This window comes from Seriola lalandi, unplaced genomic scaffold (assembly GCF_002814215.2).
Source record: "Seriola lalandi dorsalis isolate HSWRI2012SDOR001 ecotype SW California unplaced genomic scaffold, Sedor1 jcf7180002054333, whole genome shotgun sequence".
In the NCBI taxonomy this organism is placed as follows: domain Eukaryota; kingdom Metazoa; phylum Chordata; class Actinopteri; order Carangiformes; family Carangidae; genus Seriola; species Seriola lalandi.
The window spans coordinates 81,611-188,031 of NW_019524886.1; the positions used below are offsets into that span (position 1 = coordinate 81,611).

General features: G+C 39.7%; 10 protein-coding genes across 15 annotated transcripts; 7 read left to right on the forward strand and 3 right to left on the reverse strand.

The window, feature by feature from the left end:
• Positions 1-1,580: 1,580 nt before the first annotated feature.
• Positions 1,581-25,823, reverse strand: slc16a2 (solute carrier family 16 member 2). Its single transcript, XM_023407352.2, has 7 exons — positions 24,806-25,823; positions 14,897-15,041; positions 13,564-14,062; positions 11,269-11,412; positions 9,638-9,866; positions 7,234-7,506; positions 1,581-7,122 (listed from the first exon to the last, which is right to left on the reverse strand). Exons 1-6 carry the CDS (start codon positions 25,221-25,223, stop codon positions 7,250-7,252), a joined length of 1,692 nt encoding a protein of 563 aa, XP_023263120.1. The 5' UTR covers positions 25,224-25,823; the 3' UTR covers positions 1,581-7,122; positions 7,234-7,249.
• Positions 25,824-33,366: 7,543 nt separating this feature from the next.
• On the forward strand, positions 33,367-35,576 carry LOC111655802 (leucine-rich repeat neuronal protein 4). The gene is made up of 2 exons (XM_023407320.2): positions 33,367-33,664; positions 34,397-35,576. Exon 2 carries the CDS (start codon positions 34,399-34,401, stop codon positions 35,188-35,190), a length of 792 nt encoding a protein of 263 aa, XP_023263088.1. The 5' UTR covers positions 33,367-33,664; positions 34,397-34,398; the 3' UTR covers positions 35,191-35,576.
• A 641-nt stretch (positions 35,577-36,217) lies between these two features.
• On the forward strand, positions 36,218-39,862 carry tstd1 (thiosulfate sulfurtransferase like domain containing 1). The gene is made up of 4 exons (XM_023407326.2): positions 36,218-36,319; positions 38,360-38,488; positions 38,800-38,962; positions 39,130-39,862. Exons 1-4 carry the CDS (start codon positions 36,307-36,309, stop codon positions 39,182-39,184), a joined length of 360 nt encoding a protein of 119 aa, XP_023263094.1. The 5' UTR covers positions 36,218-36,306; the 3' UTR covers positions 39,185-39,862.
• Positions 39,863-41,267: 1,405 nt separating this feature from the next.
• Positions 41,268-48,730, forward strand: top6bl (TOP6B like initiator of meiotic double strand breaks). The gene is made up of 13 exons (XM_087174254.1): positions 41,268-41,389; positions 42,306-42,359; positions 42,433-42,554; positions 42,692-42,775; positions 42,855-42,910; positions 43,348-43,419; positions 43,627-43,831; positions 44,575-44,734; positions 46,654-46,803; positions 46,946-47,067; positions 47,486-47,596; positions 47,804-47,902; positions 48,014-48,730. The coding sequence occupies exons 1-13, from the start codon at positions 41,281-41,283 to the stop codon at positions 48,059-48,061; spliced, it is 1,392 nt and encodes a 463-aa protein (XP_087030380.1). The 5' UTR covers positions 41,268-41,280; the 3' UTR covers positions 48,062-48,730.
• Positions 48,731-48,965: 235 nt separating this feature from the next.
• On the forward strand, positions 48,966-55,351 carry pola2 (polymerase (DNA directed), alpha 2). The gene is made up of 18 exons (XM_023407307.2): positions 48,966-49,316; positions 49,855-49,979; positions 50,140-50,222; positions 50,364-50,421; positions 50,589-50,698; positions 51,199-51,398; positions 51,612-51,700; positions 52,079-52,231; positions 52,706-52,768; positions 52,911-52,962; positions 53,130-53,248; positions 53,429-53,467; positions 53,678-53,751; positions 53,892-53,994; positions 54,130-54,236; positions 54,482-54,538; positions 54,627-54,753; positions 54,909-55,351. Exons 1-18 carry the CDS (start codon positions 49,232-49,234, stop codon positions 55,059-55,061), a joined length of 1,797 nt encoding a protein of 598 aa, XP_023263075.1. The 5' UTR covers positions 48,966-49,231; the 3' UTR covers positions 55,062-55,351.
• Positions 55,352-55,524: 173 nt separating this feature from the next.
• LOC147819068 (uncharacterized) lies at positions 55,525-60,203 on the reverse strand. The gene is made up of 11 exons (XM_087174255.1): positions 60,106-60,203; positions 59,726-59,785; positions 59,337-59,490; positions 59,036-59,119; positions 58,854-58,932; positions 58,191-58,730; positions 57,932-58,073; positions 56,344-57,180; positions 56,106-56,261; positions 55,991-56,025; positions 55,525-55,893 (listed from the first exon to the last, which is right to left on the reverse strand). The coding sequence occupies exons 1-11, from the start codon at positions 60,201-60,203 to the stop codon at positions 55,793-55,795; spliced, it is 2,286 nt and encodes a 761-aa protein (XP_087030381.1). The 3' UTR covers positions 55,525-55,792.
• Positions 60,204-61,419: 1,216 nt separating this feature from the next.
• Positions 61,420-65,581, forward strand: zdhhc24 (zDHHC palmitoyltransferase 24). Its single transcript, XM_023407318.2, has 3 exons — positions 61,420-62,024; positions 62,738-63,015; positions 63,827-65,581. Exons 1-3 carry the CDS (start codon positions 61,720-61,722, stop codon positions 64,117-64,119), a joined length of 876 nt encoding a protein of 291 aa, XP_023263086.1. The 5' UTR covers positions 61,420-61,719; the 3' UTR covers positions 64,120-65,581.
• Positions 65,582-66,930: 1,349 nt separating this feature from the next.
• On the forward strand, positions 66,931-70,210 carry LOC147819069 (uncharacterized). 3 transcript variants are annotated; one of them, XM_087174258.1, is made up of 11 exons: positions 66,931-66,968; positions 67,090-67,248; positions 67,638-67,749; positions 68,348-68,398; positions 68,530-68,607; positions 68,727-68,783; positions 68,952-69,011; positions 69,289-69,353; positions 69,460-69,586; positions 69,793-69,865; positions 70,014-70,210. In XM_087174258.1, the coding sequence occupies exons 1-11, from the start codon at positions 66,946-66,948 to the stop codon at positions 70,208-70,210; spliced, it is 1,002 nt and encodes a 333-aa protein (XP_087030384.1). In that variant the 5' UTR covers positions 66,931-66,945. The 3 variants fall into 3 exon arrangements, with proteins under 3 accessions (XP_087030384.1, XP_087030382.1, XP_087030383.1); XM_087174256.1 differs by having other exon boundaries at positions 66,946-66,968; positions 69,793-69,864; positions 70,004-70,210; XM_087174257.1 differs by having other exon boundaries at positions 66,946-66,968; positions 69,793-69,857; positions 70,006-70,210.
• A 1,125-nt stretch (positions 70,211-71,335) lies between these two features.
• slc24a6a (solute carrier family 24 member 6a) lies at positions 71,336-84,665 on the forward strand. Of its 2 annotated transcripts, none has more exons than XM_023407382.2 (17): positions 71,336-71,920; positions 72,226-72,324; positions 74,506-74,582; positions 74,703-74,777; positions 75,723-75,807; positions 76,751-76,854; positions 77,068-77,142; positions 77,360-77,385; positions 77,513-77,566; positions 77,679-77,833; positions 78,157-78,326; positions 79,475-79,739; positions 81,317-81,483; positions 81,622-81,736; positions 82,525-82,637; positions 83,396-83,461; positions 83,760-84,665. In XM_023407382.2, exons 1-17 carry the CDS (start codon positions 71,812-71,814, stop codon positions 83,868-83,870), a joined length of 1,866 nt encoding a protein of 621 aa, XP_023263150.1. In that variant the 5' UTR covers positions 71,336-71,811; the 3' UTR covers positions 83,871-84,665. The 2 variants fall into 2 exon arrangements, with proteins under 2 accessions (XP_023263150.1, XP_023263151.1); XM_023407383.1 differs by having other exon boundaries at positions 77,679-77,815.
• A 2,709-nt stretch (positions 84,666-87,374) lies between these two features.
• LOC111655842 (zinc finger protein ubi-d4-like) lies at positions 87,375-97,252 on the reverse strand. 3 transcript variants are annotated; one of them, XM_023407380.2, is made up of 11 exons: positions 97,201-97,252; positions 95,285-95,445; positions 94,813-94,920; positions 94,373-94,566; positions 93,825-93,917; positions 93,261-93,345; positions 92,630-92,764; positions 91,852-91,983; positions 91,466-91,578; positions 90,585-90,666; positions 87,375-89,136 (listed from the first exon to the last, which is right to left on the reverse strand). In XM_023407380.2, the coding sequence occupies exons 1-11, from the start codon at positions 97,230-97,232 to the stop codon at positions 89,051-89,053; spliced, it is 1,221 nt and encodes a 406-aa protein (XP_023263148.1). In that variant the 5' UTR covers positions 97,233-97,252; the 3' UTR covers positions 87,375-89,050. The 3 variants fall into 3 exon arrangements, with proteins under 3 accessions (XP_023263148.1, XP_023263147.1, XP_023263149.1); XM_023407379.2 differs by having other exon boundaries at positions 94,373-94,569; XM_023407381.2 differs by lacking the exon at positions 92,630-92,764 and having other exon boundaries at positions 94,373-94,569.
• Positions 97,253-106,421: the final 9,169 nt, after the last annotated feature.

Consider the following 106,421-nt stretch of genomic DNA (forward strand, 5'->3'; position numbering starts at 1 on the left):
ATATATATATATGTATACATATGTATATGTATATATATATATGTCTGTGTCTGTGTGTGTGTGTGTGTGTGTGTGTGTGTGTGTGTGTGTGTGAGTACAAATGTTATTTTATCTAAGGTCTTAATAAATAACATGCATTTAAAATATATTAAATATATTCATATTTTATTCCTGAAATGTCCCTATATGCTACGCTATATAAATCTCTATGAGCAAGACATATAGACATTAAGTATATTCTAAATTGACACATAACTTATCATTGTCTGAACTCAATTATTCAAGTTATTGGTCTCAGAGCCTTGAGCACCTTGTTGAAGACCAGATCCTTTATGTGAGGTCAATAAAAATGGTTCACTCAAAGAAATAAGTGAGGGAGGACCCCTACTGGACAATCCACAGTGTTACATTAGTTATTGCACTGAATGGTGGCATGCAGACACCTATCGGCCAGCATGTACATTCACAAATATACAGTTATATGGCTATAGCCTGCATTTGTACAATCTGTACCCACCCAACTCAGTGCATTCATCCTAAAATAATTATACAGCAGCTGTATGGTAGCCTGAGCTGTGATCCTCTGCATTATTAACTCAGCTTCACTCACTGCTCTCTGGTTATTTTACTCTATGCACGTACAACTCAGGCTGAATTTCAAGTATAATGAGAGGGCTTCTAAAATTAGCTTATCTTAAAGGTCTGATTATACTGAATTATATCAGAATAAAATAAAAGTGAGCCAAAAATATCCATCTTAAGAAGTTGAGAATGTCAGAATTATATTATATAGTTTTAAAAATAGACTCTGGGGGACTGACCTAAATTCTCTTGTTTCCAAAGCAACATGCTCTTGATCTGTTGTACCCTGTCTTACTTCAATACAAAGACACAGTTTCTGAATTCTGATCATGCAATTGAACATTTGTTGTAAATGAGCATTATGCCAGATCAGTAGAACGGCTCTCCTGTGGTTTAATAAAAAACTGTCAGTTCCATTTAAGACCACATTGCTTAATAACATTATTTTTCATGTATTTCCCCCAGAAGACCATTCTTTCATTCAAGTATTAATGCATATTAATCAAAAAGAAAGAAGACGGCCTAAGGCTTGGGAGCCATGCTCAACAAGTGATTTATTCTTCGCCTTGTGACATGTACACAATAGTTCCCTTTATGTACATAAAGAGCTCTGCTGCTTGGAAGTGATTCAGGGAAGCGTGATATTTATGATTCTGGCATGATTGGCTGCCTGGCTGTGAGATACTGAGGTTAAATAGGGGAATGGGGAGTCAAGGGAGGGCTTAATGCCTGAATAAACATGGCCATGTTGCTGTGGTGATAATGAGTCGGTCACACGTTTGAAGACACATTCAGTGTGTCACTAAACAGCAGCAGTGCATTACGTCTCTTTTTTGAATGGCCATGTCATTATACATTTAATAGAGTCTGGGGTTAATCTCCAACATGAGTGTGTGTCTAAAAAACCTGAGTGCCTGCAGCGTCTCATGTGGAAGTGGAACAGTTGAGGACTCAAAGCACACGGCTAACAAAAGAGGTACTGGCGATGACAGCAAGGATTGTTTTCATATTACATCTTTATTGTTGGTTTAATAGAAAAAATGTGCCTCTTTTGATACAGATTCAAAATAACGTCGACAAAAACACAAAAATTACATAAATTTTTCTAGCAGCATGAATTAATTTCAGATCTTGTGACGTCACTGACCTTGTTAGAACGTTTTTGTAAAATGACTAAAACAGAAATACATATTTATATAAAAAGGTATAGCTTGTAGAGGGAGAACAGAAGCTCATAGCTTTAAGAAGTGAAGAGAGGCATTAGAGGTTTAACTGCAGCAACCTTACTGGAGGTTAGAGAAGGAAAGTTTAGCAGAGCCCTGCACTGAAATATTACTCATACACAAACATAGATGAGAATATATCACCTGCAAAGGTTTGAATATTTATGGCTGTGAAGACACGATGCCTACAGTCAGGACAATGAAAAATATGCATGAATATTACAAGGTTTCTAGAACATATACAGGTCTATACATTATTCACGTGTGACCGAATGCAATATAAAAGTTACACCCAGTGATTAAAGGTACTGGCAACAGCACTGAAAACATATTCTGGCTGGAAGCGGTTCACAGCATTCTTTGAGGTGTTGACTTTTTGCAAATCATGTCTCAGCTTCATAATATATAGACCTTCAGCTATCCTGTTTCACGTATTGTTTGACTGGTTCCAGGCTGAGGGAAAGTACAGCAGTTAAACCGTTAAGTGGAGATTGAGGTCAAAGGAGTGGCAAAATGGCACATATAGGAGAGCAGAAGAACAAGTAGTAAGAAGTCCAATTTTTTTTTGTCTGCCAGAGGAAAGTCTAATGAGGTGAGAATGAGAGGCCAGGTTGTGTTTTCTGGTAACTGAACAAAAGATATCAGCAGGAAATTTAAGTGAATGCTAAATGAAAGCTGTATTCTTTTCCTGTTTTGGTTGCGCAATGGCAGACGTACCTCCCTTCTGGGAGATTTCAAACCCTGTGGCTAAGCTATACAGGCTTATACAGAATCAACCTACACAGAGATGGTGTCATTATTTCATAGCCATTACATTGTGCAATCAACATTTGCATCAAAATGATACGTTACAGCAAAAACATTGTCTTGTCCATTGCCACTTTCTAAGCCTGTCCTGCTGCCTAGTGTGCCAAATGTGCCTCTCTGTAGCTCTGACCCGCATCGTGTATGCCCCAGACAGGCACCAAGAGATGAAAAAAAGCAAACATAGAAGAAGAAAAGATGAAGTTTTCATGATTTTGACTGCCAGGGAAAACAACAGCTCAAAAACTTTTTAATTATAAAAAAAAAACAAAGTCTTAAAAACAATAAGTAAAACAAATGTAATGTTAGTAGTATATAGTTTAGGTAACATACAAGGGGGCTCTACTGTAAGTTTAACTGTTCCTCAAACTACTGCAGGCTACAGCTCTGAGCGCTACAGGAGACAAATGCCATCTCAGAGTCCAAGTAAACATTCATCATTTACAGTTTGACATGTTCAGACTTCAGAAAGTGAAGCGGTCACAGGAAGTGGACCGTGAGCCCAGGAATGCTGCATAGACGAGAAGACTTTGGCAAGCCAAACACTGGTTGAGCAGACACCATGCACACCATTCAGATGTATTGTATCATTCTTCATGCATTCAACTCCTTCACTTTTATATATTATTTTAAATCTGAAGTAACTTAACAGTTCTTCTTTTTCCAGTAGTCATTGAATCACTAAAACAAACCAATAATTAAAGAAAAAATAAAACAGTTTATGGTTAATTAGAAACCATTACAAAGTAATGCAAAGTATATAAAGTACATATGCTGATACATGTCATTTTACTGTTTGAATCTGCAGTAGGCTAATAAAAAGGCGCACTCAGCTGGTTCTGACCAGAATCTGGGTGAGATTGACTAAGGTGAAATTGTGTAAGGATGCTGTTTAGAAACATCCAGGACCGATAATGACTATACTGAAAGCAAAAAATGAAAATAATGAGTAAAAAGTCACATTAAGATCTGAAAAATTCACTGTATAGACGTTGCATTTGTGTCTCAAATCTGGCAACAAGTTGTGGTTCTGGTCTATCTGTTCAGTAACTGTAAGGCAGATTTGTTTACTTTTCTATATTGAGGTTACTGCTGTGACTCAAATGCCTTGCTATTTAGTCTTTCTTCAAAAATGTGTTGTAGAAAACAACAGTAAGCTGCTAGCTAACAAGCTGACGACATATTCAACACAAAAATATAGAAAGAAAATATCAGTTCACAGTCAAAAAAAATTAAACAATTCTAGTCAATTTTGTTGAGACCAACACGTTTCGTGCATAGAAACACAATCAGCCTTTTGGAGCTGTTGTTAACCAAAAGGCTGAAGTCCTCCAATATGGCTGCCAGAGGGAAAATCCTCTGTGGACTTTTCATTCACTCATTCATTTGCAAGATTCTGAGACTTTAATGACATAGGCCTCTAGTTTAGCAGCAGCAAACTAGTGCAACTTGTCAGTAACACCCAACACTGCACTTTCACTGGGGCAGTAACAGAATTTTATATTAGTGCTGTGCAAACCAGCAGAATATCAACTTACATATCAAATGTTACCTATTAATCTATTATCATCTTTCGATTGAAGGTGGATGCAGTCATCAGCTTAAAAAAATTCAGCCATTAGGGCGATGGGTTACTGATGTTTCATGTAGTTCTGCAGTTTTATAAAAGAATCTCCTGCAACCTCCATAATACAAAAATAAAATCTACAACAAATTTCACAGCTACCCATTATTTACTAGGCAAGAAGACAATGATTGTTAAATAAAGCAAATTGAAAACTGTAAATGAGTTATTCATAAGTGATGAAGATTTTGAAGATTTAATTGGACTGTTTTTAATCATATTACTGTGCTGGAGCTTTATGTTCAGGTTGATGTGATCTGTTATGTTTTGTGATGACAATTGTGATGGTATTGGTTAGCTTATATAGCTGGTACATGGACAGCTCACACTGCCCATAATTTTTAATTACCCCGACCTTTTTTTGTCTTTTAATAGCAGCTGCAACAACTGCCAATAGAATTCAACACTGCCTCAGTCAAATTAGAGGCCTATGTTTTTGCTTTCAAACATACTTTACATTTTTAACCATCATATATATCTCCACTCCATGGTTATGTGACTCCTATAACTTTAGTTAAGAGTATTAGACATTTAAATATCTGTATTTTTCATTCACAGACATGGAAAACAGGCTGTGATGAGGAGAAGCTACAGTAACGACCACTCGCACTTTTGTAGGAAGAAGTAACGGAGGGCAGGAATGATGAGGATCAAACACAACAGAGCGAATGGATATAAAGGCAAAAAAAAGGAGGAAGAATAAATTTCTAAATATACTATGCACCAGCTGATCATGGGGAATGGAAGTGTGAAATGTCCACTGTTTTGTGGTACTTAAACAGACAATAATGAGTTTTGAGAGGAAGCAGGGTTCATTGAAAACTGGTGTTTGGCAACTTTGTGGTGTGAGATTCAGACTGCAACAACAAACCACTACACAGGGCAGTGAAATTACAAAGTTAATGAAGAATGTCAACGTGTTCAACTAAACTGCTGAGGATTGATTGATTACTGAGGTATAGGTGTATGTTTCCTATTCAGAACTGTTTTTTCCTGTAGCATTAACCCCCTAAAAAACTACACTCAGCAGTGAGGTTTGTGTAGCTTTTAGTCCCTAAAGTGTTGTAACAAAGAAGCCGACTGAGTAATGGCAGTGAAAGCAACGAGGGGAATTGTTAGAAAGGCATACCACCTTAACACCAGGGCATTTCCTTTTCCCAGTTCCCCCCGATGCTATTCTGTTATGTACTGTATATAACCATAGAGTGTAACTCAAACTCTATTATTGCAGCTCTTCACATCTGTTCATTAAAGTTCATTGTTCAGGAGAACCTGTAATCTAAGAGTGCAGAGGTAAGTGGTCCAAATGTTTATGAAATCTAACAGTCACTGTCCTCTTGAGGGAATATCTCAACGAGGCTGCGATGTTTTGCTTCATTAATGCTAACACAGTGAGTGAGGCCCTCATGACGAGACTGAACTAAAGCAGCAAACTGATTTATCTGTGAGATGGCCTGACGAGGGCTCTGGCCATTTGGCAGTTTTACTTTCAGTAGTCCCCTATTATCAACAGATTGCAAGATAATAGTTTCATATTACATAACTGCCTCTACTATCCAAATGCAGTTGCGCAGGTGCTGCACACACACACACACACACACACACACACACATCCACACAGAGGAAAACTTAACTTTTGATAATATGAGAAAAATCTATGCTCCCAATAGCCGTGAATCTCTCTCTCTCTTTCTCTTTCCACTTAAACAGGTATACGGTGTGCACACCACAAAACTATTGGTGAATTATTTCTCAAAGTCATAACATAATAGTTTATGCAGATTTGTTCAGCACCCTGCTAAAACTTTAAAAGGACAATAAAAACTATAGAATTCAATTCTTGGAAAAAAAAAACAAAAAGCTGAAAGTTAAGGCTGACTCATGTGAGGACCTTGCATCAACTGTAGAGATTAGTTTCGGTGATTCGGGCAGGAGATGCACAGCTCTCTCTGCTCACCTCTTTAAACTTTGACTGCATAAGTTAATGATGCAAAGTCACTGACCTATATTAAAACTGTGAAGAGAAAAACGAACACTCTCGGGTTCACGGCATTGTTAATCAGTGGAATCAACAGCTGCCACAATCACACATCTGTCTCCCATGCAGGCAGGCTGGTAGAGTAGCTGAAGTCATTTCGCTAAGTTTTTAGACCCTGGCTGTGAGTGCAGTGTGGTACAGTGTGCGGTTGAGTTGAGGTGATTGCGTCTGGTGGCTGATCTCTCTCCAGTGACATTTACAACAGATCCGTATGTTTCTCTTGTAGCTGTCACAGCAGAAAACTGTAGAATAGATTAAAGCAAACCTGCAAATCTCTCAAAATGAGCTTGTGTTTCCGCTACACAAACTAAGTAAAATGCTTGAAAAAAATTAGATGCATGAGGTACTACATAAAGAAATCTATGAATTCATCCCTTAACTAGTTCTTATTTTATATGCCACTTTATCTTAACAATGTGTTTATATGGAATCTATAAACAAAGCATAGTCATTTTTAGTCATAGATATGACTATATTTATGACTATGAGCATAAATATGAATATATATCTATAGTCATAAGTGCTGTGAAATCAGAAAATCCCATTAAAATCTCTTAATTTCTTCTCTCTCGGAGGTATGTGTTACTACAGAGTCCCCACTGATGAAAACAATCGTAGTTGAGACTGTGTTGTGCTTATCCTCCTTAAACATTTCCATCATCCTATCCCGATGTGCCTGCTTTTTGTCCTCTCTGCGGCTTGCAGCCAGAGTGCCCTATTCGAATTCTCTCCACAAGAAAATAACAAACAGCCAATGAGGGCCAGGAGGGGCTAAAGGTCAGCCAACAAGAGAGCTCTGGTTGGGAGGAGGGCAATCTAAGGATGAGAAAAGGTGCTGGTGGGCTGAATCCCTGGAAAAAAAAAAACACAAAGCAAAAGGAAAGTAAACATAAGGAGAAGCGTGTGTGTTTACATATTTCCAGGTAAATAACATGTGCTGGGCATGTGTAAATGTATGTAACCTTTGTACGGTGCGACTCAGATGTGTGTCTCTACGTCAGTGTAGCCAGGGAGGATGTCTCCATTGGAGCAGCTCTTGGGCTCCTCCGCTAGTGGCGCAGAGGGCAACATGTGAGCAGTCGTGGATGTGTCATCTGGTGAAGCTGCTGCCTGGCCTCGCTGGAGCCGGGAGTGTATCAGGGGCACAAAGAAGAGCACCACGCCCCCCACGATAGGAGGCACCCCAGCCAGGGAGAAGGCCACTGTGTAGTTCCCAAAGTAATCATGTAGGAGACCTGGGAAGTGGTGGCAGGGGGGATACATACATTGTTATCCTGTCTTCACTCAAGGAATCCCACTGAAACACAGTATCTATTTCACTAGGAGTCCCTGATGTCATCAGTGACAGATAGGCATCAAATTTACTTTTTTCCCCAAAGTGTAATGAGAAGATCAAAAACACTGTTATGTCCATAAGTTTAAGGACAAGTGTGTTGGATTCAGAAGCATCTACCGGCGAGGCTGTCAGCTGCAACCAACTGAACACCCCTCCCCTCACCCTTTCCTTTCCAAGTGTGTAGGAGAACCTATGGTGGGCTTCAGGTGACGTAAAAGCACATTAGCCTGTTCCCTATCGTACCATGTGCCATGCATACGTGCACATATATGCACAACAGCATGTGGGCAGAACGATTCACATCCTGCCGTTGGCTTCCACGCTATCCCGATGATTGGCAGTTGGTTCTGTACAACATCATATAGTCAGCACTGAATGCAGTGAAATTTCCTTAGACTTTGCCGGTTATTGTTTTGTCTGATCAATGCACTTTAAAAAGGTCAATTCAAGAAAGTAAGCTAAGCTCTATTATGATCTACTAACAGATGTAGCAATGCAAGTTATGGCCACAATAACTCTGTCATACATTATACATTATATATTTATAGTAATGAAGGCCTATACTCATTCCCCACCCCTGTGCACCCTGCAGTGTTGTGATACAATACAGCAGTAAAACCTCACCCTGTCTGTACTGTGTATATGCGCAGCCTATATTTATCCACATGAGCTAAATCAAACAAACTCTACCTACAGCACAGACCAGTGGGAGGGATGTGCACTTACAGTACATTGTTGCCTGTTACATATATGTTCTTGCTCATGAACTGTACAGAATGTACAGAACAATATATTTTCCTACAGCGAAAATTCCCCTGTGCAGTGTATTGTAAGTTTACACATAATAATAATCTGCCTCATGTCAAGTACGCATGTCTAACTACAGATGATAGGCTGGCACTATATTTAGTTGGAAGGAAAACCGTAAGCCAATTGAAACCACTATCCTGTCCTCGATGTCTGAATACAGTTCTTTGTGTGGACACAAACAGTGCATTCATTTGGCCGGTTAGTCTCTTATAGTTACTTCCCATATGCACTGGATCCCTAAAATTCTATGATTTGATCGTAGTTACTGAAAAAGATAAGACACCTTTCAGACATAAAATGAGCAGGGACGATAGGGTTGAGGGATAGATAATTGATAAGATAATTGATAAGTTTTTTCTCTAAACTACTCTCCTTCTGGCCTGCTCCCCCTTCCAGTTTCTGCTGCCTAACTGCACAACACATTCTCTATAAAAATATCAACTATTCTGCTAAAATCAATAAACTAATCACACATGAAGCCAGGATATTTTCAGTATTAAAAAAAAATCTGCAAAAGATTATAATCTGATTGAATGACTGAATTATTTTCTCAATTCATCAATTTAATGTTTTGTGTAGAAAATGTCAGAAAACAGTAAAAGTGCACACAGAAAGTTTTCAGAACCTAGTTTTTTTGTTTTTTTTATCAACAGTTTTACATAGTTGCATATTCATTTTCTGTTAATCAACTATTGTACTATTTCAGCTCTAGTATAGAGTATAGTAGATGTAGTTTAAAACAGAAATCAGAGTTTGTTTTTTGTAGTAAATGCAGTCCCGGTATGTGTAAGAGCTAAAAGTGGTTGGAAACACAAAGCACAAGGATGCCTGAGTCATCAAATTAACCGTCTGCCAGCAGTGGTCTTCTATATACTCCTGTTAATAGAGAGCTCAGGAGAGAGAAGGGGGAGGCAGAGCAGACAAATTAAGTTGAATTCTGAGATCCTACCCTGTATGTACTTTGTTTTCCCAAGACAAAACCCTGGAGGCAGCCTGCAGTTGGCTAAACAATCCAGTACAATCCATCCTGCCATGCCTTCGTCTTACCTGGTCCCTACATCTTTTCTATCCCCTTTTTCTCTGCTATTATCAATCAACTTGTTGTGCACTGTTATTGCCAACATCTTGACGTCAGTGAAAGGAGCCAGATCAAAGTGTTCCCTTTGGTATATAATATATAAATGAGTGCTTTGTTGTGAAAAAAGAAGCGTGCCTCTCACCAGCGATGGGGGGACCTGCTGTCATGGGAAGAGCCATGAGGCCTAGAAGGTAGCCTATGGCCTGCGAGGCTTGCATGGGCCCAACTAGCTCGAACGCTATGGGAGCCATTATGGTGAGGAAGCAGCCGTCACACAGCCCCAGGAACACACACACAACCACCAGCCCCTCGAACACCGAGCACTGAGGAATCATGATGGACATCAGGCCCAGAGCCATGAAGGACACCACCTGAAACACACGGCGAGAACACAAGCTTTCAATGTATTTATAGTCACCGTTCATTATATTGAACTTAAAACTGTAAGTTAGCTCATTTAGAGTACAACCTCCAGCTCGAAAACTGGAAAAAAAAAAGTGATACAATATCAAGTGTGATGTGCTGAAACCTGCTGAAAACAGTTTCTTTGCCATGAAAATGACTTTCATATTATTATTATATTTTTTAGATTACAGTAGTTGCTGTTTACTACCAACAATTCAGTTCATGTAGTATGAGTAATGTGGGCAGGAACATACAACTGAGGAACTTTTATACATCTCAGTCACGTCATCTGTTCTATCGGCTGAGAAAGATATTTATATCTGTCCTTTGAGCTTTTGTTTACTTCTGCAGAAGTCTGCCTGCCTGTTCGCACAAATCTGAGCAGTCACATTATACTGAGCTCCGACTTCATGATTAATACTGTGAACTGTGAGGGAGGGCTCTGTTCCTTGACAATGAGCCGAAGTGTTACCTTAAAACCCTTCATAATTACCATATTGTGGGAGAAATCAACTCTTAAAAATACAGTGAGTGTTCAACTCTGGATAAAAGAAAGAAAAGAACAAGCCTTTCCATCTGTAAAAGACTCCAGTCAGCCAGTGTGTTTCTTTATTTATGACAGCAGGAGAGAACCTATTGAGCAGCACACAGTAAACACATTATCCTGTTCAACAGAAAAGATGATCTCTGCACAATCTAAATGGCCAATAGGGCCAAAGGGGCATTATAAACATGTATCTTTGCATGTTCATATCACATAGAGTTGCACATTTTAAAAATGTATGTTATGCAATTTCAAGGTTTTTAATTAACCTAAGATTCATTATGCCTCTGCTGAATCACTGTACATGTTTATCAACAACATGCAGCGTGAGTGTGCTGGTTCTGGCCAACTCAGTCAGTGGATTATGTGTACATTTGCGTTCTGCAGATATTGCGTACATATACAGCAAGAAATGACAAATCCTGTTTGTATTTTCCTCTAAAATTGCTGTGAATACATTTCCCCCTTCTATCTACACTGAACTGAATCTTCCCTATCATTATCTAGGCCAGTCATTTTTCTTGCAACAACAACACGAAGTGTGTGCAAATTAGTATCTGAGTTATGTTTATCTGCAATCTAATAAGACATTAATGACAATGAATCACTCTAATTGCAAATAAAATTCCAATGTTCAACCACTAGTAAACACTAAATTAGCCTTTAAATAGAATAACATTAAACAGATATGGATCCAGTGTGATAATATGAGTACCAGCGTACTCAGTGTTGAAAAAAAGAGACTTAAAGCACAAATGTTAATGGTTAACTTCAAGTCTTCTATTTCAGGTCAAATGTTATATGCAGATGTTTAATTTCCTCACCTGCATGTAGACCTTTTGTAGACCAGGAATGAGGTCACCAATCTTGCCGAAAGCAAGGCGTCCCACCCCGGATGAAGCTCCGATGCACACCAAGAGCACCCATTCCTTCTGGGTGTCCTTGAACTTTGTCTTCACAAAGTTTATCTGAGAAACGAAAAGAAAGACAGGCCATGGTGCTGTGTGAGATTTGGCAGTGCGTATCAGTGGATAATGGGATTGTGCTGCATGAGAAACACTCTAGAAGCTGCCAATAATGGATGAGTGAGCAAAGATACCACACAACTTGCTGTTGAACTCCTTCAGATGTTTTTTTGCTCTTTGCCTAAGAAGTCAATGACCTCATAAAATGGGTGTGCATTTTGGAGTGGCAGAATTGTCCATCCTTAACCCCAAAGCCACGGTCTTACAATAACAAAATGTCTTCATCCACAGACTTTTGGAACAGCAGGACAGGAAGACCCAACGCATATAGGTCAGACCCTCCCACTCCCCTCAGCCCTGACCCCCCAATTCAGATCCAAAACATGAAACCGCCCTCTGAAGTCTTTCCTGAGCATGCTGGTCCTTGTGAAATATTTGCTCTGCTTTGAAGGGCTCTACATTCATCAATGGCCATAGGATAGGCATGTTTAGGGATACAGAGAGGCCATACAGGAGAGGTTTCCTGAGGTGGTTGAGCCAATACAAAGGCCGGGGCTGTGTTTACATCTGGGCCTGGGCCTGAAACAACAGACCTGACAGAGGGAGGCCGGAGCTGGAACATCCGACATCTGGATAGAGGGAGATCAACTTCACAGCTTCCACGCTGCAGCTTTACACTTCACCCTCATCCTTTACTATCTCACTATTTCACACCAGAGTTGGTCATAGTTCTTGTACAGATTTTGCAAATATACTCTGGCTGACTTTTGGACTCTAACCGTTATAGAATGCAAAATGATTGTACTTTGGGAGTGATTTGATTTCGTCATACCCTTTAGCATTAAAAAAAAATAACGTCAGTGTTATTTTAAATGTATTGTTAAAAGAAAGGAAAACAATGTCTTTTGAGAAATACTCCTTTTCCTCTCAGCCCCTGGAGGGGTTTGTCTTTGTTTGATTGACATCAGCTGAAAGGCTGCGCCCCAGCAGGAGTATAAGAGACAAAGTAACAAACCTGTCTGTAGTTTACAAGCCATAGACAGTGTGTTGTCAGGAGTCATGCTGACTCGTGTGAAGTGATATCTGCATATAAGCTGAGCAGCTAATTAAGTATTTAGCCTGCAAACTCATGTTAGCAGTGCACTTTTTCCCAGTTGACGTTTGCTTGTTTGGTGGTTTTTTCAACCAGTTACAGGATGTGACTCGTGTTCATGTCATGAAAGCTAATGTGAGTTGTTGTTGTTCGAAGTCTGTGGCTTGTGTTGTGTAACAGGCTGCTGCCTGGCTGACAAAATGATGACGTTGCCGATTTATGCATGGCTTAATATGAAGCGCTTACATGGACGTAACAGAGAGCTAATGGTATAAATGCAAAAATAGGGGGCACCATCATGAAACTATAAAATGGTAAGTATGATTTTCTCCCTTTTGGTTTCAGATATTTACTAGAAAACACAGGAAAAGTGATTTATAGAGCAGATGTGAATGCTGTAGCAAACACAACCATGAAATGAACCATGAAAGGACACTTAGCTCTGTCATCAGAAACCTGGCAGCTGATGGTCAGTCACAGCCATTATTCTGACAAAACCCTATTATCATGTCGATAGGAACAAGTCAGATCTTCAGCTTTCACCGCTCATATACCATGCTGACATGCATTCGACTGCCCTTCAACTGAGCCCTACAGAAAATGAATGGCGCCAGACCAACCACGGTACAACAGGACAGCTCTTACATCAATCTCCCTCCCTCTCCCCGTCTCTCCATTCCCCAGGTAGGGACATCATTTTTTATGTCAGACACATAATTATACAACTCGGACTAATCAAAACCATAAACCTTGTAATACCAATGAAAAGGTCACAGTCATGTTCCAAAAATACCTACGGATGTTATAGCATGTACTCTATATTAGGTCACGTTTTAGCGCAGCTGAGATGGATGGAAGAGTGTAAAGTACACAAAGCTTAGTATCTACATGCGATCTTCCATTAACATCTATCAAATATAAACAAAATATGACAGGCTGATTTTACTCTATTGCTATTCGAGACAGAAGACTTGAACTGCCTTGGGTTTAGTTAAGCTAATTTAAGCCAGGAACACACAACATGTAACTCTTCTGTAAGCATGCCCATGAGATGTTCTTACCAGATGGATATATGGCACAAAGTAGCCCAATACAGCTGTAGCTACTCCAAACGCCCACACCCGGTATGTCACATTGTGAAACACACGCAGGTTGAAGTATTTCCTGAGCCCAACCAGAACTCTACTCCACCTGGTCCCACCCTGATCGGTAGCTCCCGACTGGGTTTGAGGTCCAGTAGGGTCAGGACCCATACCCGGTGGTCCCATGCCTCCTCCAGCAGGCAGTAAAGGTTTGAACGTCAACGCCAGCAGGGCCTGGACCAGCATGAAGAGGCTTAGGATCTGAAAGGTCCTGCTGAGGCCCAGAGGTTTCACCACCTTGTCGAGCAAAACCGGGAGGCCCATAGAGAATAGGCTGGCACCGGCTGTGACCAAGCCATTGGCCAGGCCAAGGCGCTGGCGGAAGTAGTGGCCGAGGATGACCAATGAGGGCTGGAAGGCGAAGGAAGAGCCACAGCCGAACAATATGCCATATGTGAAATAACGAAGGCCTAGGGAGCTGCAATAAAAGAGAGGAAGGAAAAGGAGGAGTAAAGTAACAAAAGAGAACGAGAAAAGAAGAGAGGATAAGATGATAGTGACGATAAGATGTTGAATATGTGCAGAAAATCATTATGAAATAACTGAATTATTATATGTCCAGTTGTTTTTCTGTAACATTAATTATTGTATAAATTAAATAGGACAACAATCGATGAAAGGATTATTAGATATCATCATTTAGTGGAAGGCATGCCACTAGGCAGTGTAACAAAATTATCAAATGGCATGTCATAGTTTTTCTGGGAAAAAAATACCTGATGACATTTGAAAAAACCCAGAAGGTCATCAAACAATCTGAGGGAAAACAAAATTACCTATTTCCCAAAGTGTGGCTCTGTTTCCTAATCCACTATCTATGTTTATGTCTTGGTTGAATTTTTAATGATAATTGTCTCCTTTTTTTTTTTTTTCCATATTTTCATACAAAATATTTGGGTGATACTTTTCTTGTATTGTGTACAATATAGCAACGACATACTCTATTTCATTTCCAGTACCTGGATCAGGAAATAAAGCTGTAATTTCAGAAACAGGTTGAAAATCTTTAGTGGTGTGCAGCAGATGGATTACTTTTTCATCCAAATGGTTAGACACTTTGACTTTGAAAATTCTGGAAATTTCATCAGGACTCCAGGCAGTGTTATAAACAATTTTCTCAGTTTTATCCAACAATACTAGGTATTTATTTTGAATGCTAACAGTAGGTCTGTGACTAAAATGTGATAAAACACCAGTGGCACAGACCGGCGCGGAAACAAGTGATGTCTTTAATAAATGTACACTAACTTACTTTGCAAAGGATGTACTGAGCAACCCTATAAAAGCCAGCAACGCCCCGCTGACAGCCGTCTTCCTACAGCCAAAACGGTCGGTGAACATGCTGACCACAGGTGAGCAAAGGAAGATCATGCCCATGGCCAGGGCCCCGACCCAGGCTGCAGAGGAAGAGGAGAGGGGAGATAATTCATCATCAGTAATATGTAGAAATGTTGCATGTTGTAGCTACAATCAGAAATAAATATAAGACAATCTTATGCCTGTTTGACTGAGGCTAAAAGCACATGCAACATGAAATGTGTGTGCTGTAAATCAACACATGAAAGATATACAGGATACAATTCTGTGCAATACAACTGACATGAGGACAATGAGGAGAAATGGACTCTCTTTCTTGCATTGAAACAACACACTATATCATTTGCATTATGTAATCTTTCACCAGTTGCTACAGTTCTTGAAACTACCCTTACCAAATATATGCAGTTGGAGGATTTGCCTTTACTACTATATAATGTTATACAGTCAAACAAATGTAGTGTATATACAGCCCCACTTGAAACTGAAAGTATGGAACAAAATTGTTGTAGAAGAAAGATGAGAAAACAACACTTTTTAAAGCAATTTTATAAAAAAAAAAAAAAATAATAAAATAATAAAATTTCCATATGGAAGATATTGTATGAAAATTAAAAAGGCATCTGCTGCTGCACTTGTGTGCAAGTCTTCGTGATTGGCTTCATTTCTTTGACGGTTTGAACATGTGCCTCCTGTGATCTCAATGGAGGGCACAGTATAAAGTAAATGTGTGCTTCATGTTGAATCTTGCACCTACGCCTACATTTCATAACTCAGACAGCATGAATACCTTGATACCTCTCTGTGACACTCCACCATCTGATGTAATTTGCTATATAGACATATGTAACTCTGCTCTTTATTGTGTCTTTGCTTGCATCATGTACATCAGACACACTCTGTGAGATTTTTCTCGTGGGGTATAAGCAGATCAACAAGTGGATCAAAGTGGATAGTTCTGGCCTGTGGTGTAACATCCATCCAGTGTTAAAATATAACGCACCAGAATGATCCAGCAGAGACACTGCGTACCCTGAAGTGAAAACAAACAAATGTCTGGGTCCAGTCTCCTGGGGAGCAAAGGTAGCTTTAATGTCTACCGTAGTGTCTGGGCTGTGAGTCACACTGATCTAACAGCTCAATGGGAATGAGACCAGAGAGACCGATAAACAGACGGGTGGACTGATTTACCTATTTACACACACGTACAACAGTCTTTGTTGTGTGCCTCTACATGTTGTATGCATACATAGTGTACAATACAAAGTTACATTTTTTGTAGTTTAAGGGTGGGACTGCACCTCAGTCCTCCTATAGTTTATTTATCCAAATGAAACAAGAGAGAATTCTGCTATTCAACCTTACTCTCGAACTCCCACCATCTAGCAACTTTCTCTACAAAATGTTCAGAGTTTCATCGTGAGGAGCAACAGAAAACACTTCATCGATCAAGGTAAAAGCATATGGTTGTTAACACATGTTGGCGTAACCAACATACATTAAAAACACATATACCAGGTATACCACTGAGAGAGAAATCAGTGGCAATGTTGCATGAGATCAGATTAACCCACTTTACTTCATAAGCCAGAGAGTTTGGGTTTGGCTTCCCATAAGCACCTTAACATTACAATTGCACCACATTGCACCACTGATCTAGAAAACTAAGAACCACTCTCTTAAGGGACTTAGTATCCTTTAAACTTAGTGTATGTCAGATTATCTAACATTGTCTGTAACACTCAACCTCAGGTCTTTCTGAGGTTGCAATCTGTTTCGGTATCCACCAAATCCTGAAGGAAATAGTTGGCTCCTCAGCTGTTAAATAGCTCACTTTGTTCACCAGATAATCGCTAACTTTACCTTCCTGCTATTTGGTGCTGGGCAAGTGATGTACGGGCAGACTTTTTTTCACAAAAAAAAAACATCAACATGCTGTGGCTGAAAATGACAGTGATGAGATCTTTGAGAGTGTATCAAAACTGTAAAGTTGGGTTACAATTCTCTGTTGGTTCATCACTACAAATGAAACCTTTAAAAGCCGATATAAAAACAGTAGATTATAGCAGCTTTAAATATGCGGAACCCTTAACACTCTCACAACTGATTATGGAGCAACAATGCTGAGGAAAAAAATCATGTTATGCTGTGCAACACATTTAATCTGTTTCTTTTCTCCATATTTGCCCTGAGGGCTTAACATATGTCTTTTGGCAGGGTGGAAATAACAAGCTGAAACAGCACCACAATGGAAAGCATTAGACTGCTCTGTGTATGTTTTGTAAAAGAGTGCAAACGTTGCCCAATAATATCTCCAGTTAGAGCTACTGTTTAGATGACAAAACATATGCATACATACAGGAAGGTAAAGTTGATGGTGGCATCAAGGGAAAGGCCAAAAATGACCCCCATGATTACAGTGGCATCCACATTCAGTGGCAGGGTCCTTCAAAGGACGTGTTCCACAAGAATAGCCTGCAGCTTTCGCAAATGTGTGCAAAGACAAATGGCATACAGTCAGAAATAAAACATACTGCCCTAGAATTGAATGACATACGGTACGTGCATAGCTCTAAAAAGTTAATCACTCTAAAACCTCAGCTCAGCTCAAAACTCCTGACAGAATTGGGTTGATTTTAGTTTGGGATGCAGCCCTCTGGTGCCTGGAATCTCAGAAATGAATGGCCACAGTCTTGTGTGCTTCTGGGATCACTTTTGCCTTCACTGGTATTTGTCCAGCTTCTCATATTCTTTCTTAAAGGAATATATGTCTCAGCGATGGAGTAAATGTGAAACTGACAGCACTAATGCTTATCACCAAAGAGGGAGATAAAATAAACATCACAGATTACAACTTTAAACCAAGGCTGTTAGTTCATGTTTGTGGTCTCTCCCTGGCTGAATATAATGTTACAGGGAGATGGGACCGCAGGGAGATATTATAGAGTAATGTGGAATACTGAATAGAAAGGAACGAAGAGCAGCATATTATTGAAGACTAGGCACACTTAAATAAGGGCAAGGCTTAATTTCCAGAAGCTTTTTCTTCAACCCTTTACCCAGCTTCAATAGAGCCCTCTGCCTCTTTGAGAACTGGTGGCGCCAACAATCTAGCACTGAGGACAGCAGTACAGCAATCCTAATTGCTGGTTGTTGTCATGTTATGATAAATTATGCAATCACTTTGTCTCAAGCCTGCATCCACAGGTTCATGGCTGGACCAATGTGGAGAGGATGGTTACAGTTACATTTCCTGGGGTAAACTCTACAACGTGCAACGTACAAAAGCTAACAGAACTGCAGACCCATGTCTCTTTCCTCCACTCTCTTTTCTCTTTTTCTTGCCAACCCAGTCACCGAACCCCCATTTCCCTCTGGCCTGGCACAAGCAAAGGTCTGTGAATAGACTGAGAGGAGCGTACTCATTAGAGACAATTAGGTCTGAACGCTTTCAAACAAAAGAAAAAGAACACAGCGAGGGACACTGAGGAAAAATGAAAAGATGTGTGTGTGTGTGTGTGTGTGTGTGTGTGTGTGTGTGTGTGTGTGTGTGTGTGTGTGTGTGTGTGTGTGCGTGCAGTGAGGGGGGTTTAAAAACAATCCCTCTCGTTAAATGATGGATGCAGTTTGACAGCAATAGAGAGACAGAGAGACTATAAGTCCCATCTGTACATTGGTGGAACAAACGTCTTCCAGCGGAGACACGCTGTTCTATTTTAAAGACGTAGTGTCATTTAATGCACTAAGAGGTTAACCAAGGTTACTTAGTATAGCTGGTGTAGGACGTACAGGCTTGTAATTTGTGGATATCTTTGTTTTGTGTACTACATATATTTTTGTAAGTATGTCAAGTTGTTTTATGGCAAAACAAAACCTAACCAAACCATGGAAGTTTGAGTAATGCCAAAACTATAGTGTATACATGCTTGAACATGTGGCTATTAAGACTGGTCTGCATCATGAGTACATAACTGAATCTGGTGCCAGATGGGTCTTATATCTTAACAAATATCTTGCATGCCAAACGAACCAGCTTTTCTATTGCTGTGAGAGCACTAACACTGAGTCATTCATGTTATTCAGGTCTTCTCACTGTGTTCCAGACTGACATATGTGATGGAACAATTACCTCACTACTGCAGTTGCAATATAGAGACAAAGATTAAGATCACAAAGAACTGCAGCTGTTTACGACAGTAGCAGCCACAGCGCAGTAACAAAGGTCTGTGATAGTGTGTTGGCCCTATACTCCGGGACATTGGATTTCAAATGAAACAATGAGGCTAAAGTGCCAAATTTCAGCTTTCATTTGAGGGTGTTAACGTTCACATGAGATGATCGTGTTGGATTTCTAGCTATTTAGCCCCTCAGACAGCAAGTAAAGCAGGAAGTACTTTCAAAGAAAACTGTTTACAGCATGCTCTGTGGATTATTCATTGTTCCTGGAAAGAAGTGTCGCTGTTGACTTTTTCAAATGTTTTCAACACTTGGAGCAGAACCAACAAAATGTTATTCACCTCCAATTTATTTGGCGGCAGCAGAGACACATATCTCTAAACTTGGGCAAATAAAACAAAAACTATCTGAATAGATAGATACCACTGCAGTAAGTAGGAAACAATATTTTTTTGGAATTGGATTGAATCAACCCTCTAAAGTTGAAAGAAATCCACATAATCATTGTTTTATTTCAAATCCAATGTGCCAAAACAATCAAAAACAAATGACTATCCAAATGCTTTCTGACCGCAGTGTTTGTGTCTAAAACAATTTCCCATAGACACACAGAGGAAATATTCTATCTGCTAAACAATGCAACATATTGTGTTCGAAACTGTCTTGGGTACTCACAGTTATAGCAACAATGGCCGTACGTACTTTGGCAACATTAAAGGAAACACGAAGGTACAAGACTATAGACTTGGTACGGAAGCCCATTCCCTCAAGGCCACATGAAATGCCCTTAGCAGGTGGTAGGGGTGGACAATGTGTTGTTGTTCGACATACATGATAATTTCAACTGAAAAACACACACACTACTCAGTGGTATCACACTGTAGGAATCTACCAAAATAGACTTTTATAGCGCCTTTGTTATGGTTAAGAGTGTACACTACCCAAAGACCATAACTACGGTTAGCTTTAAAATTATTAACAAGCAGGTAGTGTAGTGTAGTGCAGTAAGTGTAGCTATAGTTCTCTGAGGGATATTTGATACTTTGCGGACTGTAAGCCTCTTTTACCAGAGAAGAAGCCTGCAAATGTTTCAGGTAAATCCTCACTTTTAGCTTATCTTAGCTGTTTCCTCACAGGTCACCACTATCAAGCCAAAAACAACCTTCCTATAGGCCTATGTATATTGCTGGATACACCCTCTATGAGTACACAGTGAGAGCAGATTCTTCATTTTGAGACATATCAACAAAACAGTGCAGCATAAGCTACCACTGTGTGAGGGTATTACGTTCATAAACTCTCATCTTAGCTTCAGTTACCTAAATGGCTACCACACAGTGCCTCAGGTCAGTTTGTGGAGTATAGATGTAAGACAAGTCATTTGGGGGACCAGCTGCCACAGTTATGTTCAAACAACGCGGACTCAGTCCACGAATGTGTCTAACAGCACGAATCTCCAAATTCACCCCTGATACACTTTCTATTTGCATTTGCACCTGCTGGAGAACTGCCTATAAATAAATGCATAAACTTTATTAATGAACCCAAAAAACAGTTTACCCCTATGTTTGATTACCTGCTTGTGTGTGGTGCCTTTAAAGACTATGATCTGACCTGAACCCATTCCCCTGCCCTCTGGAATGTCAAAAATGCCACAGTACTCCCTGATCTGCCAACCTAGGATTTCCAGCTACCCTGGATATACTGAAGAAATCTGGGGCAGCAGAGCTACAATGTAGCAGCTCCACAGAAGAAAGACGTCTGTGAATGAGAGGTTTGCTTGAGACAGCACAGACACCTGTTAGAATATTCTATTCACTGAGTTGATATTTGGCTTTTGAGAAATATCAGCCACTGAATGTTTACCACATCTGATATGATGAGAGATTACATAATGACAACAGCTAAAGAAACACAGTGTTGAACACTGCAATTATGCCTAGTTTAACTGTTCATTTAAAGGCTGCAGGGATCCTTGAGTTTCCCCCACCACTGGAAGGGTAGGACCTTTAAAGAACAGCTAATTCTATATGATTTTTTGTAGCCTGTGTTTCAGTTCAGTTTTAGTGTCCCATAATGTTCTAAACGCTGTTTCCCAAAACCCAGGCCTGACACTAATTCCCCTAATGTTTTGAGTTCATAAATACCTGCTACATATTAATAATCAACAGCTTCAATACATAAATGTTTAAAAGTAATATTGATTTTACCCTAATACTGATGATTGCCAAGCCAAATAACACAGAGACAAGGTTACACAAAGAGGACAGCAGAGAGATCAAACACAAAACTGGACATTTGAACACACTTTAGCGATTTTGGAAAATTTCATGAACACATAGTAATCTCTGCCTAGTTTTACTTGTATGTTGCCACTGTTATTGCACTCACTATGAGCTATTCTTAAGTAGTTTATATAATTTAATGTGTGTCGGCACAGAGGCACAGAGGTGCTTGTAGCCTTCAGAAATCTTTCCACTTTGTAACATATAGTGGTAAAAGGCCGGTTTCCTGTGTGTAAGCCTAGGGCTAAGAGCTTGTTTGTGGTATGTGCATGTCATTTATATATTATCAGTGACTTTCAACTTTTAATGGGAAACTCTCTCACTGCCCAAACGCTGCTGTCAGTATGATTTATTGTCTGTCCACTTAAGACTGAAGTTAGAGTGGAAAATTACTTTTACTGATGGAGCAGTGTTACTAATGGAGCCTCAGTTACATCACTCTCGCCTTGATGTCTTTGAGCAAGACACCAAATTTCTTGGAGAAAATAAAAAGAATAGAGGTGATGTTGCTCAGTAACTTAAGTAACTAAGCTGTATAGACACAAATAGGACACACTGTGTTTGGATGAGCCTCTGTTTCTTTGGGGGTTTTTTTTGTCTCATTAAAGCTCCCTACTGTTTAACACTAGCGACATATGATGGAAATCATTTCTGGGATCGATGAAAAATTAATCACTCGCTCACTCAGTCCCTTTCTTCTGCCCCTTCACACGCGTTCCCAGTTTTGCAAACTCTGCCGCAGCAGAGACAGTGCTGCAGTCTGAACTTCTCTCCCACACTCGCCGCGCCCATGTTCAGTCACACATCACCTCACAAGGGGCTTACTCCCCACTGATTGTAAAAGCACCACAGTTTTTGTTTTTGATTTGACAAGAATGTTGTGTTGGATACTTGAACTCAGTACACACCTTGACATACCAGCATTTTCGGACCACAACAGGGATGAAACTTGACCGTGCCATGCTGTGATCAAGCAAAACAACAACATCTGCAACTCATAATCCACTCACCTCTCCTTCATTATTTTCTTTTGTTAAAAAAAAAAAAAAAGGCTGTTCTTATCCCCCACCTTGTTACTCCTGAGCTATTTTGAAAATCTCTTGTTTACCCCTTAAGGCTTAATAAATACTCAGCATAATCAAGCTTGGTATAAAGACCTGATGGTAATCTCTGATCAAGATTTAATTACAACTCAGTGTTTTCTTGTCACCTCCTCACCTCATGGTCCCACGGGTTTTTTGCTTGTGAATCAGAAGTCCTGTTTCAGGATGTTCTACACACGTCAATTTAACTTTCACTGACTGCACCCTCTCAGACTGGCTAGTTCAAAAGGAGCCTTTACAACTGTGACTATTATAGCTAAGCTGTTCCCCTCTGTTTTCTTCTGTTGCTGAGAGGAAAAGGTCAGGACTCAGCCGACTCGCTTAATCCTTTCACATATGAGAAAAACCAAGAATTAAAGCCAAAGAACGGCTGGAGATGAAAATCCTCAACAAGCCAAAAGAAAAGGGGGAAAAAAACAACATAAATACCTTGATAGCAACTGCCCTCTGTTGCAACATATACAGATTACCTCTGGTTTCACATGACTCTTGAAAAGCAACTACCAGTCCTAGTGTTTCTGCTCTCAGGCCCAACATGTTCACAGTTCTCAAGCTTTCTATCACACAAAACCTGAACGTAATGTGATGCCTTGTCACGCTGCCCACAGACACAGCAATTTCCTCAAAATTAATTAGAGATGACAAGGTGCAAGATACCATTAAAGATGTTCAACTTACATAAAGAACTCTTTGGTTTATTTTCTCTCCCCCTGTAACTGTCTTTACACTGACAATAATAAAGGGTTGAATTTGTTCCAGGGAACAGTCTTAGAACTGTAATCCCTTCCCACATCCTGACCTTAACCTTTGCTGGTGATTGTGGGACTTGACAGGAGGTTCAGAAAAATACCCACTCCTGTTACATGCTACTCCCCATCCTCAAAAATATTTCTTTCCACTAAAATCTGGACAGATGGGCGTACAGCTTTACACCAGCTCCCGTTTGATCAGAACCAGCAGCTTGCCCAAGGAGAGGGTCTGTCTCATTCCTCAGATAATTATTTATTTAGTGAGTACTTCAGGCCAAAACAAGAGGCCAGTGCTCCAATATGTAACGCCATGAAGTGACCAAACCTCTGGACACCCAGACTTCAGAAGTGCTCCAGAGACAAAAGCAAGAAAATGTCAGTTCCCTATCAACTATTGATGGATCATCAGTCGTTGCTCCATGATTTTCAAACTTTATCTAGAGACTAATTTATTTGAATAAAACAAGATTGGGCTGTCTCATTCCCTAACAGTGACATCAGTTTTCCATATTTCTACATTATGGATTTCTTTGTCTGCTTTCCATCCTGCCTCCCCCATTACTCTAAATAACACTCAAGTCTGAAGTATCCAGGAAATAAAGAGAAATTATTTGAATATACATCAGTGAAAGCCTGTGATATAATCCTCAGCAAAATGATTTAAACTGAACCATGAAGGGAAACAGAGGGGTGAACACTGGCCTTATTCTGGTCATGTACATCAGAGTCAGTGGTAAACAGCATCTTTTTTTGTTAACTAAAATTAAAATATCACAGTCTTTTAGCTCTTTTATATTATATGTGGCAGAAATACTTTTTGTCACACTTAATAAGGGCAGTATGATCACAGGTTTACAGAATGTTAAAATGTCTGCAGTACATTCACATTTTTATGACTTTCTATGTGACAAATTTCAAGCCTGTCAGGGAAAGACTTTATCAAAGGGCCATTTGTAACAAACTGAAATGGATTTGCAGCAGCTGGTTAATAGATTTAGAAAAACAATGGTGTTAGTGAATAGATGACAAGTACACTGTTAGTCAGTTGAAAGCCGGTTAATCATTTAACATCAGAGATGGTGCTCTCCAAAACATGCAACCCAAAGGAGGGTTAAGGGGCATTTTCAGAAGGCATGACGAAAAAATAATGCAGACATTTGTATTGCAGAGGCACATATGTCATTTGACACTATGGTTAGTGTGCCACTTTAAGTGCATGGTAAACTCACTTGAACTCAGAGCTGACCCACATCTTTTTTAGACTCATGAATGTATGTGTGTGACACAGTATAGCAGCCTATACATGATCAATTGCTGGTGTTACTTAGATAAAGATGTCATTTGTTTTTGTCATGCTGATGGTTTTTCCTATGATAATCACCCAGTGGTGATACAAGTTTCCCATATTTTAATTTTTCATCGATTGTAAACAAGCGTGCACCCAGGACAAAATGTACTTGTGTCCACCAGTTGCTGTGTTGCTTCATCTCACTGTCCAGTTCACCTCAGCAGACAGTATGGTACTACTCACCCACTTTGAACTGAGTCGTCTTGTCTCTTGGATCTGCATGCTCCTGTGCAAGCATCAAATGCAGGATGCCGAAAGAGTTTTGAATCCCGAAGATCGACCCATTGCACCAGGTTGCAGCGAGAACCACCAGCCAGCCGAAACCTCCTTCGGGTGGGACGAATCCGGCACCGTCGCCGTGCTGCTTCACCTGAACCCTCGCCTCGGAATCAGAGGGCGGCTTGCACCCGGCCTCGATCAGCTGCACGGTGCTGTCCTCCTGCACGATTTTGCTCTCGCTGCCCGCTGCCTGATCATCCTTGCTCCTGTCTGCTTCATGGGGAGCATCTCTCTGCTCCATCTGGGGATCTGCAGCCGGCTGCTCCGTCCGGCAGGCTCCGCTGGACGGCTGTGGTTGATTATCTACCCCGTTGATCCCCATGCAGTCTGGTCCGGTGGTGAGGTTACTGTGGGCTCTTGGCGCACATGCATGAGATATAGGTCACTGACATAAGAGCACCGATTTGAGAAACAAATTTGATTGGCTATCTGTCAAAATGTGTAAGACAGACGGTCCTTTACTGACAGACAAGCCTTACACGCTGCATGTAGCCCAGGTCTGAGCGTCAACTTCAGCGGTTAAACTCCAACCTGCAGATGTTAAATGTGTCATTCTGGCCGGAGATATGTCTTTTTCCAGGAATTAGCAGGCACCGCCTATTTCTCCTTTTTAATGTGAGCCTGTGTTTTCTAGGAACAGCCTATAAAGACTGACACTATGTATTTACTTTTGTTGGCTCCCCTGCTCGGTGCCAAATGCAGATCATCAACCTGTGAAAACGTCCGCTCAACCTCGACACCGTATCCTCCCGTCACGCAGTCCGCATACGGTCCGCAACATCCCGCGGTCGCATAAGAAATGATCAGGCGCTCCTCCTCTTTAATTCGGTGTCTTTACACAACGTAAATGTGAAAAAGGTAGGCCCGTGTGGGTCCCGGAGGCTGTCTCGGCTCCAAAGTGTCAACACAAGTACGGCCGTCATTCAACCGCTCCCCCCCCCCCCGCCTCCTCTCCCTGGCGGATGGTCGATGGGAACCAATAGTGGAGCTTCACAACTGTTACGGTGTAGCAGGGGGACGAGTTTATACTTCGTGTCTTCTCGGATTATAACGTAAAGAGCCGAGTATTTTTTTGGACTACTGGGATGGTAACTACACCCTGTAGTTAATCACCGTCAGCGACGTCCCTTAAAAGCGTATCTTCGGTTGTAAAGGTTTTAAAGGATACGCCAGCACGTAGCTACACTCACTGTTTTCATCATGGAGGGGGGTGGTGTTACTGTCGTTTTACTTCCATCCAGCCATTAATGGTGTCTCTCTACACTTGACATTGTAAATCTTGGTCTTCCATCAGTGCTGAGAGTCTACTTTGGTTTAGACACAACGTCATTGTCTGTGATTGTAACGGCGGAGTATTTAGATATTAACAGCTACAAACAATCAAGTTACTTAAGTCGTTGCTCCTTTAATAACTTAAAACTGTGGTGCTGTTGTGCCTGCTTTAATCGTTTCCTGCCCCATGTACAGTACCTGATATTTCCTGTACATACTGTACCGGGAGTAAAAGGCTACTTCCAGGTTCCCGCCCATTTCTGGTCTAACGCTAGCTAAAAAACAGATGGAAAGTAACTAAACAGGCTATATTTTCACAAATACTTGTACTTTACTTGAGTGTTTCCAATTTGTGCGACTTTCACTTCTACTTCACTCCATTTCAAAGGAGAGTGTGGTTCTTCTTACTCCAGTGCAATTATTTGACATCTGTGGAAGTGAAAGAAGTATTTAGATTTTTACTAAAGTAAAAGCAACACAACTGTAAATATTCTTAATGACAAGTTAAAGTCCTGTATTCAATGTCTTCCTAGAGTGATCTATAGTTACTAGTTACTCATGCAGATTAAGATTGTAAAAAGCAAAACATATTCATCACATTTATACAATGTCATGTACTGTTATAGTATTAAACTACCCAAAAGTATATAAAAGAATAATAAATAAACCAAACAATAAGCGATAATAATTATATACTTTTAAGTAGAGTTCTAAATGGAAAAGTTTCACTTGTAATTGATTACTGGTGGAAGAAAATTGTAAAACTAAAATACTATAGCACAGAAGTGTTAGAAGTAAAATGTGCTTGAATATCAAAAGTAGCTACCCATGATACAGAAATCTCTATAATAATGCATTATATTTTATAAACCAATGATATGTGTGTAAAATCTCAATGTCCAAATATCTAACACATATCTATAGTTGTAATACAAAGGTAGTTGAGTAAAGAGTAAGATATAACCCTCTGAAATGTAGTGGAATGGAAGTATAAAGAAGTGTAAAATATAAATACTAAAGCAAATTATTAAGTATGAAGTACCTAAATTAAGTACCTCAAAACTGTACTTAAATGTACTGTTTGAGTAAATGAACTTCCTCTCTTTCCATCACTGTAACTGAGTATTTTATCACTGTGGTATTGCAACTTTCATTCAAATAAAATTTTCTTCCTTCACCACTGACAAAAGCACAACATTTTATAGGCTAAAATCAGGCTAGAATGATTATTTTGTTTCTGAACATGTAGGTCAACCGTAGAGTTTCCAAACAAAAGCTGCTCTTCCTCTACTGATTCATCCTTATGAGATTAGAGGGGTGGGGGCAGAGCGAGTCTCCAGGCAGAGATAATTAAAGGGAAAGAATTTCACACTTGAGCAGTGTTCTCAAGTGAGTGAGCAACAAAAACCTCTGCTAGAGGAAAAACTACATCACAATCCTCTTAGTATGGCCTATGTATACCATGTTAGGGTTACAACATGACAAGAAATTTTAACCGCAACATTTCAATCTAAATTATTATTTTTTTAATCTCATGTGTGTTTGGACACTATTTCTGCCTATTAACCAGTCCATTACATTCAATAAATAACCTCAAATAGGCAAGAACCCATGTTTTCCCAGAGATCTACAATGGATTTTTAAAAATTCATCTGGCCACAGGAAAGAAAGTAACAGTAACAAGCGTTTACCACTAAGAGGAGCTACAGCCCTGTGTAAGGTATTGTTCAGGATTGCGAGCACAAGCGCAAGGTTGGAGGTCACCCAGTAGCTACATTCACTATAGTTAATCCTACAAAAGCTTTCCTAATATGTTCAAGGTTCAATTTATTCATGAATAAAATCATGAAAATCTCACCACCCCCATCCATATCAATCAGTGCTGACAAAACTATAAATAAACAATAGATAACATAACTATACTGAACAATAATTATATTCTATATTAATTTTTTAACTGTCAGTTAAAGAACCACTTCAAACCCCAGCATGAAAAACTAGAATTGGTACAATTAGTAAGTACAGAAGACCTCTGGGCAGGTGGCCTAACCCTTCTGTTTAATATAGTTTAAAAAGGCCTTGACCTAGCTGATTTCTGCTGCTTATAATTCAAGAGTTGTTTTGTGACTTTTTGCTGTCGGTGATCAGTCAGTGCCCCTGTTCTCTTATAATGGTGCCTAGGGTGTAGGCCAGCTGTTATTTCATTGTCATTATTTCAGTGATGTGTCCAACATTGACACCATTGAAACTCAAATGACTGAACTAAGGGGACCAATTTAAACTCATTCAATGTACATCTTCATATAAAGGAAAGTAGATTTATTGTGACTGAGTGATATTAACAACCAAAAACATGCTGGAGTATATACTGTAAATGCTGATTATGATCTAGTGTAGTCCTGCAGTCACACTGGAAGGTAAGCAACACTTATAGTATGGCATTTACATTTTCCAGTCACACCTTAGGGTTGTGTAATCTATGTGCGATGTGACACATTTTGTTGCTCATCATAAAACATTTGAGACATCTCAACATGTGATGTCTGTGTTTGTTGCCATAGTATCGCTATTTGATCCAGTCAAAAGAAATCCACTCTGTATTATTTTGTTAAATTAATCGTATACGTGAAAGAGCATTTAGCAACCCTTCCAAAAAAAAAGGTTAATATTACCATTTCCCATTTCACCTGGGTGGAATTCAACTAGATTCAACTGAATTCCACTTGTATGTTTATTTTCTGACAACCAGCCTACTCTTCCAACATTACATTATGATACTGCTCTGAAGTGGTGGAATGTGACACCTCATCATGAGATGGAGCTGCTTCATCATCACATGCCTATTTCCAATTAGCCCCTTGAGGAACAGCCTACATAAGATTGCATGGCCCATTCTGGCTCCGGGGGCAAAAATAGCAGTTCACACAACTTCACAGAGTCTGGTTACAAGACTACCAAAGGATTCCTTTTGAATGAAATGGGGGACAAAAGTGGGACACAGCCAATGGTAGTGCTTCCTGTTTAAATTGGAATACTTTAAATCCTCAGAGAGGTGTGGGTAGCAGAGGGAATAAGCATCTGAGAGAGGCCCACACATGTCTGAGTCTGAGAAATGAAGGCTGACTTAGTTGGTGAACATGAAAGTAGAGGACTAAACAGATGGAGGGGAATTCCTGCCTTATATGACTCTAATTTTATTGAGCAAACAAAAGTATCAGGTTTCAGTGAGAATTTGCAATGCTCTGGTGAAATTGTGTCGCCGTCTACAATCAAAAGGTTGATGGTGGTGAGATGTGCAGATTCCTTTTTCAGTAGCATGCTCAAACATGCTGCGATGGTGGGAGCGGGAATGCGCACTGGCAGCATAGTCATTATCTCGAGTAGTATGACTCACACCTCATTCAGCTTCCTTTATTCCTCTGGGGCCTAGGAATCACATTTTTTTGGAAAACTTCAGCACACAGGGCCTCTCATTGACAGGAGAAAATAATACAGAATGAACACTTTCTCCACAGTGATGTCGCCCACTTTTAAGTAAACTATTTAAAAGTTCAAATGTGAGCACTGTGGCATCATCAGTTAATGACGGCATGTTTGAAACTGAAGGCAAGCCTGTGAACTGAATCAGCGAACTGTATGTGCCTGCCTCCTTTGCTGTGCTTGGTTTCATGTGAGACGTGAGTTTAGACATTCATCCTGGAATGACCCAACTAGAGTGTTACTGAACAAACCGCTGCCCATTAGTCACTAACTGCCTCTACTATTGTCTATTACACACAAATTGTATGTATCACATAAGCTCTACCTTTTGTCCTTTTGTTTTTCTTTGTGCTACGTGATAAGGACATGGATCCTCAGAGCTAAAGTACCAGAGCGGAGGAACTATAAAGTCAATCTGAAAAAGAGGCTAGAGATAAGCTGAGCATTTCACACATTTGTCTGTTCGCCTCAGCCTTGTCCTCTTCCCTTATTTGAACAAGCGAGGAGTTCTTTTATACTCTGGTGAAATCCTCCTACACACAAGTATGTGCACTTCAAGTGGACATACATACAATTAAATACTTTTATATTATATTATTAATATGAAACTTTGCTCATTCAGAAAAGCAAGGTCAGATGTTTCAGCACTCAAGCATTATTACTGTCACAAATCCAAGAGTATAATAATATTGTACACTTACAGTTGGAGGTTAAAACGCCTCGTGGGAGAAACGGCCACATAAAGCTGTGTGATGAAATACCAAATAACTGCTACTGTGCTGGAAATGTTTGAAAAAAAAAGTTGTACTCAGAGTACCTGGAGACGGATTGTCTCGTTCAAGGAATGAATGAAGGTATGAATCTCATAAATCTGTGATAAGTCACAGCAACCTGTACCACCCAGTTGCAGATGGGTTGCTGAAACTTATCAGCTCCTGATGTTGTGGACAGGGGGAAAGACAGGGTGGAAGAGATGGTTGTCTCATGCAGCCAAAACAACCCAAAGCTTAAAGCTGAAAAAACAGTAGGGATGAGGGTAGACGTCATGAAAAAATCCCCTCTCTGTCACCCATTTATAGCCTTGGCTACAGAATATACACATTTCTGAATCTTCCGCTGGAATGTGTTACATTATAAATACATGGTTTTAATATATACATACTATTATCAGGCTTTTTATTGCCCACCAACCCAAAGTAAACAAGTCTGCAGTCATGCCAGTGGCTCTATGAGGCTATACACAACAGTGCTTTGAGCTAAATGCTAACATGCTCACAGTGACAATGTTAATCTGCTGATGTTTAGCAGGTATAATGTTCACTACATTCTCCATCTTATTTATCATATTTTGCGGGTGTCATAAACCAAAGTTTTGGACAAGTTGAAGTTTTGACTTGATATCATGGATGAATGTCTGTGTCAAATTTTCCAGTAGTTGTTGAGATATTATTCTAGAGGGAAAAAAAATCAGTGGATCACCAAAATGATTATTCAGTCATTCTTTTAGCATTGTGCTATTGTCTTCCAGCCTGGTCCCTCAGCACAAAGGAACTCACTGAACCAATAGCAAGACTAACAGAGCTTATAAAATCCATGTCACTCTTCCCCCTTGGCCGCACAACTGTACTGCATTTTCCCATTCTGATGCCTTAACTTGTCAGAACTACACAAATAACAGTCATTAGATTTTACTTTCTCTGGGCAACACTTACTGCTCCACTTCACACAACACAAGACAGCAGTGCATGTAGGTAAATTTCACATGCATATATCCCTGTGCTGGATTATAAAAACAATTATGTCCGGTTTTAACTCTTGTGTTGATTTTGTTGATTGTTTTCAGTTTTAATTGTAACATGATGGCCACCTCATGGTGGCACTATAAGAAAAGTCAGTGACTTGCTTTATCCTCTGGGGACCATGAATGTCTGTGCCAAATTCTGTGGTCTGGATACTTTGGTCTGTAAAGAGGTCCAAAGGGGTGGATTGACCAACCAACAGTGACACATAGTCCCACGACGAACAATTAAAAAAATTCCTGGGAAATGTAATGATCAGGGGCCAACTTGCTCTAACATCTGTGCTCCCTTCAGTTTCATGTAGACATATGATCAGTTAAATAGACCAATCTGCCGCGAGAGGAGTAATTGTACTACTCCACTTTAGTTCATCTTCTCGATGTCTGGCTCAAAGCAGCCCACCCAGCGTAGTAGATCACGGCTCTGTGTGTCATGTAGCCCCGAGGAAAAGATCGTTTGGATGTAACATGCCCTCCATGTGTATGACATGACATGAGTCAAGAACTTCAGCGTCGTGACTGATGTTTCTCACCCAAGGCACCACCTTTTTCTGAGCATTGCCACATGGTAAATGTCAGAGAACTTCAGCTTCTCCCTCAGAGGCAGTGAGCAACAAATTTAACAAAGAAGTTGTTGCAAAGAGCTTGTCTCTTCTTCTCAAATATCTCCCTGATGTTCCCTTTAAGCAGGCACATATGTTACAGATTTAGGCATGGGAGGGAATCTAAATTGTGACACGTTTACCAGAAAGCAAAATTCAGCTTTAGAGCTGTCATTTTATTTCAGCATGTTTGCAAAGTTGTAAATAGGCAAACAATGTGTTTTGAGATGCATATTACATGTGTAAAGCTGCATAGGCTACCCCTCAGCTATCCACTAAAATTAAGTGGGTCTAGAACTCAGTTTTTGTGTGTGACACTTTTTCTCATTTTGGATTCAGTCACGTTCAGTCTTAATCTGTACATCTGTACAAACCATGCATGTACTGGACACACAATCTATAAATCTGCACACTGCATTTTCTCCCAATTACTGTAAGTACATAAAATCCAAATAAAACAGTACATAAATCTGCTCTGTATTTCCTGCTGTACTGTTTAAATGGCGATACATTTAAGTCTCCCTTCAGTGTTTATTCTTCTCTCAATAATTTATTGTTTCTTTCCACTCAGCCCTTATCTTGTGAACATATTATTACATTATTTGCCTTTATATGAAGTTGATTTATATATGCAAGTGCAACTTCTCACAACCTCACTTTGCTTTATGTTGCTGGTTTTTCTCATGTACATGTACTCAACAATAAACAGATTCTATGTCAGCTCAACTGAAATTTAAAGAATGGCATTTATTCTAAGAAAAAAAAGAAAAAGTCCCTGGGATTTTGTTTCTCTAATCCTTTGGGTTCTGTAACTGGAAAACAAGGAGGCTCCAGCCCTGGTACTTTGACTCTCATCTGTTCAACGCAGGCACTTGGAATAAGAAAGAACTCGCCCACTTTGCCAGCTTCACCCCATAAAAGGACGAGAAAAAAGAAAGCTTTTATCGTCCCCCTCCAGCTCTTCACAATGGTGGCTGCAAGAGGTGGAGGGGGTCTATGATAAACACACATGCATGCATTCTTCATCCCCCACTCTCAAAGGGACACATAAACACACACTGAAGTGACCTTGTGACCCTGTTCATTTCGCAAGAACACCTGCAGAGTATGCGGGGTGTTTATCTCTTAAAAAAGTTATCCAAAACAGACAGCTATACCTAGAGATTACACACACACATACTGCAACAAGCACAAGCCTGCCTCCTGCTGCTGCTCAGCAAATTAATATGCCGAGAAGCACACAGGCATGGGGTGACACAAACACACACACACACACACACACACACACACACACACACACAAAGTTTCTTGACACAATATTCGCAAGAATTCCGCAAAAAGAGAACTATAAAGGCGCAGCGATGGCTGGTTGGAAACCCTGTTGAGACAGAGGAGGAGGCGAGAAGGGAAAAAAGACAGAGTATGAAAGAGTGAAGAGGGGAGGGAGAGGCACTGAGCGGAGAAAATGAGGGGGTGTTGAGGAGGAGGAGGAGAGAGACTGAGGGAAACAACTTAAGACAGTGAAATCTGAAGAGTAAGTAAGCACACGGTGTGAGCAGAGAGACTGGGAACACGAGAAAAAGACTTGAAATATCCATCAACATCCAACAGGTACAGTAAAACATTTTGAGCACTTTTCTTTGCTTTACTTTAGTTTCCATTCACTTTATCTCTACGGTAATATGTGTGTTGTGTGTGCTGACCAGACTGAAACCACAGGAGTGGTTACATGTTTATTCTTAGAGAATCAGTTATCCGTTTCAGCATTTCAAGGCATGAGAAAAAATATTCTCACTGATTCGAGTTATTTTAAAATCAACCAGAGAGTAAACTGAAATCTTTCTACTTTTCTGATTCAGCCCTGGGTTCCCACAGAACTCAACGGGCTTGCTGCCAGGAGAAAATGATGGACGTGCTGATTGGGTCACCCACAATAGTTGTATTTTTTTCTTCCAGCACTCAGCATTTATTTATCTGAAGCTGTTTATGGATGGAAACCAAAACATTGAAAATGTTTTATTATAAGCAAAGACATTTCCTAGCCGTAAACTATGGGGAAATAGCATCCTAGGGATTTCAATCTGGCGAAATAGCTTTCTTCTATTTTGACTCTCAACATTTTTGTTTGTTTTTCTCCTCTTTGACATATCCAAATAACAAAAGGGGGGAAATCTTGAAACTTCATATACTCTATCTCTTATCTTTCGGACCACTTCAGATACTTCTTGCCTTATACGTATTTGTTTGGACCTTCTGTTAACAGTGTTAATGATTTGTTTATCGCTGTATTAGTTTTTAAATGACCAATATTTTTGTAAGTAATAGTTATTTGTTACTCCGTAGAGATGGCGTCACCGGGCAAGAACCTGGCTGCACTTCTTCTTTTTCTGAATGCATCATCACTCCTCCACTACAACCTCCTCATTCATGCTGCCTCTACTTCCCGTCCTGTCACTCTTCCACGAATCCTAATTATGACTGACTTGGGCTCAGATGATGACTATAAAGATGACTATTTTGACAACCACAGCTCTCCTCCTGAAGTGCTGTCCTCTGTGAATATTCCCCAGCTCCACCAGGAACCCAAACTCTGCCAGCACAACCCCTGCCTGGAGAATCAGGAGCCCTGCGCCAAGCTTTTAAAGCAGACTGGGTGCCTCTGTCCTGGTATCAGTGGGGCTGATGAGCCTCCTCATTCACCACGCATTCAAGCACTGCTGCCAATCACTAAAGGGGATAACAGGGGGATGGTAGAGGTGCAGTGGTGTGCTCCATCCTCTGTGGTGACTGGGTACAGAGTGGTGTTTGAGGGAAGCCACGGTAATGCCTTGGAGTTTGGAGGTGCTCGGCGGCGAGGTTTGGTGGGATCTTTGGAAAGTGGGACCAAGGTGTGTGTGGATGCGGTGAACAGTGTAGGACACAGCACCCGCTCAGAGTCCGCGTGTAAGCGGTATGACCCTCCTGAATCTTCTGATCATAACCTGTTTGCCTGGGTCATAGGTGGAGGAGTCGCCCTCCTGCTGATCATCATCATAACATCTGTGATCCTATGGAAACATAAAGTATGTCAAAAGGGAAAGGAAGACTCCACTGATGGACTAGGGAACCCTTCTTACAGTACAGAGGGAACTCTGTAATACAGACTAGTGCAACATGGATGATCCAACCCAGTTACAGGCCCCTTGAGATGGAGGGGGGCACAGCGGTGTGATCACGAACGAAAGTCAAACAATTCTGGGATGGTCTTGTGATTCATTAGAGAATCAAAGTTGTTTACATTCCTGTTTCAGGAATCGATATGTGATCAGATTGGGAGAGTGCAGCAGTGTTCATGGAAAACCACTAACAAATAGTTAATTGTGTTATATTTGGGTTAAAACTACAGGTTTATTTGCTGGCAAATTAACCTCGGTAGGTTTATTGTAGTGAATTAAATTGTAAATAATGTTTTGAGAATAGTTACTGACTGAAAGTTTTGTAATAAACTAACATTTATTTTAATAAAAAAAAAACTGTGTATAGACTCTTGTGGTTGAATTTTTTGTTTTCATTCAAAAGGTTTTGAATAGGCCTAGATTTTATAACATACAGATGGGTGACAAAGGAAAGGAAAAACCATGATAATGTAAGCTGAGTTGTTGGGCCACAGTGAGAACCACAACAGCTTAAATGAGCCTTGGCATCAGATGGTATGCTGTTTACTCTGGACTGTGTTCTCTGAAACAGAAGACACTGAGACAGCCCAGACAACCAACTGCCAATTAACTTGGAGAGCTGGACCTGTTTTAAAGGCAAAGTGTAGAAAAAACCAAATATGGATTTGATTTAGTTTTTCTCTGTTTACTTCACTTTGTATGACGTTAAGTGATAATTAAAAACAATTGACGGCATTAGTTTTGGAGGCATGTGCCATTTTTTTATAGGGAGTAGTTTTACTTCTAATACTTTCAAGTGCTACTGTTATACTTTTGCTCACGATTTTGTATGCAAGACTTCTTGAACGTTTTGCTATTGTTACTTTTAGTTAAGCGACGCACCTAAATATAACTTCCACAACTGTTTATTTAACACCAAGTTCTTAACTTTTATTTTGAAAGTCTTGAAACAATACCGCAAGAAGTTAATCTAATTGGCTAACATCTGGAGTCATTCAAGCTAAGTCCCGCCTTTCCCCGGTGTCTAAGCCAATGATTTGCCGTCAAACAATATGAGGAAGAAGGTACCGTTCATGTCCACAGCTTTACAGACGCAGGATGGCGAGCATAGGTGAGTCCTTCTTTCACCTGACTCACTGAGATACCCATAATTTAACTAAAACTAGTTTATCTGAATTGGCTGAACAACTTTAAAGATCCGTAATTTTGGTTTAGAAACCTGCGTTGAGTTAAGTAGTTATCTAACACTTGTTCAGTTAATGAATAAACAATCGTATCTTAAGTGGCATTAATGGTATTTTCATTGTCAGATCGTGTTAACAATTGTGGGTCTTTTGCAACTATCTAGGCAGCGATTTGATAAATAATGAGAGAGGAAACAATATCAGGTTGTAAGAACATGACTGATTCAGAATGACTCAGCAGCCATTAAAGTCTTGTGGGAATGCAGTCTGGTTACCCAAGCAACAATAAACCATTTCCAGTATTTGACCCTTAAATGAAGCTGATAAATCTGATAAGCATACCAAAGGCAATTAGGGCATCAAAGGCAATTGTAGGGCATTGTAGCTTTACTCCTAATATTTTGACACACACACACACACACACACACAGGTACACTGATAAGAAAAAGCACTAGCGCCAATATGAGGGAGCCGTCTTCAGGGGATGAATGCAACCTGATAGTGGAGATGATGATGATTTTTTTTTTCTTATCGTGATCACCATCTTGTATCGTGTCCTGGTTCCAGACCTCTTCAGTTATCACCTATGTCTATGATTTTTATCAGTGATTCAAATACAGTCAAATATGAGTGAATGATGAAAGTGAAACCAAATGGGCATTCAGTCTGATTTGCTCTCCAGATAGTGATTGAGATACCTGGAGGTATATGCAAAAGTTTGGGCACCCCCAGGCTAACTCCATATTTTGTTGATTTTTGAGAAAAGAAGTAAATTCAACCCCAGGAGCAAATAGATTAGAAAAAATTTGCCTTTCTACAAATGTTAATCAAGTGTCACTTTTTATTTCATGAACTTAAAAAAAGAATGATCACTTAATTGTGGCATGCATCAAAAGTTTGTTCAAATTATTAAGTACTTAGTATTTTTGACAACTTTGCATGGGGATGGAAAGATTATTCTTTGGAGTTGTGTGGCAGCCAGTGCCACAGGAAACATTGCACCGACAGAGTGAAGAATGGATTCCACTAAATAGCAGCAATTTCTGGATGCAAATGTCCTGCGGTCGGTCAGGAAACTGACACTGCAAAGAGGCTGATTTTAAAAACAGGACAATGATCCAAAGCAGACATTAAAATCCACTGTGAACTACTGTGAACGGCCCTCACGGTCCTCTGACCTGAACGTCACTGAAAATCTGTGGGTAGATTGCAAACATGCTGCGTGTGCAGAACAGTGTAAAAACATCTTTGAGTGTGAAGTGATCTGCAGGAAGAGAGGGGGAAAATTCCTGATTCAAGAATAGAAAGACTCTCAGCTGCTACAAAAAGTGTTGACAAGCTGTGCTATCCGTCAAAGGGGGAGTTAATAAATACTGACATAGTGGGGTGCTCAAACTTTTCCACATGCCACAATTACTGTTTAATTTTTTTCCTGTTTTTTAAGTTAAGTTAAAATGAAAAGTAAAGCCCCATAAGCATTCAAAGAAAAGCAAATACATGCAACTGTAATTCAAACTCTCTGCACCTCAGTGTGTATCTCATTTTATTCATTATTATTGCTGTGCCACTAAAAACACAGTCAGTAATAATAATCATAATAATAATAATCATAATAAACACATTTTATTTATGTAGCACTTTTCTTAACTGTTAGCACAGTAGCCCTTTGTGACTGAAAATGGATTTAACTGGAAATACTGCATTTTATAATAACATTGACAAACAAAGGGTATTAAATGTGTATCAGTCACATCATGGGTGAGACCCAGTGCCCTTACTGTTGGGTACATTCTTAATTATCGTATTAAAAAAAGTTTTTACTACTAACTTTTTTTTTTTTTTTAAAGTGCGTAGTAAAATCTTGAGTCAGGCTTATTTAAAGTGAATTCTGCAATCTTATAGAAGTTTTCAAGAATGACCTCTCAGACTTTACAAAGCCTTTGATGTCCTTCGTCTGTCATTGCCAGTTACCAAGGAGATCTCTTATGAGGAACTGAAAGCGCTTCTGGGGAAGAGCCAGAATCTCCTCCTGGTTGATGTACGCAGTAAAGAGGAAGTGGATAAAGGACATATTCCAGGATCTATTCACATCCCAGGTGAGCGTCTTTTTAAATTCATTAAATCTCCAAGGTTAAAAGGCATACAGTGTTAACCATTGTCTCATCCTGAGCATGAAATTTCCCTTTTTTTCCCCCATTGTTTCCACTCCCATACAAACCCAGCCCAAAGTTATTCCGCATGTGTTGTTGTGTATACTTAATATGCCAAAGTGTGCTGTGTTGAAAAAGCATCAGTCTACTGTAGTCTGGTTCTGTATATTTGTTAATGCTGATAGATGTTAATGCTATATGTCCATCATCTGTTCAATCTCAAAATGCTTCTTCCTTTCCTCCCATTATTCATTCAGTTGATAAAGTAGAAGATGCTTTTGCAAAGGGGCCTGAAGAATTCAAGGCTGCGTACGGAGTAACGAAGCCAGCGTTGGACGCCCCAGAGCTGGTGTTTCACTGCCAGATGGGAAGGCGAGGGGGAGTGGCCACAGGCAAGGCCCATGAGCTTGGATACGCAAAGTAAATAAATTATTGTTTACTATTCATAATACCCACACACACACACACACAGCCCATCTTGCTTTTAAACAGGCAGTGTTTTACATTAATAGCCCTAACTATTATGTAATAAGTAATTATGTAATGATGACAACTCTTCTATTGTGTTCCTCTGTCTTGTGTTTCAGTGCATGCAATTATACTGGAGGATACAAGGAGTGGTCTGAGAAAGAGGGGAAGTGATTTGTGTGGAAGGAAAGCCTCGTGTACAGATGGGTGACAAAACAATGGATAAATCCAGTAAGGTGTTGCTCCACCTTGAGCCTCCAAAACAGCTTCATTGCTTCCTTGTCATATATTCTCCAACTCTACTGGAGGGATGAACAACATTCGACCAAATGATATTCTCTCATGTGGTGGTTTGGTGGTCTCTCATATGTTTTCCGCTGGGTTGAAATATGGAGACTGTGAAGACCATTAGTGACGGGGTGGACAAAGTTTCGTTGAAGCATCAAAGCTTTCAGTCCAACTGTGTTCAAAGTGTTCACTAGGGACACATAGAAATACTACTGTCTCCACAAGCTCCTCCGTAATATGAGCTGTGAACATTTCAAATCCAAATATTTACATACTGGAAACAAAGCTAACATATAACTCATTTTTATACACCTTAAACTTTTCAGTGAGCCCTCGTTCCCTGTATGGAGGCATCTGCATTTGTTATGATTGCACTCATTTATTCAGGTTTTTCCTTTAATTTCTCATCAATCTGTATATTTATACAAAATGGCAATTGTGAAACCTCGACACACAAACTAGAGAAACATTTCGGTGTCTTATTTTTTTTATCTTTTGATACTGTTTTGTTTTCATAGAGTGCACCATGTATGAATGAATATAAATAAAATTATGTTATTTACATGTATTTGTGTGGATCATTTATGAGAGCTCAACATCTAGACATGCAAAACTAGGAAAAGCACTCCCTGCAAGGTAAAACAGCAATTGCATCGTACAATCTTGAAGCCCTTTACATTTACTGAGTTTGGCTGTTTGCTTTTTTTTTTTTTTTTTTTTTTTTTGCAGACTCATGACTTCAGTATTTACAAAACCCTACTTTATTACAATTATCAAGTCATGGTCATTTCCTCCTAATTTATAGACTACCGATTTAAACTTCTTACCCAGCGCTGCAATGTAACTAAGTATATTTACTCAAGTATTGTACTTAAGTGCAGTTTTGAGGTACTTGTAGTTTACGTCAGTATTTTCTTGTCATACGACTTTATACTTGTACTCCTACATTTCAGAGGGAAATATAGTACTTTTTGACAGCACTGTATTTATATGGCAGCTTAAGTTACTTTACAAATGAAGATTTTTGCATACAAAACATATTAAGAGCTTATAAAATATGATACTTTGTTATAAATGAAACTTGTAGTGGAGCTGAAATTATTAGTTTACTGACAGAAAATGAATTGCCAACTATTTTGATAAGGGTTAGGTAATTTTACAGGTAAAAAAACTTTGTGGTATAGTTCCAGATTTGTAAAATGTGAGGATTAACTGTTTATTCCTTTTAATAATTTTACTATTGTTGACAAAAGCATTTCCCGCTACTTCCTGAATTGTTACAAACCAAACAAACAATTAACTGATCATATATAAATAATTTAAAAACTAGCTCCAACTCAATTACCACAGTAAAATGCTGCTTAGGCTACACATGAATGAATAATAATGATAAAACCCTCACAGGGACCATTTTGTGGATTGAGTAGGCTACAGTACTTTTACTTTTAATTTATTAAGTACGTTCTCCTGATTTTTTTTACATACTTTTACTTAATGTAACACTTTAACACTTTCAATGCAAAGTACTTGTAATCGAGTATTTTTTACAATGTGGTATTGGTATTTTTACTATTTACCAAAGGTATTTACTTCCTTTGTAGGAATATTTACAGCGACTTCAAAGGTGTAGTAACTTTACTAGCTGTGATATTGGGTGCAGAGGGACTTCAAGTGTCGATAACTCTGCTTTAGCAAAGTAAACCAGTGGGAAACTGCATCTGAAATTCATTATCGAGTGCTGTTGTGTCAGTACACAAAAATGCTCAGAGAAATACAGCAGGTAATTGTTTAAATTAGCTGTTCCAGTTAGAAACACATGTAAGAATGTTGTTTAGTGTCGCCAGCCCCAGTTTGTAAATGTTTAGAAAGTACAGACTGGTCCTCTCCGGTTGAAGCTAACTAGCATAACATATGTAGCGTTAGCTTGCTAAGCTATATGTTTGTGTTTTATGTAATTACCTCTGCAGGTGTTGAGGCTGGTCATGCTAATGGGAAAGCAAAGGCAGCAGCATGGTTTTAAGAGGGCAGGAGGGCTTTTGGTTCTTCTGTGGACTGAAACCAGAACTTCTGTTCAAAGTTTATACTGCACCGGTAAGTTTTAACTCTTCTCACAATGTGAACTGCTCCATCAGGTTAAACTAGCAGGAGGATGACATGAAGTGTCCCTTGTTGTGTGGTAGAAATATCTGTTAAATGTACACGAACAAAGGAACAGGGTAGAAGCTATGCATTTGATCACTCTTATTTTAAATATATGTAAAACAAAACAAAGAAATCTTAGTAAACACCTCCAAACACTGAAACATTGAGTTGCAAGCACTTTAACACTACTACCAGTATGAGTACTCATTTGACAAAAAGTGACTAATTTTGGCAGCTTTATGCTTTGTGTTGTGCTTGAAGACCTGAAAGTCAAATGGATGAAGTTATGACACATTAAACTGTGGTCTGCCTCGTTTGTGGTGAATGAAAGTACTGTTGTGCTTACTATTTATGCTTGGTTTGACACACAAATCTCTGATCATTATTAGATGTTACAAGGTCATATTTATTTACATTAGCCTTGGATATACACTATTACCCACAGTATCAATATGAAAGATTAAGTTTTGTTTTGGACCAAATATTTTTTGTTGGGGGGGGGGGATGTTTGGCTGAGGGGTCTCTGTTTGCCTACCACTGGTGCAGAGAATTGAGTCAGAGGAAATTTTCAACATCCTTAGACATGAATTATAAAATAACATGGGTATTAAGTAACCATAAATAAAAATAACACTTGAGCTAAAAATGTGCCAGACATGGTGAAAACACATGGATATCAGATGTTTAACTCCAGAGAGATTTGACCAAACAGTGCAAGTCATCCAGTCCATATGTAGTGGCACTGATTCAAGCCTGTACTGAAGAAAAAGAGCTGTCAGGACGAGGTGCAACAACAAAGAATATAAGTCTGGCGTACAGTAACAAACTGCCAGGTGTTGTAACAGCAGTCCCCTTTGTTGTGCAGTTGCAGCTGCTGGTCCCTGGTGCACAGGGATTAAAATGAAAGCACTCCAACCTGGTATGTACACACATACAACATATGCACTCATCTTCAGCTTCTGTATCCCATATGACTCTTTTTGCCGCATAAGTCCTCACAGATTTGAAGGAGAGCATGTTTCCCTGTGCATGGCTGTGTCCTGAGCCCGACCCTGAGGAGCTGTGTTCCTTTACTGATCTGTACGGTTCCCTCAGATTACTCCTCTCCTTTCAGGTACAGATAATAGTGACCCTTTACTAATGTTAAATCTTGAAGTGAAATTTTTTCATGTATTTCCTTTTCAAATGTCATTAATGATTGATGATCACAGTGAGGCTGTGAGTGACACGTTATCTCATTGCACTATACAGATGAAAGATGCAAGACTTTTCAGTCCAGAGTGTCAAGCTCATATAGAGGCATTCCTACGCATATTCAGTTTGGCTAATGCAGGGGTATGAAAGGATCTGTTTCCTTATTTACAGTTATATGATAAGGTAGTTAGCAAAAACATAACTTTTTTATTTTTCACAGATTAAAATCCACCTCAAATTCAAATTCAACCAGGAGACCCTCCAACAAGAATTCAGGTTTGACAGCAACAACAAAGGCAAAAGTTAAAACTTTCTTTCGGGTAATTGTAGGGAGCCTACCTTACGTTAAATAAGACCACAATAAAGCAGGTTACTACAAAAACTGTGTCTTTTATATGACATTTATTTTAAAATGTGACCTATGCAGTCACGGTGCATTACACAGTATTTAGATAGTTTGTTTAATAAAGTAATTTATTGAAGTAAAATTTAGCCTCACACACAAGGATTGCATTTCAGAAGGAAAGATTTTAATAGTGGCTTGCAACATTTTTGGCTTTTGGAGTTACAATATAATAACAGCCACAAAGATAAAAGCTCACCACTTCAGTTAATTTCCCATGGGTGGAAGGAAGTTCATAATTTTAAATGATCAATGGGAATGTCAGCCTCAGTTTTCATGAAGTACTAACATTGTGTTCCTATTCATGCAGAGTGAAAATCAAAAGTAAAGTTGCACAGGCAGATGACCCATCACTGATCTTGGATGTCACTTGTAATACACAGTCAGTAATTCAAATTTTTAATATTATTTAATGTGTGGTTGTTTGTTTGGATCAATGTTGCCTTACTTTTAGGAGGGAAATTACAGATGTGTAATGAATACAAGTTTTATCCTCATATATCAATGCTGCAACAATATAAATACTTCTGTACATACTGTATACCTGCTTTTAACTGCAAAAAGTGATTCTCTCTCCTCGGGTTCAAAGGCCTCCAGAGTGTGTGAAGAAAGGATGCTGGTGTCAGGGAGGACACCCTGTCCTTGGAGGCAGGTTACCACTCAGTATCCCACCACAAGCCATGGAACAGGGCCTGTACGGGGAACTCAGCATTCAGCCTGTAACACTTCTCAGGCCCTGTGTGCTGCAATACCCCAATCTGGCAACCCAGCTAACTCACATACAAATATCCTTTGCTGATCATTGTCATTTTGGTGGTGATTGTCAGGAACAGAATCTCTAGGCAGAGTTGTAGACAGTGTTCAATACAGCTTTTTGCAGATTACGTGGTTCAGCTTGCCTCTTAAGACTGTGACCTCCAGTCCGCACTGGGACCATTTGCAGCTGAGTGTGCAAGCAGGGATGAGGGCCAGCCCCTCGAAATCTGGGGCCATGGTACTCTGCCTGAAAAACAGGCTTGCTCCCTTAGGATTTGGAGTCAGTCACTGCCCCAAGTGAAGGAGTTAAAGTATTTTGAAATCTTTTTTATGAGTGAGGGTAAGGGCCGGATTGTGCAGAAAGAACCAGTTAGTCAGACGTGTCGTGTGACCACGTCGTAAATCAAGTGTGTTTATAGTTGTTCTGCACATCCAAACACAAAGGCATAGTGAAAAGCCAGACAGAGACATTGTGGAAATGCAGTACTGTTTAAGTAAGTGCACATTTTCAGACAAAACTATACTGGCAGCTTTAGATGTAGTGTAAAATCAACATGCAGATTGGTGCTATAACCTAGCAGTAATGTGGACATTGTTCTGGACTGTGGTGGTGAAGAGGCAGCTTGAAGGCGACGCTCTTGATTTGCTGGCCAGATGATGTTCCAGCCCTCACTTTTGGTCAAAGTTGTGGGTAGCAACCACTGCTGCTTTGTGTTGACTCCGTGGAGGTGGTCCAGGCATCTGATTTGGATTAGTCGTCCTTGACTTCACATGCCTCTAGGTGCTGGTTTACAGCCCCAGTAATGTTCCTGTTACAGGGCCCTCCACCTTCCTCCAGAACCTCCCCGCTCATCTGGGCTGTCAAGAACTGACCCTGCATGGCCTTCGCTGCTCCTCCTTCAAAGGTAGACAACAACCACTGATGGGAACAACACATACTGGTAAGGGCCAGTTTTATTGGACAGGTTATAGATTGAACCTGGAGTAGGTTCCGAAGTCCGGGACAGTTAATCCTGCCCTTCAAAAGTAACGTAACACTTGAAATTTGGATTAGATACTTCTTGATTACAAGGTTTGAAATGAGGCCTGAGAGTAATTTAAACCACCTGTGCTCATTTGTGAGAGACTGTGCACAAAACCATGGCCTGCAGCTGCTTATAAAAACTTAATGAATCACAAAAGGCCCATAATTTGAATCAGAAGAATAAAACAAGACCAAACAGTGGAAGTAGGAAAAAAGAACAAACAATGAAGACGATAACAAAAACCTGTGACAGCATTTGAAGAGAATGGACTGCAAGCATTCACAGCAGTGAAATGATTGCCACTGCATTTTACAAAGCTGTTTCCTGTGAAATATGCTCATATGCAAGTAATTTGCATAAGTGGTTTATGTCGATTGCAAACATTTGGTTCAGATGCAAAGAGTAGTGTTGCATACGTCCACGTCACAAAGAATTCTCACAGCAGAAAGTTGTTGTGCAGAATCTGGGGTGGAGAAGGGGTTTACCATGTGTTTGGCTTTGACACAGGATGCTCTGGTTCCCATCCTGTTTTATACTAGACATCAGCGTTTAAATTTGTCCTATGTAACTTTGACCCTGATCTTTCCCAGACCTTAACTAAGTGGGTTTCAGCTAAATGATAATGTCATAAACAGAAAGTTTGACTTGATTATGGTGCTAGATGAAAAGTTAAGGGCTATTACATTTCATCCTGAGGGAAACATGAATGTGTGTACCATATTATGTGGCAATCCATCCAATAGCTGTCATTAAAAAACAAAAATCATTATAAGGACAAGCATGGTTATGGAACAATTCATCCTCTGGAGAAGATGAACGTAGAAAATGTCTCAGAAATTTGTACCATAGTTGTAGAGATATTTCAGTCTGCAAAGAGGCCCACAGTGGTGGACCAGCCAACCAACAGGCCAACGCCACTACCAAGGCTAGAAATGTAAAATGTTATTTGCTGATGCAAACTGGTTGCATTTATTACATGTACATCTCCTTTCAATAAATACCTTGTAGGTGTTTAATCTTAACTAAAATAGTCCAAATAATCTGTATGTTTCCAGGCAATAGTCAGCATATCTGAATTAAAACCATCCTAATCACAGGTTTAATTTAAGCCCTGGAGTAACACAAGATCTTCTTTCAGGCAAACAGTACAGTTAAATCAACAATAGGTTAAAGTTAGTTAAGTTAAAAAGTCTGACTGCTCTAAATTATGTTTCAGAGAGTGAATTTGGGTAAATCTGATGTAATGTAAGGAGACACTTTAATCTGGAAACTAAATTTAATCATTGCTAAATGATCGCTGTCTGGCACAGACAATAGGATATAATATAGTGTAGTACAGTTATGTGTAAGTTGTATCATGAAAAAGCTAAAAACTGGCTGATTTCTCAGAGACTGCTGTTGCATTATTTTATTTTTTCCCTTGTAGATTACACAGTGAATCAGAGCCACAAGCAAAACCACAGGTCTACAGTGATTGCAAGTAGCTTATTCATCCACAATACATGATAAGTAAAGTTTAAAAAAAAAAAGAAAAGGTCCCATAGTACAGTCTACCCCAGTCTCTCAAAGAGAAGATACTCTCCCACAAACATGTATGTTGGTAAAGTTTCATTTAATTTGGTATGAAAATATTAAAACCAAACATGACAACATTACCTGCGCAACCAAAACCACAACCCAAAGGTGTGTCTTCCATTTGCTGTAATTGTACTAGTGTGCCTTCAACCAGTGTTGACTTGCAATGTTTTTACTGTTTCTTCACTAATAATCAAGCTCTCCTTCCATTCCCTCCTCATTATCTGTTTTGCAAAATAATATTTTAACTTCCTCTGCAGATCTTGCACTCAGTGGTGGCACCGTGTATAAAATAGAGCAAGAAAACTCAGAGGAAGAATCAAGTCTTCCCACAATGCAGCAGAGTCTCCTGCTTTTTCTCTTCCTGCAGCACAGTGACCCCTTCACCTCCCAGGTCTCTGATGTTATGGGTGAGAGACAATTGCATCATGTAGACTCACAAAATAATGGGTTGCAGGTGGCCTGTCTTAATTTTTTCTTCTACAGCTGAACACAAGAATAAAATACTGTTTCAGCTACAGTGGTAACAGGGATATCTATTTCCTCTTACAGATACAGAGGCACTGATCGAGCACCACCTGGAGGATATTCTGAGCAACAACAGACAGGCAGTCACAACAACCCTGCAGACTGAGCTGAAAAACACTCTGAAAGCCCAAAATCATAGAAAAATGGCAAGTCTGAGAAACACATATACACTAACTGTCCTACTAGTTTTATAAAATGGTGTGTGGAACAATTATTTGTCTAATCGATCAACAGAAAATAAGTCAGCAACAGTTTTGACCATCAATTTATTGATGAAGTTGTTTATCAGGATAAAATGCCAAACATTTCCTGGCGCCACCCTCTCAAATCTCAGAATTTGCTGCTTTTGTTTTTGTTGTTAATTATTATAAATGGAATATCCTTGGGGTTTGGACTGATGGTGGGTCAAAACAAGCAATAATAAGATGTCACCTTGGGTTCTGGGAGATTGAAATGGTTATTTTTCATTACATTTTGACATTGTTATTATCAAATAAATTATGAAATTAATAATTTACTAGAGCCCTGATAGTGTGTGTTTGGGTATTGTGTGTGACATGAAAGGACCAAGAGAAGCTGCGTTCAGCTGTCGACGTGATTCGCAGTTCATCCATCAGTATCGTGAGCAGCAGCAGCAACATGGACTTCAGAAATGCCTGTCTGAACAGCATGAAGGTGTGAAAAAAGTTTTAAAATGCTCATGCAGATATTTATATAAACAATAAAATAGTTATTCACTTTCACATCTCGTCATTAGTAAAAGACACCAAGCAAAGATATTAGCAGCTACACTGCAAATACATCTGTTACATACAAAGATAAACACGCATCCATGTTGATCCTGTCTGTCAGATATCTGTACATAATGTATGTGTTTATCAGGTACATGACACTCATGAACTGTCGGCCTCCCTCTCTGAATCTTTGAGGAGGGTGACATCATGGAAATTCACCCCTAGGGGCAGGTGCTACTCAGTTCAGGTGAGTGGAATGTTTGTTTTTTGACACCTACCAGTTTCTATAGCAGCACTTCATTACTGTCAGACCTCTGATTTTGTACCATAATCTAACACCACATCATTGCTTCCACAGATGGAAGAACATCCTGAGAGTGATGGGGCTACTAGAACAGAAATCTGAGACTGTCTGTGTTTTTCTAGAATGAGTTTTGTTCCATTTGAAACCTGTGGAAGGAGTTAACACTAGGATGATTATTTTGCAGTTTAAAGTGTGGCAGTAGTGCATGTTGTAAATATGCCGGTAATGGCTGAAATAGCTATTTATTTAACCTTTAATTTTAAAAAATACACTGTTGTTATTATAGTTTGTGTGTTATACCAGATGTGATTGATTTTTACACAGTTCTAAGATATAAAATATTCTAAAAGATCTATATAACACATACATATAAGGTCTGCAGCTAACAGTTATTTTCATTATTATTATTTCATATTATTGATCTGATTAATCTCTTTTCTCAATCAAAATACTGTGATACTTGCCCGTGAAAATATCCTGAACCAGGTGACATCATTATATGTCATATTTTGTTTGATCAACACTCCAAAACGTATTCAATATACTATAATGTGAAAAAGAAAAGAAAAAAGGCTAATTCTCACATTTGAGAAATTGAAAGGATTACATTTTTGGTATTTTTATTTGAAAAATGAAATGATTAATCATTTGTCAGAAAAGTTTTTGTTTTTTCTTCCGTCAACTACTCGTTCAGTTGACTCATTTCTGATCTGAAACACTCCTTTGTTGATGTTTTTTTATGTAGCCCGAAATAAACAATATGGTACAGTAGCATGGGCATCTATAGTGTTTATATTCCTACTGACGCTGTAAGGTTACATTATATACCTCCGCAGTTAATGCTATTGTTTGTAGTTGAACAGGGAAAACCAAATTAAACATGAAAGTATTCGTACAGCCCCGGCTAACAGGGTGGACATTCTCACAGTGACCAATAGGTGGCAACAGAGACTTATTTTTTCGGCACTGTTAACTTCCGCTTGTTATTGTTTTTGGCTGTGACGCAAGTTCCGGCCGCCGACAGCGCTTTTTCGCGGTAAAATGAAATGTGCATCTAATGTTGGTCAGATTTATTCACAGCTCTCACATCTTCAACCAAACTAAGCTGGAGCAAACTGCCGTAGCTGGTGTTTAGAAGTCGCATTGTTGAGAGAATTGGTTCGACGTCGTTGTTATGAAGTGAGACGAAAGCTAACGTTGCGCTCGAGCTTCTGACGTTTGAATTCCTCCATATTTACAACACAGTGTCTAGTGAATATACAGCATAAAGCAATGGCAGAACTATCTGCAGAAACCCTAAAATCAGAGCTGGAAATATTCGGCATACCCTACCAGGATGACTCGGTCCTCGACAAGAGTAAGTAGCTAACATCTGCTAATTTTTTCAATCTCAGCTGGAAAGCAGCCAGTACCTCAACAACCGTCCAACAGGGTGCAACGTTATGTGACTGTACTGCTACATTTTTATAGTTTGCGATGTTTGGTCTCATCTGCTATAGAGTAAACTACAGTATATGTCTATTATGTGACGGATTTTATGAGGTGTCTTGTCACCTGTGCTCCATCCCAATGTATGGGCTTTTATGTTGTGTTTTGTCTTTCTTTAAACACCTACATCACTTTCCGGTGACTGCAGAAGAACATTTGCATTACTGTCAAATGCAAAAGTGTTTGTGCACTTCATTCATTCTCAATGTTAATGTTCATATATCAGAATGTAAAGGCAGACTTTAGAAAAAAAAAACCTGCACAACAATTATGCTACTTGTTATCCTCCTCATCCTCTGATTTATAGTTTTATTTTCAGTAACTGTTGTAATGTCATATTTATGGTCCCTCGGTGTGTTTGCAGTTTGCTTTACATTTCACTTGCTGTCCTTCTTTCTGTCCCTCAGTGGTGGAGCAGTGTATTTGTAGCAGGTTACAGATAGACAAGATAGTGCTGGAGTGGGTGGCCTACAGCAGCACAAAAAATGGATTAAAACTCACCCTGGACAACCTGGAGCAGTTTGAACATGAGGTGACAGGCTGAAACTGAATATGTTATATTTTTCCAGTCAATAAAGTAACCACATTTATTTGTGACTCTACCATTTTGTACTCGTGTGAATTGGTGGTCACCCCTAGGAAACCAATTTACAGTGTGTGTGTGTGTGTGTGTGTGTCTATCTTCTTTGCAGGTGTTGAACAAGAGGAATAAACAAAGCTTCAGAATAGAAGAAACTCATAACAGAACCAGAGACATCCACTCTCTGCAGGACTTGTATCCTTCACAGTGAACTCTCGGGGGAAAAAAAACACACTTGATTATCCAGCTGCTCCTCCTTCTGGATTTAACTGTTGTCTGTGATGAGTGTCTTGTTATTGTCAACATGTTGACCAGACCTTAACATAATTTCTTCAGAATCAAAGCTGAGGAGGAGGAGGACGATCTACTAGATTCCTACTCTACCCCTGCAAAGGTAAATTTTGATGACAACTTTTATTTTTTACTCCTGTTCACTCTCCATTCACTTAGAAAAGGTGAATTAGTATAGGTGTGGCTAACTAGCTGTCCATACAGTGAGTCTGAGCATGTTTGTGTTTTCCGTATGCTCTGCTCTGACCATGTTTGTTTACGTCTGTGCAGGGCTCTCAGAAACGAGCACTGACCACTCCCGAACACCCTCGTTCAAAGAGGAGTGCAGCTCTGCTGGCAAGCCCTGTCCTGCTGCTGTCTCCTGCCAGCTTCTCTCCCAGGTATTCAGCAGTGTAAACCAACAGCAGCCAAATCCCCACAAATACACTCTGCTTCCTGGTTTTGATATTGGTCAACCTTTAAGAAAAAACACACTTAAGATTTATTCAGTCTTGCCTTGTATTGAAATCACTTTCTTGTGTGAACTAAGTGAACAATATCTGCTTGTCTGTCGTGTTTCCAAGTGTAATTTAATTAGTCAGGTAGTCTTTTTTTTTTTTTTTTTACAGGGAAAAGTTATAGACTTGATTTTGATGACTTTCACAGTAAGAGTAAACTTTATATATCACTTTTCAAAATCCTCAAATTAAATAAGCATGAGTTGTATAATCAACATAATAAGCCAAAAAAAATTAAGCTAGCCTTTAACTTGACCTAATTTTGGAGCCATGACACCAAAAGAAAATGACCTTTTTTGAACCATAAGACTGAATCACTTGATAAAATGGCAATTTATTGCACTGTGACCAGACTCTGCCCTTCCTCCCATCTCTCTCTGCAGTGCAACTCCCTCACAGAAGTACAGCCAGCGAGGGGCGAAAGGGGAGGTGGTGGTTACATTTGGGGCTGTGCAGGGCACCCGCTGGGTAGGCAGGAAAGCTCCGGGTGAAGGCGTCCAGCTGGAGCTGCTGGAAGGTCCCGAAGACTCCCTCCGCTGCAGCTACAAGTACATGTTCCAGAGGCTGCGAGATGTTCGAAATGGTATGTAGCTGTACAGATTTATTCAACGTCATCAATCTCAGACATCTTGACACTTACTGTCTGTAAAAAAAAAAAAAAAAAAAACAAAGGCTCCCCTTAATGTATAGATGTAAAAACATACATTAAAAGTAACTGAAAAACCAGATCAGCTAAATGGAGACAGTAGAAGTGCCTGAAGCCTGTAATACACATTTTTGCATCTCTCCTCCCCAGTGTTGACAGAGAAGATAGAGGAGCTGGGAGAGGGCCTCAAGTCTCACTTCAGTATCGAAGAGTTTTCCCCTGTCTCTCTGCCCGCGCAGGTACAGAGGTTTGATTGTTGTGGACATCTTATTTAGTCACAGAAGCTTAAACGTGTTTTACAGAAGTTTTGAATAGATCTTATATTTTATGATATAAAATTAGCCTAAAAGTTTTTTAACTGCTAAACTTGTACATTGTAATGAGCTTTTGATTGTTTTGAACTTGGATTCAGGCACATGAATGTAAGTTTTCTCTTATGTTATAAAACTGTTGTAGAAATTTCTTAGTATGTGGATAAAACGTGCCTCGACTAGGCTTCTACTGTGTAATCCACATTTGTTGTTTTATGTGACTAAAACAGATACAGCTCAGTTATATCTCTGTATAACGACTACCTGACTGCTCAGTTTCTTGTGTTTGTGTTTGTCCACCTGCAGGACAGTGTAACAGTGCTGGGACAGGTGTGCTGCGACAGCAATGGCAAACTGAACGCGCAGTCAGTTCTGCTGGAGGCGGGACCAGAGCAAGGTGGTCAGCAAGTACCTGTTGACCTATCAGAGCTCAAAGAGTACTCCCTGTTTCCTGGACAGGTGCGCAGAAGGAACGCAATTGTTGTGACAGATCAAGCTACAAAGGGGTCTGCTGTAAATGTTATTTTAGCTGTATTAGGAAAATTTTTTTTACATTATTGAACCAAATGTCTCCTGCATGATTCTCCTCTAAGATGTGCACCCATCTCTATGCTGCTATTATCTGTCATGTATTTTACCATTGAGAGTCACTAGATTAAAATGCACACACCGTAATGAAGTGATGAACACACACTGAGTGGTGGGCTCTCCTTTGCCTGTGCACTGAGGTTTGTGTGCAGCAGGTTATATGTCCACCAAGAGTAACAGAGCATGCCAAGGACCTGGGCTGGAGACTCACCCAGCGTCTGACCGAGAACTCTGACAAAAACAACCGTTCCCACAAAAGAATCAATAACTGCCTCCCTGCGGTGTATGAGACTGCTGTGCAGGAAGGAGCACAGATTCATCCCCTTGTCTGTCCTCTTCCTACAGGTTGTAATGATGGAGGGAATGAACACAACAGGAAGAAAACTGGTGGCTTCTAAACTCTATGAGGTCAGCTACAAGTTAACAAGTGCTGACACATGAGCGAGTCAAAGATGAAGCCTTTTAAAGCCACATTTACTTGAAATGTTTAAAAATAAAGACCTGTTTGTGTATCTTCTGTTAATGGTTTTGTCTTTTTTTCCTTTCTTAGAGTGTCCCACTTCCTTTCTACACTTCGGAGGTGAAAATGGAGATGGATGAAGGTAAGGAACAATGTCGTTTTAAATGCATCATACAGGTATCACTGTATCCTGTTACTGACTTGTTTAACTAGACATGGAGCTTACAATATTCTCCAGTGACTGAATGATGCGGAGAACTTTCTCTTTCACATCAATGAAAACACACTCGTCATCTCATGCAATTGCAGAGCCAATGAATGTACTAGTGGCCTGTGGACCATACACCCCTTCTGACAGTCTGACCTTTGACCCTCTGCTGGACCTAATCAATGTCATTGTCAGGGATCGTCCTGATGTCTGCCTACTGGTATAGTAATTTTTTTTTTGTTGTTGTTGCATCATAAACTATATTTCATACACTTTCCATGTGTGGCTAGATGCACACAGTGGCTCATAAAACCTCCCCTGTCACTAGTTTATAGGCGCACAATCCTTTTTTCATTCAGTGTTATGTGTGAGTTTCCTAATTCTCCCTTCTTTTCACCAGCTGGGCCCATTTGTGGATTCCAAACACGAACAAATTGAGGTAGGTTTAACAGCGGACATGATCAGCTTGTTTGTTTATCTCAGAATACCTTCTTCTCTTTGAACTCATTTTCTTTTTAAAATTTGATTTTAAAAATCAAAAGACAAATATAAATTCCTCTTGTCCAACATAACAGTCGCTCTTCTAATCACTCTTTTGAGCTCGGATTAATTTGTTTAACTTGAATATATGTGACCATCTCTCCAACAGAAAGCGCAGGTGACTGAGACATTTGAGGCCATTTTCGCAAGATGTATTGAAAGCATCGTGGATGGCACCAGAAGGTACGTGTCATAACTCTCCTCACTCTGATTCTACTGTTTAAGCTCCTGGTGACCATAAAGAGCAGCATTGTATTGTGCTTTCATCAGACTTTTTTTTTTTTTTTTTACAAATCATGAAGCTTCGTGTTTTCTTTTCGCAGTGTTGGCTGTCATCTGGTGTTCGTGCCCTCGCAGAGAGACATCCACCACCACTTCATCTACCCACAGCCTCCCTTCACCCTGCCAAACCTCAGCAAGGACCAGGTCAGACACAGAAAGACCTGACTGTAGGATTCTTCACGTCAACCCAACAAACTACTTGTTTTTATCGTCACTGGAAATTTCGTAGTCCATCATCACGATCAGTCTCAGACAATGTTTTCTCCTCATGCTTTGCAGCGTGTCACCCTGGTCCCTGACCCCTGCACCCTGCTGATCGATGGCGTGACCTTTGGCTTGACATCCACCGACATCTTGTTCCACATGGGCGCAGAGGAGATCAGCTGGTGAGAAAGACCCCCAGAATGTGCTTAAATTGCAATTTGTAATGGTCTCACACTCTCCATCCAGCAAAGGAGCTCAGAACTGACTAGAACTGAAAATATGTTTTTGTTTTTGTTTTTAAATATGTTTCATATTATTCACACAAACAACCCTTTTAAAGCTATAATTGCATTACACTGATGAATATGTTAATGGTTGCCATGACTATAGAGTTTTATGTAAAAACTGCCATTGATTTGTGTTGCAGTGGCACTGGATCAGACAGATTTTCACGGATACTGAAACACATGCTGACCCAGAGGAGGTAGGAGTCCTGAAAGCGTTCACTTGTTCTCTCTATTTTTGAGGATGCCCAGCATTAATGCCCCCTCTGTTTCTGTCTTAACATGAAGTTACTACCCGCTGTACCCACCTGTGGAGGAGGTTAACATGGATTATGAGAAGTTTCAGAGCTTCGGTCAGATGCCGCTCACCCCCGATGTTCTCATCATCCCCTCTGAGCTGCGCTACTTTGTAAAGGTGCAAACATCCCTTTCATTAACATGTAGTCCACATTTAAATAGTTAATCATTTACGTGAAGTGTAATAGAGGAATAGAGGATACGTTTTCACATTGACATTAAAGAATGTAAGTGTGTTTTGTTTTTTTAAACTTCATCTTCACCTGTCCTCAGGATGTTGTCGGCTGTGTCTGTGTCAATCCCGGACGGCTGACTAAAGGCCAGGTGGGTGGGACTTACGGCAGGCTGCTCATTCAGCGCAGCGCTACATCAGAGGATGGGAAGAGAGTGAGCCCCTGCTTGGCAGCTCAGGTGGTGAAAATCTAACAATAACAAAGACTTTAAATTCTCACTGTCAACAGAAGTGACTTGATTAACCAGGACAAGTTTGCCAGCAGCTTTGCACGCTGCACTCTCCAGGCTCTCGGATGTAAAATATGTAAAAGCAGGAAACGACTCTTGTGCTGTTGAGACCATTTTGCCCACCGGTCTGTTTTTATATGACAAAACATGTTGGGGTGTACAGTACTCTGGTTGGTGGTGTCAGGAATGTGGAGGAATAGCAATCACTCAGATACAGCAGATCTCTTTTCAATAAATTATTGTCACCCTTTGTACTTTATTGTGTACTTTCCTCTTACTTCTACTTGAAAATGTTATTTGCCTGTGGTTTGGGTTAAATACATGCAAAAAGTTAAGAGAAAAAAATTAATAAAAGATTGTTGCACAGTCTGCTCCTTTCCTGTGCCAGAGCTTTATATCATGTTTCTGTGGTAGGTTTTGACTGGAGGAGAAAGAAACCTATAAATTGTAGCTCAAAAATAAAAGAAAGAAATGTTTGATATGTAAGAAATGCCGTTATTTGAGGTGAGATTTCTTTTATTTTTGAATGGAAATTATCCAACATTTAGATATCCATCTCTATTTAAATGCAAAGAAACTAAATAATCAACATTATTTATGAATCAACATCTTTTTTAAAAATTCTCCTAAATTGCAGGTGACTGAGGTAGTTTTTAACCCTTATTCTCAGGGTTAGACAGTTTAAAACAACGTATTTAGTCATAAAAGTGATCAAACTCATCAGAGTCACTTTGGTGATCTGTCTTTGTCGAATTGTCCAGCTCCACTTGAAAAATCTCCACCTTGTCACAAGTTGCTGGAAAAGAAGTTGAACACATAATCAGCATCTTCAACAACAAGTTTTTCGTATATTCATTTCATCTTGTGATTCTTTTGACTGGCTGAGACCGTACCTTCAGGCTTGTCATCAACTTTCAGGTCCTTTTCTCTGAAAATACATGTTTAAAAAGATGTGAGAAGCATATGCAGATGTGTTTTTGCCATCAGAGAAGTGAAATCTGTACTCACTCTTTCTTTCTTTGTTCTTGAGGTGCGAGGAGATCCTCAATATCGTCCTCCTCGCTGAACTCAATTGAGACCTCGTCTGAGGATCCTGTTTTACTCCCCTTCTGTTCATCATCATCTTCAGCTGCTTCCTCTGGAATAATGTGCATCTTTTTCAGTCTGAAAACAAAATATTTTTTTCATATTTAGTTTAGGTTCAGTCATTTGCAAAGAAAACCGTTGAATTCCTATATGATCTTACCTGTTTTGTGGTGAGATGATACTGTCCTCTGAATCGCTTTCCTCCTCTGCTTCTCCTACTTCATCACTCTCCTGCTCTTCTTCCTCCTCTTCCTCCTCACCCTCGCCTTCCTCTTCAGCAGACCCCTCCTCATCCTCACCTATCTTGTTGTCATCTTGTTCACTCTCATCCTCTTCATCCTGAGAGGAGGCAGAACCCTGTGTTCTGTTCTCGCCGTCTTCATTCTTCAAACTGTCTTTATCATCTCCCTGATCCTCCAACTCTTCCTCTGCTGCTGTCTCTTCCTCTTCCTCTGCTGTATTCTTTTTGGCAGAAACATCACCATCATCTTCCTCCACATTTCTCTGACTGTTTTCTTTCTCCTCACCTTCACCATCGGCTCTTTCTTCAAGATCTTCATGCTCCTCTTCTTCCTCATCCTTTTCTTCAGCACTGCTCTCTTCAGCACTGCTCCTTCGCTCCTGCTTTTCTATTTCTGCAACTCCATTTTCAATCTTTATACTAACACTTTGTGATACTTCCTCTCTACAGCTGTCTGATTTGTCATCAGGACCTTGATTCAGGACATTTTCACTCCTGGATTTCTCAATCTGACTCACTGACTCCTCACTAGTGGAGTTACTCTCTTCTTTGTGACTACCAGAGTCATCTCCCTTGCTCCTGGTACTTTCACTTGCCACCTCTTCCATCCTTGGTGATCCAACAGGAAGTCCCCCACTTCTAGTCCTTGTTCTACCACTGCCACTCGTGCTGCGCTTCTCTGATGAGGTTTCGCTCTCTGAGCTTTGAACCACAGTGACTCCAGCAACGACAATTGCACTGGAAGTCATAGATGACCTTAAGAGGAATGAACAAAAAACTGTCAAGTAAGATGATTTGAAGAAATTTATAATACAGTGATATCAATACAATACTGTGGAAAAAATAATATTCCATTTAAAGTCCTGCATTTAATGTAGAAATACAGAGGTAGAAGGCATTAACATCTACTTAGAGTATCAAAGTTAAAAGTGCTCAGCGCAGAATAGGCCTTGTCAGTGTTATATTACTGTAATATTGGGTTATTGTTAGTAAGGAACTAAATTGTCCAGTAAAGTCCTATAAAAGCCCAGGACAGTAGGAAACTCTATCATCAAATAACAAATTAAACTATAACTAGTTTGCTTCATACATTGCTAAATCTATTACACTGTCATATTTTACAAGAATAACTGCAATATTTTCTTCTGAAATGTGGTTTAGTGGAAATATTCAAGTAAAGTACAAGCAGCTAAAATTGTACTTTAGTGAATGTACTTAGTTGCTTTCCATCACTGATTAGGTCTGTATGAACATAGAGGGGTGGTTCTCTGCCTCAGGGATGGGACCCCAGGTTGCAATATTGTTAACAAGATAGGAGATGAGAAAAAAAAGCTTATTACAGTATCTCTGCAACAAAATGTGTCATTCTTCTTTGTGATGTATGATACTACAAAGCCTCTTAAAACCATTCAAATGAGACAAGCTGTATGTGGAAAACTTAATGAAGTACACAGGCATGAAGGGAACCAAATACAAAGTGAAATCTTTAAAAAATATCTTTACTCACTCCTGAGAGCTGCACCTGTCTCTGTGTGAGGAGGTACTCCGTGTTTTTCCTCTCTTCTCCCTCCTCTTCCTTATCTCTCTTCTCGCCTGACTGGAATCCCTGCCACTCTCGCTGCTTTCTGCATGGCCACTGGACAGGCGAACTACACACACATTACAGATAAACTTATTTTAAAAAAGAACAAGGCTACACATGTTGTATAGATATACACACTGACATGAAATAAGTGCTTTTTTTCTGTTAAATTTCATTTTCCCACCTGGTTTAATGTCCAGCTCCTGGGATAAATGGCTGCTCCTGCTTCCACCGCCTCTCTCTCTCTTTGAGCTAGGTGCTCTGCTTGTCTCAGCCTCCACCCCCCTCTCATTAGGAGGCTGCTCTGTGTAGAGCTGACCCAACAGAGCCCCAGAGCCTGAGGGGATCCCAGCAGCACCTGTAGGCCAGGACCAGGGGTAGTCAAGCTGAGGGGAAGCCCAGCCTGGTGGATCCTGTCTGGGCCAGGGATGATGATGATGATGATGATGACTAGATAAAGACGCAAGGTGTTGGAGCTGGAATTGATCAGGATGTGGGAAGATGGCGGGCGGTGGGAGATAGGATGGAGGGGCATGAGAGGAACCTTGGGGTTGACAGGGCACTCTGATAGGAAACCTAGCTGTCTGGGATCGAGTGTGGGTGAGCCAGGAAGACTGCACGTAGGGGAGATGAGAGGAGACATCTTGGTTGTAGTCTGAGTGGCTGCTTTGGTTGTTGTTGTTCTCTTGAGATGCAGAAACTTTCTGTGTCTTTTTGGTAAGGCCTACAAACAGAGGTACATGCTGAATATGAGAGTACAGAAGACCTGTTGTGTGATGCTATAAATAAAATTTAAGAATAAATGTCACAATATAATTTCTTAAAGTGAGTGAGGAAGAGAAAAAACCTTGCGAAAGTAAAGGTTGATCTGTCATTTGTTCTTGCTCTGTATTCTTTAGACATGACCTCAGATACTCCTCCATCCTCTGTTGAAGAAACAGCCTTTTTCACACTGATCCAGTTTCATAAACGTCTCAAAATGCCTCACATTCGAATGGCTTGCTGAATTAAAGGAAAGCTGCTACATACCTTCCTCTGAGCAGCCTGGGTTTTCTCCTTGAGTTGCTGCTGCCAGCGGGGGGCGCTCTCTTCCAGATACCTCTCATACTCCATCTGCAGGGGTCAAAGGTCAAGACAAACATTGAGCACAAAGGCTTCACTGATGCAGGAATGAAATACAAGTGTGACTGTTTTTTACAATCAACATAGAAGCCAGGATTCATTTCCTGAGCTACTTCCTAAATTTTTCTTCGTGTGTGTGTGTGTGTGTGTGTGTGTGTGTGTGTGTGTGTGTGTGTGTCTGTGTGTCTGTGTGTCTGTGTGTGTATACCCGGATCATTTTCATGGCAGCATTGCGGGCCAACATCTCTCTCAGTGTGTCCTGGGCTTTCTCGAACTGCTGCAGGAGCTGCCTGTTGTGCTGCTGGGCTGTAAGCTCTCTCTCCTTCAGCTCCTGCCAGCGCTGCTGCAGGTGCATCCCTCTGCTGCAGGAAACACACACAGAGTCTGAGATGACAAACACTGAATGAACCGATTTACACAATGAGCAGATTAATTGATAATGAAAATGTTCTTTAGTTGCCCGCATACAGCCCGGATTTTTGACAGAGGTGGTGAACAGCTGGTTATCCTGACATGAACTCTGCAGTATGTGTTCTCCTCCTCATCCCTCCACATACTCATTCAAACATCTTGTTGCGTTTTTGTCTGTGCACTTACAGATGTTGGTGACTCTGAAGAGTTGAAAAGTCAGTTTGCAACAGCAATGGCCTGTGGACACTGTAAGAGGAGACATTGCATCATGATACAGCATCATAGTAAAGCATGCCACACACACACACCTCTCCACTCTCACACACCACCCAGAGTTTACACCACTAAACTTTCAAGTTTCCAAATAAAAATTCAATAAGCTTTACCAAGGCTACATATTAATCTCCCTCTTGAGTACCACCCTGTTCAGATCCCTGCAGAAGTCAAATTGTATTATGGTAATTTTAGTCAGGAATGGTAATCATTGTTTGCTGAATGCATTTTGAAAAAAAAAGTCCAACATGATCCCCACTCCCTGACTCCAGGGCAGCATCCAATAATCTTACCTATTCTTTAGACTGTGCTCTCTTTGTTTTGTGAAAGTGTTTCTTTCAGTGCCGGTCAGATATCCAAGAGACAGTAAATTCTCCTTCGGTGCAGCCATGACTGAAGGCTTTCAATGGATGCAGAGATTATCAAGGATTAAGGTCTGCGCTTTGAGGGGGAGGGACCAGCGAGATGCTGCCAAATCCACACATGGACATGGTAATGGGGTTAAACAGTAGTGTGAGCTTTTTTTTTTTTTAATGCCACACAGGTAACCAAATTATTGAAACATCCACTTACATACACTATAGTTCTGTAATTGAAAAGATTGAAACCCATTAATATGGATTCATTCAAAAGATGACTCAGGAAAAGTATGTAAATGTAATCAGAAAAAATTACTTAATCTATTAGAAGTAAAAGTACTCAATGCAGAAAACATCCCCTGTGACTGTTGTACTATTATATATATATCATTATATTATTATTCTGGATGCATTAATGTGTAAACAGCATTTTATTGTTCTAGCTTCTTGAAGTGACGCAATTACCACAGCCCAAAGTGACAACTTCACAATGCTTGTTTTGTCCAACCAAGGTTCAAGGTTCAAGCTTTTATTGTTGTCACGTGTAAACGAAATATCATTTCTTGTGGACTATTTGTCTTTTGTACAGCCTTCTAGAGGAGGTCTTGATACTTCAGTAACACTGGCTGGATTCTAAGGAGGTGAAGGAGGAGCTGTGGCTGGGGTCGTTCACAATGCTTATGGCCTTGTTTGCGAACCGTGTTGACCTAACCCTGACCTAACCTAACCCTAAACAAAACTCCAAACTTATTGAATTAAAAGCATTATTATTAACCAGCAAATAATCACATTTAAAAAGATGAAACCATGAAATATTAACAAGAGTTCCGTCAGCTCACTAATTGATTAATCAATTACTCTTTTCAGCTCTATATGTATATACTATTGGTTATTCTTATTCATAACAAAGTCTTTCAAGTATTTTATAGACTCTTTATTTGTTTTGTATGTAGAAAATCTTTATTTGTGAAGTCATTAAAGATAGCAAATAAATGTAGTGGAGTAAAAGTACAAAATGACAGAAAATGGAAATACTCAAGTAAAGTACCTCAGTAGCTACCTGGTGCCTAAGTACCTAAAAATTGTACCCGAGTATGGTACCTCAGTAAATGTGGTTAGTAACTTTTCACCACTGTACATATTACGTTTTGAACATTGTTTTGAAAAGGGCACAAGATTAACGGCATTTTTCTAGCGGAACCATAGTATCTTGTAGCATTACGGATATGTTTTTGTGTGACGCTTGCAAGCAGAAACTTGATTCCGTCCATTGACAGATCGTGGTAAGGAGAGGGTTTTTACAGATTACCGGCGTCACATTTCACCTCTTACATTACATGAAGTTGTACCCGAAGTTTTTCTTGGTATTGTTAATACCGTGCGGTTGGTTTAACCTCAGTCAGAAAGCTAATGGTGTGGTTATACGGCTAACAAAGCTAACCAACGGTTATTTGGCGGTGCGTCTTTGAAATCAGTCCTTCCCATAACCACACCACTGGGTTTCCAGCTGTGGTTCAGACATCGCGCAGAGGAGGACACGCAGGAAACATGACGAGTTTTGCCAGTAAAACGTTTTGCAGGGTCGAGAGGGTGTGTCGCCACCTCCCCGTTGCCCTGAACACTTTCCTGGTCTTCTCCATCACCGGGGAGGTGAGCTACTTGGTCCTGGTCGAGGCTCCGCTTGAGGCGGACCAGAAGAAGACGGAGTGGTCCGCCTGGTGGAAGGTCGTGCACCTGCTGGCCCAGTACTTTATGCTGGGAAACATCTGCTGGAACGCCCTGCTCTTCGTTAAAACCAGCCCCAGCATCAAGGGGGTGTTCCTGGGAGGAGAGGGGGTGGGTCAGGGTTGGAGGTAAGGAAGGAGCAGCTGTGGGGGTTGTTATAGACAAGAAAATGAATGGATTTTATTTACAATTTAGCAGTAGTGAATACACAGTACACTATATGACCAAAAGTATGTGGACACCCTTATCTACACACTTCTGTGCTCTTTTGGTCAGGGGCAGCCTCCTTAGTTCCAATCGAGGATTTTTTGTATGACATCTAATTCTTACTTTGAAATATAACATCAGTCCTGTAAATCAGTAAAAAAAAAAAAAAAAAAAAAGAGAGAAGCAGCCTATATCAGTAGGGACTTCCCATTTCCATCCAACCCCATGGAAACTAGAAGGGTTCACCAAAATACAAAGTGCCTGCCATAGAAATAAAGCCGATAAAAAATATAAGACACAATACAATTTTGAGAGACCATACAAAGCAAAACTCCCAACATGGAAATCTGCATCATCACTTTGCTTCCACCTCATTCTTTTACTTAAGCAACATAAAAGAGATATACTGTACATGCCCCAGTTGAGGAAATGTTGTTCTGTCTGTCAACTTTTCTGCCAATTCCTAAGAAACATTTGCCATCCAGTCATTATTGCTGTGTGGGTCAAATCCTTCATGATTGCAGAAAAGCAGAGTAACCACAGCAAAGAAACATCAGATTTTTTCCAATTTCACCTGTGAAATGTTGCTTTTGTCATATTTGAGAATAGATATTTTGTCTTTTTCCTTACACAGGTACTGTTATACATGTGAGACACACACTCCTCCTCGCTGCTCCCACTGCTATGACTGCAAAGTGTGTGTGCTGCGGCGGGATCACCACTGTGTCTTTTTTGGCCAGTGTGTGGGCTTCCGTAACTACCGCTTCTTCCTGAGCTGCTTGTTGTTCATGTGGTCTGGGCTCCTCTACGCCACGCTGATGAACGCAGAGGTCTTCATCGTCATACTGAAGGAGGGGGTGACTGTGCACAGCGTCCTGCTACTGCTCATACCCTGGATCATGCTTGTTTCAGGTAGAATCTGGTGTCTCATCTGTTGGTTGTCCCATTTTGTATCTATTCTTCATAGCTGTGGTAGCACACTATATCACCAACATCTTCAAATGTCTTGTTTCGTCTGACAAGTCAAAAATATCATATTTACAGTTATATAAAATAGAGAAAAGCCGTAAATTCTCACACCAGAGAAACTGGAGGAGGCAAATGTCTCAAAATGACTCAATTAATCAATTACCAAAACAGTTGCCAATTAATTAATTAATTCAACCCTAGTTTTTTGCCCTAATGCAGCAGAGGTTTTAAATAAGAAGTACTGGAGAGCACAGGAGAAACGTGATCCTTATATTTGCACCTTTAAGACTGACTTATTTTTAAATAATTTCAGTTGTTCTGAAACTATTTGTTTTAAACAAGCCATCAAATACACAAATATACTACATAATAGCAAACATGCCCTTCCCTCATGCTGTGTACTTTATTGTTTTTTGTCTGCTGTACTTTTATCTGCCAGAATTCACTTGAGAGAAAGCTCCGATCATGACGTCCTATTAATACACTGCATTGTTTCACGGGGATCAGTAGTTGAATTCACAAATACATGTGGATGACTCTTGACACAAAAAATGGCACTTATTACCAGGGCTATTGTAGTGTTGTATTTAATTTAATAAACATTGAAGGTTATTGTCCAAGAAACTCAGAATTAATGCAAAAGGAATACTATCTTTATGCTTCTTGTGCATCGGTTCAGTTGTTCGAGATGAGGTGCAATCCACAAATCTAGCTGGAGTGTTATGACTGACTGTGTCCCTTCTCCGTGTCCTAGGCCAGGTCTCGGCCCGTGCCTTTGCCTTCGCTTTCATTGCTGACACATGTGTGGTGGGCTTCCTGCTGGTGTCAGCCTTCTTCTTCTTCCATCTCTTCCTGATGTTTCGGGGACAGACCACAAGGGAGTGGTACTCATCCCGCCGACCCTACAGCCTGGGACTCCTGGGCAACATGCGTCACACCCTGGGCCTTCGCTGGTACCTCTGCTGGCTTTGCCCGCTCATCCCATCACCTCTACCTGGAGATGGGATAAGCTTTCAGGTTACAGGATCACTGGAACCTGCCCGGTAACAGCTTAAAAGTCTGAATATTAACAGGCTGTGTCCTTACTTTATTGGTGATAGTTAATGTTATTGGGGAGCAGCAGCAGGGAATATCACCTCAGTTCAAGAGGAGATAGCTTGGGATGGGAAGAAGCTAGAACGGTGTGTGGTTGTTAAAGGTGTTACTGGGTATAACTGTCTACCAGTATCTTCTCCTCATCCTTTACCTCTGCTGAGACAAAGAAATTGTGGGCCTACTTTGGAAGGTACATTGTCCTTGACCTAAAGGTAATCTGTACACTCATTGAGGCTGGCCTCATAATATTACCACAGAAATGAGCAGTGGTTCTTTGGGTTTTAGCACTAAAATATGTATGTAAACAACACTGAAATGAGAATGTATTCTATTGATAATGAAAAGTTTTAAATCCTCATTAACAGGATGGAGGAACAACTCGTAATTACTGATTATGACTCCTGGGTAGTCATCCTCTTGGAATCAATGACTTCTTAACTGGGAGTCTTTCTTATACAGATAAACTGCCTAAATCTGAAGGTCGAACAAACTTGGCTTGCACTGTTTATAAAATACACCATTATTAGCTTCCTATCTGCTTTTGTGTGTTTGCTGCAATGAACATGATGTGCGTATACCTTCGACTCCTGAGATGAGATTATTACACAGAACTTTATCCCACATTGGACAATGAGAAAAATTACAGTTAATGTCTTAACATCTACAAGACAGCATGTGTGTTAGAGAACAATCGACAGAAATTGTACATCTAGTGTTGCAGTCTACAGACTAATGTAAGGGCATTTAGTGAATGCAGTATTTAAAATCTACTTATGGACACTTTTCACGTTTCGGTCAGTCAGGTACTATTACAAACAAAATTTACAGTGTAACAAGATGGCGTCAATCAAACTGTGACTTCAGAATTCCACTGGTAATTAAATTTAATGAAAAAGCAATATGTTTTTCCAAAAGATTGTTAGTCAGTTCTTTTTTGTTTTCTGATGTGTTCCTGGCGCTCTTTCACCTGACTGTTTTTGAGTATATTTTATTTAATCACTCTTCTGGTGTGAAAACACTACATACTGAAAAACCTGTAAGTAGTATGGATTAGGAACAAGATGAACATGTTTTACAGCACTTGATGCCAGCATCTTAACTTTTGTTGCCTCATTACAACACCCTCCAGCCTCACACCCACCCCTCTCACCACAGGTGCACTTACTTACCAAAAACTATTATTTGTCAGTATTGTTAGTTGTTTCGCCAAATATGTATGTCTGCTTAATTTCTTTTTTTCCTGCTTTTTCATATGGCTCACACCATTTGAATTTCTTTTTGCCATTTGAGAGTGATGAAATTTATTGTGTCGAGGGATGTGCAGAACTATTTAAAAATGTTTCATTATTTTGTACTCTGAAAATGTATGTGGTGTAAGTTTTGTTGTAATAATTAAATTTGAGTTTGAAAACTTTCAAAATTGCTGCTATTGAAATTATTTTAATGTATGCTTGAGTGTAAGAACAGTCAAATGTACTCATTCACATTCCTTTTGATTTAATTCTAAGGGATGATGTTGTTAAAATATTAGAAATGTGATTACAACTAAGATAGCTAGAACTATTTTAGACCCATCTTCATGACCCTCATGAATAGGGACATTTTGGACTTTTGTTCCATGTCTGACATAATCACAACCAGCTGTTCATTTCTAAATCATAACGACCAAGTCCATAGCAACCTGTCAACCCAGGTCACCTGTGCTTGGTGTGGCAGCTAGACCTACAATTTAGCTGTGGTAACTTTATTAGCTTGAATTTACTTGCTGGTAAGGCATTTTATTGTCCATTTATGGCGGCACCGCAGTTTCAGCATTGGGCTTTGTTGGGTTTTTAGTAAATGTGGAAATTAAAATGTCCAGGGTTCGGTTTCGTTGCGTAAAGTTAGCTAACTGAAAAACGTTAGCTGTCAATGGTAACATTAGCTTATAGCCAAGTTAGTTGAAGACATGGAATAATGGTGTCGGTTAAAAGGTCTTGAAAAAGACCGACTTTATTTTCTCCAAAACTCAGTTATTGTGTCTAAGACACATGTGAAATGTGAACTTATCTAATGTTTACCTCAGTTCTTTAAAAACAAAAAAAGTGTAACCTAGCTAGCTAACCTAAGTTCTCTAACCTTTGCTATCTTTAGCGACAAAAACGGCATAAAATTCAACGTTACCAACATTTAAAATACGTTTTTTTTTTCAGTGTTTATCGGCTATAACCTTAGTCACACCACACTGGCTGGTTTTCAAAGCTGTTGATTTTTCAGGAAAGGGCGGTTATCGAAGTTACTGTGACTGATTTTTCATTGTAAATCATAAATCTCTTATTCCAGGGTATCTGCAGGTCTAAGAAAGTCTTTAAAAAATTATTGCTGCCATTGCTGTAATGTCACTTATAAAATGTGATTGTAGCAACAACAACAAAAGAAAAAATAACAAATCTGTCTGGAAAAGACTTTATGCCATGTAGAATTAATATGTGGAAGTTAAAAATAAGTTTTTTGAATTTAATTGAAATTGATCCATCTACCCATTTTCATTGCATGTTGCGTTGTATGCTTATCTGAATACAGTAAAAATAATTTTGCACATATTGCAGGTATTGCTGCTTTATGTAAAGTGTTTTAATAATTTATGCACATTGTACCAGGTAGATAAACTGACTTTGGAATATGTTTAGATTAGAAGATATGGGGAATATCTCCTAAAAGCTGTGTGTCACTCCTAATAGGAGTTTGGTTGTTTATATGTTGCTCACAAGCAGGAGGAAGGAGGAGTAAACAAGCAGGATGTTTGTCACAGAGGAAAATATGTGAGTGAATTTTACTTAACAAATCCACACAAAAAAACTGTCTGGATGAGTGATGTAGTGGCAAATATATGAAGATTTGTTTCTGTTGTGTGTGTGTGTGTGTGTGTGTGTATGTGTGTAGGACAATGAAGGAGATGCTTGAGAAAATAGCTGAGCTGGATTACAGTCAAAGCCAGCTGAAGGAACTTAACACTGAGATGAGGCACTGGCTGGATGTTGCAGATGAGGATATGGCAGCGCTGCGCTCAGAGAATGTCACCCTCAGAAAACAAGTGAAAACGTAACTAGTCACACATTATCATCTCCACTCATTAGGAGAAAGGTCCCTGTATTGTCACTGCAATCATCTTTTACTGTGTTCATCATCGATAATTCTGTTTGAGCTCCTTGCTGCCCTCAACATAGCCAGTGGGTTTTTTTTTCTCATGCATCTTGTTTGCATTCAGGCCAGGTCTCCATCCTTGGACTTGCAGACCACAGCTATGTATTTGATTCTGGATCAGAATTTGATAAACATATCCACTATATCATTAGCTTTACGGGTTTTTATCTTTACCTAATTGTAACCACAGAATCGTTCCTGTTTTGTATTTAGGTTTTTGCTTTTGAAGCAGTGTCGTAACACTTAGGTGGAAAAACTGTCAGGGGCTTTTCTTTGTGTGTCTGCAGCCTGGAGAAGATTGTCAGTGAAGCACAGCAGATTGAAGCAGAGCCAAGCAGGTCCCTCCTAACGGATGACCTTGATGTCAAGAGATGTAGTGACAGAAAGATTCAGAAATTGGTGAGTAACCAGAATTGTTATTGTATTACAGTAGAACTTCTGTTTTTAAAAAGGTATTTAGACTTAATAAAAGCTTAAATGTGTGGGTGATGTGGCAGTGATAGCTGATTTCACTCAGCTATAACAGTGACTTCAGTTCATAAAATTATATCACTTGAACTAACCTGCCATACACTTGAGCGAAAGCAAAATCCTTGATGATATTTAGTTTTACATTGCATTAACAATTTGCCCGGCTGTGTTTCTAGTGGGTAATTTTTGCCTCACAGACACCTAGAGCTGTAAGAATCATTTTTCAGAAACCACCACAATTTAAGACTAGTTGTGAGACTTAACAACATTAATATTTACTTAACGTCCCCTGTTTGTCAGAAAGGGCAGTTGCATAATGGGTTTCATCTAAATGGCAGTGCATTCACAGTTAGTGAAACTGGATTCAGTTCAGCTCTGCCACCACAATACTAGTGGAGAGCACAAAATCTAAATGAACCATCACATTACCATAAATATCTGCAGGTAAACTTCAGTCTGTCAAATAGGCTGATGGTTGGCATTTTAAATATCTCAAGGTGAGCCTTCAAATTGTGTTTTTGTGCAGGAGGAGGAATCCACCATGATGAAGGAACAAAATAAGAAACTAACTGCAGAGGTATGATGTCTTTTATTGTCACATAATTTTTCCAATTCCAATTCCAAACTTTAATCATCATCATATAGTATACTACAGTTAGAAGGGGTACAGAAATTTGAAAACACTGTCCACATTTAAATTCTTTTCAGCTTAAGAAACTCCAGCAAGAGAGAGAACAGGACAAGATAAGCTTGAGCAAATTCAAGGTTTCACTTCAAACCCTCGAGGTAACAACGCAGGTTCAACTTGGAGATGTTTGATTATATTTCTCTCTCAATTCATCCTACCATTAGTCATTTTACATTGTCAACCAACTCCTCATTTGTTATGTCATGTGTTGCTTTAGCTTGGAATGGAGGAGGCTCAGTTAGGGCTGCTGCACAGGGATGAGGTTATTCAAAAGGTAGGAACAGAGACTTCAGTATTAGGCACTGACTGAGCAAAAGGCCAAGATTTTGATATAAATCTAGATCTTTCTCTTTGGAGTTCAACATGAGTATTTTGGCAGGTTTTTATATGTCATTATTTGAACATCACATTTTTAAACATGTGTGTATGTGTTTTGTGATAGAAAAACCTGAAACTAAAGCACTCAGAGGGAACAGTAGAAGAGTGTTCCATCATCATAAAGGTAAAGATTTTCTCATCCATTGCTATTCAGTTATTACTTCATTGTTAGTTAGACATTGTCATATACATATATTTGAACATGCCATGTAACTCCTTGCTCATATGAATTACTTAAACTATGACAAGGAATTAATCTGAGGGTAAATTTGGTCGTTGCATCTGTAAAAGAACAGTAATATATCACAGAACAAATTGAGGTGTACTCATGATGGATATTTCACCTAATTTGCAACATTGACTATTGACTGCTGTCAGATGTTTTGATTTCTTTGCTCCAGGATCTCAGGCTGACAAATCAGGAGCTGAGGAAGCAGTTGGAGAACAGACAGGATGAGGCCATATTGTAACCATGACGCACAAAGTCCTCTTGCTTTGAATGAATATCATGATGTACACTGAGTCGTCTGTGTGGACTCACACTTGATTGTGTGTCTGCTGTTGGTCTCCAGGTCTGCTCTGATAGAAGAAAATGAAGGCTCGCTCAGTCCCCCTCTGTCTTTCGCAGACGAAATGAAGCTACAGGCTGCTTCAGATGAACTGAAAACCAGCATGTCAGACTCCGAACATCTAAGAAATGTATGAATTCTCTCTGTGACCCATATGTTTAGAACCTTAAAAAATAATAGATAGATATTTAGTGAGATATTTACCACCTTTTGACTTTTTTTGCACTTCTACAAGTGACCACTAGAGTGTGCCACCACAAAGCCCAGTTTCAGAAGCTCTGTTACTGTAGATATAGAAACAAGGTAGATTAGTGATGTCTGGTACTGTGTCCACAGGACGAAACTGAGGAGGAGGAGCTGCTGAAACCTCAAAGTCTCACAGTAGACCTTCAGACCAAAAGGTACTTTGGTATATGATGAATGAAAGGTAGGAATATGTAGAAAACTTTCTGTTCTGGAACTTGCAGTAGTTCTATATCATATTCACACTCTTTTTCTCTTCTTCTTTCTTTACTCATCACCGTCCCTCTGGCTTCTCTGTTGTCTAAGGCGTGAAGGTACATTGGAGACAGCCATCCAGAGAGCAGGACTATTTATGATGTGCATCTTCATTGTCCTTGTTTTGGTCTTTGTGGCTTCGGGAAGCTGTGCAGGAAGCGGTGATTTGTTTTCCATTAGCAGCTTGTGGACCAGTGCACATCTAATGTTACAGCCCTACTGCAGAGTGCACTATGGTGCCCTACCTCCGATTTGATCTTAACACTCCTTCTTATAAACATAAAAGTCTATTCCTCTGCCTGACTGTTTGTTATTTTTGTAGCTGAGTTTATTTTCTACACAGCAGATCATAAGACTGATGATTTTATTTCAAATTTTTTAATTTTTTTTTTTTTTAAATATGACATGAAAGATCTATAAAACTACATTCAGTGACATAAATTCATAAAACATCCAAAGGAGCTTTTCACAGAAGACATTTTGACATATAGTAGAAAAGGCACAAGTGTAAAAAATTCAAATTTAATGACCGCTGCATCTTGTTTAGCTGTGTCACACTGTCATGGCCTACTGGGACACTTGAATATAACAGCCATTGTTAATGTTATTAGTAACATCTGTGCTTTTCCTGTGCTGTGAAAAAAGGCCTATTTGATTCTCAATCATCTGCGCTTTCCTTTTGAGTTGTTTTTCAATTAAATACTCAAATTTATATTGGTGAAAGTCAAACTCAGCAAGACTTGGAAATTCTTAACTTTAAAACTTTTTATCTTGAGTGAAAATTTTGAGTTGCTTGCTCACTGTACCTCAAGCTTCACTTTGGTTAGGAAGACACGAGTTATTTTATATTTGCTTGTTCAACCCAGGACAATTATCAAATAGGGATACAATTGTTTTTCTAAGAAACTGTTAATTAAAAAAGAAAATCTGTCCTTGCCACTACAGTAATGACTTGCATCAAAGTCACTGAGTCTTTTATAAATTACTTATTGAACTAATATATAAATTATAATTTATTTCAAATAAACAGGGTGCTTTTTTACATACTGATATGGAAACATCTAGTTTAGACACAACTGTGGAAAAGTGGTGAGTGATTGATGGTTGGAAATACTTTGAGATAAATACTTTTCACTAAAGGCAACAGAAAAACCATGAAAAATTCTGGGAAAGGCTTAGAGTTGCCAGCTGCCAGAAAGTCCAGTATTCATGTTTTTTAAAACAACAGATTTTATTGTGAGGAAGAGGTTAGGTCCCCAGCTTTATTAGAAAGTTAATAATGTCGCTGTTGAACTACATGCATTAGTCAAAGTGAGTCCATACTACTCCCATGCCTCCCTTTGCTGCCAGGCTCTCTCCATTCGCCCCACCCAGCTGAAGACGCTCCCTGGTGGTCTTGTCTGTGACTCCAGGAAAACACCCCCTCGCAGACAGAGAGAAAATCATAAACCAGGGATCAGATTTAGGGCTGGAGCGGTGTGTGGACTGGTGGCATTATTGGGCATTATTGTGTAGGTGCTGACTGATATTCGTTGTCTGTACATATCTGCCGGAGCTGAAGCTTGGGGGCGCGGATGCTTGCGTTCGTTGGTGCTGACTGACTGACTGACTGACTGACTGACTGACTGGTGCTGAGATGCTGATGACAGGCCGAGTCTCTTTTACGTCCTCCTGTGTCGTGGATGGAGACCAAAGCCAGAACAGCTGAAAGACAATAAATCAGGAAACGAGAGCAACAGGCTGGTTTGCTCTAGTCAGTAAACAAGGGAAAGGACTGGCTGTGCGAGGAGGAGCGACAGCGGCGGCAGTGGCGACATGTTCTGAGCGGAGAGGCGGTGAGCTGCGGGGGCTGGCGGCATGAAGGCGCCGAGGAGACCGAGGCAGACGCGGCTCCTCCCGCGTGTCTGCTTATGTGGAGTCGGTCTGCTCGCAGCCGCCTTGATCTTTCACCTCAATGATGTGACAGGTACGTCTCTAGAAAAAGAAAAAACATATAACTTATGATTTTATTTCATCCTTTATCTGTGTTGTTTATAACTATGCAAATTATCATTACATTATTTAGATGATAGATTGCGGTAATAATACACCTATTAATGGGTAATTATAACCTCGAAAGAGCATTTTAGCGGCACAGTAGAAAAAGGCAATACCATAAAGTTGGGTAAGCGTTATGCTCAACTTACAGTATTTCACAAACACACTGATATACAGTATAATAATAACATTCTTATCATTAGTATCTATTTATTTTTCAATTCCTCTTTTCAGGCTCCCATCGACCCACTGTGGATCGTGACATCGTCTTATCCAAGAGAGAGCTCATCCAGCAAAAAGAAGACAACCAGACTGACAGTATTTCTAGATCTGGTGAGACATGATTTACCATGTGGTAATACGTGCGCATGATACAAGGGAGAGAGAATTTTTTCCGTTTTATCCCCACAAAACAGAAAAATAGACATTTTTTAACCTACAGCAACATAGATTTAAGTTTGGGTTTCGATATTCATGCAGTAATGGATGTAAAGTCACTGCGATGATCTTGGTAACACCCCAGTGTGTAGTGTGTGTGTGTGCAGTGTGTATGTGCGCGTGTGTGCGTGCTTTGTGTGCAAAGGCAGTGTGAGTGTGCGGTCCCATCTCCATTAATGTGTTTAATCCAAGTCTATCTCCTCCATTCATCGATCAGCCTCTCCAGTTTACCTCATCCTTCATTTGTTCCAACTGCACATCTAGATGTTTAAACACAGTTAGGTCTTTGAGGGGCCCAGTTGCTAGGAAACTGAATTGTGAATTTGTGGTTGGATGATGTGTGCATCTGAAGCTGTTCAAAGTGCCCTGTCCTAATGACCTGCTGATTAGTAGCCTCTCATCAGCAGCTCTCTCATCGCTTGTGTGGGCTTGGATCTGTTGGGCTGTTTGAAAGAGAGAGACGGTGACTGCATCTTAAAGTCTGATACTGAGATGAAGAGAGTTTGTAGCCAATTACAGAGAGTATATGGAGCTACATATATTGAGCTAGAAAAAGCTTACTGCCACTGGGAAATACAAGGCCTCAAACACTGCTGTTGATGAAATGATGCTGTTTAATCAGGGTGTCCAAACAACATCATGTGACAGGTTGTCACAATATCACGCCATATCTCTGTCTCCATCCCTACATATGATGCGTGTTAACTGCACAGCTAACACTGCAACTGTTAACTGCAACTGCACAATGTTGCCTCTGTGCAGGATGTTATCCAATTTTGTCACACTTGTTTCACTCTGTTGTTTGTGACCTTGATCTTCAGTGGAGGTTTTATAAGTCCTGACTCACAACTAAAGAAAATCTCTTAGGGAAAATCACTTGAAAGGCAGCTTGTAACAAAAGAGTATTTTTGTGTTAGTTTTTTGTTTGTTTGTTTTTTATGGCGCAGTGAGTTGTGTCATTTGTCTGAGCTTACTGTATGTACAGTTGGAAAGAGAGTGCTTGTGATGCATTACCAAAGTGTAGATGGCACGAGGGATAGTGTTCAGTCATAAGAGGAGTGCTTTACAAGAAAATGGGCGAAAAACTCAATTACAATGCAACTGAACTGGCTTAGTCACATGACTGTGACACACACACAAACACAAGTGAATGAAGGTCAATGGTGAGCAGCAAATAACAAATATGCTGATTATTTTTCTCCCCTTATCGACCAAAAAAAAGACGATCAAAAATATCCTAAAGCCAAAGGTGATATCATCAAATTGCTTGTTTTGTTTGACCAACACTCCAAGGCCCAAATATATTCAGTTTACAGTCACATGAATATCTTCTGACAAAGAACAGCAAGCAAACTTATACATTGGCACTTTTCAAAACAGTTACAAGGTGCTTTAAACAGAAAGAGGACGACAAAAGAGGAATAAGTACATAAAATCCACAAACTAAATGGAACAGAAAAAGCTGTTATAAGTTCCTCAATTGAGATTCCTCAGAGAGCTTAAAGGGTACAACAACAAGTGCAGTTTTAAGTACCATAAGTGTTTAAAAACTTTTGAATGAAACTGGAATTTGGATTATTTTCATTATGAATTAATTTAACCTTCAACTAATTGATTAATCAATTTATGATTTCAAGATAATGTCAAAATCAATCCTAAAAGTGACATGGAGCCAGTAGTGACAAAGAGAAACAGCAGCAAATCCTCACTACTAAATCATAGTGAGTTGTTTTGCTATTCCTTTGCTATTTTGCACTTATATTAGCTGATTGGCATCAGCTTTTTCATTCGTAATAACTGGTTCAATCACAGTGGTGTGACTAGTAACAGCCAATCATATTCATGCAAGTGTATAAGGGTCACTTCCTTGACTCAAGTGCCTCTGACTGAACTGAGTAGCTTGACGGTTTATGATTAATTAATTTGAGGGACAAAGTGCTAATTAGTTATCTGTCAATCAGGAAACTGACTAATTGTTTCAGCTGTAGCTCAGGGTCTGCTGTCTGTTGCTTTAATTATTTAAAATCTCCTAATTTCATCCATCAACAAGTTATCCTCTGTCCATCTCTTCTTCAGCTATCAATGAGTTCCCTGAAGATATCTTTACTCTGGAGCAGAGGAGGCAGGGAGCAGTACTCCTTCATGTTCTGTGTGTGAGTATCAGTTCGGCTGGCAGGAAGGCCAGAAGTTGAAATGAGAGACGCTACATTTTGTTGCATTATAGCTCAAAGACTAACTCACTTGACCGATTTAGTGTCTGCTGTATTTTACAGGCTATCTACATGTTTCATGCGCTGGCCATCGTGTGTGATGTTTACTTTGTGCCATCACTGGAAAAAGTATCAGAGGTATGAACAAAAGATATATGTGCCATGGTTGAAAAAAAAAAGATCCATCCATCCATTTTATGCTGCTTATCTGGAGTCGGGTCATGATGTCAACAGGTTAAGCAGGGTAGTCCAGATGTACCTCTCCCCAACAATGTTTTCCAGCTCATCCTGGGGGATCCCGAGGTGTTCCTAGGCCAGATGAGATGAGTCTCTCTAGTATAGGACTCTCCAAGTCTGCAAAACACATGAAGATTGTATGGGTAAAATCCCATGACCCTTCCAGTAACCATGCAAAGGGGCAGCTGTGGCTCAGGAGGTAGAGCGAGTCGTCCCTGGCTCCTCCAGTCCACATGTCGAAGTGTCCTTGGGCAAGATACTGAACTCCAAATGTACTGGTGATGTACCATCAGTGTGTATGTGTGTATTAGAGAAATGCTATGTACTTTCACATGGAGGCTGAGCAGCACAATCTCTGGTCTCCCTTTTTAAATATGGAAACCAACGCCTCAGTCTACCAGTCAACAGACAATGTCCCTGACCTCCATGTGACACTTAAAAGGCTTGTCAGTCAAGACAGCACAACAATATCCAACATGGCTCCAGGAGGAGGCCACGGTTTCCCTGGTCGAGCAAGGTGACACATCTCTGACAAAAAATGCCCATCAGGGTTGCATGAATCCACCTAACAGCTGGGCACCATAGTTTTAGCATCACTCAAAAGAAGTAAACTGTGCATTTGTTTGATATTATTTTCAGTTGTGGATTAATTCACATTTAGCACCTTATGTGCAGTGTGTCGTATTGACTCATATTAAACTACAGGGCCCATGTTTATCATAATAAATTCACATGTCAGTCAGTGCAATAGTGTTTGGATATACAGTGATATTTGTTTGCAATATGAAAAATATATAATATCACCAGCCCTACTCTTTAATCTGTTTAAACTTCTCTGTCCTCTAGAACCTTCAGCTCAGTCAGGATGTTGCTGGGGCAACCTTCATGGCAGCTGGGAGCTCCGCCCCTGAGCTTTTCACCTCTTTGATTGGTCAGTAATGCTTGTCTAGTCAATTACTCACCCCAATGTGTCAGCCCAATGATTGCTCCATCATTATTCCTTACCTGCAATCATATGCATCTTCACCTGATGAGGACTCAGAAAAGTCAAGTGTACATAGGCAGAAGCACTGATTGGCCCTTTTCAAGCATTAGACATAAACAAAGACAACAAGGAGAGCATGTTTCATGTTGCTTTATGGTTTGTCAGCTTAAATATAAATTACTTTGTAGCCCAGATACTTCAGCAAGCTTTCATTTTTTTTCTGTTTTTTTACAAAGCCATTAGGGTTTCAGTAAATGTAGACTTAGATGAAACAAATGATTTTGAGTAGAAAACAACAATGAATCAATAAGACAAAAGTTGTCAGTTGTCTTAAAGACTTCTAAAGAAGTCTTGTTGTTCACAGCATGTTGTTCACAGTATTTCAAAATAGAAATGAAACAGAGAAAGAAACCCTCGCACACATTTTGTAAATCTGAGAAATTAAACAATATAGGAGATTTATTCTAGATACAGTAAAAAAGCTTCTACCTTACCAAGCGGACACATCTCTAGTGCCCCTTGATCGAGGATATAAGATGTAGTCTATTAAAATGGTGATGTTTCTGGAAACATCACCATTGTCTTTCTCTGATTTATAAGAATGAAAACTTTGTGTCTAAATCCATGTGGCTTAAGGATATTTACACTATATCGCCACTAGAATAATCTATTTTACTAGTGTTGGGGTGACTTTAGGCAGGATAAAACACATCTACCCAGCCCCTGTGGTTATGAACCAAAAATGCAATATTTCTGGTCAGAGTGGAGAGCTATTGTGTCTTAACTTTGTTCACTTAGTTTGTATTGGACAAAGATACAATCCATCATTCATTGAACGCTGTGACATTGTTTTTATGATTTATTGTTCTTTACCTTTCTGTGTTTTTAGGGGTGTTTATCACAAAAGGAGATGTGGGTGTGGGAACTATTGTGGGATCCGCTGTCTTTAACATCCTGGTCATCATCGGCATCTGTGGCATCTTCTCCGGACAGGTACATACACTGTGTTCAAATCAGGAACTAAAACGAGCACTCACCTGACCTTTTCCAAATCACTAAATAGAAACTTATCAGTTATCAATATAGATAAATATTAGTGAAGGCTTTTCCTTTTTTTTCTGACAACCAAAAACAATCAAACTTTTTGGCCCACAATGTCCTTGATCAAACCAATATAAATGTACTATGTGTGTTCATTCTCTCCAGCCCATCACCCTGAGCTGGTGGCCTGTTTTTCGTGATGCTGTTTTCTACATCTTGTCCATACTGGTGCTTATTCTGGTGAGAAATCCTCCTCTGGTCAAACTAAAGATAGATAGATAGATAGATAGATAGATAGATAGATAGATAGATAGATAGATAGATAGATAGAAAGAGTGAGACGGAGAAAGATATATATATATATTGTTCATTATCTAATCAATATTTTATGTTCCTTTGATTAGACATGTAAAAAGTTTTTGAGTTGTAATTAAAGTATTTTTCATTTTATTTGCAGGTCATCTATGATGAAAAAGTCCTGTGGTAAGACTTTAATGAAACTTTATGACTCAGTAGCCTCTGCTGTTTGAATATCAGATTAGATCAGATAGCTGATTTTCATTGAGATGAATGTGGTATTTATGAATCAGTGTTTGTGTTCATGTCTCAGGTGGGAGACCATCATCCTGATCTCTATGTATGGAATCTACATAATCATTATGAAGTGAGTCTCTTTCTCTTCCTCTCACAGTTGCATCCTGTTGGTATCAAGCCACCACACCCTCTACACACACTAAAGCCACAATATCTTTGTGTGTGTGTTGTCGTTTGTACAGGTTCAACAGATCTCTGTGCAGCCTGGTAGAGAGACACTGCAGCAGGGCAGGTCAGCCGTGTCTGAGCAGTCTGCGACGGACAACTGCTGTCGGAAACGTCGGAGACTGTGACAACGACATGGTGCCGCTGAAGCCAGGTGCAGGAGCTCGTGTTTGTACGTGCGCATGTGTGCATCGAAAACATCAGAAAGTTCCCTCAGTCTCTGAGCTGCGTTCAACAGACCTAATGACACAGTTTAGGCTGCCAGTCAAACCCATTTCTGCTCCTCTGTGGATTCAACAGGCTGACAAAGAACTAGATCACTTTGATGGACAAGTTTTTTTTCTCCATTTCTCCATTTTATGTCTCTCTGTTCTCTGTGTCTTTCTCCTCCTTTCTCAAACTTTGTCTTTTACTACCTGTGTCTTATGAAACTATCCTCTCCTTTCTGCTTTTATGTCTGGGTAATATTCATCCATCTCCTCTCACTTTCCCCAGACTCAAGCGTGGTGGCCGGTCAGGACTCAGGGGTGGTGATGGTGGATGAGCTGCTACACCTGCACCCCCACCAGCTCTCTTTCTCTGAGGCAAGCCTCCGCCTTCTCATCACCCCGCATTTCCCCCCCTTCACCCGCCTGCGCATGGCAGGACGCATGGTCATCAATGAGGTACACTGCAAGCGTTCACACCCTTCACATAACGCCAAGTTCCCCTGTTTTTTTCGGCTAGTTTTGGATGGTATTTAAATGTGCATGTGCAGCATTTTAAACATCAGTATGTTACTGTCAAATTGATACTGACATCTTATGATAATATAATATAATAACTTTGTTTCTCTGGTGCATTTAAACCGGCATACCTCCAACTAAAGGTAAATTTGTTCACACTGAGAGTAAAATTTGTCTTCGTCTTGTCATTTCTATGCAGAATGGGGTGAGAAACATTTGTTACTGGTCACAAATTGAACCTGAAAAGTGCCATCCTACCAGTGTGATACACCCCAATCATGTCTGATTCTAACCAACATTAAGCGGATCAGACAGTTTCTTTGTTAATGTCATAAAATTAAATCTGCTATCAGTTACATTCATTCAGTCATAATAGGCTGCCAGCTCAGGATTCAGTGCCATAGCAATCCCTGGCCCTTATGTTACTCTACATTATAAAAGCCCTCCAGTGAGTTTCACACAGTGAAGTTTACAGATTTTAAATTTGTGAAATGAGAGCACTGGTTTAGGATCAGTATTCAACATCGGCAGATATCCTAAATTGAGGTCTTGGAAGAGAAAAACATTGGAGCGGTGCATCTCAAGTAGATAGACTGAAAGCTAGGGAGATATGTACTGGCATATCAAACACCATCCTGTTAGTTGTTGTTGGATGGACACCATGTAATAAGCCGACAAAGAAACAAACACAGACACATACACACTGCTGCCTAATGCATAATATTATCCTAGACACAAAAGCAGAAAAGAACTCAATCTCCAAATCTGCTTCCTCACTCCCTCGGCTCTCCTGCATGTGTGCTTGCCATTTCCAGTGCCAAATTAAATCGCAACTGCCAGTGCTGCCCCTGCTCTGTGCCATGCCCCTTGATCAATGCTTCCAAATCCCCTCCAGTGAATGTGAGGACATGCCTGGCTGCATAATCACTCCTCCTGCCAGTTCTCATATTGTTATCCACAGTCAGATGAAGTCTATTCCATAAGCTAGCCGCAGTGTTTCTCATGTCACTTTGTTTTCTTCTTTTTTTTTTTTTCATTTTTCCTCTGTCTTTTCTCGGACTTCACCCCACTCCCCTCCCCACCCACAGAGGCAGAGGCTGATTCGGGCTCGGGTTGGCCCAGAGGAGGGGGGAGCTTCGGGGGAGGAGGGTTTGGGTGCTAGCGGGTCGTGGGGGAGGGAGAATGGGACGGTGGCTGAGGGAGACAGGCAGATGCTGGAGGGAGAGACGGAGAGGGGTAAAGAGATGGGGGGGGAGACAGGTGGGGGAGCACAGCCTAAAGAAGACGAGGAAGAGGAGGAAGAGCAAGAGGAAGGAGAGGAGAACACTCCATTCAAACCCTTCATTCTGCCAGGTGAGTGGATAATGAAAGCAGACACTCACTTGTCTCACTTGTCTATCATTTTATTAGTTGAATTAAATCTCTGAGCCCACTGAAGTAATGTTTTTCTGACCTCAGTTAACCTGAATCTCAGTTAAATTATTATTTTCATTGCTTCATTTCTCAAAAACAACTAGCAACCAAACAGCTACACCACAGAACTTCCCAAACTTATGCTGATGATATGACAACTATTGGCCAACTTCATAAAAAGATGCCCTCTTAAGAGGCCAGTATATTCCATCTGATCCGTTTGTCAGATGATCAGATCAGAGCATCGTAGACCCCCCCCCCCCCCCACATGCCTTTCAAATGTCTTATAAGGCGTGGGGGTCCGATCATTATCTGTAGCTTTTCAAAAAATCTGCAATCTGGCATTCACAACCTCTCCAGGACATGACTGTCCATCTGTGCATAGGTAAGAAAAGAGCCAAAGTTTTAACTTCTCTCTCTAGATCCTCCTTTTTCTTTCTCTACGCGTCTATTTCTATCACAATGAAGTGCAACACGATGAATGTCTCCCAGGAGAGAATATCTAAAAATATGCACCATTGTCCCTGTATTTCTAGCACTATCGCATCTCTAGTTTTGAGTATACCCCAACCCTTGTTTTGATTCAGTAGTTTCAGCAACCATGGAACAAAAGCAACTAAACTACAAGTTTAGTTTTACAAGTTTTTTGCCCATTCCTGTTTCCACTGCATCTGAAGAACAATGAAGGTAAGGCAAATTAGGCCACAGACAGATGCTGAGGTGATGTAATGAATGACTCTGCTATGACAGGGACATTTTTGGCACCCGGATCTAAATTTAGTCTTGGTCAAAATGCATATAAAGATCTTGAGTTTCCCACTAGGCTCTGGCTCCCCTGGGAAAGTTCCTTGTGGTGGAAATGTCCTATTGGATAGACAAGTACACTAGGCAGACAAATGTGACTCTTGATACAAAATTGCTTGAAAAATAGACCAATGGGTAAAATAAGTAGTACGTTTCCTCCAATAGATACATCTGTGTTGGAGGAACATGTTGCTTCCCATTTTAGTCATATCAATGCAAAAGCACAAAGATTGGGAGAGGATCAGGAAAAAGTAGATCAGCATAAACACAAGTCATTTTCACAAGAAAAATGTTCTGTCAATAAAGATGTTTTCTTATGGCTGTTTTAACAAAACAAACTACTGCCACACTCTTTCATGTGTCAAATACCTACATAAAGCTAAAACATCTCTCAGCTTGTAACTGACACCTCTGGACCAGTAGCAACAAGTAAGTCGTCATAACTCACACTAACGTGTGTCTCCAAAAAATTGTCTTTGGAAAAGAACCATGAAAGATTGACTCCTGCTTCACCCAATGTCAATGTTTTTCAGAATAATAGATGGCTTTACAGTTAATGGAGCTAATTAGAGAGGGACGACAGCAAGCTTCAGACACATCCAGGCTGTGCCATGTGAATAATTTATTAGTTTAGATGAATCTGTAATGATCCCTGTGGGGAAACTTGTATGTGCATGTGTGTGTGTTTGTGTGTCTTTTCATCACGTTCTCAGATGGCTGGTGTGTGCGTCTGAAGTGGCTGCTCTCCTGGCCTGTGAGTGTCCTGCTTCACTGCACCATCCCCGACTGTAACCTGCCGCGGTGGGAGCGATGGTACCTGCTGACCTTCCTGTCCTCCACACTCTGGATAGCCCTCTTCTCCTACCTCATGGTCTGGATGGTACGAAGCGCACGGACACAGGAGCACTTGGACACACACACACACACACACACACACACACACACACACACACACACACACACTCACACACACACACACATACATACATACATAAACAACCTCTTTCCTTCTGTCCAGGTGACCATAATCAGCTACACACTTGGAATCCCAGAAGTCATCATGGGCATCACCTTTCTGGCAGCCGGCACGAGTGTCCCTGACTGTATGGCTAGCCTCATCGTTGCCCGACAAGGTGTGTGTGTGTGTGTTTGTGTGTACAATCTTGATTAAAACCATTTGCTGACTTTGGTTATTTGCCTATTTTGGTTTGCTATGTATCTAAATCAGAATATTGACCACAAAGAATCTCAAAAATAATATAATCTCAACTCATCAGCAAGTTGAAAGCTCTGGAAGAAGCTGGTAAGTAGACCTTGAGTTAAGATTGTTTTGTCAAACTCATTTGAAATACTTTTGTATGACACTAGGGCTTTTATTTGATTTAATGTAAGTAACTTGGAAAAAGCAGAAACAAAAATGATCTCTCTGCCAAAAACATTTCATAACATACAGTGTTTACACAACAATAGTCTCTGGTCATTATTCCTCAAATTTAGTTTTCCAAATGACATCTGAATGGAAATTAAGCATGTGGGGTGTTTTCTACATCACAACACCTTTTATCAATTCCCTTTTGCTTGAGTTTCACAAAAAAAAAATTAACATCCTTCCATTACTCTGTATCTAAGCATGAAGATTAAAAAAAATGACAGTACGTTCTCTCCCATAATTACACTATGAATTTCATAGATTAAAACGAAAAGAAAATAACTTAAGCTTAATTACAAGGCAGTGTTTACAAAGTGTTTCACAAGAAAACGACAGGACAGACTAAATCAGTCATGATTCATGATCCTTTGTAGCTATGTGTGGAATGAGTCATGGAAAATGAGAATGTGAACATATGCAAAAACTCATCTGAAAGCTTACATATTTTCACATGATTCCACTTTGTGTTTCTTCGTATGTCAAATGTTGCAGGGATGGGTGACATGGCCGTGTCCAACACCATTGGCAGTAATATCTTTGATGTGCTGCTGGGCCTGGGCTTCCCCTGGGCGCTGAGGACTCTCATAGTCAGCTATGGATCAGTGGTAACACCAACTGTTCTCTCTACCTAAAATCTTAAACAGCTGACAAGATCCACGATCCTGAAAATATAGAGATATCCTGCACATGTTCAGGGTTAGGAACCTTTTAAGACTATAACATGAACTGTTTTGGTGAGGCATCCAGTGACCTAGTGGTTAAGATTCAAATCATATGCTGAGATTGTTTTGTCAGCTGCTGTTTCCATGGTGTCGCTTCATCCTGTACATTTATAGAGTCAACATGTTTTGAATGGTTGGCTGGTGAACATAGTGGAGCCTTTAACCACAAAAGAGCCAGATATTTCCCTCAGGAGTTGGTAGAGACCAAAAACAGAACTAAAAGAGAGGGAATACTGGACTTAGATTCATCACAAGGGCACAAACAGCTCCAAATGAGTAATGTTACTGGATGTGTAAATAAGCAACAGTTTGCTAACAGGCTCACCATATCAATTTAAAAGATGATGACATGTGTTCCCAACTTGGTCTTGCCTCAAAGGGGAAAAAAATATCAGTTATAGCAGTTTTATGAATGTTACTGTAAAACATTGTAAAAATGTTAAATCTAAATATTGTTCAGCATTTCAAAGAAGAAATGAGGCCACATCTTTCTGTGTTAGAAGCATATGTGAATGTAGTCGGTGGCCAAAATAAAGTAAATTACTGCATTTAAGTATAAAACAACACCTGGAATAAACTGAATGAATATTGTAAGATGGAACTGATCACTAAAATGATGATGATGTTTTCTGTGTTTTCAGGTGACAATCAACAGCAAAGGCCTGGTGTACTCAGTCATTCTGCTGTTGGCCTCAGTCGCACTTACTGTGAGTTGATCTCTGTTCAACACCGGAACTGTCCTGTGTTGTTAAAATTAGATTAATCTAATTGTTTCTTAGTTGGTGGCATGATTACACAAAGTCTAAACCAACATCAGCTGCCTGTTTTTCATAATCTATGGCCTGAGAGCGCTGGATTCTGTTTTTAGACCCAGAGAAATAGTTTTTTCCTATTTGAGATTATATTTAGGGCAGTGCAACAGGAAATTGAGTTTGACTTGTATTCATTTTGGCTGCAGCTGTGAGAACAGAACCTCTCTCTCTTTTTCGGTCTGTCTCTCCTCAGGTGCTTTGTGTCCATCTGAACCGCTGGAGGTTGGACCGCAGGCTGGGACTCAGTCTCATGCTGCTCTACGCCATCTTCCTCCTCTGCTCCGTCGGATTTGAGCGGCTGTAAAGGACACACACACACACACACACACACACACACACACACACACACACAAAAGGACACACCTGTATGGTCAAACGCCCAGATTTAAAGAAGTGGTCGAACTTGTTTTCCACCCTCACTGCTGCCATTATTAATTATACGTGTGGGCAGACGAATTTTCATTTCATTTCACGGTGGCTGTACATGTTTGAGCAGTGTTAATGCAACACCGACTGCCTGAAAGCAACATTGTTTACCTTTGATAAACGAGTATTTTACATAGTTTTGTACCGAACACTTCCAGCCCAGATTTTATGAAATCAAACCCAACTGATAATGCACTGTCTCACAACAAATTTATAAAGTATTGAATTTGTATTCTGAAACCAAGAATATTATATAAGGAATCCCAAAGTGTGTTAGTTTACCTGTTATTACTTTATGACTGCCATAAGTAACCTCAATGACCAGATGATTATACATGTAAGTTTATATAGTTGATTCTAAGTCTGTGCAGTTACTTTATGTAAAGTTTAATGTCAGGATTTCATTACGCCTTTGTGTCTGTAGCTGTAAATGGCATCGCATGGCTGATCATCACGCTCCGGATAATTGCACTAAGCCACTGTTGTCTTGGCCTTGTTCATAACGTATCTCCCATCCCCACCTCCCTTTCCTAAAAGATTCTCAGCACAGAGGTCATGTTTTGTTGCTGGAACAAATGCGACTGTATGCTACAAGGTGTTTTTGAATGTCTGTGTTTGGAGAAAGTCCTTGAGTGTATGTTTGTTGAGTGCAATAAAACACTTTGTTCTGTGAGGTTTCTCTTCTGCTTTTAACAAGCCACAGATAAATGCTCATTCAAACTGCTGCTGAAAATTAATGAACCTATGTTTTGAATTTTCTTTTACTTAAAGTTAACAAATGTGACAAGAATTGGAGCAAAGTCATAATCAAGTAGTCTAAATTTCAACATTTTCCCAATAGAGTTTGGCTGAGTTTTGCGAATGGGGGAGGATGCAAAATTTGTCATTTATTAAATCATCCAAATAAAGAAGAAAAAAACATGCAGGACTTAAAAAATAACACTTACTGCCATCTTCAATCAACTGACACGAAACTTGCTGCAAGCGCTTACAAACATGCACTTTACATAATGACATCATGTTTCCATGGCAAGTCTGGGCATTGAATTAACATTTATGTTTAATATTATACAAAAAATAAACAGTGGAGGCCAATAGTGCAATAGTGGAACACAAGTAACACAAGAATAAGTTGGAGCAGAGTCTGTTGACCTGCATCACTTCAGCACCAGAGACAGCTCTTCAGTGCTCAGCTGACTGTTTGAAGGGAGCTGTCCATGTTCTGAACACAGATCACTGCCAGTTTAAGCAGCCAGCCCACTGATTTAAATGATGATCAGCTGGAACAAGAGAGCCAAGCAGAATCCGCAGGCCTGTTACAGCTCACACTGGATCTTTTGTGGCCCAGGAATAGTGCAGACTTGTTTTCCTCTGTTTTCTATATGCTTTGCGCTTGCATTTTCTAACTTCCTATCGGCTACTTTTCCAAAGAAAGCTATTTTTACCGTCTATACCAGGGTAAACGAAAACGTCTATAGTGGATTCGCTGAACTTGACGAAAGTTTACTTCTGGGACTTGGGACACGGAAAAGAGTCCCATTGGCAAACGACAACATAAAGGCAAACCCTACAAAATCGGTGAGCTGCTCGGACTGTGAACGACTGATTGAGAGGATAACTGAGCTCCAGAAGAAGATTGAAACGCTCTATCACATACATGAGAGGACTTAATTGACACTCTCCCCTGGATATGTCCTAATGCCAATAGACTATAGCTGCGGAGGCTCCCAGACCAGCCTTCCCTGATGCCTCATACTGGCACCGCACCGGAGCTAGACCGAAAGCATCAACTCCAGCCAGGACCTTGGTCTGACGTCGTCCGCGACAGAGGGAAATCCAGCAGGACATCAAATAGGAGAGCACCATCGCTCACTCCACCACCTGGACTCTCATTACACAACAGGCACGATCCTCTGAACAATATTAACAAGGCTGAAATTAATAACACCAGCATCAAGGATAAACAAAACCCAAGAAATAACCCGAAATCAATGCTAAGGAGTAACGTGGCCAATCATGTTGAACCCCGCTTATAAGCTTAAAGAAAACTCAAGAAAAAGCCCCCAAAACCACTGCTAGGCCGAGGGCCAGAAGACATGCTGTGAACTTCACACCTGAGCCAGACACTAATTTTGAATGGGGACTCAATAACTAAGCATGTATAAATGGCAAAGACTAAAAATCTAACCACGACTGACACATCTGTCAGTGATCTGTTACCTAGCTATCATCTCCACACACCTAAGCAATATGAACATTGTTATCCACACTGGATCCTTTGACAAGACTGGCTGAAAACTGGCTCTACTACTGGAAAAAACTTTGTGAATCTCAGCTGCAACACGTTCACATTTCTGGTCCAATTCCAACTCTTGGGAAAGGAATTGAATCCTTCAGCAGACTTACTTGGCCTTAATACATGTCTGGCATCAGACTTGCCTCAACCATGGGATAAAGTTTATTACAATTGCAATATCTTCTGGATCTGTAAAGGACGCTTTAAACCAGACAGTGTTCATCCAAACATCACTGGATCCAGACTACTAAGTGCCAACCTACGTCATGCCCTTGGGATGCTATACACAAACAAGAACGTCTGGATAAGCGCGAAGGACAGCGCACACAGGCAGACAACCTACCTCATTTTAGATCAGGGCTTTTAACAATGTTTTATGTTCATTTTATGTCTTTTCTTTTCATGTTAAGCACTTGGTGCATGTCTTTTTTTTTTTTTGTAAAGCACTTTGTACTACATTTCTTGTATGAAAGGTGCTATACAAATGAAGTTTATTATTATTATTATTATTATTATTATTAATTATTATTATACCAGTAAATCTTCTGCAGTGTCCCAAATCCACACTAATTGTACTTTGTAGTGTATGTAATATCTACTTCTAAACAATCAACTTACTTGACCCTTTTGTCTAAACAGGATATTGGTCCATTGGTCCATGTGTGTTAACATGTCAATCCAAACGATTTTGGATTAACATCTGTAAATTAAACTACAGAGAAATCAAATTTTTTTCAAAAGATTTAATGCTTTTTGTTTGTTTTCCTAACTTCTCTCTGAACATTTTACAGCTATAAGTAGCTCCTCCATTTCTTGATGCGATTTTGTCACTTTTCCAGTATGAATACACCATATACTCAAAGCTTGCATTAAATGAGTATGAAGTATGGAATTGGGGTTTTGTGGTTTACATGCGCCAACAATAAAGACTAAAGGGACACAAGTCAACAACACAACGTATTTAAAGCAGGACACCGTAACCATGCACAGCAGATCAAAACATATATCAACATATATTACATGTTCTTTAAATTTCTCTTTAAATATGCTAGTAAATATGTATTTAAAGCAAAAACAGTGGACACGTAATTCAAAGTGATTTTTATTTCAGTCAGGCTAAATTGGCTTCAATACCAAATAAATGTAAAAATAAAAATAGTACAACAAAGTACATCATTTTACAAATACTCATAATGGAGGTCTGACATATCAGAATAATCAAATAAATTCAAACATGTCACAGTCATAACAAAAATAGAAAAAGTCAATACAGTACATAGAATGCATTAGGAGCTATATACTTTAAGTGTTTGCTATACGATAGACTTTACAAAATTCTACTAGAAAAAACTCCCAATACCAATGGATTATCAGGTAATATAAAATGTAAAAAAAAAAAAAAAAAAAAAAAAAAAAAATACAAACAATACAACAAAAAAAACAAAAAACAAACAAAATAAAAACACTTGTGATGTGAGTGTGTGTGCATTCATACAGGTGCAGTCTGCATGCAAATCTGCCTCAGTGTGACAAATGATAAAAGCAGCTACGGTCTGTCAATGATTCTGTCATTGGTTTGACAGCAGCTGTTTACAATCACTTGAGAAGGACGATGCCACTGCCAAACGGTTTCTAAAAAGCTACCACAAAAACATCTTTGAGAAACGGATGCACCTTTATGGTTACTAGTTTGGACTTAGAGTAGACTAAAATATGGAGCTGCTATCAGTTTCCCCAATAACAACAGTATTATCTGACACAGGTTTTTCAAAATAAGAGAATGTTAGTTCTGTCTGATGGAGAAATATCACTTAAAATTACATTATACTAAAAGTGTTCATCTCATGAGCCCAACCTACAGTACATGCTCAGTTATATAGTGTTTGATTAAAAGTAACTAATCTATCTCGTAACAGAATCAGTGATGAAAAGTTAGTTTTGGTGCAACCCTAAAGTAGCAAGGCCAAAGATTTGTGCTAACAGCTTAACAAGTCAAAGCCATAGTCTTTGTCCTACTGATTTGAAATGAAACACGATACTTTGAGTGATTATGATAAGCTCTGTGGGTCACTGTTGTGTATTTCATACTATGATGGACCTTGGCACTGACTGGCTTCCCTCAGGGAAACCTCTTCAAAAGATAATTGATGCAATGGATCAGACAAAAGTACACAGACAAATGCCACTACAAATGTCCACTAGAACAATAACAATAATAATAATGATAATAATAATAATAATAATAATAATATTCTTAGACCATATACCTGGTGAAGTTTTCTTTTTCCCACATTCAGGGAGTAAAAATAGATAATTTGGCAGAAAAAAAAAAAGACTGTGTTGTCTCGACAGTCCACACTGTGTCTTTGAGTGTGACAGGGTGCAGATAATTAGCGTGTGATGCTAATCCGTTTGCTCCTGGAAGCTGCCATGGAGACAGCAGTTACTATGGTTACTGCATGCTCTCTGTATCTAGTGTGTGTTGTGTAACAGTGTAATGTGTATGTGTTTGACAGCAAGCCTCAGAGACTTTGCAGGCAGGTTGGTAGTGATGGTTTGATCCCCATGTTGACTGATGTGAGGTCTGTTTTGGTTTGAGTCCCCCCATTGTCGCTGTAGATATGAAGACTTCTAAAGCTGATCTGCAATCCGGCTCAGCTACATCCGGACAGAGCCTGGAGCTCCGAACTGAGAGGAGGTCTGACGTTTTTGATCGGGGTTTGGGTCCCGGTGCTGAGGGGGTGCAACTTGCTGATGTGATGTCACTCGGGGGCAGAGCTCTGGTTCTGCTGGTATATGGAGGCTTTGTCCTTCAGTAGAGCCAGGCACAGGTGGCAGCTCCAGCTCCCTGGAAAACATACAAGCACAGTGAGACGAGAATCAAGAACCGCAGATGTAGAAATACATCAAGCACCACTGTGATCAATTTAGAGAAGAATATGTATTATAGTTTGTTGTCTGTTGTTTAACCCTAGCCCTAAACATCACAGCAAAAAACACACCACCTAATTTAGGGAATATAAATGGACTGTCCAATCATTAAAAGTCTCCTAAACCCCAATGTTCCTCCAACATTTATACCTTTAGAAACAAGTGGCAACCTTCTGGGCTGAAAAATGAAGCCAACACCAAATGCCAAAAACTGCAGTTCCTCGAATGGCCACTTGAGGCTGACTGCAAAAGCAAGTCAATCCCCATAAACACCCATTTTAAAATGCCCAACTTTACAGCAGAAAGAGCTGAGAGATGTGTACAGCCTGGTACAAAAAGAAGGTTTTGGTCTAATTGTTCATTTTGAGATGAGTGAAATTCTAGAATTATTTTTATGTTAGCACTAATTAGCATTGCTGAACAATAACCAGTAACAGTAATATAATTTAAGCAATCCTAAAGTCATTTATAAAGCAAAAATAAGTCTCAAATTCTAACTCTAAAATGTGCCTCCAAAATATTGTACATTAAAAATTTTAGGTTCTGGGCAAACAAGACATCACCTGGGACCTTGTGACATGTTTTAGTTTATATGTTTTAGTTTATAGATTAAACGTTCAGAAAAAATGAATCAATGAAAATCATGATTAGGTGCAGCCCTGAATAACTGTGTGCAGGGGTCTGACTGAAGACTTCAGATTTTCAGAAATTTTAATTTGTACATATTTTAAGATCATGTCTATTGTTTATTGAGGAGCATCTATCACTATCTCTAAAAATACAATTGCTACTTAATTTTAGCTTTAAATCTAACTTTCTTTCTCTACAACTATAAAAGTTACATGTAGTATATTTATTAATGTTTAACTATAAATGTTCACAACTTGGCTTGGAACTCCCTCCTTCAAATTAAGTAATTATCATGTTTACTATATTTTGGTCATTATGTATCAGTATTGCTGTTTTTAAGTGGAGAACTAAGCAAAAAAACAAAACAAAAAAAACATAGTGATCTTTTTAAAATTTCTTTTTTCAAAAGCCACGATCCCTTGCTTAAAATTTAAAACATCAACTAAGGCTCTGTTTCCTTACTGCAGTATCAAAACCAAATGTTTTAACATTGTAGCTGTTGCTTGGGAAACTACCCGTGCACAGTGGGGCTCTAAAGGATGCATTTATGTGGTAAAGGTTATGCAGTGCTGTGAAGATTTCTGAGAGCTCTCTCTAGGAGTAAAGCTCAGACCCAAGGCATTGGGTGATGAAGTTGACCTTGGATATAATGGGTGGAGGTCAATGTCATGGGACCGGCCTTTAACCCTGCAACGAGCATATACAAGAACATGCACGTGTTCATTGTCAGCTTACCCTCAGGCGGTTCAGTCATGGGAGGGGTTAAACAGTACATGTGGTAGCCTCGATCACAGTCATCACAGAACAGCAGCTGGTCCTATGAAAAAACAAAGTCAACAAGTTCAGTCTACTGATTAGAGGAGAAAACCGACCATGAATTTTGCACCAACCATCACCTGAAAACTCAGGCTGATAGGTGCAGTGCAAGTGACATTTACCATAATGGTTCAATCGGTTCATTTTATTCTTAAGTGTACACATTTCATTTTCACCTCAATTCAAATATATTTGAATGGGCTGTTTCTTTGGTGCGAGACGTTCTGGGTATAGTTTTATGAAGGTAAGGAGGAGGTAATCCAATATCCAGGGAAGAAGATCTTATAATGGGATATGTGATAGAGTAAGTGTTAGGGCAATATTTGGCATATCCAATTAGGCTCATGTTTTTGTGTTATTGGTTTCTTTGTATATCTATATTTGTGCATCATGTATATTGATTTTTGATGTTGACGATATTGTTATCTTCATGTCCTTGATTTGGGGGGGGGAGGAGGACAAGAAAAGCTGGGGAGAGAGAGAGAGGGGATGACATGCAGCAAAGGGCCCGGGTTCGAGTCTCTTGAGTCCACCTCAGCAAGGACTGAGCCCAAACGGCACACGCTCCACCAGGTGAGCCACCGGGGCACCCAGTTTTGATATTTTTAAAGCTTTGGACCACATGACACATGTAAACAGGGCAACAGAGAGATCTTTTTAACAATAACAATGTTTTCTTCAGGTTAGCTGGGCTAAAATTATTTTTGTTTAACTTAAATTTCCATAGAAGCAGCCTGTCACCACTACAACATGAATTTTTTGGGAAACACATCTGTTGGGAATATTGCAAAAGGACTCACATCATTCTCCGAGGTGCCGCAAACGTTGCAACACTTGCACTCAATGCACTGCCAGCGGTAGGTTTTCACTGCTGCCATCATCACAGGTGTGAACTGCAGGCATGTCGGGTGGCCTGCAGGAAGGAGAGAGCACAAGAATAACATCTGTAACAAGCGCAGCAGATCTGTCAAGCAGTTGAAACAATGTGCATGGAGCTGCAGTGAGAGTGATATTCAGTAACAAAGAGTCTAGACTTTCCAAAGCTGAAATGACAACAAAAAAGGGGTAAGAATTGCTCAACTAGTGTGTTTATCTGGAATGCTTACATTCCAGTAACCCAAGCCAATGTTACCGCAGATAGCCTTGTTAATGATAGTTAATGATAAGAGACATTAAAAGTTCATACCTGAGCGTCCACAGTCTGAGCAGGATACCAGCTCCTCTGATTGGCCAGTCTTCTGGTTTAAGGTGGAGTCTCCCAGACAGAAGTCACAGTAATCGTTGGGCAGCGCCAGCCCATTAGGACCCTTCTTAGTAGCTGAGCAGGAAAGTGAGTGAAGAAACCTTTCAGTGCACACTAGAACTATCATTTTAAACTATCAACGAAGACCAGTTAAATATCCATCTGTCTTTTTCCAGATGAACATGTCAAAACTGGAGAGTCGCTGTTTAATTGTATTATAATAAAGTTTACAAATCAAATATTTCAAATTTTAAAGTACAAACCTGTTCATGTCTGCCAACAACACCCCCATTTATCAGTAACTGGCTGATGATGCATTGAATCATGATCCAAACTAATGAATGACTGACAACTGACAAAACACACTTGTTGAATGTATTTGCTAACACGGTGTCGCGTGCACAAAAGAAAACAATGCGATGGATATGTTGGGGTAAAAAAAAAAAAGAAAAAAAAAAGAAGAAAAAAAAAGATGGATGATATGCTGAAAAAAATGCCAGGAATCCTGACTGTGCAAGCATGTTTCAGTCAGGAGTATGGACTCTAATCCCTGAGTTGGGATTCAAAATCAGTATGAAAATCAAAAAATGAAAAGAGTGGGGGGGAAAAAAGAATGAGAGAGAGACTTCCCTTGAGCAAACACACACATGCTACATGGCATGCAACCAAACCTCCCTCCCCTCTCTCTCCGCCCCTCTCTCAGTACTAGAGAGTGACTCACTCTTCTGTTCCTCAGGCTGGCGAGGAGTGGGTGGTGCCTCGATCTCTTCGCGGTCCTCGCCCTCCTCCTCGGCCAGGTGAGAGTGTGTATAGTGGTAGCTCAGGCCAGGACGGTTCTTGTAGCGCTTCCCACAGACTGACACACACACACACGGTCATACAAAAGTGTTATAGTAAAGGCGGCTAATTCTAAGTACCGTCCAAAAAGGCCCAAGATGGAACCACAAAACTGTGCCGTTCATCACCCCAAACCGGATTTTTTAAATAATTTAAAAAAAAAAAATTATTTTCACAAATGTTCAGACTTATATCAAACTCATATAGCGGAGGTGAGCATTTGCACAGTGAGCTACGGCCAGCAGGAAGTTACAGAGCACACACGGAGCAGCATCTCAGAAAAAATAAAAAATAAAAAAATAAAAAAATAAAAATTTTAAAAACAAAAAAACGCATCCAGTCGGGCAACTTTTTCAATTTTTTATGTCGTGAATTTAGTTCCAGATGGGGTCTTTAAGATCATACCATGCATGGCAGAAGGCTCGTTTTTGTCTTTCAGGGGGAAAAGCAAAAGCCTCACTTGCTGACATGCATGACACACACACATGGGCATTACAAAGGAAGCTTCTACTCACTGTCGCAGGCGTAAGGTTTGTCCCTCTCCTCCAGCGCTGCAGCTGCAGCCTCCGTTTTCTTCTTACCATTCTTGTCACTGCGACCCTGCAGAACCCATTAAACAGTTGACACAGACAGTGCTACTGAAACAATTCACCTTTTCATTTTTGTGTAACACTTAAAATTCAACAAAGAACATTAGATATGAACCAAGTACAGAAAGGCTATGATGAGGATGTCGATCAAATACACAGGTACAGTCTTTTTATCATCTGCATTTTATTTTTTTGATTAATTGTTTGTTGTGATTTGATCAGAAAACAAGGTGATGTCATTAAATGTCTTGTTTATGTCTGTAAGACCAAGAAAAATAGCAAATTATTGCATCTGAAAACCTGGACTCACCAAACATTTGGCATTTTTGCTTGAAAAATGACATGTTTTCTGTGAACATGTGAACAGACAAGAAATTTGGTTCCTACACTGAAACTAACCATTGTTGTATTTTCACTCCTCCACACACAAACACACACACTGATCCTCTGGGATCCCTTAGGGCCTGCAGAATAAGACACGGCACACACCTTGGACTTGCTTTTGCCTCGCCTCTTGGGTGTCTCGTCTTCAAAGTCTTCATCGTCCAGGTCATCCAAGTAGTCATCATGGTCCAGGACTCTCTGCAGTGAAACTGTCTAGATTAGGTCACATTGTACTGAATGTATGAACACTTCCTTACTTTTGAGCCAGCATTTAGAGTTTGACACAAGGATAGATTTGAGGAAGACGTCAGCCATGCTACGGGTTCCTCTGTCGATGACCGACTTCAAAATGGAGAAATCAGGGAGGTTTAAGAACAAGGCTATCATTATGTTGCAGTGGAATAGACAGTATGCTGAAATTAAAACACTGGGGTAAAAACTTCTGCAAGCAGTCATTTTAAAAATAAAAATCTCAAACTGAAGCTGCATCATTAAAGCAAACAATCATTAAACAACCTAAACCTGTTAATATGCAGTATCCTGTATTCTAGTATCAATTCACCACACAAAAAGGACCTGCGTCATTAAATTAAATACTTTTAGAATGACTGATGAAAAAAAAACAAAACGGTCCGGCCAGCTTTGAGTCTGACCTTGCGGATGCGCCCAGAGGACGTGTGAGTGGCCGTCGACGTGGCAGGAGGTTCCACAGTGGCTGTGTCATCCTCAGGGTTGCGGAGGTCCGACGCACCGCTCCTCCTGTCGAGGGGCTCCCCTTTCAGCAGGGCCTCCAGACTGCTGCCATCCACCGCCCCCAAAGCATCACGCTTCAGACCAAGCTCCAAATCTGCTGCACACACCAAGCACAACAGTAATGCATGCACAGACATGACATGAACACAGAAAAAGACATCCAAACATAACAAATTAATTATCACAACACAGGCTCCTATTCACAAATGTTCAATATAAACAGATACTTACTAAATACTGAATATTTACAAAATTTTACTGGTTAAGTCAACCAGCATGAATGACACCCAGCCCTTTGACTGTTTTTGTGGTGGAAGAGTTATTCTATCAGATATCATACCGGCTTTGAGAGGGGGGAAAGCCAACCGGGGGTCCTCAGGGGGATGAGAACGCCGTTTCTTCCTCCAGCGACGGGCTGGGTAAGTGTACAGCTGCCCTGGAGCTACGCCTAATGTGACACAGAACAGTACAAATGGAAAAAAAGACAAAAAAAAAAAACAGGTGAACTGAGTCTTGGTGTGATCTGTGGCACATATAACTCTGAAAATAATGGCTCTTTCTGTGGTTTGTATGGTGTGCCTTCTCTATAGATGGTATGCTACAAATTACAGTCGTGTAATTATATTAACTATTTTTCCAATATTGATCTACATTACAATGAGTACAAAAGTTTTTTTTTTTAAATCACATAAAAAAAAAATTTCCCTCACTTCTTTTGTAAAATGATAACATGGTTTGACTATATCATCATGATATAGCTGAACTGAAAGTCAATTTAATGATCATGTTGAATTATCATTCTAATTCTATACCTGCGCTCCGGTGTCTCTTCTCCATCCAGATGTAACAGTTGGACTGGGCTACCCCAGTCTGAGAGTCCAGGAAAGGCATGAGGATGCTGCGCTCAGCACAAAGACGAGCATTGTAACTATGACACTGCTCCATGGCATCTCTGTAATATTGCTCTCCCAGCCTGAAATGTGTAAGTTGGACACTGACAGGTCAAATAACACATATTGGGACAGACTGTTAATAATCATTGCTGGATAAATGCTGTTAATTAAACAGAGGTAAAATGAGAAACACTGAGTCAAACTTTGCTGAGCCATTTACGTTATGAATATACATAGTATCTCTAAATGTATATGCATCCATACACTTATGTAATCAATTCTCTCTTGCCACACTTTTTACTCTTAACATGGTTTTCCAACAGATAATATTACCAGGGCGATTATTTTTACTATCCATTAATCTATTATGTGCCAAAACTTGTGAAAAATGTCCATCCCAAATTCCCAATGTGACTTCTTTAAATGTGATGTATTGTCTGGTTACCAGTCCAAATCGTACTGACTTTAAACAATCAACTGGTTATCAAAATAGTTGACCTATTTTTCTGTTAATCAAATAGTCATTGCAGCTCTAAATACTGCATATACAAAGATAACAATCCCTTAAAATTTGAGTGCCAATGTTCAATCTTGACCTTGTGAAAAGTACTTTGATACATTACTAGCCACTTACTGGCTTTCAACTCCCTTAAGACCATCGTCTTCATGAAGAAGAACATGAAAATTATTTTATCAAAATCCTTTCCATTTGGTTTTTAAAGAACTGGGACCAATGTATGCACTAAGAGAAACATTTTTCTGTCATACTTCCCCCTTTTACTTCAAAAATGCTTTTACCTATGAAATATTTCTACACCAATTTCTTCTTATTTATCTGCAATAAGCTAATATCAACCTGATCAATTTACCAGTTAGAGTCTATCAACATGTGTGTGCACACCAGAGTTACAAGACAAAGGACACATTCACAATAAGACAATTTTTTTTACATTAAAAACACACATTTTCTTGAATGGTTATGTGGTTGGTAGAGCAACACTATCCTGCAATAATCAACACTACACTAACAATGTGATCACACCAACTGGTGTTTGTAGAAGTGCACCACAAAGGAGCAATGTAATCACTGAAGATGGCTCTACTGGACAACCTACTGATACTTTGCTTGCATAATGCAGTTTGCATACACTGTATTTCACAATTCTCACTTCCAGCAAATTATGTTTTTTTTTTTAAACATAATCCGAATATGGCAGCCATCTTCGGTGCAACGTTAATTAAAATGAATAAAGACTATGGCACACGATTGAGTGTCTTTCCTCAAAAATACACTATCTATTTTCGTCTTCACTCTCGAACCAGTTTGTCGCATTAGTCATTGTACTGTTCACAGACTGTTCAATCTCTTTATTCAATATCAGGATACTTCATTATATCACCTAACACTAACAGTACCGACGGAGGGATGCCAGAACAAAAGGTTGATTGTTAGCAAGCTCCTCGCCACAACAAAGCGCCCGCCAAGCTGACAGCTTACTGGAAAATTAACTCTCCTTCATCTGACTAGCAACAGTTAGGTGATACGATGTGTGGCGCCACCTTAAACACACCCCTGACTGTCTAAGTTATAGATGAGCTGTAGTTAAAACACATCTCCACAATGGATTCGGCTCATTTATATTGTCCCACAGCTAACAGGCTAACCTTAGCTCAGTGGATAACGTTATTCTCTTGGGACAGTTATTGTATTCAGCATTGAGGATACGATGTTTATAGCCTTATGCATTCAGCAATAACATGATGTTTGATCTATCATATATTCACCTCTGCATGGCTGCTCGTTTTACTCTTACAATAAATAAAGGTAAACTTACACTTTCACAACACTGTCGACGGCCGCCGCCATATTTGCTTATTGCGGTTGTGTGAAGTGACGTCAGTGACCGTTACTGCCTCCCTCGGTGAAAACGTGCAGTGCACAGTTTCTGTTGCACGACACTGCTGGAGCGGTGCGCCACACCACACACTGCGGCCTTTTTTAACATGATGGGACTAATATATATATATATATATATATATATATATATATATGTGTGTGTGTGTGTGTGTGTGTGTGTCGCGTGTGCCTTTTTTTGGGATATTGTGTGACACTACTGTATCAACATAGATACATCTTTAAGCACTGTAATATGCCAGAAAGGTGTTTGTGCTTGAATATTTTGAAGAGTAATTAAAAATAAAACAGAATGAATGGGGTTGTATGCTTCTGCCAACCAGCCAAGTTGCAGGAAATATGGTCACAATCTCCTCTCCTTGAGTTACAGCATTGAATAACAGCCAGAGATTTTGTTTTCAGAACAATATGATATCACAGTGAAGTTGACCATTTGGATATAAAATGTAATTTTATCCTCATAGACATTTGAGTTAAATTGTGTCATAATCTGAGTATGAATTTGTGACTTATGGCCAAAAACATGTTCTGTGAAGTCACAGTGACCTTGACCTTTGACCTCTGACCATCAAAATCTAATCAGTTCATCCTTGAGTCCAAGTGAATGTTTTCGCCAAATTCAAAGAAGTTCCCTCAAGGCATTACTAAGTATGTACATACAGACAGACAGACAACCTAAAAACATAACGCCTCTGGCCTTGACTCTCTTTTTGAGGTCTAATTCCGGGGGCATGTTTTCATGCAGCGCACACATGAGACTGCATCCACAACTAGGCTGAACCAAGTTGTCAAGGAGGAGAGAAGGGGGGGGGGGGTTGGTTACATTTGTTTGGTATTTCTTGAGTTTATTATGGCTATCTTATTTATCCTGTATAAGGCAATAGCTATTTGTGCTGTGTGTATGTAAACTGTAGGACTGAGCTGGTAGAGACTCTAGGCATATATACCAGGTGAGAAATTTAGTGTCAGAGAAAGGGGGTGAGATTGTGCCTGTTACATGCTGTCAAGACTTGTAATATTTTTTTGTAGCTTTCAGTAAGCATCCCCAGGCTTATAGTCCAAGGCCTACCTCAGGATGTCCAAATTAATTTCAGGGGGATTAGGACATATTAATGAGAAGTGGCCTATTGGAACAACACTCATGGACTGCAACAGAGAATACTGAACTGATGGAGTACTACTACCACAGCAGGTCCAACGAGAGGCGTTACATGCAATGCATGCAGAGGAGCAACATCCACAACCAAACTAACCAACCAGACATTGAGGTTGACAAGGAGCAGAAGAGGGTGATAGCTGTGGCAATCCCAACTGACAGCAACACTTGTAAGAAGGAACACATGAACATCAAAAAGTACCAGGGGCTGAAGGACCAACTGGAAGATTAAGTCCAAAATGGTCCCAGTGGTAATAGGAGCATTAGGGATTAGCATTAGGCAGAAGGCTGAGTGACACGTTTTGTTTTTTGTTGTTGTTTTTTTTTTTTTTTACCATCATTCAGGTCAAATGCAAATTAGCTTGACACAGATGCCATTTCAAGTAGGCTGGACAATAGAGTTGCTGTACAGTTTTACAGCCTTTCTCCCAGACATAATCACAGGCCTTTCATGGTCTGAACAAACACACCACTGTTCAATGGGCTGTCAACTTTGCTTCCAGTTTCCAAACTGGAAAAATATAGCTGCTGATCTACAACGGGTGTCAAAACTATCATAAAAAGTCTGTTCTGAATACATCTGGGATAAGATATGAACCCTTTTCATTTAATATCCACAGTACCTCCAGATTTTAAATGTCTGGGTTTGGAGAGGTGGAGAGTCATATCTACATCTAAATATTTCAACTCTCAATCAACTACCAAGTGTTTGTTTTCCAGACTTGCATCTTTAAAAAAAAAAAAAAGAACGGTTGCGGGTTGTGGCAGTGGAGGTAATTTCTTCAATTTTGTCATTCAGTCACCCATTTATAAGAACAATCATATCCACAGTTCAAAATACAATTCAGCAATAAAAAGTATCTGATCACTCACATGACAGATCAGTGTCATATTTTTATAACATAAATGAACTATTGTAAAGTGTTTTTCTCCAATAATAATGCAATTATAAATTCTGGTAAGCTATTAAAAAATGTTGCCTTTTCTAATAAGCAGTTACGAATGTTAGTATGACATTAATGGTGTGTCTTGGGTTTCACAATTTCTTGTAAGCCATCAATATCACTAATTTGCAATTATAAATGTTGATAAGTAATTAACAAAATGTTCTACAATCCACCAATTAGCTAATAACTAGAACCTTTTCTAGCAGATAAGTGGTCAAGCAGTACATTGAGAGGTCTGCCTAATGAATAGCAGAGCTAAACAGACAAGAAAAGTGTTCTGCTGGGGGAGGATTTTCCACAACCTGGCAGCTGGTTCTTATTCATGGTTACTAACTGATCGGTTGTCAACTTATACACCCTTTACAAATGGTGCCTTTTTTTAAGGGAGTGGTACCACTTTAACTGCATGACTCTTTTTCAAAACAACTATCCGGTCACATGAGCTGTGAAAAAGTTGTCAAGTCGAAATGAAAACACAGTACTTTTACTGGCCAATATGCAGTGAGTAAAAAAAGTTTTTTAAACAAAGAAGTTGCTGTTTGCTCTCAGGAAATAAACAAGCATCTCTGATATGCAACAGAATGGATCACTTACAACTGAGGAGCCTTGAGCCAAAGGGGTAAAACGAAACTGCAAATATTTATCATATTTTTACTCCTAACTAACCTTGGCATGATTTTGCAGGGAACCTCCCCCATACCCAACATCAGGTGTCAGTGATAAGCTCATTCCTCCCCGTTCACATGAGGGGCTATGACTGACAATGAGACAGGCAGAAAGACAGGAGGACAACAGAGACAGTCCTGGATGAATTTACACTCATCCGTACAGACAGCTGAGCAGAGGCACAGCAGACTGGTAAGTACATCATGGGTGGGTGATGTTCATTCAGTCGTTTCATTTGCTAAAAAACTGATAAAGTTAGAGGCCGCCTAACGGCTTCTTTCTACATTTATACTTGCAGCTGAAGTTAGCCAATTGACTCTGAATTGAACTTCCTGGCTGGGAAATGTTTGCTAACATTAATCTGGCTGCGATACAACAAACATCTGTTTCAGGGCAGCAGGTAGTAGCAGATATCTTTGGCTAGACAACCCAGAAAAGTACATTTAGTCAAGTAAATTACTATGAAGTACAGCCTTGAGGCATCAGCGTGTTTCCATTTTGTTGTGCTTTATACTGACACTACATTTCACAGGAAAATAGTCCAGTACATTCATTTCACAGCTAATGCTACTTTGCAGATTAAGATTGGAAAAACCACGGGTGTGTCTGTAAGATTTAAAGCAGTAACTACAACAGACCTAGGGGTCTCATGTTGACCTTTCATCCTGAGCCATTCATTCATGGTGAGCATTTTGAAAACTCTCCTTCAAGTTTGTTAATTTATTAGTGACACAATCTATTGATTGATTTTGCAACTACTTCAGTTTTTAAAGCAAAGTTTGATTGTTAATATTTCCTATGATAGTAAATGAAACATTTTTGGATTTTTTTTAAATTGCTGGCCAGATAGCAACATGTTAACTCGGGCTTCAGGGAATATTGAACTCACAAAGCGTTGATCGTGAAGTGAGAGACAGACAGGAAAGTCAGGGAGAGAGAGAGAGAGAGAGAGGGGATGACATGCAGTTGCAACTAAGCCTAAGTGGTACGCGCTCTACCAGGTGAGCCACCAAGGCAACCATAGACATGTTTTTATTTGTAATTCTTAGATTTTACATTATTAGCATGACAAGTAAACCATAGTCAACCAACCTACTGTTGGCTGAGTACATTCTTCAGTCCACTCCTGCAGCATGTCAGACAACGGTTTGTTGAAACGTGGTAATAACACTGATGCTGATGGTGAAGATGTCAGGTGAACTTTAATGCTATCATGTCACTAAAATTGTGAACCCTTCTCCCTAGCAGTGTTTCAGAATGGTTAAAGGTTGGTACTTAATAGTTAGCTTGCTGATAAATAAAGCAGCGTTCGCTTCTGTTTGAGAAACAGCTACAAAGAGTGAATAAGCTGCAGGTCCATATGTCAGTATCTTTTCATGCTCCTGAGGATAATAATTTATAAAGTGCAAACTAAATGTCACTGTAAGCAGTCATTTAGAGATATTTACAGTTCACAAGGAAATGAGATCTGCATAAATATCACTAAGTTGTCAGTTTCATTATAAGCACTGTACAATATTATTCCATTTATTACAATTTTGAGATGCATCTACAGTTCTTCTCAAGTAATAACTTTTGAAATGTAATTAGATGAATATAGAGTTTTGATCTGTTTAACTGATGGATATAGACCATCAGCAGCATTCAAAAACTTTAATAACTCCGACTAAGTTGTTATTTAACATTTGTAGAAGAAAATTCACTAAAGTCCTTAGTTTTGAAGTTTGCTGTTGTGGTGTATTTCAGAATACAGTGAGTTTACTGACACAGAACAGATCTGAGACATTAGACTGACCAAGAGTGAAGGGCAGGGGGATGTCAGTAAACAAGGTAAGGGTATTGTAAGACAGTGAGGAAGGTAGATAAGGGAAGGGGTCCCTACATGCAGCTAGACACGTATAAAAGTCCCCACTACCAAAAATATGTATTTTCTTCCCCACATGACTCGTGTAATAAGACAGAGTCAGACACTGACTCATTAAGAGTCAGCTAGTTTGGATTGTGTCTTTAGGTCATAAATTTTTATTATATTACCTTCATGTTGCAACAGACAGAGCTGCACTAACTCTGCAAATAGATCATGAGTATGGTGACATCTTATTTGATTGTCTTTCAATATTGCATACAGTAATACAGTAATCCTTTCTCACTGTAGGAGCCAGAGTAAGATGGCTTTCCATCTTTGTCTTATGCTCAGTGTATAATGAGAACCTGAAAAACTGTGACAGAAATAATAATAATATTACTAATAATATTATACGGAGTGTATTATGCACATGAATCATATGAGATGGATTATAGTGGTTTGAGCAGTTACAAAAACTTATAATTACTATAACAGCTCTTATTACCAATATATACATTTTCCTGGAACAGCTAAGGTCTTGGATAACGATGCATAAAACTATGATGTCTAAACCTCAAAACGTATCAAATGTATTTCCTTAAAAATGCTCTGCAGAGAGTCTTTGAAGAGGAAGTTAGATACCTGTTTTTAGTCCTGGTTATCAGGACTGTCCTGCCGGTTTCATTCCAGCTGTTGGATTTACTTTTACTTAAGCAACATTCAATGCAGGACTTTCACATGTAATGAAGTATTTTTACAGTGTGTCATTTGTACATGCTTAAGTAAGGGATCTGAATATTTGCTTCACAAGTGATTGTTCTTTTATTATTCAAACCTAGAGTTTGCACATATCTATTAATTTTAATATGATGGTAAAACAGGAAACAAATAAAATCTAAAAATAAAAGATATTTTATTTGTTTGCAGCATAAGTTTGATAAAACTGCAGGTTCAAAGCAGATTAGAGCAGCTGCATTATTCAATCACTTTGTCAGTCTGATAAACAGCCTCTTCTCCTCTGTCAAAAAAATTAGGAAAGTGTTGTGTGTAACAATCAATATTTGTGTCTCCTCTTGAGTAAAAATCAAAACAGTGGAAGAGATGTGAGATGCACCCACATATGACATCTGGAAAAATATTTTTGGATCACTAACTGGCAGACACATCCATGTACCACACATTTAATAAAGTGTTTGTCTTAATATTATAATATTAAAGGCAAGGCAAGATATTCATATATATTTATAGAGCAAATTTCAAACACAGAGATTCAAGGAGATTGACAAAGACACTGAGTTTGAGAAGCTGTAACGACTGTAAACCAAAAACTAGTTAAAACAGGATGGTGAATTTTAACAGGTGCTGGTCTCACCTGTAGGAACTGACAGCTGCTAACAATAAGAGCTGGTAACTAATAAGAATTTTAGCTGGGTCTGGTAATATGAGACGGTAACTGGTGAGAACCTGAGATGGTAACTGACAATAAGCTGCTAGCTGTGTACAAATAGGAGGTGGTAGCTGCAGTCACCAGTAGAGGTAGTAGCTGGTAGCTTGCCTAACAGCTTTCAAAAACGACAAGTCCCCCAACCTGAACAACCATATAAGTTGTTTGCAACCCTCTGATACGACCCATTGGAGCGTCTCCTGAAATAGTGTCCCTACGGTGGCAGGCGTTCGTCGCCATGGTCACAATAATAAACGGTCATGGCTTGGTTGGGGGAAGCCATAAAAACTACTTGGTTAGGTTTAGGAAAAGGCTAAGAGTGCCACTAAAACACACAACAAACTGTTAATTTCACACGGGAATGAAACACCGGCCTCCTGTGTGAAATTCCTGTGATTTGTTGACACATCCATCTATCCATCCATCCATCCTGGCAACTCCACGGTTGAAAAATGAAGCCAACACACAATAAAAAGCAGGGAACTTGCTGCACAACAACACTGTTGAAGCCTGTGTGGGACCACGGAGGCGGACCGTACACACATATTCTGGACCAGCACAAAGATAAGGCTGGAAAAATGTTAATGCAGTTGTTAAAAATATTTTGGGATAAAACTTGCCCTGTGAGGCATCGTGGGAACATTAAATGTGCTGTGATGAGAGAAGATCTCTACCAAAGTTGTACTCGCAGGAAGTAAGAAAGCTGTTACCAGAAATTGGCTGAATGTAAACACTCCAAATCAGGAACAGTGACTGGAAATTGTGTAAGACATTTACATCATAGATAAGTTGAAGATTACTCAATAAAAATTCAGGTTTGAAATAAAAAAAATGAACCCAACACTAAGTGACAAAAATTCATAAACTGCACTTCCTCTAATGGGCATTTGAGGCTGGCTTCGACAGCAAACCAATTCCTACAAACTTTACAACAGAAATAAACATGTTTACAGCCTGGTACAAAAACGGTTTTGGTCTCTATAACTAATTGCCCCTTTTCTGGTAACTGTACTGTATATTTGTAAAACTCACCTATTTCAATTTTGTCAAAAGGTCAAAAAGTCATGAATAATTGAGGGTGTGCTATTCTTTGTGGCAACGTGTTTTTTCCTTTTCTTTTAGTTTTTTTCAGTTCACCCAGCTCTTTAGAAATCTATGGGTGACGTCATGGAGGCGACATGTCCATCTAACGCTCTTTTCCATTGTTCCTGTCAGAATTACTGTGGCAACTAGATGTCACCTAACAAAAAATGTAACTATGGCTCACGATAACCTGTTGCACAGATGATTTATGGGGCTCTGTTTTGCCCACACGATGTTTTAAAAGCGGTCGCTGAGCCAGGTGTATTGTTCAAAAGGGTTGTACTTAGTCTCAACTATTCATGAGATAATATGAATTTTCGACGTAACATGCAATAGACCTAAAGAGTGCCATCTCCCATTCTCTTTAAAGTCCAGTTCTTTAGATATGACTTCGTCTGAATCATAGGGAGAAGGAGAAACTTTTATTGACTTTGCTGTCCTTATCAGTCTCACCAGTCTGGGCAAGAGAGAGCTGGTTGTCACAATGAATATTTTTAAGTTTGTACACAAGGATTACGTGTTCTTCCTGTGCAGCTGCCCTCTTGATATCAACTGTGAGGTTGTGTGGTTAAATAACCCTAAATATGGGTAAACCACATTGGTGATGCTGGTAGAAGATAAGCATGGGCTTGGATGTGTGTGAATTGTGGAGCCATCACCAAATGTTGTAAGAAATCATGTGGAAAAATAGCTAAAGGGCAATCTCAAGTGTCAGCAACCACTCCTAAAAAAGACTACAGCGTTCAGATTGAAAGAGTGACATGATACTGAAGGTAAAGTGTCACCCATCTGCACAATAGCCTATGTAAGCAATCTACAACATTTAGTTTGACTACAATTAAGTGGGCTAAACCCATACATTTCTAATACAATGTAAAATAAAAAAAAACGAAAATATCAAAGCAATGTTAATGCTTCTGAATGTTTTTTTTCTTGAACTGGTTTTTCTGGTGTTGAGCAATTCATTGAATTTTTAAGTGACCCTGTGTTTGTTTCAACAGGTAGTCAGTGAATGAGCATTTGAGGCACAGTATCACTGCACGATGAGCCTCAACGTCGCGGGACTGGTGGTGATGGTTGTCTTCTACCTGATGGTTCTGGGCACCGGCATCTGGGCCTCCATGAGGTCCAAGCAGGTGCAGAAGGAGAGCCAGGCAGACCGCACAGCAGTCACTCTCCTGGGAAACAGGGGGATCAGCCTCGTGGTGGGAGTCTTCACCATGACGGGTGAGTGCGCAGAGGGAAGGGAAAACAGCTGAAACACATTAAGAAAATTAGTTTCTGGGTAACATCTGGACATCTGGTTTATTTTTATAGATTCTAATCTATAGGTAAATGTCTCATTAAGTTTTTAGACTTCCAGTTTATCCATCGCTGCACAAAGTGGCTATCTTTATACATTGTTTAACAAGATTGTCACATGACAGCTTTTATGATAAAGTTATTACCTTATTTTACTGGATCTATTTGAAGCAGCTCTTTATTTGAAACACATCCTGTCGTGCTGCTACAGCTCCTCTCAGCTGCATTGAACTAATAATGACATTACCCTATACATGCAGTAGTCAGGCTTTTGGCTATTTTAACTTTCTAGATTACCATTGTTTAAACTTAACAATGAATATAGTGTTTTTTAGATCATTTTGAAAATTATACCTAATTTCTGCAACCTTCAACTTACCAAGAGTTACTAAGGTGTTGGCCTTACGCCCTTTTTTATATAATCTATATCTATATTTGCACACTTCTGCACTTTTTGTATGAACTTTTATTGGTGAGTAGGCTGACAAGTTTGCAAAGAAATTGAATATGACCCTCTGAAAAACAGACCCTCCCCTGTGCTGTAAAAACATAATTTAGCCTAAATATTGATTTGGCAATCTGTAGTGCTCCCAATATTGATTGAATTGAATGTCATCACTTACTTTTTGATTATTATCCTTTAGCCTGTAATTTTATGCGGCATTTCAAATGTTCAATAATTACGATAATCCTTAAA

Excerpts from the sequence above, each read along its gene's own strand:
- slc16a2 (XM_023407352.2), bottom strand. The coding sequence starts at position 25,223 with ATGGGGATCAACGGGGTAGATAATCAACCACAGCCGTCCAGCGGAGCC. Across the intron at positions 14,063-14,896 it reads CTCAGTACATCCTTTGCAAA|CTCCCTAGGCCTTCGTTATT; the intron begins GTAAGTTAGTGT and ends CTTTTATTGCAG. Across the intron at positions 7,507-9,637 it reads AGCAGGTCCCCCCATCGCTG|GTCTCCTACATGATTACTTT; the intron begins GTGAGAGGCACG and ends ACCACTTCCCAG.
- LOC111655802 (XM_023407320.2), top strand. The coding sequence starts at position 34,399 with ATGGCGTCACCGGGCAAGAACCTGGCTGCACTTCTTCTTTTTCTGAAT.
- tstd1 (XM_023407326.2), top strand. Across the intron at positions 38,489-38,799 it reads AGGATCTATTCACATCCCAG|TTGATAAAGTAGAAGATGCT; the intron begins GTGAGCGTCTTT and ends TTATTCATTCAG. Across the intron at positions 38,963-39,129 it reads CATGAGCTTGGATACGCAAA|TGCATGCAATTATACTGGAG; the intron begins GTAAATAAATTA and ends CTTGTGTTTCAG.
- top6bl (XM_087174254.1), top strand. The coding sequence starts at position 41,281 with ATGCTAATGGGAAAGCAAAGGCAGCAGCATGGTTTTAAGAGGGCAGGA. Across the intron at positions 42,555-42,691 it reads GATTACTCCTCTCCTTTCAG|ATGAAAGATGCAAGACTTTT; the intron begins GTACAGATAATA and ends TGCACTATACAG. Across the intron at positions 47,903-48,013 it reads GCAGGTGCTACTCAGTTCAG|ATGGAAGAACATCCTGAGAG; the intron begins GTGAGTGGAATG and ends TTGCTTCCACAG.
- pola2 (XM_023407307.2), top strand. The coding sequence starts at position 49,232 with ATGGCAGAACTATCTGCAGAAACCCTAAAATCAGAGCTGGAAATATTC. Across the intron at positions 50,699-51,198 it reads CCTGCCAGCTTCTCTCCCAG|TGCAACTCCCTCACAGAAGT; the intron begins GTATTCAGCAGT and ends CTCTCTCTGCAG. Across the intron at positions 52,769-52,910 it reads TGGCTTCTAAACTCTATGAG|AGTGTCCCACTTCCTTTCTA; the intron begins GTCAGCTACAAG and ends TTCCTTTCTTAG.
- LOC147819068 (XM_087174255.1), bottom strand. The coding sequence starts at position 60,203 with ATGGCTGCACCGAAGGAGAATTTACTGTCTCTTGGATATCTGACCGGC. Across the intron at positions 59,786-60,105 it reads GAGCACAGTCTAAAGAATAG|TGTCCACAGGCCATTGCTGT; the intron begins GTAAGATTATTG and ends CTCCTCTTACAG. Across the intron at positions 57,181-57,931 it reads GACAGGTGCAGCTCTCAGGA|GTCATCTATGACTTCCAGTG; the intron begins GTGAGTAAAGAT and ends ATTCCTCTTAAG.
- zdhhc24 (XM_023407318.2), top strand. The coding sequence starts at position 61,720 with ATGACGAGTTTTGCCAGTAAAACGTTTTGCAGGGTCGAGAGGGTGTGT. Across the intron at positions 62,025-62,737 it reads GGGGTGGGTCAGGGTTGGAG|GTACTGTTATACATGTGAGA; the intron begins GTAAGGAAGGAG and ends TTCCTTACACAG. Across the intron at positions 63,016-63,826 it reads CTGGATCATGCTTGTTTCAG|GCCAGGTCTCGGCCCGTGCC; the intron begins GTAGAATCTGGT and ends TCCGTGTCCTAG.
- LOC147819069 (XM_087174256.1), top strand. The coding sequence starts at position 66,946 with ATGTTTGTCACAGAGGAAAATAT. Across the intron at positions 68,784-68,951 it reads GGGATGAGGTTATTCAAAAG|AAAAACCTGAAACTAAAGCA; the intron begins GTAGGAACAGAG and ends GTTTTGTGATAG. Across the intron at positions 69,354-69,459 it reads AGACAGGATGAGGCCATATT|GTCTGCTCTGATAGAAGAAA; the intron begins GTAACCATGACG and ends GTTGGTCTCCAG.
- slc24a6a (XM_023407382.2), top strand. The coding sequence starts at position 71,812 with ATGAAGGCGCCGAGGAGACCGAGGCAGACGCGGCTCCTCCCGCGTGTC. Across the intron at positions 71,921-72,225 it reads TCACCTCAATGATGTGACAG|GCTCCCATCGACCCACTGTG; the intron begins GTACGTCTCTAG and ends TCCTCTTTTCAG. Across the intron at positions 74,583-74,702 it reads TACTCCTTCATGTTCTGTGT|GCTATCTACATGTTTCATGC; the intron begins GTGAGTATCAGT and ends TGTATTTTACAG.
- LOC111655842 (XM_023407379.2), bottom strand. The coding sequence starts at position 97,232 with ATGGCGGCGGCCGTCGACAGTGTTGTGAAAGT. Across the intron at positions 92,765-93,260 it reads CAAACCTTACGCCTGCGACA|TCTGTGGGAAGCGCTACAAG; the intron begins GTGAGTAGAAGC and ends TGTGTGTGTCAG. Across the intron at positions 89,137-90,584 it reads CATGACTGAACCGCCTGAGG|GGAGCTGGAGCTGCCACCTG; the intron begins GTAAGCTGACAA and ends TATGTTTTCCAG.